The 123,799-nt window shown below is 37.7% G+C and overlaps 2 protein-coding genes across 5 annotated transcripts; one reads left to right on the top strand and one right to left on the bottom strand.

Annotated features, from left to right (window-relative positions):
• Positions 1 to 4,528: 4,528 nt before the first annotated feature.
• HS2ST1 (heparan sulfate 2-O-sulfotransferase 1) lies at positions 4,529 to 85,932 on the bottom strand. Of its 4 annotated transcripts, XR_008824647.1 has the most exons (9): positions 85,516 to 85,932; positions 25,353 to 25,591; positions 18,697 to 18,782; positions 15,056 to 15,194; positions 11,571 to 11,668; positions 10,234 to 10,391; positions 7,736 to 9,174; positions 6,673 to 6,792; positions 4,529 to 5,987 (listed from the first exon to the last, which is right to left on the bottom strand). XR_008824647.1 is itself a non-coding variant. In XM_056355947.1 (7 exons), the coding sequence occupies exons 1-7, from the start codon at positions 85,637 to 85,639 to the stop codon at positions 8,948 to 8,950; spliced, it is 1,071 nt and encodes a 356-aa protein (XP_056211922.1). In that variant the 5' UTR covers positions 85,640 to 85,932; the 3' UTR covers positions 4,529 to 8,947. The 4 variants fall into 4 exon arrangements, 1 of the variants encoding a protein (XP_056211922.1); XR_008824645.1 differs by having other exon boundaries at positions 6,673 to 9,174; XR_008824646.1 differs by having other exon boundaries at positions 4,529 to 6,792.
• Positions 85,933 to 86,452: 520 nt separating this feature from the next.
• SELENOF (selenoprotein F) lies at positions 86,453 to 115,187 on the top strand. Its single transcript, XM_056355189.1, has 5 exons — positions 86,453 to 86,608; positions 89,227 to 89,394; positions 101,937 to 102,000; positions 111,719 to 111,768; positions 114,190 to 115,187. Exons 1-5 carry the CDS (start codon positions 86,540 to 86,542, stop codon positions 114,319 to 114,321), a joined length of 483 nt encoding a protein of 160 aa, XP_056211164.1. The 5' UTR covers positions 86,453 to 86,539; the 3' UTR covers positions 114,322 to 115,187.
• The last annotated feature ends 8,612 nt before the right edge of the window (positions 115,188 to 123,799 follow it).

The raw sequence follows: 123,799 nt of genomic DNA, 5'->3' as shown, positions 1-123,799 counted from the left end.
AGAAAGTTACTGATACTTGCTTAACCTGAAAAAACCAACCCATAGACAATGTATTAAACAAATACATATTAACATAAATAGCTAAATTCAGGCTCCCCATTTGAAAAAACAACCAATACTGTTATCACAACACTTAGTTTGCATTGCTTTTAGCTATGGAATATCACAGACTCCTAGAAATTTGAGAATATCCTGTATGGCTGCGATACCCAGATCTCCATTTCCTTCTGCAGTATCTTTGGAACTAGACAGTAAGACTTGTGCTTATCAATCATTATTTGAATTTGGATAACAAAATGAGATTGGCATGGGGGAGAGTCTACAATGCAGCTATAGAGAAAAGCACATTCTTCTGGATTTTGAACACATATTTTTTGTGCATATGAGAAACATGAGAAAAAGAATGAGTTGAAGTCAACGCACGTAAGCAGAACATAAAATGCCAAAATAAATTTGAACAACTCTCTCAAAGTCTGTGATAAACCATGACATCAGGGCTTCTCCCTCCTCTCAGTCACAAGGTACATGACTGTCTTGGAAAACACTGTTGTTAAAGGAGCAATAACCTTTAATACTAGGATCTTCCACTGCAGAAACCTCTTTTAAATTTGCTTCCTAGGTACTCGAACCTCGATTGAAGGCCAAACTGGACTGCTCAGCAGATGCTGAGAGGCCATTTCAGATACACAAAGAAGCTGGGCTCTGAAAGCGCATTCAAGTGTCTGCCTGAGCATGCTTTGCTCCCTCTGACTACTGACAAGGTTTTCAAACTTGGCTTCCAAAGTTGCCTTTGAATCTTTTTGGCTTTGTAATTCACCCTCCATTTATCTCGGTATGATCAAGTGATGAGAACTATGACAATTTATGTGTAGACACACATGTGCACCTATATATGTGAGAGGACATTCCTGGATGGGTGAGTTGGGGAAGAGGGGGTATGGAACCAAAGTTACACATGAGCTGGCTGCAGAGCTTTAGTTAATAAAACCTGCTGATTGCAGCCTGATTCTCATCTTGTCAGGTACTTGTCCTGCACAAAGATTTAAAAACAAAAAAACCACACAAGTTAAATAACCTTGCTAGATGAAGTGACTTGTCAGATACATTGGATAAACGTATCCAAGCTGTTGTACACAGAGTCACTAGCGTGCACAAACTAATTCAGCACAATACGCAAGCACTACCACTGACATGCAGGACAGGGACCTCTATTGCCACCAGGATCTCAAAGGTGATCCTGAGTAAACACCAAGTTTGATAAACTCCATATTGGAGCGTGATCTCATGGCCTACAACAATACCTGCAAGATAAGACTTGCCCTTTGGAAGGCTTGTGAAGGAATGAAACCTATTACACTATCTCACAGAGCCAGCTGAGAAAAGGGAGAGGCTGAACAGTTGTCATACACTCTCACACATTTTTCCATACACTTGGGGAAAAAAAAAGAGAAGGGCACTGACAAAGAACGTTTGCTGGGGCGATGGGGGCACCAGTGTTTTCCTGTTTTGCTCTGTTTTTAAGGGAAGAATTCCCAGTTTGTCTCAAGTAAAAAAAACCAACCCAAACCAAACCCTTGGTTGAAAAGTTTTGTGGAAAAGCAATATTTATGGCAATTTTTGCTAAAAGTAAACCTCAGTTTTCCAACCATCTCTCTGAAGTAGCCTTTAGTATTAACAGATGTCTGGCTGGAATCTGCCTGAGCCAGTGAACTCATTCTGAATGGACACCAAAAAAAGCACACATTTTTTGTTCCACATAATCTAAGCGTAAGATGCTTTCTCCCACTCTTCATGGATTTGATTTCTATCATGCAATTGCCGACTATTTTATCTTCAAGAAGCAAGGACCTCAAATGCAGAGCAGATGAGCCTCCTCATATTTTTCCAGATCTATAGCTTAGCTGTAAGTAGTACTGGAGCAAAGTGCTGGAAGTAGATATTTGGTCTGGGGTTATAAATAGGAGACATTTCATTTGTCGGTGTAGGGGCCTTGCTTACAACAGCACTGGCCTTGACAGCTGCAAATTTGAATTCATTAAGTCAGTCAAGGGAAGGCACAGAAGATCCAAAGCAGATAGGCCAAAGATAGCCATCAGCGGATGTTAACTTAAGGAATTATTGCAGTCTCACACAGTGTTTTTTATTTCTGCTTGCCCTCCCCTCTGCATTCTTTACATACTGTCTTCACAGATGCATAAATACCCTTTCTTACCATATCGACGGCTTTACCCACCATTTGTCTGTATATTCACTCGTTACACACTGCACCGAGGCAGTCTTGACAAAGCCAGCTTGTAACTGCACAAGTCTCTAACAGTTAAGCATTCCTTTTCCCCTTGCCAATTCTCCAAGTCACGCAACATTTTAAAAGTTATTAAATTCTAAATAAAGGAGACTAAGGATGCCAAATTCTATTCTGTGCTAAAAATGGGAATCAATATTTGTCGAGACAATAATGTCTTTAGGGCCAGAAGACCATTATTTTCTACTCTTTTTTTTTCTTCTTCTTTTTTTGGTAAAGAGACAGTTCATAATATTTTCCAGTAACTGCTGCAGCAAACCCAGAGTTCTGGTTGAGTTAGAGCATTTAAATTATCATACCAAATTAGGTATGTTTCTCCTTCAAAATAGAACAGAGTTTTTCCTTATTAATACTGAATTTATGTTTGAAATACAATGCTTTTTTAGTTCAAAAACACAAATGAGTTCATATCAGTAACAGAATGAAACAACACATGTATGTATACAGCATGGCAGTGAACCATTTCTTAAAGCATCAGAGGAATGCAATACCTGTATACTTGAACTATAACCACAATACCCATGAGTCACCATTTTAATCTATTTTGTTCTGAGATATATATATTTTTTTTTTCAATAGGAAGATGGGTAGCTGTTCTTCGTGCAATTATTGTGACAGCCATATTTATTATGAGAAGTTAATGTTTGTGTGCAGCAAATCTGAGAGTGGATTCAGGATCAGCCTTGTAAACATGCAGAAAATGGGCAGAGAATGTTTATCACAGTATTTTCCATTTTTATGAGGATGCAGTTGGTTATTATGACAAGGTGAAAGGTCTCAAAGCTTTCATTTTTAGGCCACAGGTGTTCTTTGTAGAGTTTTTTTTTAATAAAGAGTATTATTAGTCCTTTAAATTAGCTCTTATTGAAAGTTACCACATCTGCGTTATGTGGTAATGAAGCCAGGGGGAGGTCATAGCAGGGGACTTGTGCTTGAAGAAAACATCTGGACATTGCTTTGACATTCACTAGCAACTTCTTGTATTTTATTAAGAAGTAAGGAAATTATACTGAAATCAAATGAAGGATTCAAACAATAAATAAAATGAAAATACAGGACCGGAAAAATAAGTAGCTTTGAAAAAAAAACCCCTTTCCCTTCTTTCACTCTCCTCCCATGAATTCTAACTGATGAGATTAATCACACGTGCACATGGCAGCATTAGTTAAAAAAATTGTTCAACCGGTATTTAACACATCTGTAATATTACAGTTCTTCTGTCTTTCACAGGAGAAGCTACTGTCATTTTAAATAAAGCATTTTATTTAAATTGTATTTAATAAATATTGTTCATTACAATATTTATTAAATTTTGTATTGTAACTGGTTTTGGCTGTCATTTTATTACTACATCATTTCAGAACGAGGTACAGTGACCTTAGGAAGTCCTGTACCTTTGTAGAGGAAATTTTTTCCTCTACTTCCCCCTGGCTGATACAAGCAGAGAGACTGTTTCCTGCGCACAACTACACCTATCGCTTCCACTGATGAAAGTAAGGACAAGTGTACTTCCAATGAAAGGGGGATTTAAAAAGCATCAAAATCCTCAAGTGGAAGTTGCTGAGTAACTGCATGATGGTTCTTAATCATCAAGGCTGATAACTAAATATTTAGGAACTACTGCGTTAAGAAACTTGGCTGGGTCAGATGACTGTCCAGCTCCATAGTGCCTGCAGGCAGGCAGGTTTGCAGGGCAATGCTTAAGGTGCACATCAGGAATACCCATGCCCACTGTAATTTTCTTGTTTTAAGTGCTTGCGTAAAATGTAAATGACATTCCTATTCTACTCCAGTTCTTATACCACACTCACCACTGCAGTAACTGAGCATTTCCCAGTACCACAGTAATCACTCCAGTCATTTGTTCCCTCAGGCAGGAAAGCACGTATGTATCAATGAACTGTTTTAATGCCAGTTTTCTATTCTTACAAATCTCAGTTTTAATATTCAGAACTTTTCATTGACACTTTCAGCACAGTGTATACCCTCTGGAAATTTATTACATTTCTGGTCAGAAAGCCCAATGCAAATTCTAAAGGCCTATAAATATATTTGGTTATAGCTATATGAAATTATTACAGACGAGCTACGCTCCAGCTCACCCCTCCCCTCCAAAATCACAATAGCTGCAAATGAAGTTCACAATACTGCATAACAGTATCTTCTAGGGAAAAAAAATAAACTAATGTGAATGTGACATGCAAATATTAAGACAGGACACCAAACTTCTTTTCTTTCCCCTTCCCATTGGGTGTTTTATTTTATAGCATTTGCATTAGGTAATCAACTGAAACACTTCAACAACAGAAAGCTGGCAGCATAGTAAGGAAAAATGGAGATTATTTCTCAAACAGCTGTGACAAAATGGTTTCAAGTTGGAATAGTATTGCACAAACGAATCAGTTTATGGAGGGTGAGTGGGAGCGAGCATCTTCAACATGGATTGTGAGGAAAAAAGGCACTATTTAGCTCTGTGTGTGTTTAAAACGAAAAAAAAAAGTCATGAAGCACAATCCATGTTTTTCAAAATTACATTCAGTACTGCTTTAGAAATGCTCACAAACCTGTCTCTTTTTACAGAAGCTACAGAAAGCTGCTGATGTAAATATCAGACAGTACAAGTGTATGAACATTTATAATTATGTTCCAGAAAAGTCTCAGGAAGAGGGCTCTTTCTATAAATACTGCTGCAAAGGTTACATAGTTGCATAGGCTTACAGTAAAGGAAGCTTCCATCCAACTAAGCAGCCTTACAGTTTCCTTAAGTTTAATCTCTAGTAGTCATAAAATATGCTCAGACTTTGAAGAGCTAAATTGGCAGTGCACTTGAATCAGGCTTTTCCACCGACTGCTTAAGCAGCACAGTTCAGACAGCGTCATCCATACATCTTTTTGTCATACACATGTTTAGCAACACCAGGTAAGCTTAATGGAAATTTTTAACAGAATTGTAACAGAAAATAACTGAATCTTCCCTGATATAAGATAGAACTGCTCTGAGACCATAAATAAGCAAATGTTTATTCCTGGAAGGTAAAAATAGCGAAGTATCTTCACAAAAACTGAGTACCCAGAAAAGGCATTTCAAACAACCAGGATGGGCTGGTTCTTCCTCTCCCATATTGTATAGCTACACATTCTCATGCCAGTTTGAAAATGAAGCCCTGATCAGCGTACCATTAACAGAGACTGCTTGAAAATCAACCGAGAGCAAGTGGCAACGTGCACTTAGGACATTCCATATCCTAGTCTTGTGTCTGCTTACAGACTCACTAACAAAATAAGAGTGAAATTCTTGTTGCATGGCTGCAGAATTAATACGGGAAGGAGCTAAAAACACTGTTGCTCTCCTGTCAGCACTGCCCAGTGTATCGCATGGGCTCCAGGCATGCTGTGGTTATGGACATGTAGTCACCAGCACAGCTGGACCTAGTGCCATTATGCTGACATCAAGAGTTTCAACAGGGCTACAGGTTTGCGCAAAATCTGGGCATTAATTTTGTACAAAAAGTACAGAACAGTGTAACAAAACCTACTATCATATATATATACGAGCATTTCAGCACCTTTCAAACCAACTTAGCCCTGCAAAAAGCCAAACTTACTCCTGTGCAGAGACTACAGTGACTTCAGTTAAAAGATCCGTGTTCAGGAGGCTGCATAGTAAGTTTACTGATCACACAACCTGCAACAACAAAAATCCATATATTGCTGCTTTTCACTATAAGTAATTAAGGGAAAATACACAATATAAATTCTGTTTATATACTGTAAAGTATTTTTAATACCAACAACTTGGATTGTTTCCATTTCCAAACATAAGATGAACAGAGTAGGTTATTAAAAATCAGTTTTCCTAAACTGTCTTCTCGTAAATCCAAGTCTGAGAGTTCTGAATTCAAAGGATTCTAAAAAGTTCACAGTTGACTTAACCGTTGCACTAGATATAAAAGTAGACAGTCTTGATTCCTTCTGTGTTCCACAGACAGTAACATTTTCAGAGTACGTGTAGAATGAATACCTCTCCAACTGTAGCTAGCATTTTTAAAAAATATTCCTAAAATTCTCATTTGTCTCAACCCTGTCAGTTCACAGCAAAGAACAGGAAGCAATATCTGATTAAATAAAATGTGTTTTCTTATATGAAGTATGAAAAATATATTGCTCTTCTGAAAGTAAAAAAATTTGCATTGTTCTATTATTTTTGTTACTGAAGACTCTTAATTAAGAAATTCTAAATCCTGGAAAGAAAAAAAGAAACACAACTTTTAAAATTGCTTACAGAATAGAAGAGGTTTCTGTAGACCCTACTGAAATCAGAAGTTTTGCCTGTTGTTTTCTTGTCAATACAGAAGCATTTGCCTACATACCTGTTTCATTACTTAGATGAGTATTTTATGCTTTCACTTAGTAAACTCTTCTGCTCTCTTAGAGCTTCTCTTCTGAAAATTTTGAAGGAGATTCAAGGAGGTAAACTGATCCAAATTATTCTGAGGGAAAACAACACAGTCAAAATAAAATCCAGCATAAAACTATCACTGAGTGGATAATCTTTCCTGGGACTATAAATATTCATTTTATTTCAAAAAAGTTACTGCTTTGTTATGGAAATCTTTAGATCTCTGTTAGCTACTTCTTGTGTATGACTCCTCTGTTCCTTTCTTTAGCTAGGAAACATGTTTTCATGTGTGAACTAACACATCCTATTCCCAAACATGTTGGCATTATTAATGACATCAATAGATGAGAACTAGAACAGGAACTCTTATGCATGGTTCATGCTATATAAATGGTAAGCTATCAGAAGGAACTTCCCTGATTATTTGGGAAGAACAAAGAGAGATCTATTTTTAAAATTCAAAGGGAAAAATCTAAGAAAACAAAAAAACTACAAGATGTACTTGATAGACTCTCATTATCCTCTCTGTAATTGAGCTGTTGCTTTTGGCTGCAGACATCCAGTTCACAGACCATTTTCCATTTCCTTTGTTTTCATTACAAGAACAAGCTGGTTAAAGAAACTCCACTTGGTAATTTTAAACTAAGCCTTCAGCATCATCCCTTAGGAATTTAAACTTTTACCACCATTCCTTACTTTGTCTCCTCAGTGCCTTCCCCCATCAAACCTTGTGAAAAGCACTTTAAGAAAAGGCAGGTGTAAGATGTGTAAATACTCAGATCTTAAAGAAAATTCAATAGGAAACAAATTCCTGTAGTTCTCCACTGCCATTTGCTATAATGCAGTGGCCCCAAACATCTGCTCTCAAATTGCAATTTACTTCATCTACCAGGTGTTTCACATTGTTAATAATGGCAACCCACAAATTTACAATAGTCACATAAGGCAGTTACATAAATACAACTATGTCAATCAAGGTCACTGCATCTTTCTTAACCAGACTACACATGACATTTTTCTTCTTGTCCTCTTACCATAATAAAAGGATGAAGACTACATTTCTGTAAAGAGAATCCCTGGACAACTTTCTGGTATTGAAGTCTGAGAGGTCACTGAAGTGCATTTCAGCAATGTCCAACAGTTAACTCAACCAGGAAGTAGATGTGATGTTTTTCACTTCACACATAACAGAACTTGTGCAAAAAAACCCACTTTAAACTAGTTACTTTAAACCTTTTGGTCCAAATACATAAAATAAGCAGTATTTACAGCATTTTATTCCTTTTGTAAATGCAATGCTTTAAAACACGTTATAAAGCACCTTAGTAAAAATATTCTACAGATAAAAGTATCGAAGTAGTAGGAAAACCCTAACCATACCACAGCTCACTAATGGAGTCATAATATGGATTCACCAATACCTCTGTTTACAATTATTACAAAGAATCCATGGAGAAACTCAATACTGAAATTTACGATTTTTATACCACTGTGTAAGGATCAACTAGAACCGCAGACAAATACCAACTTTCTTCACAGTTTTCCCAACCTCAGTCAGTGGTGGTGGGGATAAAAAACAAAACAAAAACCCCACTGCTCTGATTCTTTAACTTTTTACAATATTAATGTGGAAATGATGTTTTAACACTAACGATTAGTTCTCATTTTTTAATAAAACCACATATATAAATATGGGCAATTCCAGCAGCAGCAGCAGCATTTCTGAGCAGAACATGATTAACCATCCCAATTAATATTATGTGACATGATTCACAAAAACAAAGCACAGATGTCAACCAGTTATTAACACTACTCATATTGTATACAACCAAAATTTCCATGTTGAAAGCTGGGAAAAAAGATTTCCTCTTCACAGAAGTATAAATGAAAATGTATTGCTCTGAAAATTAAAAAGAGCATCAACAGAAGCATTTTATGTTTGTTTATATTTTCAACTAGAACTGCTGTGTATTAATTTTTCCGAATTAAAGTGTAGGTTTCTTCAGGTAAAGGATATTAACTCCCACTGAAAGTATTAGTTAGATAAAAGAAATTAAGCCTTTGCTTTTGGATTACCAACATAGTTAGCCAGTATCCAATGCCCTGGAGGTGATCCACAGCCCACTTTTTTCAGATCTATAAAGAAACGTCTTGAAGGTTTACGAGCAATCTAGTTTCCATGGCTGAGGACTAAGATGACGATGTGACCAAAGATTTAGGTCCATAAATCTAACAGTATAGTGTTCTTAGTTTGATTTAGGGTAAATCTTTTCATAGAAAAAGTTTTGAGCCAGAATATACAATTCTCCATCTTTTTCCCGAACTGCATGTGCTCTGACAAACTGAAACTGCTCCAGTGCAAATTCATAGAACTCATTCTCCATTTTCCAGATTTCAGACTGTTGTAACTTGGCAATAGTTTCTTTTGTGGGAAGTTTTTTCTCAGTTGTTTTCCTAAGATGAGACTTCTTTCCTAAATGCAAAATGAAAGCAATAACTTCACTTTAAAGCTCACGTGATTAAAAAGTGTTTACAGTCCTTTCATTTACAGAGTTTTATACTCTCAGCATGTTGATGAACTGCATTAGAAGTGACAGAATTTAATCCAGAATTTATTAACATAACATACGGGGTTGGAAAATTGCAGTCTCTCTCACTAAATGTTAATGAATTTTGCATCAGTTCTTTCAGTTCTTCCTCCTTACTCTAATAAACCCAGGGAATGAACACTTCATTTAAGGAACAAGATTAGTCCACATAATGTACTTGGAGCAAGATTGGTCTTTCAAAATTAATTATTTAGATGTTAATCTGGTATCAAATGTTAAGAATTCTGAAACTGCAGAGCAAGAGACTTCTTTCATAAGACAAAGATGACCAAAATGATGACAGCATTTTCCCTAGGAAGTGCTATCTGTTGCTTTGTAATAAACCTGTTTATAGCCCACATCTAGGCCCTATACATCAGACCCTTTTCTCCTTCTGTTTGCAGACAGAAGTCCTGCTAAGATGGACCTTTTCTTCATCATAAATTGCATGGCCAGCTCCTAGAAACTGAGCTACTAGCTGTAAAGCAAGTGTCTTACTACGACCCCAGGAAGAGAAGCACATACTTGGGCCTTTGTATCCCAGGGCCTTTTTGCACAACCAGCCAGGTTGCATCAAGCACAGTTAATTTCAGCAGGGTTTCTGAGGAAATGGAAATCTGCTGCTAGCAGCCGTTTTACAAAAGTGAGGCCCCTGCAAGACCTTTCAGAAATATTCTGATAAATATCTGTCACAATTTTTTAAGTGTAGTAGACCTGCACCACTGCCTTTACCCCAAGCCTTAAATTTACAATTTGCGTAAGGCAGGAAGATACTTGGGCTGCCCTCAAAAATTTGTAAAGAGTTCGACTCTTCTGCAGGAACATCAGCCAACTGAGAGGCAGTCCTGGCAGGGACTCAAAACTATTCATCTAGGTCTAAAGAATCCACATTAGAAAAAGTGATAAGAGGATTAAAAATCCATGGAAATCAACCATTTAAATACCTGTCCGGTACAGTTCTGTGGCACCCCTGAAGAACCGGGGCAAAGCTGCCTCCAATAACATGATAAAGTCTTCAAGCTCTTCAGTAACTCCCACTAGGAAGTATTCATTAATCAGATTGTATTTGGCTTGTTCCAAAGCCCATCTGCTTCCCACATTCCTAAAATGACAGAACAATTACAGCAAGTTCTGGTGTCAGCCAACAATCCTTGGTCCCTAGATGGAGATTACTTCATAACAGGACATTTGTATACGCAAGGCAAGACTCATTTGAAGTTATAAACATTAGTTTCTCTCATTTGTGTTCTTACCTAAAATTTTGACTAGTACCTCATCCACAAAACCACCTATGTGTGTATATGGTTACTGTCTCTATTAATGCATTTATTGGAAGATTTACATTTTCTCAATGTCAGTACTCAGTCTCCACTTTCACATTAGATACCAGAAATGGTTCTGGTAAGAACACACCTTCCCTTTTGCATTCTACAAGCCTAAATCTGAACTAGAAAGTCATTGCACTTAAGGGGATGATTTCCCTACTGAGCAACAGACCGAAATTAAACTAAATTTTTTTTTTCCTTTTTTATAGCTCTAGACAGGGTGAAAAAACAGATTCATAGTTCATTGTTTCTCTATTTCTCCACCGGGCCCAGGTGTAGATAAGTCTGACCAACAGGCACTGGAAGGGGAGCTCCCAAGCGGCCATTTACTTTCCTTCTGTTTGGATGAACAGCACCTTTGACAAATAATTGCCCTTGACTTCACTCAGAATCCTTCAAATTATTTATGTCCTTTTTTCTTTGAGTTTGCTAAAGAGTTTTTAAAAGTCTGTGCCATTGTTATAAAACATGCTGCATTGACAGATGGACACTATTTGCTTTTGTTTTCATTTCTACTAAGTAGCATTGACTACTAGATGTCTGGTAAAGGTTTAAGAAGACAAATTTATCTTGATCTCAATTATTTTATTTTCCCCAGAAACTCTAGGAGCTTGAACAAAGTATCTCCATTCAGAAAGACAGATACTGTAGCCTGACATAAGAAAAAAATTTCAAGACTCCAAATCTACAAAAAATTATTTTTTAAATTAAAACCATCTGTTTTCCCTGATAGCACTGCTGATACAGTATGCTAACGTATTGCTTACTTAAAGAATTGCAAGACTGTTTCACTAAAATGCATCTTCAAAAGAAAACGCATTACTAAAGTAACTGCTGCTTCACTGTGTCCAGTCCCTATCAATTTCCCCAGCTGTGCTATACATTCAAATTTGTTAAGTTAAGATTTCAGTGCTGATATACTTGACTAGCAACTTCAGCTACATTTATCTCCCTACCAGCATTCGGAGCTGTGGCCACAGAAGAATGGAATTTGAAGCCAAAGTTTCTCTGGAGCGCAGTCTGAACCTCCAGCTGCCACACATTCATCAAAGGTCTGGAACAAAGACAAAGTAGAGCTGAGCTTTAAAATCGAGTATATGTATCAAACATCTCAATCTGGTTAGCTGCTAAATGTATTTGGGACAGAAAACCACAAGATATGATAAGAAAGAAAAAAAATATTTTTTTCAAGCCTTGCTTTCACAGAGTTATTAGGAGGACCTATTCATTTAAATTAAAATAGTACTTGGACAGTCTTTTATGGTTAGAACTAATAACAATTTGATCTTACCTGATACATTTGATATACCTTTGATATAACCCTGATAAAGGCTATATGCCAAAACAAGCAGGAACAGTCAATAAGTGTTGGTATCATTCATTTTCCCTTACAGAAGAAGTCACTGAAAAACCAGCAACAAATGCCATCCGGATTTGTGTGATACTGGAACAGCTGGATCTTTATACCATAGAATACGTTTTAGATTAAACAATGTTCTATTACATTTTAAATATTATGACAAGTAACTGCCATTTCCAAGGCTAATATGTTTTTGGCAATCAGAAGAAGTAAAAGCTAATTGTTCATTGCATAACAGAATATTCCATACAACATCACTTTACGTGGATAAACAGCTGTAGCAATACAGATTTTCAACTGTAGTAACACAGTTACATTAAGAACTCCATTAGCACAGGAAAGAAATTGTAAATATTTTACCCAGTCACCATAAAGTAAGTATTTATAATATTTCTAATCAAGATATAAGCCATGCAGCTAGGATAGATTTTTTTTAAAAAGGTATTTAATAACAAATAAGTGATCACATGGACAACTTTTTAGACTGTTTCTCCTGTATAAGTACAAGTTCCTGTTCAAAACAGCTGTGAGGTGCAGTTCCTGAGTCAACCTGAAAAACTTACTGATACCAGGCCAAAGCAGTGATTAACCTGCAGTGCCTTGCACTTTTGAGTTTAGAATAGCTTGTACATGTCGCATATCACAGACAAAAATGCAGCTTAACCAGGACAACAATTGTATGCTTTCTCTAGCACAGCTCTCTAGAGAAATCTTGCACTGATCTATCATGAGTACTTTATAACATCAACATTACCTAAAATCTAAACTGTTTAAATGCACCTCCTAACTTATGAATGTATATACTAAATGTGAACTGGCACCTGTCAAAAGAAAGACTTTTTTTTTGCTTATACCTGCAGGTTATTTTATAGCTAATATGCAAAAGCAAGCAAGTAATTTTCTAAGATGAAACAGGACAGGCTTCCTTCCCCACTTCTTCTTATGTACTTACCTTGACTATTCCATCCAGAGATTTTATTATAAGAAACACTTGTCTTTACAGATTCTGTTCTTGGAGACAAACTATCTGTAACTTTGGAAGCACAGGGATATAGAAAGAAAATGAATGAAGAACTCTTCCATATATATGCTGTAGTAGGGACTGGGAGGGGCAAGAGTGTAAAGTATGTTGAGATTCCTTTCTGCTTAATAAAGGAAAAATTGACTTCGTTAGGAAGATGGCATTTTTTACTTTCCTATTTTTCATGTGAAAAGTTCTTAGTGAAATCTACTGTAACACAGGTCAATCCACTTTTGAGCTTACCGAATTTTATATCTAATATATATAAAACTGACACTGTTTATATATGTACAGTTTTCTTAGAAACAGCATGGAAAAATAGTATTACCTGATGAAAACGAAAGAAACCCTAAAACTTGGCATAGCCAATCAATTTCACTTCTAATGAACTAGAGGACAAGTTAAATCTGTATGGCAACAACTAAGTCTCAGACCTAAACAAAGTAGTATGATAGTGACAAAATGAAAAAAAAAAGCATCTTTAGTAGGAAAACATAAAATTATTTGCAATGCATTACAAATATTATCCATAGGAATACATTTCAACTTCTTCCACCAGACAGAACTTACAGCGCAGCCTACCAAGCAGTAGAATTAGGGATTTTGGCCTAATGCTTCCCAGTGACTACCTAATAAGGCTGTTCGGAATATAATTCAAAACTAAACCAGCACTGTTAAATTTCATTATTTTTAATAAATATAAAGTCTTCTAAACAGCTTGGACTTGGTAGCATGCTCAGCTTTCCAACTTATTGATCTCCACCAGGAAGGAATTCCACTGGCCAAATCATGCTCCTCGTGAAGAGAACAGAGTAGGTTACAGAAGATGAGATCCTCTCTCTCTTTTTAAAAATGCCTTTATGATACCATATCACCAAAGCGTCTCTGTAGCCAGTCCTATGAAGATACATGTTTTTAAGCTTAATTTCAATTTGTTCTGTTTGAAGCTTTCCTCTACCTACGCTGTAGGATGTTGGGACAAACTGAAATGCAGTAGCTGAAGATGGCGCTAAAACCTAAAGAACAGAGGAGCAGTTATCGACTGGGAAGAAAAGGGGGATGCTCTTTGGATGGGGGGGCACACACAAAAGGATTATTCACATTTATTAGTTGTTATGGTGTTTATAGAGTAAGCTGTATTCAGTGTGATTTTTGCTTAGTTATTTTTTCAATATCTCTTGGCATTCACACAGTGCTACACTGAATTGTCAACATCACAGAAAAATTTCAGCAGTTTAAGAGAATATTGCCACTGACATTTTAAAACGTTTGCCTCTGAAGTACAAAATCCCTTTACATTTTATAAAAGCTTCCACACTGTTCTAACTATAGTTTTATAAGCCATCTTCATATACTTAATACCTTACTTTTCCTTCTGATTTAAGAAAAGTCCAAAGCAACTTGCTGCAACAAATATCTTACTGTAAACCCTGACAGTGGATGTGTAAATTCTTTCTGGAATAAATTCATTATGGAGACTAAATGATGCTGCCATTCTGAAACTCTATTAGTAATCAAGGTTTGAACTACTCCTATAGCCACCTAAGATGGAGGAAGTATAGGAATGTATGGTTCATACTCCACAGTTTTCAAGCAGACTTTTAACACAATTCCATTGAAGTAGCTACATTTAAAAAAGGGTTGCTAATTATATATATATATATATAAATAAATATATAAAATCACAGCAAAAGCATCATTTCTACAGCTCTTGGTGAAAAAAGTCTCAGTTTTCAACAAGAAGAGATGTATACTTCTTACACAGAAGGATAAGCTTAACTTGATACTTCAACTCTGGACACCTGAAAACATTTTTTAATTTAATTTTTTTTTTTTTTTAGAAAATTGCAACATAAAGTGAATTTATAATGTTACAAAGACCATATTTAATGTTATATTCTGGTCGAGTATGGACATGAAGGGGAGAATGTAACTTCCAAAGCCATCACCATCACCCAGAGGCTGATACAAGAACTATTTAGCTTTTATCAAAGCATTTTAAAAAACTGTTTTCACGTTAACTTCAGTAAGAACAACATATATAATAAAGTGTACTTTACCTTTTTATCCCCCTGTTTTCGCCTCCGCAGCCCTGGTCTGTAATCATCTCCAAAGCGCAGAAAGTAATAATAAGAAACTAGTCGTTCTATAGGATCTCTTATGACATTTATGTAAATTGGTTTCTTTTTAACACCAAATCTAAAGTAAAAAAGGAAAAAATGTCTTTAGAAGGCCAAATCAAAGCTTCTCATCTAATACTTAAAAGCCTGTCTCTATTGATACAACTGAAATCTATATACAGGGAAGATGATGGTGAGAGGAAGTTTAATGATCCTCTCATCCCCATATCCAGTGCGTTACATGGATGTGAAAGTCAGTTCAATTTCACTTCTCCTAGGACTGTGAATTTTTAGGGTTTTTTATTAGAGAAACAAACAAACCTGAAACATTCTCACACAACAAATACTAAATATGTTTATACAACCATTCTGCCTCTAGAAATGCCTTATTAACCTAGCAGTCACATGTGTAAAGTACAAGGACGTTTCAGATTGAGCTCCTGCCCTCCTGAACTGTGCTATGCGATGCTGCAAGTGGTTTTCCTGGCAGATCATCAGTTGCCAGAGACATGAACTCTAACAGAAGGAAGACAGAGCTCCGAGCCCATCTATTACCTGGATTAAATCCATATGGCTATGCTTATTAAATATAACCCTAAGATAGTATCTTTAACCATATTAACTTTTCTATCCAAAGATATAATATTTTTCCTTAGACATTTACCATAAGCAAATTTTGATTTACTGTGGTACAAACAGGATGCTTGATGAAATAAGGAAAAACACAAGGAAGATTTAAACCACCAAAACTGTTTTGAACAAACACTACCTTTCCATGATCTACAATCAAGACAGCTTTTAAGATGCATTTCTCAGTTTTATTTTCTTTTCCATTTGAGACATTACTGTGGCAAATAAATTTGGTATCCAAACATTAAAGAAGTTATATCACAATAGAAATTGCAAGTGTGTCAAGTGCCCTGAAGCAAAGCTGGGAGCTGGAAAAAAAAATTATCTTCCGTTCCCATGCAAACTGGGAAAGTGTTCTGCATTGACAGAGGGCTGTCCAAGCCTCCCAGCTTGGCTAAAAACCAAGAGTGTGCTCATAGTTTTAAGGTGCAGTACTGTTGTTGTTAAAGCGGTACTCTGTAAATTATACCACGTACTGCTCATGTGAGGAATCTCATGTTGAAAAGCAAAAGAACAGAAACATAGAATAAACAGCAGAAAAAGGTTAGAAAAAAAACAATTAAAAAGCATTACTTTGGCAAAAGACTAGCACTACAGATACAGAAATTGCTAAAGGCTACAGAAAAAGCAATTGCTTCTTCAGATGTTGCCAGCAGAGTACCAATGAATCAGAGCGTAGCAGTTAAAGGCAGTATTGCTGACATCTCTCTGCATGCTCTTACCCCGCAGCGTCCGCAAAAAAGGAGCCTGTGAATATTTCAATCATTTTGATGCAAATTCCAGACTTTGAACTGCACTCTCTTTCAGGTCCACTCAAGTGCCCAAGACATGCACATGTGTCTCCTTCTACACACTCTACTGCAAGTGCTGTAGAAGGCTATAACAAACCATCCTGATACAGCAGCAGCCTCAACTAATGATATGTAACTCTGGGATAAATAAAAGTGTCAAGGCCCTTGGAATATTTGTGCTGGGTTATACATTCATATGGATTTGCACATGACCTTGTCAAACCAGCTTCAGTTACGGTAACACAAGCCACTTACCACTGTAACTTTATTGATAATGATAATGATTTGGCAGCTGTGTTGTCAAAGAACTTTTTTCCCAACCATTTACCAGAGAAAATAAGGGTGAATCAGAAGTTTAAAAAAAGGGGGAAAAAATAAACTCTTATTACTGTAATTTCTATATGGATGGGTTATGATAACCTGTCCTCAACACTGTAAGTCATCCATTGAATCCAGTACTTTAAGCTTCAGCATAATTTAAGAGGTACTTTTGATATTTGACCCTGGACCTAAGTCTGATGTCTGCGTATAAACAGGCATAGACTTCTGAAAGGTCTTACATTTCTCAACTACAAAAATGTTCACTATGAGAACACACCTCCAGCCTTAAAAGCGTGGGCCTTGCTAAGCGCAACCATAGTATTCAAGATATTATTTTAAAAATGAAAACCCAAAGTATGAAAAAGCAAGCTGTTGTGGGAAAAAAATAAATCATATAGGTGAAAGGATAACAAACAACAAACACAAGAATAACAGTCCTGGAGGGAAGATGCAGATGAAAGAAATCTGTGAAATTGCTTTGAAGATGTAAAGTAATTATTTTAGTTTAAAAAAGTTCTGGTATCTGAAAATGTTTTCAGCTTTATGAAGTGACTAATGTATAAAATAATATTCACCTTTGCTGTTCCAGAAAGCTGTTATTCAGTTTTAGTTTATTAATGTTGCAGGATTTAAACGTTAAAAACGCAGAAAGGAAGTTAATGAAATTTGAAAATTTTATTTTAATGATTGATTTGCAATTAAGACTTCTTGCCTGTTACTTTTTGTAAACTTCAAACTTTTAATTTGTGCCATTGGTAATTTCCAGCCACTACTGTAGCTTTTAGCATTTTCTATTATGTAATATACTGTCCTGGGAATCTATGACGCTCTCTCTTTCCCTTCTCATTCTTTGTAATAGAAAGCTGAAATCAGTGTACATAATGAATAATTAAAACAAATGACTAAACAAAATAAGTTCTTGCATACAAAAACCTCATTTCATTAAATAAATGTTTTAATACAGAGAAATATAACATTACTACGGACTGACCACCACCAAGAGGTAAAAGTAGTGGTTACTATTGTTTGTGCAGTTGAATATTCTGAGAGCTGAAAATTCCACTTCCAATTTTAAACCACTTTCCACACGCTGCAAGTGCAAGATGAAGCACTGCCTACTAAGCATCTTAAGCAAAACTGGCTTGCCAGTTCGAGGGGAGTTTTCACAAGACTGAGCTACGGAGGACCACTGCTTTAGATCCACAAGCAAAAATAAGACAATGACTACAGATAAAATCCTGAACCTTTGAAGACACTAGGAGGGTTTTTACCTCATTTTCTTTTAAATTGCTTTTAGAAATCACAGAATTTAACTCCACAACAATTATTTCAATGCTTTTTACAGCAAGTCAAATTAATATAGGCAAGAAAACTGCTTTAAAGTATAACTTTTACTATTTTGATAAAGTGTAAAAGGACACTCTAATATAGAAGAACTACAGAACTTAAGAGCCAGGTAGTATTAGCTGCTATATGAAATATATTTGAGAACAGGTATCTTAAAATTCCCAGAATGGGAAGCCAACCCTTAGGCAGATCTGCCAGAGTTCCAGAGAAAAGCCAGGATTTTCAGTAAAACGAGCTTGTAATTCAGACAAGGAATAAAGCTGGCATATAAATAGTTTTGAAAGGAGACTCAGCTACATTTTATCATGCAATAGACAAGAGAAAACTGAAAAATCAAAACCAAATATTGCTCATCATACGAATTTCAGCGTGTGAATTTTTCGAAACCGCAGCTGTCAGCCCTGCATCACTAGAGGGCACTAATAGCCCAGCTGGATCCAAGCAACTTAAAACTACTATGCTACTCAACAGATAAACCCAAGGGTAACATACTTTGCAAAGTCCAAATAAGATATATGTCCGTGGTAAAACCCTGGTTTCATTTCCTTCCAGGAAGTCACATTCTTCACAAACCGGACCTGCAAAAGTAGACAGCAGAAAATGTTTCTATACAGCTGGAACATACTAAGTTTCATCATACATAGTGTTTTCTGTTGTGTAAGTAAAATCTTATAATGCATTAGGAAAAAAAGTCTATTTTGAATATTACCGAAGAATTTGTGCCAGCTAAAATAGACTTTTCTGCAAGCATACAGCTGACTCATTTTAGATCATCACAATTTAATGACCAGAAACTAAGCAAAAGCAGCATACAGCTATCAGAAGGGCAATTCAAGGAAAGCTACCACAAAAACATTAGCAAGACAAACATTTAGATTTTTGTCAGTCCATTTTATTTGCAATTTGAAAGGAATGTGAAATTCCCTCAGCAACAAGTAGAAATGCAAGTACAGTTTTAACGGAATTGTCTGATCTGTATTTATCCCCCAAGTAAAAATAAAAAAAAAAAGTGTACCAGATTTACAAGCATGTTCTTAGACCTTTTTGACTGGGACATCAGAAACAAATCTGGTGGTTTATTTGCTCCCCCATTCCAAAATGCCATGCATGAGTAATCCAGAAATTTTATAAATATATACATTGTAAATCAGATATATAGTTTACCATTTGGAACAGTTACCTTATGCCTAACATTTCAGTGAAACTTCCATGTTAAAGCATGAAGTAGCCCTTAAACAAAAGTTGATCAAGCAGTTATGGGCAAACTTCACAAAAATAGGAATAGCTTTACATTTCAAAGAACAAAATAAGATGCATGCCCCAAACCAGAAACTATGATCAAATTAAGTGGGACATGCAAATCCTGATATAGCTTGGCTTTATTAAATGAACAGAATATTTTAACATCGAAGCATTTAACTCTGGAAGTTATTCCAAAACTAGTGAACTGGATAATAAAGAAAAGATGATAAATCTGCACTGCCTGAGCTGTCTGACAATGATACGTCATTTCTGAAGCTAAGAATTAGAAGACAGCATTCCTTACACATCTACAATATATTTTCTGTTATACAGTGACATAGATGACCACCACCTACTGAGGTGAGATGAGAGTGAAAAAACAAAAGTCTGAGAGCTCAGGACAACATATTAACATTCTGCAAGGTCTAATGGATTGAGAGTGTCCTGAAACATGGTATTTATTATAATTATCCAGTTGAGGATTTTAAGAAGCAAGACTGGCCTGATGCTGTTTCTTCAAACATGCAAAACTCACAGTCTAGAATTTAAGAGGTTGATACCTTTGCTTATTTCTCCAGATGATAGTTCTTGGACTCTCAGGTAAAAGAAATATATATTACTCTTAATAACAGGCAGTGCTCATTTTTTCAGTGTACAAGTTTTACAGTCTGTGGCATTTCACAATTTAAACTATATATTGCACATGAAAATTGTGGCAAATGTAGCTGAAAAGCACTGCACAATGTTATACAATGGTGTTTCATAAACTGCATTTGCTTTCTGTCTGGTGTTGTCCACAGCATAAACTGATGATATATCTATGAGATTCTGAATCTAGTTGAACAACCTTTACTGCAATTGAAACAAACCACACTTTCATTAACTGTACCTGCCAAAGATCAATCATAAGGTATTTTCAGTGAACAGCCTCAGCTACAGGTATTTCTATACTTAGGAAAGAAGTTTCCTAAATGCAAAGTATATATAATCCTCTCTTCCCTCACCCTCAGACTCCAAAATATCACGGTTAGTTGATACAACCCTGCAAGTAAACCAGTTATGCTACCTATCGTGTGTACTGCAGCATGCATATTAAAGTGTACATTTCAGTTACGTTTCCATGAATAAGCTTTCTGAAATCTAGCACCAGCTAGACTTCAGTTTCTAATAGACTAGGACTAGACACAGGGAAATGTTTAGTGCAAAATCCCAAGGGTCAGGTCTATCTTAGATCCCCATGCCACCATCGGGCATCAGACCTTGGATGTTCCAGTAACAGTTCAGAAATCCTTTACTGTCTTTACCCTACAATGTTGTTGTCTGCTAAGGAAATAATTTTTATAAACATAGGATGGATATTCTAGCCTTTTACTAACTTTAACACCAGGCAAGCCAAGAGAAGGCTAGGAAGGTTTTGTAAGACAGATGCAACATTTACATCTGCCTTAAGATAGACCAGCAACGTGCTGTGGCCCCGAGAACTTAAGTTTCTAACAACTGTAAGCAGCCTGCAGGCAAGAATACCCCCCCTCCCCCTTCACCCCAAGTTTGCAGCATTCCAAAATCAGAATTGTTCCAGGTTACAGACAGCCCAATGAGTTTGGACTGGATTAACACATTTTAGGGCAGAAAGGCAGAAATCAATATTGCTTGCCGCTTCATATTGTTAACTATGATCAATTTTACCTTTCTTTTCAGGGCTTAGCAGACAGTGGAGCTTTCAAGAGACCAAGCAAGGTTCTCCATCTGAACCCAACTGAATAAAATTTGAAGTTACTTTAAAAGTGCGGATAGACGTGAATGGAATTGCTGGGAAGTTGTTTCATGGTGCTTTTATATAATTAGCTACAAAGTTGCTTCACAGCCTTTAGTAAGTGAGAAATCAGCTGAGCTTCACTGAATTAAAAAGTCAGAGCAAATGTACTCTGGGGGCGTAAGATGTCCTGAAAGGTGAGTTAAATACATTCAGTTTCTAGGATGATAAGAACTTAAAACAAGTCTCAGTGAGCCAAAATTTAAAAAAAAAAAAAAATAAATCCCCCAAAACCCCAACCAAAAAACCATCACCAGCACACTTGGTCTGAGAAAAAAAGCCCTGGAAAATCTGTACATGCAAACCAAAGCGATGTTGTAAACTGTCATCTCTGTCCACTACCTGCTTCCATCAATCCCACTTCTCTACAGTCTGAACACAAACACACCCCCTGCCTTTGCCCCCAGAAGGTGGTATGGTCATTACCCTGTGGGCTGGTATCACACGGAATCCTGGCTACCAAAAAAGCCCCAGCTTTTCAGGTCATTACATTCTAGTTTTGTTTGTCAGTTGCTGAATAACTGTCTTAAAATGACAAATAACTGGGGGGATGAATATCACAAGCCTAGCCTGCTGAGAAACACCATGAGGATTTTTTCATTTGAGCTACAAAATTAGGGCTCTCAAGTAAGGCTGAAGACCCACACAGTGTCCCCATTAAAGGAAATCTCATATTCAGATTTAAAGACCAAGCGTGATGGAATGACTGAATCAGAACTGCTCTGCAGGAAGGCACTGGTCGCTTAGCTATCAAAACTGTCATACAAGCTAATAACTAACAGTTAGCTCTAAATCAGAGGGTCAGGAACACTGGAAACAGGCTAGCAGCACACCTGTGGCTGCATGCCATGAAAAGCCACAAACAAGTTCAAGGCAAGGGCAGCTGAGAAGCAATTTTGTGAGATGGTGAAAAGAGAGTTCACCAGTTCAGCCACAGTACAGCGAGGCTACCCACCTCATGTGAACAGTTCTTTCTCAGAAGGAAAAAGACAACCGGCACATGGACAGCAGCAGATGCTAGCACTCACTAGGCCATCTGACTCCTAGAGAAACACTCTTAAATGTTCAGGAGTACATGACAGTACTTCCACCTCTAGCAGTGTATGGCAACCTTACGCTTGTTCCACTTCTGACAGCCACTGAACTTCACCAGCAGAGGAAATAAGCACTAAAGTCAGTGTAAGTGTGCTATCCTCTGAGAGGGCACTGTTTTAGAATACATTTGGAAGCAAGATTATATGTTTTCAGGTTGCTTTTTCAAGAAAAACGGGGAGAGAAACTGTGGGAGAAAAAAGAACAAGGAACAGAAAACAGCAAGCTGAGGGAGTGAAATGCTGGATAATTGTACCATGGCTTGTCTATGTTTGCAACAGTACAGAGAATGTGTTCTCATACCCCCTTTTCTAACAATATATCGAGAATACATGCTGCAAGACAGAATAGTAATTTCATTTTAAACGTTTTAGGTGACAACTTCACCATGTAACAAAAAAGCTGAAGTCTGTGTAGCTGGTATGCCATTCAGCTAGCCACAGCACAGGCATACTTGTAGGACAAAAAGTATCAGTACTGAAACATGCAAGCAACAAATAAAATCCAACCAAACAACTACTCTGGTTTAATGAAAGCAAGTGGTTTTGTTACAGACCACAGAGGTCAGAAATGCAAGATGGGCAACATGGCACTCAGCTTGCTGCAGAGAAAAGGCCCAACCTGCATAAAGAGGGGCAGTTCCCAGGATCCTGCTGCCAGAGAAGCTGCAAAAGAAAGGAGGGCTGCTGGAACAAGTTCCATCTGAAACTAAAATGGATGTATTAGGGACTCTTAGTGGATTATCTCAAATCAGATACAGACTGTGTTTGGAGTGGATTTTAAATAGGGTTTTTTGGGTTTTTTTTCAGATTGCATTCAAGAAGTAAAGGTTTCACACGTGGGCAGAAAACTTAAAATGTGTTACAGAATTATAGTAGTTTGGAAAAAGCACAGCAGGAGTGCATAATGGAGAGCTCACTATCTTACAAATTTATGTCAGGCCCAAGACAATCTTCACTTTGCCTAGGGAGACTTGCTTCAACAAACAGCATCACTTATAAAACAATTCTGCCTCTGTGATATGTTTATGTATTTTACTACTGCTGCATACACACCTAATACACTCAAATGAGCTACACTGATGAAGATAGTATGTGAGTATTTGTTGCAAATCCAAGCCCACAAAGAGTATACCTCATCAGCTAATATCAGGACCCTTGCCACCTCCAGAATTATGTGTTATGATTTACAATGGCAAGTGCTATCTCAATAGACTAATGATAAATCATTATTTCTTATTCTTTGAACAACTATGCAATACATAGTTTTTCATTGTCAGCATCTCCCAGTTAATGGCCACTGAAGGAGTATCAATTGTCTAATTAAACAACATAATTTACCACCTTGGACAATAGCATAGTATCAAATGAAGGTAGGACTGCCAGTATTGCATACATGCCCAGCACTGATGGATTTTCATTTTTCAGTAAGTAATTCTTAAGAGGGAAGATGAGGAGCAGAGTTTCTCTTAGACAAAACTAAGCTAATAAAGAACACATTTGATTTGAATGAATTCCAAACAAAAGCAGAAATTTAAGGAAAGGTTGCCTATGTTTAATGTTACACCATCAATGACTAGCTCTCCTGGTCCTTCAGGACAGACCAGTACAATTCAAAGAGTCTGTGGTTGGAAGCACAGCACTAAGTATGACTGACTTGAGCATGACTTTTAATTAACAGATATAAGCCTGTTAAATCTTTTGGGGAAAAAAAAAAAAATCACTCTGCTGTTAGTGCACGGGTCTTTAGTACTTGTTCTACGCAGTGGACAGGACTATAGGGATGGCTACCAGATTTACTTTTAGTAATCTCAGTAATCATGTCTGACAATATCACATTCATATTTAGGAAAAGATTTCACTACAGCAAAACCCCAACAGTAACAGAACCCCACTATCACAAAACAGGTTCCCAGTCCCACCCCAAGTACACTCTATGTCCCCTGTGCTGAGATCCTGACCTCAGTCCTTTCTCCCTGTATACAGAACTGGAAGCGAGGGGCCGCACCTGCTTCCCCTTGCCCCACTCCAGCAGCTGTGCTGAGCTGCCTCTGCCTGCAGGCATGCACTTAAAGGAGCTGGAAACCTCGGTGCTGACGTGCTGCAATGCAGAGCAGCTCCTGCCTGTGCTGCATATCAACTTCAGATGATCAGCACACCACCGGTGGTACATTCCTCGGGAGTTTGGAAATGTTTGTTTTACAGACAGGGATGATGACATGGTGATGTTTCAGACCTCTGACCTGTGTTTCCTACATGTGCACTCACAAGTAAAGAAATATTATTTTAAAAAATGAAACAACAACAACAAAAAAAATCTACTCCCTCACCACACCACACCCCAAGAAAAACAGAGCGCTGACCCTTCATCTTTTTTTTAACACCCACCATCTGATGCAGTGGTAGTAGCCATGATCATTTCTAGCCTGGGACTACACTGATTTTAGTGAGAACTTTACATGGATGCAAAGTGACTGTTCCTTTAGAGTGCAAGCGATTTACAACCACTTCTTTTTACCTGTTTTTTATCACCTGTGAGACCTGACCGGACCCAGTACCAAAGACAAAAGTATAGCCCTGACAGCATGGAACGGTGCCTGCACTACTTGGGAGAGGAAATCATGTAAGACTGCATTCACCACAGATGGAGATGACAAGCAAATACTATTACACAGCCAAAAGGCAGACAGTTGACAATACAATAAACTTTTACAGTTAAAACAATTGTAATTTCTGCCCCAGCTGTGTCCCTTTTTATCTTTGTTTTTGTCCAATAAACAGATACTTACCACCACCCAGCAGCCCAGCAAAAACCTAAACCTATTATTTAAAAAGTAATATTAATTCTCTACAAAGAGATTACAAAACACATTAGAATCCATTTATATTGCAAAATGGGACATAAAAGCCAATTCCATCAGACCACGTAAGTCTGCAATAGCAATAAATTTTCCTATACTTTCCCCTTGTTTAATAAAAACATCCCAAATGCAGTAGCTTACCTGATCTTGCAGAGACATAACAGGATTATTTTTGGTTGTGTTGATATGTAGAACATGGTATTTGTTCTTTGCACAAAGATCATAGGCAATATTTGTGAAGGATGTGCTGGCAGTCTTAGGTACTCTGTTGTAAATAATCACCACATCATCTTCTTCATCCAGTGTCACATCTTGGCGGGGGCCATCTACTGTATGGCGCTGTTCTATTTCTCTGACTTCATGTCTTGCGATAGCCCTTTCTGTTAAGGATGACAAATACAGAATTTCGATGTAAGTTATCACCAATTGTGAAGCTCAAACCACAGAATGCAAAAGACCTGGTGAAAAGCAGTAACTCCTCAGCGATAAAGGAAACACTTGCTGTCATATATATTTCTGATACATCTGAAGCAGAACTTAATCTATAAAGTGAACGAATGATAAAAGGTGAGTTAGTTTGACACAGAACACAAAGACTGGAAAACAATGTTTAGGGAACACATACTGTATTCCATGACTCATAATACTGTTACCTAAAGCCATTGTCTCTAAAGAAAAATGTCTATAGTGCGCTATCAAAATGGTGACATCCCCAAAATATCCCAAATAATTTCTATAAAACACCTGTTTTAAAATAATAATAGAAGGAATACGTCAGGCAATTTGGAGAATACGAATTTTCTGAAAACAGTAGAAATACTAACACTAGAGATTTAGTCAAGTAACTGTGTAGAAACACTGGAATTCAGGTGAAAACATGGTTTTGTTATTTCAATTGATACAAGCCCCAAGTGTGAAGTATTACAATAAATGGATTTGCAAAAATGCAATTAGATTTATTAATTTCAGGTATGACAAGAATAGAAGCAAGAGGTGGTTATGAAACCGTTAATGTTAAGGTGAAAAGCGATCTCTCAGTACTGAAATACATCAAATACATCAAAAAGAAGGAAACATGGAAAAGCAAGCTATGAACAAAACATTTTGGCAAGGTAAGTACATTGCAAATAAACCATTTTTCCTTTTATACAAAGGGCAATACTCGGAGTAATTGAACTCTGCTTCAAGTGCTAAAAGCCTATCCAGAAAATAAAATCACCAGTATTTTAGCATTTTAATTTTTTTTCCTGCTGCTGAACAGTGAATACTTTTTGCTGATTCAGACACAGCTTTGTTCTGCTCTAGATAAGTATATACTTTAATATGATTTGTAATACAGATGTCAAAGCATCTTTTCTGATTCATTTATTGCGATATTGCCTTTAATAATGTATTCAAAGACACCTCCATTGGCCAACAGTGCACACTGAAGTCAGTCCCACAACAGTAACCTGTAATTCTCTGTATTGTGTTCTTACACGGGGTTTAGCTCTTTCTGGATGACACGCTTTTAACGGCAGCAGCTCTGGCCTTTACTTCCCTTGCTTCCTGTAACCCAGCTCCTTCTATTCTCTTTCAACACATCTCTTTAATTATAACATAAAATCACTTTTAAAGCAGAATCATTAAGCTGTGAACACCACTAGCCTGTAATTCCACATAAATTGTCTTCAACCACAAACTTCCATCTGTCTGAAATGCTTCAAAGCTTAAACTCACTCACTCTCTCATATGCTCGTATCTCACACCCCATAACTAAGTTACATCAGTATGAAAATGTTTGTAGAAAATGCTTATTGAGTATATCTCAATTTTCCACATGACATCTGTTGCTCCCCACTACATCAGTCACAGTTTTTGCTCCTTCCTTTCTCATTTGCCACCTCTCCCATCACTGCTGGCAAAGGTCCTGTTTTGGAAAGAGATGAGACAACAGACTCAGGTTTCTTCTGTCTGAAGACGGCTACAACAAAAAGGGACTGGCAACTCCCCCCTGCCTGCCAGTAACAGATCAGAGGAAGCATTTGGTAGGGGGCACAGTTAATCACATGGCTGCCCAAGGCTACACAGATACTGAATACCACCTAGAGAGGCGGAAATGAAACAAATTTAATTTGTATTTTCTACACCAGAGTAGTAGACCTCAGCTAGATTTGAATTGTAACTGCGCAGAGCTCCAGGGCTGATGAGGCTGGCTGGTGCAGAGGGAAGCTGCCCCTTCCACAACGAAGTAGTAAACATTTGTGAGAAACAGACATGATTTGCAAGAGGAGCAATGAGAAGTGTTCCTCTAATGAGGTATTTGAAACCACGATGATTCAAGAATTAGCATGATAAGTGCACTTTAAAGACTGTGCATAAGATATAAAAGATGCAATTAGCAGAAAGGCTATTACATATGATAACCTTCAACTCTGTACGGTGAGAAGGGAAAGCAAGAACGCACACAAGGAAGAGAACCTTCACAAGTGTCAAGTACACAGTTCTAACACCTAAAGAATAAGAAGGCTTTACATTTCAAATTAAAACAAATATTTATGATTAAGAACCACAATAATCTTCTTGAAATAACTATTTAACAATAGTTAAAACCCAAAAGCTGAGATGAAGCGCAGGATATAAACTGCAGAAGTGCAAAGGGAAGCTAAAGCCAGTGAGAAGCAGATACAGCAGCACCTGAAAGCGTCTACCCTGGTCAGCCACCCTAATGGCCAATTTCACTGTAGTCTGTTAATAACACAACAAGGAAAACTGCCAGTTTTGTAAAAATGCATGTTTCTTCCCACAGATGAGTAGTTTGCAGTTTTCCTCTGAAGTCGGAAGCTTTCTTTGTTACTTTCTGAAGTCAGTTTAACTCTTAAAATGGCACGTGATTTGATACATATGAATTATATTTATTTTTTTAATTATTCATTTGTGGAGGAGGAGGAGAACCAGTAATGGTCACAGGCAACTGAGAATAGTCTTTGGGATAACTAAGTTAATCAGGAGTTAAGAGAATTTGAGGAGTTGATGGGCCTTTGACTAACTACTTCATTTGCTCTTCTATGAAATTTAAGTATCTTTGGAAGCAGAAGTCCTGTAACGGTTGAAAAATGACCAGCTCTTACCTGCTTTTACAAGTGCAGTAGAAAATGCAATGTATGTTCTAATAACTTTTTACATGTAGAAGATAGGGAGGAAGACGATGTTAGGCATTTATTAAGTATATTTTGTTTACCAAAGAATAACCTTAGATGACAGCCCTGCAAATTTAACTTTGTTTATGAGAACTTGACTTAGATTGGTTTCTCTGAAGTCAATTAAAAAAAAATAATCAGGTTAGGTAATTTTTTTTCTATCTGAGATCCCGTGGACAAAATGATATCCTACAGTTTCACCACCTTCATTCCATTCTATTTAAACTTAATTTTGTAAGAAAAACATCTAGGCAAAATTATTGAGCTAAATGTGTAAACTGGGTTAAGACTGTCCACACTAAGTTTGATATCAATTTAAAAAGGTAAGCAGCATTTAAGAATGTAGTACTTCGAATACAAGAGATTTTCATAGTAATATAATACAGGATAATTTTAAGGCATAAAATACTCTGTCTCACACTTTTTTTTATTACTGCCTGTTTAGGTTCACTGTCATAAATAATGTAATTACTATACAGTCAGTAAAAATGCTGTTCTGCAGTTGTCCTACACACAAACTTTCATCAACTGCAAGGCCAGTTTGCACACAGGCAGCACCATGTAAGATCACTGTAATAAGGTTTACTACAGTGGTTATTTACCAGCAGAGGAATTACTTGCAGAAAGTCTTCAGTTGGCAGAAGCAGGTGTTTTGTAAACAACAGAACAAGCTCATTTTCCCACCTACTTGTCTACATGTTCTTCAAAATCCTCCTTTACCCCATTTCTGTAACTATCAGCATCTTCCCACAACTTACATTTCTTGAGCCACCCTTTCGTAGCAATAAACCAGAAAATACCATGGCTAGCAACAACTTGGTTTGACAGTGAGATGCTATCAGAAAATGACATATAATGGGCAAGTTATGTCTTCTCCTTCAGCAGAAACACTAATAGCAACATTCAATCTGTATGCCACCACTGATTATGGAAAAATTCAGAATTATTTATTTTCAAGACAACTGCCCTTTCAAGTTACAAGCTGTTTGTCAACAAGTTTAAAAAGCTATTAATACAAGAAGTAACGCCCGGTAGAGAAATCGACACACCACGTTTGATTGCTTAGCCATGTTTTGTTAGGATCTCAGCTAATAAAATCACCTGTGAAAATACACTGGACCCAAACATACCTATAAAAATATTTGAAAATCCAACCGGGCAATATTTACATAATTCTAGAAACCAATCACCCAACTGAAAAATATTTAAATAATTATAGAAACTAATCAATGTGATCATAAGCAATTATTTGTCTACATTTCTTGTACATTCAAACAAATGTCTTAGATACAACAAATTTATTAGCATTTATTTCAAATCCAAATGTTAACTGCATAATTATTGTCCCAAACAAAACAGAGTGGCATGGATTTTAACAACTTAAAAGTTAACAAAACCAAGCATTTCAAACTCCTTGCATTTTTCACAAAAACCCAAGAACCTCCTGCGATTTCTTAACAGGAAAATCTATCAAACCCAGAACGCTTCTTTCCCCTACCACTCTGGATGAGGGATACATTTTGAGCCTCGCTGGCTATCAAAGTCAAGTTAACCAAGCACCTGGAAGAATAATACAGAGCATGCCACTCTGCATCTCCAAACTATGTTTTCTGTCCCCTATGTCTATTTCCCTTCTGCACCCACCTATGGATATTATTTAGGCTCTCTCTTCAGTGTGTCTTCTGCGCCTGCCATGCTACCTGGTGAAACCTCCCACACGGGTGAGGACAGGCTCAGTCTTAAATTATAGCTCAGCTGCCTTCAAGCCTTACCCAACAGAAGAAAAAGTTGTGGATTCAAACTCCACTCACTTGCTGTGGTGGTGAAGGAACTCGACAGCTAGTATGGATAGCATCAACCCTGTGCAAACAGTTGCTCTGTATCCATGATACTGGATGCCATTTCAAACCAATAAGCAGGTTTCTTCCAATTGGGAACAATATTGAAGCCAGCTGACTCGGTGTCTCCGCTTTCCTTCCACCATGCTCCCAGGCCAATTAGGCAAGCAGCTGGTAGCCTGCGGCACCGAGCAGCTCTCAAGCTGTTTCCCTGCCCAAAAGCTGCATTAAACACACGATTGCCCTAAATACTGAACCAAAGCAGGACTGAAAACCCACTCACTATTGACTGCATTCTCCTCTGATGAAGAATGAAAACTGAACTGAACAGCGGCTTAAAAATGAACCATAATTACATAGCAAAGTTAATGTCCTGATTCATTTTCAAATTATATACACCCACCATACACACGTAGCCTCCATCCTTCACTGAAATGCAGCCCCCTCTGGGAGCTGTTTAACAGCATAGATCTTACAAACCAGCACAGTGCTGCTGTATGTGGGTATCGATACTTTGGGGACTGAGAGGAGGAGAGACAGAATCAATGGCGCTATGACAATTTATGGCCATGGAGGATTTGTGTCACTATACCCAGTTAAAAATGCAGGGAAAATATAGATTGAATTAATAAAAGATGCCTAAAGTTGAATTTGTTTAAGGTATCAGTATTAACATACCAACACTTTCCAAGACCTTTAAGAATAACAACTCTATCCCGCTCTAGTTTCAAGTCTTACTAACAGCAGAATCACCACATTGGTTCTTTAGCAGCTGCACGACTTAATGACCAACATGTATTTTGAGCAAGCCTTCAGTTTCTCCCAATTTTCTTTTCCTCTATGCAAATATTCCATGAACCTGCTGTCTCTCTACTGCTGATTAATGAATGTTTGTAATGTTCTCAAAGGCAGTTCTGGGTGAGCCACTGGGTGAGGGGAGTGCCAGAGGGGCAGCAAACCCTGCCTTCCCGCTGCGGTAACCGCAGCGCTCTTAAAACCAGTCCCGGGGACTTCAGATGAGATCTCAAGTGTGACTCCTTACCACCGTCTCTGACTGACCACCCTTAAAATCGTAACTAACTAGTTTGTTTCTCCATTAACATCTATAAATATACGTATTACAATCAACATTAAGAAACAAGGAAAGCGGGCTATGTGATAGAAGTATGAACTACTAGTCTTGCAATACCAGTCAGATAAGAAAACCTCCCATGTTTTCCTCCCCCTTCTAAAAATTAATTTGCCTTAGTGTCAAGAGATTCTAATGACTAATTCTAGAAATTTCATTCCAGCTTGGTTTTTTTCCCAGTAAGGCATGAAAAGAAACAGATATAAAAGATCTCCTGTAATAAACTGTAGTTCAGTGAACAATTAAAAGTCACTAACATTGCCAAAACATATTTTTTTTTAATAGTGGTTAATGCATTTTCAGAACAGAAAGAAAATGAAGTCAGACAGAAGAGAATTGTTTTCAAACTCCAACAAATGCAGATTGGAACTAGTTAAAAGCAAGGATAACTCCCCAAAAAACCCAACCCAGACCACCAAGGAGGCACCTCCAGCTAGGCACTGAGATTGTTAACTAAAATCTAATGCAGCAGCTGTCTGAAAATTAGAAGTAGTGATGCTGAAAAACCTGCTACAGTTTCATTAGCATTTGATACTCATCATTTAATTTCAAGATAGCATTTTTGCCAGGGCTTTATTTTGAACACATAAGTAGAAGCATATTGATTAGTGTGTAATATTGTTAAGGGTTTGACTTAAGCTTATAAAAAAAGTCTACCCAACAGTGAAATCACTGTCTTACATGCACATCCAAGCTGGTTTTAACATCAGAGCCTGCATTTCTCATTTTCCTGCAATTTTTTTTTAGTTGATCAACTGCATTTATAAGGAACAGAGTATTTCAGGATTAAGCTCTGAACAAGTATTTACTTTTTTATCTTTTTTTTTTTTAAAAAAAGCCAGCTAACATAAAAGCCTTACATATTTTTCTTCCAGCATTCTGTTGGGCAGAATATCTTAATGAAAGACTATGTTGTGGCCCTTTTTGACACAGGACCAGACACACCACGCATGTACTATGAAGTCAGTCTGGGTTTTAGCTACATAATACATAGGACAGGTAAGGGCCTGCATCTCAAGTCCCAGGAAGGGCGTAACTAAAAAAGAACCCATGAAAAGTCACAGATCTGATAAATCGCACTTATAGATTCAAATATTAGGTACCCCAACAAGCATGGTTATGGCTTACAGCAGACATATTTGTGTAAGAATATCCAATAAAACAAAAAAAAGGATATTTCATTCCACCAAATATGAAATTTCGAAAAATTTGTAAATTCTGGAAAAGGTGCATAAAAACACATCTTCAGCTGTAATTATAGCATCACTACTGCGACTTCTGAAAATTGCTAATAAACCTAATTACAAAGCTACATACAAATTTAGAGAAACATTTTAGGCAACATGGTGCAGCAGTAAAATTTAAAGATAAGCATATGTCAAACAGCTCCATAATCTCTCCAACTTCAGACTGAACTGTTTTGCTTGACAAGTGGTGAATTCCAGTTAATGAATTAGCGTGACAGCAAACACAATAGACACCATTTATCTTTTTTTCCTCCCAGTCACTTGCAATTTCTAGTTTCTTTAGGACAAGGAAACTTGAATAATAGATAGCTGTAAAGAGAAGGATGTAATCACACAAGAAAAAGGTTTGTGGCTTTTCAGAACCCCAAAACTGTCCATGAACTGTTACGAAGCACTGTGACTAAAACAGCAATGAAAAATACTTGCAAATCAAGGATTTGTTCTCTAAATAATAAACTGCAGCTGAGTATGTAACAGCAGGATTTGCTTTTACAGTGCCTTAATATCGTAATGCAGGACTTCAGTGTTAGCAAGAAAAGTTAATGGGACTGTTTTATACAAGGATACAGTTGTCACCAGCGTTTCACTATATAAATGTGCATGCATGTCACTCCTTCAAGCAAAATCCAATTCAAGTAATGAAAGAAAGCAAGATCAATATAGATCATCTGACTCCATTTAGTAAGGCAGCCTGGAGACTGTTTTGTTGTTTCTATACAAGCTTGCTCCAGACATACAATCATTTACTTTTTCTAAAAGGATACTGACTAGCATAAAAGCAAAAAGGATCACTAAGCTGTCTGTAAAAATCATTGAAAGACCTGGGTGTATGGACAATGCTGTATTACAGTAAGCCACCATCAGATTTAATGAAAGTAACTGGTAAGATATAGTGCTGTTTGCAACATATTCCACTCATACCACCCCTGCTTGTCTTCACAGCTCTTGGCTAAACTAACCTAATCTGGAAAACAGACTATTGCCAGCTGGTCTAGCAGCCAAAAACCAGCAAGATAGCAAACAGCACTGCCTTCTGATCAGAACAGCGGCTGACGTGGTTAAGGTAGAAGATTGTAAATATTTTATTAGGAATCTTAGGAAGTTATGAGTACCAAGAATAAACATGATAACTCTGTGTAGTACCAACAGATACAGCATGGTATTTGTTTAATTAACATTGGCTGTGTCTTAGCATTTACAGTGATAAGCATGATTTCTAACTTTAATGTAGTTATAGGAGTTTGTGTAAAGTCCTTTGAAAAAACAGAAATGAGTCTGCATGCTGAATGAGCCCCACTGCTATTAAGTCATAACAGATTCATTTTAATTACGTTTCTTAAATACTGACTAGATAAGCTCTTGATTACATATTTTGCTTTCTTTGTGAAAACCATTTATCTTGCTCTTAACTCATTATAGGAACTTCAGTTTAATTCTATACCCTGGTTGCTTCATATACAAATAAAAAGTATGTTTTATTTTTCCCCAAAACCTGCAAGTTTTTAATCGAGAGTTTTGCTAGCTCATGCAGCTTAAATATCAATGTATATATAAAAAAATACTGCTTTATCTGTTATTCTAATCTTAGGCTTGCAGACTATAGACCTCATCTGAGATGAAGATGAAAAATGATAAACATGAATAAAGATCAACTCTAACAACACACAGACCACTCAAAAATTACATTTCAGGAACCTCAAGCCATTTTAGATAAATGAAAGTACAAGAAAAACTCTTTTTTAATTAAATGCTAGAACTACAATGAACACTGAATTAAATAGTTTTTAACCTACCTCTGGAAATCTCTTCTTGCTATATCCTACACCTCTTCATACCTGGGGGTCCAGGCTATATTCAGGCAGAACTAGGAGAGCAAATACACGCAGTATCAACCTGGTTTCTACCTGAATAAAATAATCACCTGCTCTAAAGGTAGCCCTTCCCCTCTGACTTTCAGAGCATTACAAGGAGCAGTGGCCCAGTGGGTTCAAGGGGTTGGTAGAGGGAATATTACAAAGGAAAGCTTGCAAGTCCTAGCAATGTGTACCCTCCCAGGCCCTACCCGGGGAGTTTGAAATTGTGCCTTAGAGAACACTTGTGACACAACTAACCAGCTAATGCAAACCTTCCACATCCATCTTCTCCGTGCTAAGAAACTGAGCAGGCATGCTCAGCTCAAATATACTTGCACACCAACAATACTACCATAAAAACTCTTTTCAGTAGACACTGATCAGCAATATCAAAATTATATAAGCAAGAGCTTTATCTAGTTCCATGTCAGTGTGATGATATGGAGGCTCCTTCTTGCAAAAACAGAGACAGCCCAGGACTGGTGAGATGTGCAGTAAGGTGGTTTTGTACAAAAAACTTCCCACTAGTAAGCGAGCCAGCTGCTCACTGAGAGCCTCTGGGTGTTAATCCTGATTTAAATTGGATTAAGCTTTTTAATTAAAAGGAATTATTTTCCTACATGCATGAGAAATATTTTGTTCTTCCCCCAAATCAGTCCTTTTTTGCACAAGGATGACTATTTGATGAAAATTTGACCAGAACAAAAGGGCAAGCAATTCCCTTGCTGCATCTCAGGCAGCTGTTGCAAAAAGGTAACAAGAACTCCAGCCCCTTGCTCAGAGCTTTGGGGATACGGACTGTAGGGGATACAATAGATTTATACTCATCAATGTCTGACAGTGCTTCCCGACTAAAAGACACTACAGTAACCCATTATCAGAAGGTACATCATCGCTGAACTTACTAAAAGTCAGAATTGAAGAAACTTACGCTGGATAATGCAATGCCACTGAAATAAAAGTAAAGAAGAATTCCTACCGATACACCACCACCCCGACCACCCCCAGTAAAAACAGAGAAAAAAGGAATCAAGATTCTCTTTTTAGCATTTCAAATCCATTAAAATACTCATTCTACGAAGGCCCCTGGAACAATGAGAAAGTTAATTTAGCTTTACATATAATTTTGTTGGCAGCTGACGTAGAATTGCACAGTATATAAGAGCTGGCTGGTCTTGAAAACAAAAACCAAAAAGCAACCACCAGGAACATTCACGTATTTGGTCAGATTATTTTTTGCAGACATCAAGACTTTAAATTGTCATCTTTTATTTTATACAAGCAAAGTAATCTGCTTCTAACAATAGTCAATAGCCTAAACCATTTCTAATATGGCTGAAACCTGTAGAGCTCTGTAAGGGAATAATCCTTTTGCTGTCATTCAGACAGAAAGTGTTTTGAACTGTCAATACTGAGCCACCTAAGGTATTTTAACCTGATATTAAGCAATACGTTACACAGTCAGCACAGATGCGCGTAGCAATGCTAAAACTGTGTTTTGAAGCAAAGATCTGTTGAAACTTCACGGCCTATGTTCCCACCACATGAAGGTGTGTGACGCTGAGAACTGTGTGCTCTCACCAGGGATGCAGGTATTTGTCTCAGCTCAGCTTTCCCCAGAGAAGCTGTACAGCCGTAACACTTCCTTTCTACCCCAGTATTAAAGCTACAGAAGTCATCTAAAAAAGCTTTTCCTCTTTTTTCTTCACATCTCCCTACAAGAACCCTAAATTTCCTGAGCTGCTTTTTGTTTAAGTCTCCAGTGACCACAGATGGTTTCCATATATATATATTTATAAATTTGCCTTGCATTAAATCACCATCCTCAAATTCCGCTAGTCTCAGTTACTATTTTTGTGTATACGAATAGCAAGGCTAAAAAGTTCATTTTTATATTAACAAGCTGTAACCATGTAAGGATATTTTAATATCTGTTGGTACCTCAAATAAAGGACGTATGGAAAAACACACAAGTCCTCTTTTTTGCTATATGAAGTGGAAGTTACTTCTTCAGAGTGTTAAATCAGAAAGGTATTTTAAACCAAGCCATTACTGGGGGGGTTGAGGGTGTGTGTATTATAAACTTCTGTGGGAGGATATACCAATTGATACAGTTTTTGTAAGAAATAGCTTATTTGTCTGGGATACTTCAAAGCAAAAAATACCACTGGTGAATTCTGTTTCCAGGGAGATGACATATTACCTTCCAGAAACATGTCACACACTGAAGGTATTCTTCAGTCTGAGTGAGCAGAGGAAAACATGAAAAGGACTTCTCTGCCATGACACAGACCCTCTGGCAACACTGTCACATAAGGAATAAAATAAAATAAAATAACATATAAATAGAAATTTGACTCACAATCCTCAGCAGATTTAGTTGCAGTGGTTAGAAACGAACTACCCATGTACCAACAGAGCTCTAAAGACACCGTATCACGGTAGGAGCAATCCAGACATGAGTTTGGGCAGAAAAGAGGGAGCCAATAATCCTTCAGTGTACCACATGGTCCAAAGGAAGCTCCAGGATAAGCAAATAATAGTGAGAACGTGCGTATTCCCACCCTTCATCTCCTCAGTCACCGCTCTAGATCCACCCCATCAATAATTCCTGTCAAGTTTTAAGGTTATCCTCATCCCTTCGTGCCCTTTTCTCTTCAATGGACTTTTCTTCAAGGAAGGAACATCATCCCTTCTGCAAAGGCAATACAAAGGAACCAAGCAGCTGTGTATGGGAAAAAGAATGAAAGCTCCCACACAAGGACTTCAGTAAACTGGTACTCAAAAATAAATAATAGACAAACTTACAGTATTCGGTAACAAATGATTTAGCAGTACAGTATGCCCACTACAGAATAGCATCTGCATACCAGTCTCCTTCAACTGCCTTATCTCACATCTTCTTAAACCTTCCAGTTATTTGCCACATCATCTTCCTCTGATAGCTACAGCCTCTCCTCACAGTCTCCTGGCACTCTGCTAATAATCATACACCACTGCCCATGGTTTCCCATGAATCATTTAAACTCATAATGACCTGCTCGGATACAGGAAGGATTACATTTCTACTGCCTCCTTGGAAGGCTAGTGTTAATGCACTTCTCCCAAAACCTGACATCTACAAACGCTTTTTAAAGACATACAAAGAAGCCACATTGCTAGTGCACATTTTTCAAGTGCAAAATCACTTGGCCTTTTGATTAAAGCACCTTTTTTTTTTTTTTTTAATACACAATTTATCCTTCAAAAGGAAATACTTTGGCTGCCTGTAAGTTGTAAACAAATACCTCTCTTGCTCATACTAAAATAACTTCTGAAGTCTTACTGCTTTTACGCTCCCAGATAAAAGCAACTTCTCGTAGTTTCTGAACAGCCACCTCAAAATATTTTCACGCTTCTCTTGACACCTAATTCATACCATGCTACCTTCTCAGGAAGGAGAGGATATCATGGGCTGACATCAATCTGGAGGACTAAAACTGACTTAGGGTAAAAATTCTCACTATGTTTCAAACATCACCATACCAATGAGAAAATGGGTCACTTCTTATCAAAAGAAAATTCTGTATTGAAATTGTTATAGATCAGGATTTCACATCTCTGTACGCTACTAGCCTATGGCCAACTGAGAAGATAAGAGAACTCTCAAGCAAGATACAGAGCCGTACTTCAGTATGTATGTATATATCTAATTTTTTCAGCAAAATTACGTTAAATTTAAAACAGGTTATTCTGTCCAAGTGGCCTGCCCTCAAATGTGGACACATTACCACAGTGATAATTTGATTAAACCAGTAGCCGCTTCTTCCAGAGCCTACAGAAAAGGCCACCCTCTGTAGTCAGTTACAAGCCTGCAAATTCAAGTAGGAGAAATTTCATTTGACCTTAGATGTGCCACTTAAAACAAATATCTGCAACTTCAGTAATTTCTGTATGCCCCGTAAACTGTTTCTAACCTGTGCTCCATCTGAGGTACAATTTCTGTAATGCATTAACGTCTGAAAGCTAAATTTACAAATGTACATGGTATGCGTTATTTCAAAATGTAACACGTTTCCAAACGGCAGGTTTCTCTTGAACAAAAAAAACCTGAGCTGCCACAGCTCTGTTCTGCTTTTGTGTCTTCCAACTGCTCAGAGCGGGGAAAAAAAAATATGTAGTTTTAAGTGTTGTGGAGTTTTGGTTTTGTTTTTAAATCATGGCTCTCAACATCTTTGAAGCAAAAGAGTTTCACGCTGCTTCTCTCTGAGGAGGAAAACATGAGTCTGCATCAGAACACAACAGACGTCTCTCCTGACATCAGAGGAAAGCTGTCGCAAGCCGCTGTGATGTGACTGGCAATGGGGTAATTGACAGAAGTTTAATGGCGCTGTCTAGCCCAACAGAGCTGTGGGAGTCAGACTAGCTGTCTCTGCACATCTGTTGTGGGCATAAGCATTTGAGAACAATCCCTGCTTTCAGCCCAGATACTAACTCACTCAGTATATTCATCAAAAAAGCAGTTGAATCCAATGGCATTCATTTTACAAAATGATAGATCCGTACTCCTTCACGACTACATACATGAATAGTTCCAAACTCCGAACTTCAGATGGATTACTACCTCCTTCTCTGCAAATGGTCACCCTGTGCAAAACGTACAGCCACGGGAGACAAACCATAGGAAATTAGCTTATCTATAGAGAACATTTTTTAATTGATAACAACTGAACTGCAAACCCCACAAAAATTCAGATTCATGCCATTAAAATGTCTGCAACTAACTGTCTGGGTGAAAGGAAATCTAACATGGATAGAAAACAAGTTTCTTTTTAGGAAGCAAGAGCTCTTTATAACAATTATTTAGGCTATTAGAAAGCTAATCCTCACTGGGGGCAGCACAGCTCTGCCCTGGAGAGGTACTTCCAGCCCCATTCGCAGGTCACAGACAGTGTCCTGCCTCGTTTAATACACACTACAGTTGTCCCTAAGTTAGTCCTGAGGTGATAAACATTAAACCAATTTTCATGTTAATTTTATTATTCAGATTATCATTAAATGTGAAAGACGGAAATTCCCAGGCAGTAAAGACATGTAAAGGCAATTTGATTGCAAAGTTTATAAAGAAAAGCGACAATAATTTATCATAGATTTGTAGTTTGGGTTGGAAGGGATCTTTAAAGGTCACCTAGTCCACTACCCCTGCAATGATTTACGGTCAGTTGTACAAAAATCAAGACTGGCATGTGATGAAGAGCATGAATAACACAGGTAATTTTTTTTCATTTGCCTTCTTGTTTTCCCACCATACGGATACACCTGGTTCCCATTACCAACCCTTTCTTCCCAGCTGTGAAGGACGCAAACTTTCATTTTAAAACATATGCTGACAAACATCTTTAGGGAGCTAGTGTTTTAATAGTTACATCAATTACTCTTAATACTTGAGGAAATCACTTGAGTTGTCAAAATTAAAATTATATCTGTTATTGTAAATGCTCTTTAATCTAGTCCTCACTATCTGGGAAACACCGCAGAGATCACAAAAGTTAGCTACTGAGAAACATCTCAGCAACAATTTTCTGTTTCTGCTGCCTTCTTTTTCTTTACCTCTGAATCTAAGGGTGCATTCTATTTTCTTATTTTACTGTGGTAGTACAACTATTCAAACCTTTCTTTTAAAAAATACTGGCACTAGAAAAATGAGGCACTATCTTAAGGTTAATTAGTGGAAAATTTTGCATCAAGGAAGCTGTCTGTGAAATTAGTTACTTTTCCTCAAAATTAAATGAAGCACTCATTAAAAAAATAATTAGTATGTACAACAATCTCTTGAAAGCCTATCTCCTGCTATAGGACAGACATTTCTATTGGGCAGCAATCTGGACTGCATTATAAAACACTATTATACATGAACAGATGGAAATCATAAAATGATATTTAGCTACAGATTTCCTGTCAGAAACTTATATAAAAAGAAGGGGAGGAAATATGTTCAACATTTTCTATTAGCCAACATCAAATCACTGAAAAAAATCAGAGGAATCCATGTAATGCCTGTGACACAGCAACTTATTTTTAACCCATATTTTTTCAAGTCCCTTGCATATAAAGATAGGCATAAATAAGACTATATTTTCACCTTTAAGCAGACAACATAGGATCAAAACCAATAAAGTAGCCACCAAAGAACTTTCATGACAATGCATTTCAGCTGCAGTCAAAAATTAAGACTTCTCAGGTTTGAATTCTTACTTCTGGCTGAACATCTGTGGAAGTCAGTCAAGCCCTACAGAGCTTCACAGATTTGTCTGAAGGGCTGATTATAGGATCAAGGACCAGAAACATATTAAACTTTCCCATTATAAGCTGTAATGAACTGTCTTAGCTAGAATAGCAAACACATTGTTTATTTCATTCAGATGTGAAAGTTACTCCAGTTGCAAAGATCAAGGTGCATAACACCAACTTACTATGAAAATAAACTGCTCCCTTAGTTTAAGGGCAAAGTATTATCAGCTGTTGCAATCAATACAACTACTTTGAAATACAGTCTTGTCTTGGATTACACTTAATGAGAACCTTTTGCTTCATTGCCAGGACTTTAAAACCCAGTAAATATTAATGCAATTAAAGCGCAATACAGACATCATTATAGAAAGGTTATAGTAAAAATCCAATGTCAGAATAACAGTTGCTGAACATGCCATCCAAGAGGAATGTGGGGGTAAAGGAGGTAAGATACAGAGTGAAGGGTGAGGCACTCCTTGAAGTACCTAGCATACTTCATTAAATAGATTGGGTTCAGTTTATTGTTCAATATAAATCAGTCATCGGAGTTGTATTCCACAACTGATAAATTGATAAAGCTACCTGAAAACTAGCAAATCTCCAAAATATTTCATCAAGACTTCAGAACACATTAAGTACTACACAAACGTTTCCTTTAGCAAGTCAATAGTAGCATAAGTTTTTTAGTCTGTACATAGACTGAATTTGCTATTTTCTTCCTAGACTCGCCAGTGAAAGCTTTGAACGCTATTTTCCCACACATTCAGCTTCTTTTATTTCACCTCCCTTTCTGCACGAATGCAATACAAGCTGAGAAGCATACAGACTTACTCCTGTTTCAATGGTCTTAAAGACAAACCAATCTTCAAGATCACTGATGACCTCCAAAAGGATTTAAATAAGAGGGCCTTACTATTAATTACTCCAAACTAACAACAGTTAGGGCTTCAAGCACATCCAAGCCAACATTCTTAATTCCCCAATCAATGTGGTGAATTCAGGATGTCAAAGTACATTAAACATGGGAGGAAGGAGAGAAATTGGAATGAAAAAATAACGTCCAATTTGTCTATCAATTAGAAAATGCTGTATTATTCCATCCTCAACTAAAGAGCAAACTTTGTACGTAGAATTTCTTATTTGTACATACAGACACATACAGTTGCACAGAAGTTCAAAAAGCCTAGGTTATTTTGGTGAGAGCTGGGAATAGAGTCTACACAGAAAGTAAACCTGGCAGCACACAGCTATCTTGAGCTTACCATTGGGAAGGGCATCAGAATTCTGCAATATATGTTTGGATACGGTTAATAATGCTAGTCATTTATAATTAACAGTGTTTTCCTTTCATTTTATATTATGTAGCTGAATAACAACTCTCCTGTTAACCCAAACAAGAGAGGAGTCTTAGGCTTTATTGGAAACCACCATTAAAACACAACCGTAGTTCTAGCAAGTGAAGTTAATGAAAAAAAAAAAAACAGCCAGAAAACCACTAAAAAAGGTGGGAAATGATCCCAGACAGCAGAAAAATAGACCCCCATATAGAATGAAAGAACGGCAGACACCCTGAGCTCTAACCAGGGGCACTGAAGGTAAAGAAACAGTGCTAGTTCCATACAAAAAAACCCAGGAGTTTCAGAAGCTTTTAAAGTTTTTTTAGGTAGCTTTTAACATGCTTGAATGAGAACAGTCTGAGGCCAGGAAGCAGTGACAGGCCTGAGGATCCCATCTTCCAACCATCGGGCTTATGCAATCAACTGCCTCAGCCTTTTTTCTGCGGTTGCTTTATCAAAGAATGAACACAAATACTTGTTTATAAAGCCTCAGGAATTTGAGGGGGAATGGACATTTGGCTTTCTCTATACAGAAGAATGATAGTCTTCATCTATCTTTTTATATGTAAGGCAGTTGAGATAACATTAGGTCTTGTCTTAATGGATTTTGGTTTAGTATCTTCCAACTCAGAGGTAATATAACATGACATACAAAAGGCTCGTGAAGCAGGCTGAAAACACTGGGGACATCACTTTAGCTCCCCTTAAACTCCCTCCAAGCACAAACTTCTGCTCTACAGAATGTAACTGTTTCTATAAAAATAATCAAGACATTTCTTTGCCCATTTATTAGAGACTGAAAAAAGAACCAAGTATACAGAGCCACTGATCTGTTCAGAGAAAGTACACTGGTATTCAGCAATATATCAAAGTGAGGAACCAGAGGATCTTTCAATACACTTGGTATTTGTGCTGGCGGACCAAAGTAAACAAGTTTTTTGATTGCAGACCTGTAAACTAAAGGGAAGGAATATAACATCCAACTCCTTTCTTCTCAAAGCACTGCCACTGGGAAGACAGAGCATTTACTTCTTCTTGGGGAAAAAAAGATACAGTACCCAGTTATAGTACCTCCTGAAAAAACCCACCCCAAAACAAAAAAAAACCCACCCAAAATAATTCCCTGCCACCAACATAAAAAACTGCATACCAGTACACAATTATACAAAGTACTTTGTAATAAAGCCCACAGTTGTGAGTTTTCAGCTATGATGGCCCTATTTGTGTTCTATCCACAGGTATTGGTGTCTCCTCAAACACACCTCGTCTGCCTTCACTGCCTTCATGTCAAGCACCAACCCTTTAGCTCTTCAGCTTCCAGTGTCAAACCTCCCCAGTATTCCCTAAACTCCCCTCCTTCTTATTAAGCATGCTGAAGCTCCTACTCCCCTGTCTTAAATACTCCCAAATGTTAAGACACATCCAAGTTGCTTTGCCTAGTTTCCATCCACAATTAAAAACAAAGCAACTGGAATAAAGAAGCTAAACACTTATGGATAGAAACTTTCTTCTTATCTAAGAAAATCCACACTTCATCTATTGATGCAGAAGCAGTCCCCAGATTATGATAATGCCAGTCGCAAGACAACTCCCCTGAACAAACACACCTACAGAAAAGAAACAAGAATTATGCATTTTGCAGCTAAAAGAAGAGTTTTGTTCTTTGCATTTCACAAATTCTGTCCCATAGCAAACACTTGCTGCCTCAGCTGCAATTTTGAAATGTTTTATTAGAGATTTATCTTCAGGAATACATGGATGCTTCCTGGAAAGATTTCACTTTCACTCTGAAGAAGCTGTGAATGCTAGACAAACAAAAATCACTTGGAAATCTTTATTATTAAGCTCTCTTACATATATCAAGGTCTGGGTAATCACTACACTGTGACAAATTGAACTATTGGGTTTTTTTCCAGTTGTTTTTGTTTTCTGCTCCATGCTATATTTTTAGACATTTATATCCCAACCCAAGTTAGTCATATGCATTTTTTATGCCTGTATTTTTCTAAAAAAGAATAAAAACAACAACAACAAAAAAAAGGAAAATTCTCATACAGGATAAATAAACACTGGTATAGCAAGCATGGTAATGACTAACACATAGACTAGATGCTTGAAACTGTTACTTCAATCATAGTTTCCCTATTCAGCTGTTCTGTAAAATGAAACCAACCCTTGACTGACAAAACAATAAAAAAAAAGTCAAATTAAAAGAATTTTTCAAGCTCCAGATATGTAACATTCTGCTGCTCATACTGGTGGTGTATAATTATGCAGAACAGATATAGCATATTTATGCAAATGAAACTTACGCTAAGGGATCAATTTCTCCATCCTTGAAGTACAGAGATCCAGTGGAATATCTAATGACACCAGAATCAGAACATCCCCTGAGTGCAAAAAAATTTTGCCAGTAAAAAAATTTAATAATGCTCATGTATATTTGAAAGAATGAATTAAAGACACTAGACTTCTGATTTCAAAGCGCAAATACTCCATCACTTTTCCTTCTCTCACCATGAGAGTCCATTGTCAATACCTACTTTGGAAGCAGCATTACACATCGGCTTGCAATGCTCTTCCCAGCACTGTCTGAATTTTTAGATTACTCAGACCCTTCAGAGGTTCACCACAGTGAATTGCTAATTCATTCCTTTTCAGAAAGAACCTGGACTGTCAGAACATTGCAGTTCCTCCTTGAAACAAAATCTTCACATTACACACCATCATATTCTCATTATGCAACTGCAGCTACTATGTACATGTACTATGTACAATGGTTCGTAAACCAGTCAAACCCTCTGTAAAATCAAAACCAGTAACTGTCTTTACAAGGCTGCTCATTAAACTTGTGACATTAAACATTAAACATTTGCTACTAGAGTGTCTGCTTCTATCAAAGCATTTGTAGGAAAGGTGACAGCAGATATACATACTTTTGTTTGGCTTGCCTAAAATTCCAGATGTCAGTGCAATATTTGTTTGCTCCTTTGGACACTTGGTTACTGTACAGAAGAGCTCAGATAGACACAGCAGAGGCTGGGAAGTACCATTCCATCCCAGGAATGAGGAACGGGCCATGTGTCAGCCCTACCTCCCATCTCAGCCTCCTAACACTCCTGTTGGTGGCTTAAGCCAGTATGGTAAACCATAAACCAGTGACAAACTTTCAACAAAGACACAGCTGTGAGCTGAAGGAAACTAGGACACATGCACTTTTTCAACAGCTGCATCAAAATACAGCAAAATTCATCTATCAGGCCCAAAGAATGACTCTCAGTTTGATCCTCTCGTGATTTTTGCTTCATGTGGGAAGCAACGCCATGGGTGAAGAGAAAGTTCTGAGAGAAAGGCATTGTGCCAAAACTGCCTGGCGCTATGGAAATGTCATAGCCATTCGGACTGGAAAAAAAGAAGTTTGGGATGGCAAAAGCCAGATCAGTATTTGTTTTGCACAAAGGCAATCAAGAGAAATTTTTGAAGTTTTCTCAGTAAATCCATGGGCTCTAAATCAAACAATTCACAAAAACGAAGTCACCATATATAGATGAAGATTACCAAGAGAAAGTAGTCTTCGTTTTGCTGTTACCAGTATTAGTTTTTTCCTGCTGCTGTCCTACAGCTGTACACACAGACATGTTTCTTTTTCAAAAGAAATCAAGTTGTGCGAGCTTACTGCAGAGTAAAAGGTGCAGCCTGAAGCGCAGTGTTTTAACACCGATAATGGATGATTTATCTCAGTGAGAAGCCGACAGAAAACAGTGAGAACCTGTTGGAACGAAGATCATGACAGAATTGCTTCATACAGTCTGCATATGATTTTTATGACAATTAAACACTGGGAGACAGTTGGACTACTACATTAACTGATACCTGATTCTAGTCATATTGGAACCGCGTTGATATTCCAAAGCAGCCCAAAAGAACCATTACGGACACAATTGGCAGCAACAGATGAAAGATGCTGTCACAGAAGCACTAACAACCCAAGCCTGTGCTTCAAATGACTTGCTAAACACCATTCAGGAATCCAACAGATAACACAGTCCATTTATACAGCTGATATTTCCCTCATAATCCAGTTCTTACAATATGCCAGAAAGCATACAACGCCCTGTAGCCTTGCTCTGTTTGCACTGAAAAATGAGAAAAGCACATTTTAGCTTCTTCTGAAAGATTGAAGTGGGGAGACAGATGCAGAGCATGCTCTTCTCTTTTAAAAATAAACAACAGTAATTAAGAAAGCAAAGTATCAATGTGGTATGTTGGGGTTTTTTTCCTTAGTCCAACCTCTTTTTCCTATATTCTCATCCTTCTCATTTTTCATCTTTCCATTCTACTTTCCTGTGCAATGCCACATCATCTTCTGGCCCAAATATTCTATTCTCACAGTGGGAACCAACACACATTTCTCTTACTGCAAAATCTCCACCTGGCAGGAGCTTCTTTTCCCCCTGATTCCAGAAAGGTGAATGCTAACTTTTAGGTTGTCAATTAATAAAACAATGAAATACACGACACTCTTAGAATAGGAAGCAAAAGAAAAACAACACACCACACACCACAAACCAACACAAAGCCCAAACAAAAACCAAAAAGAGGCAAATAATAATAATAATAACTATATAGTCAAAACAGGTTGCCTGTGACTGACATTTTCTTTTTCTGTTGAAGTGTCACACATTATTTTCTTATGCTTCCTTTCAGAATTTTGTTTTACTATCAACTTTAAGCTGATTATACTTCCACTTTAACACTGGAGAAAGGAGAAAAAAAGACAAGAAAAGGAAAATACCAACAAAATACCTGCTTCCTTTAGACTTTGAGACAAAAATCTTTAAAGATGTTTATAAGCACTTGTTATTCTCCGGTTGCAAAGATGAAGTGGTACCAAACTAGCAGAAAAGAATTATCACTCCATGAATAGCTAAAAATGGCAAGTAATCATCTAAATTAAAAAGGTTGAGAAAGATTAGGGAAAGTTCATATAAGATTTATGTCCAGAGAGCAAGCAATAGGAATGACTTATAAAATATCCATCTATAAAACATCTTAAAAGAACATTTAATACAGAGTTTGTAGAAGGGACAGTTAATACCAGTTTTCACTGTGACAGTAGCTTGTAGTTTAAACTAGCCGTTAAATTTGTGTTAAGAGACATGCACACACTAAAAATTAAATTTAAGTCCTGCCCTTTTCCAAATGCTAAGAACAAGTGCTTGATTAACATTATGTAAATGTACTCCTATTTTGATCATGACCAAGCAGAAAATGTTCATTAAGATGCAAACACAATATGCTGAGAAAGTGTCAGTCCACTTCTTTTGCAAATTATTCATTAGGAGTCAGGCACTACATTAACACAATTAAATTTCTATGACAATAAATACACACAGATCCAAAGATTAACGCGGGATGAAATGATGGGAACACTTGCATTTTGAGACCAACTTTAATATACTGCTACATAAAGTTTCACAACTCATGATGGTCTGATCTGCATGTGTATTCAATGGCTAGATTTTTTTGGCTTTTCCCCAGGAGTGCTATTAATTTAGTCAAAAGTTTGCAAAACATTTTGATAAAAACTGCTGCATATTTAGTTTTTATACAATAAACAGTAAAACTACTACTGCTACAGTTAGACAGTTATAGTCTGATGTTTATACTGCACTGGAAAATAGAAACCAAAACTAGTGAATAAGCTTATAAAGACTAAATAGAAAATGTGCTTTTTCATAGCTTTAAATGAACATTAAAAGAAGAGAATAAATGCCAGTCATGGAACAGGTATTTCAAAGTAACAGCAAAATTAATAGAGTTTCTGGTTTTAAGTTACTTCTTGCAAAAATCTTCACAGGTGTGATCAGAGAAGCTATTTAACACATCAAAGGAATCTACACGGGTGCTTTTAAAGCAGCTCCACAAGGATGGCACCAAGTTTTCATGGTTGGCTGGGCCTCAGATCAACTCAACATACAGAAGCAATTCCTTCCCTGCTCCTTCCTCCAGCTACACTCCCAGATGCCACAACTGGCAGAGCAGTTAGAGGGAATGTACCTGGCAAGAACTTTATTCTTTGCAAAACTAATTTCCGTGTGAGTTTCTGATAGCTCACGGTACTTGATTGCCCAACTCTGTTCCTAAAAATGTCTCTCCAAATCTACAGTGATTTCTTCCCCCCCTTTGGAGTACCACAAAGGGCTGGAATGTTGCAACAGAGCTGCTCTTTCCTCCCCAGAATCTGCTCTTCTTTCTCCTCTTCCACTTCTGGTGAGAGGCAAACAACCCACCACGGTGTAATAACTAAATTTAGAAATGAGTGCAACTATTTACTAAATGAATATTGGCCTCAAAGCTTAAATTCCTAGCAAGGAGAGTGTTTTTAATGTTGAACAGGGACTATTTCATAGAAATAGTGAGAAAGAGTAACACAGCTGATGCCAAGAAAATTTCATTGCATTTATCTATAGCTATTCGGTTCTGAGCTGGTATACTCCTAAAATGAAATACCCTTCTCTATGAAAGATTTTGAAAAGTAGAGAAAAAAAAGGAAGTATTTCTAAAAAGAACCTAACTAGTAGTATACAATTGTCCTTAACTTGACCATTGTGTCTAGAGCATTTTAGAGCCAAGTGCTGCTTTCTTGTATCTTAGGAGTTTCTGGAAGGACCATGACGGCCACATCTGCCATGAAACCTGCACAGTCCCAGAATTTATGGATTTAATATCCCAAAAATCCTTTGAGATTGGAAGATGTATCTTTATTTTATAAACAAGGAAGCATAGCACAAAGAAGCTGTTTGCGCATGCGTACGCACACACCCCAGAATTTAAAGCTAGGCTGTGTAAATCCTGGGCTCAGACCTTAATCGTAGCATCAATTTGACTTGTCACAGTTCTCTGCAGCTCTGACTGATCCAAAGAAGCTGCTGATATTTCAAGGCAGGTGTCTTGCAATCTTATTCAAGTTTGTTTCTCAGAACAAGACCTTCAGCTGCACACCAGAATGCACATTTTATTTTCTACTTCTTCACCAGAATGTTTTGTCAAACAGCTAGATAAGATTTATTTTGCTGCAGTATCACCTTATGCCCTGTTTTGCTACTAATGCAGCTCTCTAATATGCATAAAATTACCTGTATGGGCACTTGACACTGAAGTAGCTGGATTAAAAGGACACATTGTACTACATCTGAATCTTGCATGCAGCAGAGAGTCAAGATAGCAGTGAAGCTGACACTCGCTGCAGATAATTCAATTACATTACTGCATAAAGCGCAATACCTTATCAAAATCAGTTAAGTCACTGGTGTCCTTTGAGGATGACAGCAGGCATCACACAACTCTCAGAAAAAAAATTCTGTCATCAAAAGTTTACCTTTCTCTACTCATTTATCTTGTGCACTTCAAGTTACACAAAAAGATATACGTGAGGAAAAAAATAAAAATGGGTGAGCAAGTGTTCAGTCTCTGAAGTGTCAGGTCTGACAAGAAGTGACACTTTCCAAACTAATTACAGTTTTCGAGAATTGTGCTTAGTTAAACTTAACTATACTAATTAGGCCCCTTGAGAGAAAAAGGATAGCTGGCTTTGAAAGATTCTATTAGCATGGGACCAAGTTGCTAGTACCTGTATAGAGACAACGTGGCATATGTGAAGGGTTAGCAGGGGGGAAAAAAGCGACAAAAATCAGTGTCTCTACCAACTATAAGGTTTATTCAATCAAATGTTAAATTTCAGTTATCAAGACTTGTCTTACCCAGACGTCTTGTAATAAGCCCCAAGATATTAGTGGTATGGTACTACGTTGCAATTAGATGTTTATTCATCAATTCTTTGAGAATTCGTCCTTGTATTTTAGTTCCACCAACATGGTTTCCACATGGACAAAGAGAGTACCAGACTGAATAAAATACATGTTGTAACTATACATACACAAAATTAATGTACTTTGATGTACTTTTCTGAGTGTCCCTTGAGACTTGCAAGCTTTAGTTACTGCTCTAGCAAGGTCTCCTACCATGTGATGTCTGTTGCTCTTTATCAGAAAAGATTTAGTAGAGTGGTTCAGCTGTTTGAAAGCTAGGTGAAAGAAGTTCTGGCAGATTCATCCAAGATATATGCTCTATCCCCCCCAACACAAGTAGTAATTGTGTAATGACTTTTTGAAGATATTATTAATTAAGGTGGATGTGACTATTAAAGATGAATATATGGGAAAAGGGCATCCTTCTCTTTGATAGTAAATTAATACACAATATTTATTCAGCCTGTTAAAAAAGGGTGCTTTATTTCCCTAAAAGAAGTCCTTCTAAAGTGAAAGTCATGCCAAAATTGCAAAGGAGAATGTCAGCAGTGTTAGCCTCAAACACAGATGCAGTGCTACATTAAGAACCTGGCTATATTCCTCAGCTCACTCTGTGGATGGCAGCTAGTTTTGCACAGGTAGGTTTGCTGCCCTTTGTAAGCACCCTGCCTGTTAGAATGAGCTCGTTACTGCTTTGGATTTCCACCTTGACACTCAATGTTAAATTTTATCTTAAAAATACTTCCTTCACTTCTTTGTGCTTTTGGAAACAAAAACAATTCTTTGCATCTTGCAGTTTCCATGACCAATATTATTATCTATCCTTTCTATCACATACACATTGTGGGTTTTTTACTTGGAGGCATTGGGTAAACTTATATTCTGAACATTAAACATTAGATTCATAGGAGAAACAACTTACATGCCACTGTATATTTACCCTTCACAGAATTAAAAGCCAATTTAATTTTAATAAAAAATTTGAAACATACCTAATACTGACCAGAGTTTATAATCAATCAGTAGGTTTCACTTGCTGAGCTACAATAAGAAACCATCCAACCATAATCTAACCTATCCAATGAAATATAAAATATTAACTAATCGAGTTTTAAAAGATGAAATCATTGAAGTTTACGGTTCTAGAAATACATGCTTTCTCTCAAACTCTGTATTTTTTCATTCAGGATACTCCAAAGATAGAACTCAGGAAGATAACCCACTCCAGGCATTGAAGGGAATGTGGAAGCTGGGAACCGGTGAGGAGCTGTGTAACTCATAGCGCTCTCAAACAATTACTGCTCTAAGAACTTGATAATCTAAACTATTGTTATGAAACTACATGCCCAAAAGTGGATTTTTCTCCTAACATCCTAATAATTATAGAAGTGTAGAGGTTTATGACAGGTTTCCCTATTTTCAGCTTTTTCTACAATCCTGATAAGAAACATTTACAATAGGAATCAATAGTCCCACAGCAGACCCAATCAATGAGATCAAGAACTATAATTTATCTACCTGAGAATTACCTTCTGTACCTGGCAGTCTGCACATAATTACCCATTTGTTGTTTAAAACAAATACAGAGTTGCTGTAATGGATGCCATCAATCAGCACACAGCCTCTGTCTATGCAAATCAGCCCCAGCTGACTTCTAAATATTATAGACATATTATTTACATTAATGCTTTTATTAAGGATTTAATGGTATTTAAAATGCACTATACCAACAAACCAGCACAACTAATATGGTTGGAAATACTGCTGTAAACTGCACTGAGTTCTTCTGGCAGCAAAAAGCAGCTGAGCTGGTAATGTTGATGTGAAAACCCGGCTTCAATTCACCACTACTCTCACTAGAAAATATTGTTATGACTACTTTGCTGAACATATTAAAGTAATGGAAGATACCCCAAGGAAAACAGTGCCTGTCAATTTATTCTGGAATTTCATTAAAATTTATAGTAAAACAAAACGTCTCCTCAATTTGTGCAAGAAAGATAGCCACCTAATTTAACTTTATAATCCAAAACTGTATTAAGAATGTAAGTGTTACTCCATACCAAATATGATCTGAATGTTCTTATTCATCTCTTCTCCCTTCACGTGAATGGAAACAAGGGTAAATATTTCCATTTATATTCTAGAATACATTTTTAGAAGAACTTTAATTTTTTTCACTTTTCCTGGGCAAATCAATTCTGAATATGTCAGCAGGAAAAGCTGACATTCTAACTCTTAAATTGAAAAGAATTCTAGATTTTACATACGTCACAGAAAACAATGACAGAAAGTTGCAATAGGAGTCAGGGGTAATAGGCTACTCATCTATTTGCAGCAAATATCCAGAGTATCCATTTCATAAATATGTTCAAACCCAAGCACTTAGCCACTGACCAAGCAGTTCCCTACCAGGGATTTCCTGTTCACCATTGCAATAAAATGGTATTTATAGTCATAAATTGGAGTTGATTCTGTCTTCCTTGTTTTCCATTATATTTTGGGATTTTTTCCCCAGAGATATTTTCAATGATTTCTTGAAAGATTTTTTTTTTTTGTTTCCCTTGTGTCATATTGTTTTTTACGAATAGATGCACCAGAGATGTTCCTGTGTTACAAGATGGGATGGGGGACCTTTTTCCACATACTTCCCCTGGAGACCAAGGGAATCAGTTCATACGATATTAAAAACAATAGTCAGTAATGTGATATCTAAAGGAAATGCAGAGAAATAATTAAAAAAATGTAGTAAGTTTCCTCCAAGGGAGGTAAAGTGTCCTTTCAGTCAGGGTCATTCCCGTTACTAATATATTAAAGCTGAATATTAAAACAAAACCCTTGTCTTACAAATGCAGACATTATTTACATCAGGCTATTTCCAGATATTTTTTTTTTGTATCTTTATTCTTGCAACCAAATGTTGAGAGCCATTCTTTGCTATCATTACACTAAATCAGATGAAAACAGAGTAACATTTGACTGCAAATACAGAGGAAAACCTGAGTTAAGTATACATTGGAACATCTTCAGGATCACTAGCACCAGTAATGAAAAACAAAATACATTTACTATCCAGATGAACATACAGCTCTCAGCAGCACACTTTTACAGGTCAATGGGTTTTCTATAGAGCTGGTGCTGAGAAATATTTCTAAAGTACCTTCTCAAATACGCTTGTCTAAGTCTGTACGTCCAACTGCACAAGTAAGCTGTCAGGCCATAAATAAAGCAGACTACATGGCAAGCTATTTACTTGTTTCCTAAGACACTGTTTATACTGTTGCATTCGCTTTTAAAGTGCTGTATCTGTAAAGGCATTTCAGGTTTTGTATGTAAGGAAGTACTATACAAAGTATCAACAGTTACATTGGCTCTTTTCCTCTTTTAATGGCAGTCGAGGTATTCACAGACCTTACAAAGTTTTAAGGCTTGAAAAAAGACTGATGTTTGGGTTTGAGGGTCTTGGGGTGTGGGTGTGATACCAAGGATGCATAAAGAATCTGTGAATATAATTTTCAGCAGCTGCAAATTCCAGATACAATCCCTATACTCTTCTATTTTTACTACTGTAAAACTGAAGCCTTATTTATCAATAGAAGTGTAGAACTTCAAATATTTTCAGAGGCTTAAAAATAGTACAATTCTAATCATAAGTAACTGCAAGAGATACTACCAGTTGCATGATGCAAAAAACCAAGAACTAAGGAAAACCTGTTCAAGCCAGAAAAATGTAAGATGGAAGTGATCTCAGTAAGCAAGGAGGCTAAAAAAATTTACTAATTCATATAGCTCAGATCAATGTATAAAGACTCAGAAATAGTAAGATTCAGGCTCTCATGAAAACCAGAATTGTCTTAATTAAGCAGGCTGCTAGTGTGTCCAGATATATATCAATATACGCCCCATAAAGTCAGTCTTTGGGTATATGAAATGTCAGGTCATCAAATACTAAGCAATTCCAAGAGTAAACTTGTAAATAACGCAAAATATAGAGCATGTTAGGCTAGCAAGCCCAATTACAAGCAGTTTCACTTGGAAATGCTGATTAAAGCAAAATGTCAGGCATAAAGTACATAAAGAAAATGTGTGCTATAGTAATCAAGCCTAAAGATGACAAAGATGGATGCCTGCAGTTTCGTTCAAATCCTCAAAGAAAAGCTGTAATCATTTGGCCAGCTGGAAACAAATATATTTTCCTGGCTACCCAGGCAATCCAAAGAACAAGCAGTAAATCTTACAACTCAGACTGCAGTTCACCTTCACAAATGAAGGCCTTATGCCTTCAAATCAAATTGCATTTACCAATCCAGCTAATTTCTAAAACTGCTTCAACCTTCTGCCCAAAACCATCATTGTCTTTAGCGAAACTAAAGTGCATGTCAGCTAGCTTCCTGGCTCCCTATCTTTTTTAGATACCGGGAAGACAAAGAACGTTCAGCAAATAGATGGAGAATGAAGTACTAGGAGAGCATCTCTGCTGACTTGCCAAGGAACAGTCACTATGGAAAATACAGATGTCTGTGATAACGCAGAGAAATGTACGAAACCATTCCATAAACAACGTAACAGGGACTATGGAATAACCTACATCTAATGCTGAAGTGAAAACATAGTATAACAATTAAGACTCTTTCCCAAGTCCTGATCTTCCGTCTTTTATGAAGTCTCAATTCCAGTGACTTCCAACATGCCAACTTAAGACAAAGGAAAAATAAAAATAAACATCAATCCTTATTACTTTGCTGTCCCCTTTATTTACCATTCTTTACTCTTCATCAGAGCTCCTATACAATGAGATAAACACACCTTCAACCATACTTTCATTAATAGTGTAACTGTACACCGTAATGAGGAGGGGAAAACTAATCTTAGAGAGCATACATACCTAAACTAAGTTACTTTTGGGGTATATTTTTTCATCTTCTTCCTGCTACCCCTACAGTGAGATCAGCTTCATAACTTCCTGTTCCAATGGCCAGCAGCACTTCAGAAACTAGCTTCTCTCTATGCCAAAGCATCTATTTTCAGAGAAATAAAGGAGAGAAACAGAAACACTCCCCACCAATATACAGATATTTAAGCAATATTCACATTCTCCACTGCTCTTTCTGTCCTTATGCTTCCCAGTACCACTTTTGCTACATGGTAAACCAAATCTCTGATTCAGTTTACCTCTGTAACCCACAAAGATTATACAGAATTTGGAACAAGCAGTAAGGGAAGGAGGAGCAGGGTATGCCTAAGTCATCATTGCTGCCAGAAATAACGCATGTCAAAGTACATCCCTAAGACACCTAGAACATTGAGGAATGAATAAATAATATGTCTGGATGCTAGCCTGCCTTTCAGAAAAGCAACACTCTTCTCAAACCCGCTTTGCTCTCAGTGTAATATTAAACGTAACTTGTGGAATACCTGAAAAGAAATATAAGACCAATTAAGATGTCTTTAAAAAGCTAATCAAAAAACACCCCAGCAAACAGCCAACAAAACAAAACACCAAAATCACATGATTTTCCAACAAGATGTTCTATATTTCAGTGTAATATGACTCAGCTTTCAGGAAAAAGCCTTACCAAAACATAACAACTATTACATGACATAAGTGACAAACGTTTTAATGGAAAAGTAAGTAGATTTAAGTTATGTATTTCAAGATGTTTGTAGCATTACTTCCTAAAATTAGAAATTCTGAAGCAGTAACACACAGCTAAAGCAATTTTGCAAGCTACACTTAGTTATCCTAATAGAAAAAAAACTCTGCTCAGTGTTCCAGAAAGGGAGGAGAGCTCAGTTAGACAGCGCATTCACCAACAATACGCCCCAGGAGTTTAATTCTTGGACCTCTGCATATAAGTGAGATAGACATCTAACTGTACTGGTTGAAGATACTGCTAATAGCTCTGCTTCCAAGCATATGACTGACTATTTCCACTCACTAGTATAGGACTAGTCACATTTAAAATTATTTATTATCAGAAATCTTAGGTTTCTGGGGCTTTCTTTTTCATTTGTTTAGGGCGCACTATTTTTTTAAAAAAATATTTGTATGATGGAGATATTCGTATACCCTGTGCATCAAAGAAGTATTCATAATATCCCCAAAAATGTTTGAAGACATCTCTATGAATACACTGTATAACTGCTAAACATTTTGCTTGTAAAATCAGTATCATTTTGTCTATCACTGCCAAAGCAGAGACTGCTTTCAAACAAACCAACCCATCAATTTGCTGTCATAAATACTGCTTATGTAAACAGCAAGGCCAAAATTCACAAACATAAAAATCAGAAGTGCTGTGCCTTTGTCTAGTAAACACGTAGGCCAGCACCTACTGACTCACTGAAGTGAAAACAATTATAGACTTGAAAAATCATGTAACTTAACTCCTAATTAATAAAGGAAATAATCAAGTTATATCTGCACAATCCTAATATGCAAGCACTTACTTCTATAGAAATTTCTTAGACTTGTTTTCCTCAGGTCATAGGATGATGTTCACCTAAAAATCCTGTAGCGTACAGTTCTTGACTGCTGACCTCTATCAGCCATTACTCAGTTTAAGTATTATGTGAGCTCTCCTAAACAACCTCAGGCAAGGTCAGGTGAGTTAGCTCTTATCAGCCTTTATCATCTGTTTAAACTACAACCTAAAGCAGGCAAGGAAGCATACACAGAATCTCCTTTTTTCAGCAAAACAGTGAGGGCAGCAATCTCCACCTGGGCAGCAGCATTAACTTAATTAATAAGCACAGCTAGATGCAGAGAAGGACCTCTGCCCCAGGCCTTGGGCATCTTCTCCATTAGCTACATAAGCACCCAAGACTGTTTCGTTTCACAGTGCAAAAACACCTGGCTGGGAGTCTCAGTACGACAGAAAGGTTTGAAAGGTCCAGGTGCATAATGAGAAGCAATGTGTGTCCGTGCTTAAAGAAAAGCGCATCTTTTCAGCTCTCATCCATTCCTTCTGAGCGTCGCTATTGATCATAGGTATTCAGTCACCTTTCTCAGGACAGAGCTGACTTTCCCCTTTTTCTAATTCAGAGCTATAAAGCTATGACTGCCTTGTGATCTACCTTGTATTCCAGCAGACTTTGTATTCTACTTTCAATAGTAGAGCTTCTCAGTGACACCTACTGACACACACAACACCCTGGTCTCTTCCCCTGTGTGAAAGCACTGAGAATTTAAAATAGCATCTGGCTAATTTATATGCATAAGGCACTTATGTGGACCACATACCTATATACTACCTATTGCTTCTTCTCTGCCCCCACATCATTACACCTCATTGAAATAGAAAAACTGCTTTCAAGACAGGGTTCTAGCTCTTTTGACTGGTTGCCCACATAAGAATGTCTATCCCTGTTACAGTAGGTGCAACTAGAATATACGCTTTATCCTATACAAACACACCACAAAGTCCTAAATACAGTACAGTGTGTACGAATCAACACTATAGTCAGTGATACTCCATGATGCTCAGTGTTGGGTCATGTCAAGCACAACTGAGAAATTTACACTAAGGTTTAAACTAGACACAAAAACCTAGCTGACAAGTGCCTTTATGTTATACTAACACTCCCAATATTTAAGCTATTTTCTTGTATTTATTCTGTATTAAATAGGAACTAGTTTCTCTTCCAAATGCTAAAAGTAACTTCCAGATCTCAAACTCCTCTTCTTTTGTCGCCTTTTTTGCTCACAAAAACTTACTATATCCTTAGCTACTATAAAGGAATGCCACAAATGTTGAATAATCATACTAATACTAATGGAAAAAAAGTTTTGTGTTAAGGAATTGTTTTTTGTATTATTCTGGTTTAAATCTAAACTATACAGAATGTAGACAAACAATGAGAAAGCAATCTAACCTCCTGTGCAATCTGAAAAGGTCATTAGGGAAATACATTCTGAATTAAGTTAAAGAGATATTATTTCTAAGGTAAAAAAGCCACCCAAAACTAACTGAACAAATCACAGTAAGCAAGAAACTGTTTCACCTGAACACCCATTTACTAAATTGCATTGAGGGAGAAAATATAAACACAGTGAATTGATTATGCAATTAGGATATGATTATGTTACGTTTTCCCTCTTGGTACAATATACATTTATGTGAATTTTAAGCAATATTCCACAGGTAATGCAAGTTACACTTTTTTTTTATATATCTTTAGTAGAAATATCACCAAAAAAACCCAGGAGTTATGAGTGCACATTTAATGCCTGACTATAGCAGATTATTTCAAATACAACTGTGAGAAGGGATAAACTGTATAGATCATTGCTATCACATCTTAGTGAACTCCTGCTTGTTTTAATTTATTTGTATGGTACATATTTTAAATAGCTGAAATTCACAAGACTGCTGAAAACCTAATAGTTGGAAATGTAGCAACAAAGGAAGACCACAAAAGCGGAGGTGAGAGGATGAGTTGGTGTTTGTTTTTTTTGAGGTTTTACTAGTAAGAAATACACAAACTTGTTATTGTTAGTAAGACTGTTTGGTCTGCAGGCAGACTTAAATGCCTGTTTTCCTCATTTCTTTGCTTCTAAAAGCACAGATTTGTAAAGTCCTAAAACAGAAATAAAACAAGATATCTAACCCAGATGCCAGAGTAATATGAAATATAGTAAAGTATTTTCAAAGATCTGAAAAGCACACTTCACATTTTCAATCTCTGCTCTTGAAAGAGAGGGGAAAATAATCTGGCAGACAGTTTTCAGGATAACTATTTTGTATTGTCCTCCCTTCCAAATGCACTTAATAAATATCTGCTCACAAGTCTTTCTTTCCTGTACTAATTAAAACCACTGTCTAGACTAGTCAGGGAATGCTTAAACACTTTTAAGCTGAATTGTGATTATCTTCACCTCTTTCTCCTTTTTTTTTTCCTTGGACAATCTTTATTTAAACTGATACAACATAACACCAGAGCTATGAAGCATTAAGTTTTTTATAAAGGAGATGCTACGTCACAGCACAATGTGTTCTTAAGTGATCCTAACATAACATATAGCACAATTAGTTACAATGGTTTAACTAGCAGTTTTGAGTCTTTGCCCAGAAAGTTGGAAGCTTCATTCAGTATCTTCCACCAGGATGTAAGCTCGGATGGGCTGAGGGTCCATACCCTTATGGTATACCATCAAGTTGGTGCATTATTTAGACGGTGATCACCATTAAACACCAACGCACAAAGCATAAAGTTGATCTTGATCGATCCAGACCATTATTAGAAACCTCACAACTTGTCACTGCATTTAGTATTTCATTATTCAAGCTTAGCTAGAGGAAGCCCCAGGCTAATCTTGCCAAGATCAAATTGCCATTTAAAACCAGCATTAGATCATAGAAGTATTCCAAGATATTTCAAAGTAGTGTCCCATGCAGACTTCCAAATTCCAAAATGTAACCGGCAAGCTTGCACCGATTATACCAGACAATAACAAAGCAGTTAAGCTACGTCTATACAAAGAACTATTCAGTAAAAAGCCAAAGATTACATCTGTAATTTTTTTCTGCCAACTTGCATCAACATGTAGCATTCACTGTTTAAGTCTGTGCTTTAGTAATTTATTTTTCGATGACTCACCTAAACTTGTCTTGCTTTAAAAGTAATGAATCACACTACCACCAGATTCCTGCCCAGGACTGAAGCTTGATGGACTTCATTGAAAGAACTCTTGTCAGTATAAAGTCCTACACCACAAAAAAAAAAGTATATTCCCAGTAGTAAACTACCACGCACCATACTACCACTGTATAAAGTGCTGGTTGGCAGAAGTACGTCAATAACATCAACTTGCCATGTTAAACATCAGTTCTGAATAAATTTTTAAGTTGCAACTACTTAGCTAAGCAACAAATGTATTACAATTCAAAACTATATTTTGTATTCTACCTCCAATTCATAATATAGAAGACAAGTCTGGAATCCAGACATCATGCACTTTTAGACCTCTAACAAGAAAAAATATAGCTTGTTTTAAATATTCTGGCCAGATTTCACTAATGTTGATTAGAAAGACATGGATTCTGCATTGTAAAATGATTCCTCATGTGTTTAGTAACACCAAATGAGGATGTGCCAGGTTTAACAACCCTTCTCAATTACATTCTCCCCCAGGAAAAAGTAAAAATCACTCTTTAGGAAACGCCTGAAAACAACTGTAGCTGAATACTGGAGTTGTTAAACAGTTGTATTTCCATAATAAGAAACAAAACAAAAATAACAGGAGTATATGAAAGCCTTAAAGGTACAAAAGGGCATGGGATACATAAAGGAAAATTTTATCGAGGGAGAAAATCTGTTATGTCAGAGTAGCAGTTTGTTAAGAAAGACCTCAGAAAAGGGAAAATGCTGCATGTACAGAACTTTCAGGATAGAAGGTTCAACCCATTACAGTAACTCAAGCCCATCTACACTTTCAATACTCAAATGTAATGCTAACAGTCATGTCAATGGCAATTACTTCTCTCTCATCAACCTTAGTCACTTGTGAATTGGGCTGGGAAAGATAAAATTTGTCTCTTGCTAATCAATGTTTAAGCATTTTAACAGAGACACTTGAATTAGATGTTTAAATATTACTCTCAAAGGAAGTTTATCAATTATATATGCTTTTGCTAAAACATCATAAGCTATTCTCAAAAGACTTTTGGTCTACAAAATGGAGCCTAGGAAAGCAGCCATGAACAGTTCATTTTGAAATCTAGCAAAATGTAATGATTTTTTGCCATTAAATGAAAACAAAGAATGGAAAAAATTATGCTCTTCTGTACAAGTATCTGCAGAATTGTGACAGATGACAGAGCCTGTACAATCTAAAACCCTACAATGCTCAGAAAATCTGCAACTTTACTGTGATGTGGTCTCATATACTTTGTAGAAACTGAGGAACATCACCTGGGCTTGGAGGTAAAGAAAAATTGAAGTGAAAGGTCATATTTTCCAGTGTACTGGTTCTGAAAATAGTATTTAAGAATTCTGTTTCAGTGACATCCATGTTCAGTCTCTGATACATCTGTAGCACTTAAGGAACCAGAAGAAAAATGTTTCGTTTGGGTGGCACTTTTTCCAAGAATGCTATCTACAAATTCAATTTCAAAACCTGATGCATGAGCCAAGACTTCAATGACAGAAGCTAAAGCACATTCAGTTATTTCAAGTAATAACAAAAAATTTAACTGTAAAGCCATTTGTCAGGAAATACAGTTCCATTTCTAAATATGTCTCCAAAAATCAATGTCACTTAAAAAGCCAGTTTAGAACTTCTGTTGCAATCTGTATCTATAACTTCTTCGATCAAGAGGGTGCCCTCACTGGTAACACACAGCACTGACTTTAGGACGATGGGGGCAAGTGGCATTGTCCACAAACCTTTTCCAAATAGTGGAAGGAAAGAATCTGTTACTAGGCATTTGCTAGGCATTGTTACTAGGCAATTGCTATATTTTTAATGCTTTTCCTGTTATTTATTAATAGAGATTTATTCATTAATTCATAATTGTATTTGGGAGTTTCTGTCTAGTCAGACACCTCACATGCCCATGCTCTCTCTGACAGCGAAGCCTTTCTCCACCCTCACACCCCCAGTCCCCTCAAATAAGTAAGTAGTGATAAAATTGCCTGAATGTATCTGAGCACCTACCTAAACCAAAGCCCAATGAGTACATCCCGTTCTGCTCCTTCAGCCAAGAGACTTTGCTTCTGGTCTAGCCTAGAGTTCATGTCAAACCTTGAAGGATACCAGTGTCAAGGGGTCGATGAGCTGGCCCAAAGCCCCTCCTACCATCACTGCCAAGGAGCACCACCTTTGGCAGCTGGGGAGGTCAGGCCCATAAGGCCCAGAATCACTTAAACCAAGATAGCAAAGTCCATCTGGGAATGTGAATGAGAGCTCTTTTATGAAGGAGGGGCATCACGTTTCTAAACACTTAGCTTCCATCTACTGTGCTAACACTGACTGCAAACCACCACCAGCTCAGTTCTCACGTGGTTTTATAACAGCACATTTGGAAAGGCTAACTTGTATCACCGGGGGATTAAATTTTCATGAATTAGTATTCCAGAAATATGATGATCAAACTCGATTACTGCCACTGAGGTATGTTAATATAGAGGAGCCAGAGCAGAAAAAAGGAACAATTCTATTATTGTACAGGCTGTCCCAGTAGAAAAGGTTTGAACTCTTCAAATCAAAGTAATGTCAACCAGTTACAGTAATGGGGTTCTTGAAAGTTCAATTACATTTTTAAGAATTTTCATGTATTAAAAGTTTTACTTCTTAATTGGGAAAAAACTAGAGTATATTATAATTATTATTTCCTCCCTTTTTAAGTAATAGAGCTTTTGTTCACCAAAATTAAAACGTCTAGATTACCCATTTTATAATTTTAAACTAAAGTTCTTTATATTAAATTGGAGACTAGCCAAAAAAAGAAAAGAGACAAAAAAAAGATATTTGAAATATTTGCTTTAGTTGAGTAAAATGAAGCTTCTCTGCTGGGTAGCCTGGATGAAGTTAAATGACTTGCAGAGAGATTTGGCTAATCCACCCTTGATTTATCTCTATGTCTGGAAACTCAAAAAAGGGTAAATAGTAAATAATCTCATAAAAATTCTATTCCAGTATCGATCTAAAATCCAAATTAAACCGGAGTTAAGCATGATAAATACATCAGTGCAACCCTACGCTTACACAGAACTGGCCATACTTAAGATACTGGTTCACTCACTTCACTGTCTTGACTAACTATGGTCTCACTTTTCCTGAAGTTCATGAAGACATGAACAATTAATGTCAGAGGGAAGAAAAACTAGATTTCCATCTGACATGACTGAAATATAGTGGCATTACAGCAGAAAAATTGAATAGACTAATTTTTCCAGTAAACAAGATCAGAGAGTCTTTCCATGGAAAGAATCTGGTTATGGGTATTCGTATAAACAATTCAGATTAGTAAAAGCTGCAGTTCAAAGCCCTCATCATCCCTCGCCCCCAAAATTCAAGATAGAAATGCTCCCATTTTCCATTTTAAACTCCTCTTTGCCAAGGTGGTATCACTTCTTAGTTTGCTACTCCCATCTGCAACATCTCAGACGTATCAATCATATATCATAAAAACACTCTACTCCCATCAGTGTGTTTTGTAGGCAGTATCTGCGAACAAGCGACACTCTAAGTTACAAGTGGATAACAAACATAAATAGCACATCCCCAGAGATCTATATGGAGACCCTAAAGCATCCTAGGAATCAGGTTCCCAGACTCTGAACTTTAGCTGTGCATGGCTGCTGTCTTTATGAAAAGAACTCTTTGGCTCTGTTACAGTTGTCATGGAAACAGCAACTTTGATTTTTACATCTTTAGTATACGTGGTATTTCAGCCATATGTTGTGTGCATTTAAGTTCTGTACGTATTCCTCCTCTTTAAAATTGAAGGAATTAAGAGAAACTGAATGATTCCAACATTCAAGTAAATGCACGCCACATACTTCTCAACATGAAGAAACATGCTTTCAATCCAGAATAATCACAGATTAAAGCTACTATGACCACACTTGATCTGTGTTTGTTCCTCTGTCCCAAACAGTTCCATTTGTGACAAGACTGCACCTGAAAAACTGAGTGTCTGTTTTTCTGATAAAGCCGTATGATGCACTTAATCTTTCTCCATAACACAGCAAACCACTTGTAGCACGTTACTCCTGCATTATCAGTGTCTCAGAGAGGTTCCACTACCAACCACACAAGGGCTACTGCTGGCTGGGCAGGAAACAAGCTCTCCAATATCTGATCCAGTTTGTCTGTCTCTCTCCAAACTGGGACTGGCACGGTACCTTACAGCATCTTAGGAGGCACAGTAGATAAAGTCTTGTCCTAATGGCATGCTGCATATAGTAAGCACCATATACACATGCTCTTCTATAAAATACCCCCAATATCCAGTGACATACAAGATCAAGCTATGGTCTTGACTCCAGAAAAACAAACAAACAAACAAAAATACTGCTTAGTTAGTTTTCAAAACAATTACTTACATAAAGCAGTGCAACTCCTTACACATTTGGTGTTACAACCATGACTGTCCATGTTAAAAATGAGCAGAGCTCTTATAGCTGCTCTATTCCTTCATCATCCAAAAAATCTGGATAGGCAACCAGAGAGACAGCAAGTGCCCACTCTTCTGTCACTCACAGTGCTCTGTACAGAGTCCCAACCTCAGTCAGTGCAAAGAGCACTCCAACAATATTTCTTCATAAAACAGAGATCCCTTTATAATAAGTTGGAAATAATTTTCTCAGCTACATTCGAACTCTTCACTTCACAAGCCCGGAACATAGATAACCTGAGCAATGATTCTAAAAGTTTACATCTGAAGAAACAGTATTTAATTTAGGAAGAATGAGAACCAGGTGAATAATAATGGTCAGCATGGGTAAGATCCTTTGCAATGGTTGATTTGCACACTGTACTGCACCTAACTCACAGCTGCCTGGGTTAAACACAAATCCCACTCTCACAACGTGTATGTTTGAACTTTAAAGAGATGTGCTTGTTTTATTTTGCACATTTTCATTAATGAGGCTCAGTTCTAATTAAAACTATATAAATGAACCAGACCCAGAGGACTCTGGTCTTTTGAACTCAAACGCTATTAGGAAGCATTCAGCATACTCCTAAATGAAGGCTTTTTCACTCTAGATTTCTTCTTTCCCACTCCTGGGGATAAGTAAGCAAATGGATCAATCAATGGCAAAGAAAAAGACAAGACAGCAAGTTACTTTGTCATGGGAAAAACTCTTAAAATTGAAAATATATCACTCTCTCCTATTTAAATATAAATGCAATGTAAAGCATCTGCTACCATGAATGCCTTGTTCTCAATGTAGCGCTACTAGCAGAAGGGTTTCCAACCTCTTATGTGTGACAGTATCAGCTATGGAACAGAAATACAAGCTACAAACCACATTATCTCCAGTTTAAGCACATCACAAATAGAAATCAGAACACTCAGGCAGAAAAGTAACTGTTTGTCTCCTCTCAAGCGGAAGAAATTACATTTTAAATATTTAAGGTAGTCGAACAGCAGAAGTACCACTTGTCAATTATGAAATCCAAAAAGCCCAACTACTTTCTCAAGGAAAAACCAGGGAAACCATTTTCTTTCAGGAAATACAAACAAACAACAAAACTGGAGAGATGAAAGTGTGAGTTTCTTTCTCTTTCACTGTACTATTACAAGCAATAAAGAAGAAGCATGTTATCTTAAGATCTGTTATTTACTCCACCAACACTCAGAATGTAATTCATCGCTCATCCTTAAACATGTTCAATCATGTTTCATACTGTTATAACACTGAAAATTATGCAGTGTTTCAAATAAATACTAAAATCACAGACATTTAAACACCCTGCAAAACCTATGCAGACCTTTAAAATTAAGATATGGGGTTTTTTTTTCCTGATTTGCGTTCTATAAAGAAATCCTACTGAATCCCTGAGTAACATGTGGACAAACCTGAAACCAGCTGAAAAATAAACGCAGCACAGCTGCACAAATATGGCTCCATGCTAGCTCAACTATAGTGTTTTTGGACTGGAATTACAAACTCCACATTACATATATTCACAGTATTTGATAGATGGTAGATGATAGATTTTTCTATCAATAAAATAAATCAGTAAATACTGCAAGTATCAACTTTTCAAAGGAGTCTGGGGAAGCTTTAGCTATACTTTCATCTCCATACTATAAAAGCTCTGTATTTTGATTTACAAACTAAGTCGCTAGTATCTAGCGAATAAATTGAAACTGAATATTTGTTGGCATTTTTAGTTTGGAGATAGTATGATAAATTCTCTGCTTTCAATTCCACATAATGCTGCTGTTATCAGAATTCTATCTACTACTTGATTTCGGTAAAAATTGAGAAACGTCGGAGCACGGCACCTGGTTAACACAGCCTGCCACTTCAGCCATACCCGCAGCTGCCTCCGCTGCCAACCAAAAATGCATCCACGTGGCAGGGCAGAGGGAAGATGGAGTGCATGGCAGGGAGGAGGCTGCTGCTGGAACACCCCGTATATTTGTCCGCATTTTAAAGTGGTCAGTGGAAAACTAGAGGTTGCAGAAGTGCCATAAAAATGATTCAAGAATCAGAAAGCTATGTTGCAATGAGAGGCTTAGGGAATTCAGGGTGTTTAGTTTTCCAGAGATTGAGAAGAGAGATGATTACAGGATAAAAGTACTTTCACAGGGGAAAATACCACAGGGTGGTGGGGAGGGGACTACAGAGAACATACTAACAAGATCCAGTGCTGAAACGTGAGACCAACCGTGTCTGGATTTTAAGAAGTTGAGGCCTCATTTTGAAATAGTGAAAGGTTCCAAAGGTGATTCACAAACGAGCAACGGAAATGTTCCATTTCTTGATGATCTTTTCAAAGCAAGATCGAATCCCCTCCTGGAAGAAATGGATTAGCAAAACTTTTGCTAGGTACCACTTGAAATTTAAGTGACTAATGACAAACAAAAGGTCAGCCTAAGTATTTAATTGCCTTCTGAAGTGGCAAAAGCTATGAATCTATGCAGTGCTGAAAAACTGTCAGGCAAACCCTTGCATGAAAAGAATGAATAGGATGCATTAAGGGACACATGGTATTTAAGGGAAGTGGCCTGGTGCATACATTACCTAATGGGGATTACTGGTTCAGACCAAAGCTCCAATGTCCTGTTTCTGATAAAGGCCAACAGATGTCTGGAGAGGACACAAAACCAGGTCAAGCACATGGTCATATCTTCTTGGTGTATTTACTATTGTCCACCTACTTGCCACTTAGTAATTAGTGAATTTTTAGATCAATGATTTTTTCCACCCCTAGTTTTCTAAGCATTTCTATAATCATTATATACTCTGGCATTGTGTTCTACAGTTCATCAGTTTGTTTCAGTATTTTTGAAGCTATGAGCCAATAGTTTATTTTTTATTGTTTCCTACACTTGTATAATAGGCATTCCTTCCTCACTTTTTCCATACTATTCATGGGTCGAGAGGCTCCTATCTTTCATTTCCTAACATGTTTTCCTAAGTCTGATGAGCCTTAGTCTACTGAATCATCCCCTATATATGGGTGATGCTTTGTTCCTTTGATTATCCTCACCAGTCATATATATTTTCCAACACTGCTATAACCTTTTCCGAGATGAAGGGCAAGAAAGGACAACACAGTAGAACTGCTGTATCCAATGGAAAAAGAAAAAAAAAAAAAAGATTCTCATATGGTTATTCATTCGTTTTTAACAGCTTCCAGCACGCTACATGCATTTCTGACCACTGTGGAGAATTGATCTTAAGATTACATAGAGCTAACTTCTGTAACTCAAAGAACTCTGTCGTCAGTGAGGACAGCCAATTCAGAATCCGCCATGTGCAAATCTGGGGTTTTTCTCCAAATACACTTACATATGAAAAAATTCAGTTTCACCTGCCATTACCCGATCACTTGGTATTGAGAGATTCTTCCCCAAATAGCTTGTTATCATTAAACTGTCTTCCCACAATGCACAATAATCTCTAAAACAAACAGAAAAATGCATATCACAAATGCAAACCATGAATTAATGCTCAGTAAAAAATACATGTAACAATTCTAATCACAACCCTTAAAAGATTCAGTTTTTGAGATAATTAACAGGACAGAAAGGCTTTTAAAAAAATTTACAAATCTTGTTCAGCTACCATTCAGCCCTCTCCCTAAAGCATTAGAAGGAGCAGGAACCAGATGTAAAGGAGGAGATACCTGCAGAGATCATACCATGTGGTTATTTTTTAAAAGCCCACACAGGCCCCAATACTTAAAGACTGAAACTCCACTACTCCAAAATATATTAAAGCAGTTTCCATGCAATAGAGCTTGTTTCCATTTTTGTTTTTTAAATAGACTTCTTCAGAATTTAAATTTAAAGATACATATATAAACACACACTTAAATAACATGCAAAAGCATTCACTGGGTACTACTGGAGCGGGTGTGACTACATTAGAAACTTAAGAAAACTAATTTCAGAATGACACTCCAGATGACTCAATTTTACTGTTAACAACTACTCATCACAAGACACCAACGCTGCCAGATGTAAGCCAACACTACCATGTGGCTTTATTAAAGACCAGCAGGGCAATTGTTGCTTTTTTACTGATGAAACTTTAGCTTTAAAAACTTTTGCTACTTAATATGCAAAGCAACGTTACAATGTTGAGACCGTACAGTTTCGGTGAGTTTCGAGGTAACACCGTCCTCCCTCAGCAAAATTGCTGTAAAATCATACAATAATAATTTCTCATGCGATGAACGTGAGAACAGCACAACTGCAATAGGGAAGGGGAGGAATATCAAATTCACTGTCTAGCTCCTATCTCGTTTCAGTAAATCTGTGCCTAACATGCCTTTATAATTTCTGTGCAACAATACATCTGCTTAGTGTTCTATGTTCTCTTGACAACACCACTTTCTGGAACAGTTTATATCACACAAGAGTGCATCATTCTGAATTCATTTTGTTCCCAACCATGTGTGACATTATTAACCAACTGGTTTTCCTGTGCATTGGATGAGAACAAACATTTTGGACTTTAAGTTTTTCAAAACTTCAAACTGTATGGTTTATCATCGTTTTTTGTTTGTTTGCTTGTTTCATTGGAGGGCCATTTTCCTGGCATAAATTGCACTGCACTAGGATTTAAAAACAAGGCTCACTGCAGACATGTCTGCAATTTAATTATTTGTTGATTTAATGTTAAATTTATATTATGTGGTATCCAAAATAGAATAATCTGTTCTGAGACTGTAAATTTAACAGGCTCAGTTTAAGTTACTTAGACCTACTGGGTTCCTATTCTTCCCTAAAGCCAAGCTTGCACACTCTTGATGTCCTTCAGTTGTCTATCCTCACCTTGCAGATTGTTAAAAATATTTTTATTTTATTTATTTATACAGATTGCTAAAAATACAGTAATTCTACTGTTGCATATATACTGCTGTAAGTTTGAGTGGCCAGGCTAAATGAGTTTAAGATGATATTTGTTACTCTTAAACTTACGTTAACTCACTTGTAGTTCCACTAAGAGATTACAAACACATTGCCACTTTCTGAAGCATCAGGCTTATGCCAGTGGAGGTAAAAGAACATGTGAGGCTGGAAAGCACCAAAAATGCTACATTGTCATTCTAATCTTTTGTACTTCCTTTGTTTCTAGAACTAGACTTAAAAAAAAAAAAAATTGAATAAAAATCGCCACAAGCCTCTGTGTTATGCTTTCTTACAGACTATATTTTCCTATTTTCTTTGCAGAGAGAGGGAGAAGCCTTCTCATTAATGCTAAGTCCTTTTGTAAACTTATTTTTAGAATAACAGCAAGGTCTTGCAACAAGGGCTAACAGTTATTATGGGGAATAATTAATATGCAGCAATTTTTAAATTAATCATTTGGCAAAGGGGAAACTGTCTCGTCCCTTGTTCTGAGGAAGATGGTAAGTTGTATTTATCACTGATTGAGAAACCTAAAGTTGCACTAACAAGAAGTGTATTGAGTAGCTGGCCTGTGATAAGTGAAGCAGCAGGCCAAAAAGAAAACACAAAAATCTGTATTCATACAGGGGTTACTCAACATCTCTTCTGTCCCATTACTTTATTCTGGAGCAGGTTGGTGGTATGCTTCCATGAAGCACAACTAAGGAATCACACCTGCGGAGGTCTGCCATTCATTCACACAGATGTCAGTGCAGCGTTCCATTAGCAGTATCTCATAAGGGGTTTTACAGCAGTCCCTCACTGACTCTTCTACAAATTCCAGTAACAGAAATACTGCAGCAAGTTTTCCACTTAAACAGCAGGGCCATATATTGTCATTAGAGAAGGAACACTATTAAAATATGACCAATTTCAGCTCTGTGGTTTCAGATCAATACAGCAAGTCTTCAAGAAAGGAATAAGACTCCTTGAAAGACTATATTTCATCTTTGCAGGGGGGAGAACAACTAAAAAAAAAATGAGGGAAAAAAAAGGATCAATACATGATAGGTTGTTTTCCAGAATGTTATGAAATGTTATCATCTCGACAAGCAATTTTACATGTCTTTTCTGTTACCAGCATCATTTACAGTATGCTGTTCTCTTTAGCTGATTTTATTTAACTTACTGCTGAGTAAGTGGTATTCAAGCTGCTCACAGGAAGAAAGCATGGAAGTGTCAAAGCAGGTTAAATTCTTGAAATAGCCAGTGACCTTCCAAGGCTGACAGACTACTGCTTATTTAAGGAATAGAATAATAATCATAGCACATTTGCCCATATACACGTTAGATACAGGAAAGTCTTTAATAGCATGATTTTATGATAAGGTACTGTGCAGAAATTACATACTGTCCCTGAAACAGTCATCAGTCTTCTAAACATATGCTCTCTCCCCTGAAATGTTAGTTTAATGAGCTTAATTCCAATTAATCTAAAAAGTAACTAACTCTATAAAGGTTTTATTTCAATGCCTACTGAACAGTTATTTATATAATTAACAATCCACATGGACTAATAACTAAAAATATTTCAGGAAATTCTTTAACCCCAACTATAAAGATTCTCTCAGCACTAAGATGGGTGCAGGACTCCAAGAGAAGAAATTGCTCTATATTCTGTATGATATACAATGGAACAAATGGCATAGAAAAAAAAGAAGACCCATAAACCCCTGTTTTGCAGCAACTTCAAGGCAACATACATCATGAACAGACTGATGCTTAAATATACATCACAAATGCAGCACTTCATAAGATGCAAGTGAGCTGTGGAACAAACGCCTGGGCAGAAACATGCTTAGAGAAGCCAAGTTCATATCTTCAAAACAGGCTGCAGTAGCCTGAGTAAACATACTGGCTCATTCAAACCTAACTCAACGTAGCTTTAAACAGGGTAAGGAAGACTAAGGAGTTCTCTGTCAGGTGACACAAGGATACCAATACGGTTTTCTACCCATAGCAATATTTCTCAAATTTGTATGAAGAAATACCAAATTTAAACTTGAGTATAAATACAAACACTGGCTTTTTGTACATTCACAAGTTTAGAACATCACATACCTGCAAAGGACACAAATCAAAGTGATAGACTGTATAATTTCTGTACTAGGGTGGTCACTACAGATGAACATCACATACCTGCAAAGGACACAAATCAAAGTGATAGACTGTATAATTTCTGTACTAGGATGGTCACTACAGATATTTTGAAAATTACCGTCCATCTGAAATACTAAGACGTTTTCATTTATTTCCTCCTGCCCCCCCCCCCCCCTCATATAAACCAATCACCTATATCCTTGGGACTCCACACACAAGGGGAGCAAAGACAGAAGTGTTACTAAATGTCTCCATGCTTGATGGCCTATAGTGGCCCACACTGTCAGTACTAACCTGCTCCCATCCCGACATCTCTTGTACTGCTATGAATCATCACAAGACCCTACAGCCCCAACCTTCCCCTGCTTCAAGCACAGACTCTTTAAAAGATGTGGGAAAATTACTTTCCCCAACAGACTCTGGTTTATTTGATTGTTACTCCACGTTACAAGGCTGCACTTTATAGTCTGTAAAAGTTGTTCTGTTCAGTCAGCGGTTCACAAATTAACCTGTAAAATGGCAAAAAGCTCAATAAAAGATGTTCTTCATTCTAACATCATAGCCAAGGCTCACAGAGCATGAAAGGGAAAATTTCCACAAAACACACAAACAAGGAAAGCCACATGCACTTTGTTGATGCAGTGGTTGCTAGACCACTCAAGGGAAGAGATCTTAAATTTTTGTTAGAAAATGCCACTCCAGCAGTTGGCATTAGTAACTGTTCACTTAAAACAAACCTAAACACCTCCCCCCCCAACCCAATAGTTACTTCTACGCCAAAAAGTTTAGCTCTTTAGCAACCAACCACGAAAGACAGTGTCACTGCATAATTTTATTCCCACTATTATAAAATTAACAGTATTAGTCACAAAACTGCCACCAGAATTGCTAATATGTGTGTCTACCACATAAAATTCTCAAGTACAATTTACACTGAAATTTTCTGGTCAAAGCAATCCCTTTATAAAAAATTATTAAATCCAAAGTACTCTAAATTCACCTGAAATAAGCCTGCAGCTAAAACAAACAACCCCAAAATTAAATTTAGAATGCTAAGTGCTTAGTTAATGTTGGAAGTATTACCCTACACAAAACTGTCTGGTTCTAGTTTGGAAACACAACTACTTCATTTAACACTCATTCTGTGAGGCCTATTGAAGGTTACAGACACAGAATGATTAATAAGTACTAAAATGAAGTTTGGGAAGTTTGCTTTAGATCAGACTATCTTTTATTTTTAAAAAAAGGAATTAAACCATAACTAATTTTACATTTATAAAATCAGTACTACTGTCAAGGCAGAGTACAATAAAACAATACCAATAAAATGTATAATTATTGCAGTAAGCTCAGACATAGTTTAGAGAAGTGCCAACTGTTACTTGTTTTTTAAATTAATTATTAGAGAAAACCAGCCACCATTATCCACGAATACTTCTAGCAACTAATTCATATGCTCTGTGACATATGGTAACAGTTCTTGAATGATACACCTCCTAAAAACTTTGTACTTTCTAATAATTTAAGTGCCATACTTTTCAAAGAATGTTGGGATATTTTTAGCTAATTTTGACCTTGCATTTAGGTCAAACAGGAAGCAGTTGTAAAGTTAAGAAAATAATTATCCTCAAATCATTACTTTTTTCTGTCTACAAACTTCCTCGAACAAAGGTTCTTTGCTCTGACACAAACACAACACTCAAAACTTCTATGAAGGCCTCCCTGGGACAAGATGAGGACACATACACAAACCATCAGCATACGCTACATTACCATGTTCCATCTCATACAGCATGCAGTTACTTAAAATCTTGTCACCACAAAATGCCGTATATTAAATAGCGCAGGAAAACTATGAAGGGTGTTACTGAAATTACATAAACCAGCAAGTTTAGGCATGTTCAAAATCAATGCATTTCCAATCCTCAAATATCAGTTATTTTAGCTTCTCAAATTCCTTGTAACAAAAGGTTTTGAACAAATGAAAAAGAACAATCCCTTTTTACAGTTTTTACTTGGTTAACCCTTATCAGTTAGTAAAGCTTTAAACTACCTGGTAGTTTTGCCTGATACATATTTGTAAGGCTTAGATATGTTCCTGTAGAGAAGCCAAATATTCTTGCCAGTTTAGGTTACTCCATAATTATGGAACCTGATACAGCAAATGTTGAAGGATTAACAGATTTGTGGAGAGTTTCTGGATGTGTGATTCCATCAAGGGCATAAAACTCATCCAAATCAATTCCTGGATATCTGAGAGGATTTTCATATAGGTTTCTTTGCATACTAGTTATCTTTAGAGTACCACCTCATGTTTATATTTACACACACATAATTAATATATACTAAGTAAAAGAGATGTAGCAACAATCACTGTATTTCATATTCCTGCTGCTATATATTTGACAGATTTTGTTGCTTAAGTGTCATGTTATTAGACATTTAGTAGGGTTTTTTCATACTTACAAAGCACATGATCTAAGTGCTATTTTTATTTCCATATTGTTTTAAGATGGTATAACAATGAGAGGAAGCAAGTCTAGAAAAAAAGTTTACCCTGTTTACCAACATTCATTCCTGAAAACCAGTATTTCAATCTTAGTTAACATTTAAAACCTTTTCTCATCAATTCCAGCAAAACAAATACGTTGTATGTAAATTTTACAGTACCAGTTAAAGAAATTTAATTTATTACATCCCATTACTTATCACAAAACAATAGGCACTTTTAACTGCAACCTTGACACAAGCTTCCACCAAATAGTGCACATACTTAAAACTTACACATAATCACCAATAATGCTCCTGGAAAAATATGAAAATGTTCTTTCAGTTTCTAAGGGCTTTTCTTCTACAGCTTAGAACAAGAAAGAAAGAAAAAGAAAAAAACCACGTCTTTCAGTATCTTCATTCCTCCTTTACATGTGTATTTTTTTCTTTAAACTTGATACGTGAGTAATTTATCATCTATTCCTCTTTCCTAATTCTCATATTAAGACTGCCTTGCCATCTGCACTATGCAATCACACATAAGTAGGCACATAAAAATCACCAGAAAAAATGCTTTGGGTTGCTCCAGTGACCACAAATGTTTAGAAAAATGCTCCCTCGGAATTTTAGCAAGACCATGTTTTTCAGAGCATGGTTTGGAAAGCACAGACAGGAAAACCAGAAGAGGATGCATTTAAATATTTTACTACTTGATTTATCATTTCTTGCTGCTAAATGACCACCTCAGTTTTATGTCATTTTTTCATCAGAAAGGAGGGTGTAATAGTATTGTAGAGGGTAAACGACATAGCAAAAGGAATCAGAAGCAAGTACATTTTCAGACTGTTAAATTAGAGCGAAGCCAGCCTTGAAAATACTCTCTGCCTTTCTGTTGGAATCATAGAGATTGTGGATAGCTCACACATGCAAAAGTTGCACTGATCCTCACATGCATGTCCTTTCTACTCCTCATTTCCCCTCTTCAAAAGTTCTTCTTTAATATTCTCCTCTAAGCTTGACCACGCGCTTACAAGATAAATTTGCCTTTAGGCTGAATGCATTTCACATGCTTCATGAATAACTAAGGAGCCTGACAAATATGCTCTACCAATTTTTTCTGGGTTGGATGAAGGGGTGGCTGTCCTTTCCTGTCCAGAAGCAAACATATGCCATCTCTGCAGCTCAAAGCCCAAAGCACTGAACTAATCTGAAAATGAGATTGCTTTAGCTTCGTACTCCATGCTCTGGTCCCTGCTGGAGGAGCAGCTGGGCATACCTTTGGTTACCACCCTGGCTGGCAATGGGGTAACACTATCCCACAAGAGTGCTGGGCACACTGCTGGGGCAACAACATTGTATGCACCCGCTGCTAGCTTTGACAGCTCATCTGTTGGGTCTTGTGACTTCTCAAGCCCTCTTATGCACCTCCATGACTGACAGCAATTTTACTCCATCACCCCTTCCAAAACCTCTCCTCAAAATTCAAAACTTTGGAATAAAAGTTGCTCCAGCCGAATTCTGTGGAAAAGTAATCCTAACTGCTTTGGCCATTGAATAGTTTCAAAGATAAAATTCAAGTTTGCACCAGACATGACAGGTTATGAACACTGCTATGTTTAAACGTAAAGCTTGGAAAGGTATTTCTGGTCATTCAGCCTTTGCTTTTGGCTCAGAAAGCATGTTTGTGAGGCAGTTCAAGGACTAGAATAAATACTACCAGCCTACTAAAAAGTATGGTGTGCTGGTACATCTCATAGCAGAAAACACCTAGATTACTGCACACACATTAAACACACAGACTATAAGCCTTAATTTAGTAGTATATAAATCAAGCAGTATGCCATAAATTTTCTAGGTTTCTGGGGGTTTTTTGGTTACAGCTTGATCAAACGAAAACATGAAGTACACTCCTGTTGAAGATAACTTTAAACAGGTCCTGCTAAAACACAGGAGCTACTGCAAGTTTTGTCTTCACTCAAACCACCAGCAGCTGCACAAGCAGCACGTTAGGACTAACAATTTAGAAAGCAGAGGGAGGGAAGCCCAGAAGTGTTTAAAAAATAAAATTTGTTTTAACAAGAAAGTAAAAATATGCAATGTTCCAATTCCTACTAAATGATCATACTGCAAAAGGTCACTTTGTAATCAAGAACATTCTCCAAAAAACAAATATACATCTACACTTGAAATGCTACCTGTGTTAAGTGAAATGGAGTTCTGAAACATAGCAAGTCCAATCCCACTTTACACACTCTGAAGTCATCAAATTGGACAGTAAGATCTAATTGCTTCATCATAAGACAGCAAACTATTTATTAGGTACTTATCTTGGAAACCTTGCCTTGTTGGCAGCATCACCAAAGTTAATACAAAATATTTAATTTGCCTAAAACCCTATTAAAACAGACTAAATTGTTGTCAGACATGCAGGAGGGCTTTGAAAGCTTCTTCTGTTTGGCTTAAAATTAAAAAAAAAAAAAAAAAAAAGAGGGGCAAACTATAAGACACTCAATATTCCCAAAGGCACCAACTTGATTAAGGGAAAGCATTTTAGTGCTATGGTCATCTCAGCAGAGTTCATAGGATAATGTATTAGTAATAGTACGCAGTTATAGATATTCTGCCAGGAAAATAAGTTTTCTCACTTTTAAGAACACATACTGCTGAAGGTTTACTGACAAATGAGATGCTGAAAAATCCTGGCTCCAAAGTTGTCAGTGGGAATGCAGCTGAAACAGGATTCTACCTATGAAATGCTTCATTCAACACCAAGCTACACAAAACCTGACATTATGACTTTGTCTCCAAAACCACAGATCCTCACACAAGGTATTTTGTGCACTGGGTACAAAATGACATCTTCAGAAAGTGATCATACACTTGGGCTCAAGTGTTTTGGTCAACAGACAAGGTATAGTATTTTTGTCCTTCAGCGTGGGAATAAAGCCTTGTGAGATACACTTTTACCACAGGCAATGGAAGGACATGGCTGGGCTCAGCTTTTGTAAAAATGAATCCCTGTTTTTTGAAGGAAACAAAAATTTGAACTTAGGTCTTCCAAAAAGTTATTTTCTCCTCAATTCACATTTGTCATTCAAATGTTAAAGGAGATAAAATCTTAGACTGCTTCGTTTTGTTCTGGAGACACTTTTTGGTCTATTTAATGTGTCAGAATAAGATTCTATCATTTTCACACCCTACTTTTTGACTTCATTCCCTTTTACTCTAAATTTGTAAATCCTTCTCAGAACTACAGAAATCCATTGGTCAGAATGAATGATCAAAATCAACTCCAATATAAAACAATCAATTACTGACTAATGCTTTGTATATTAAAACACACAGCAAATGCCACATTTTGCAAAAAGAGACTTCTACTACTGCAAAACCTCCTTCAAAGCCCCTCACACAATCAATGTAAAGAAATGCATATATTTCAATGAAAACACAGATATGCTATTTATACAATTTTTCTGAGTATGTTCAACAACAATATATCCAGAAAAGAAGAGAACAGAAATACTGAAAATGGAAAGATATGCAGGGAAAAGATTCAGGAGGAAAAAAAAAATCAGTTGGATTTCCCTCTCCACTTTGCAGAAAGTGAGAACAAGCATAGTCTCTGTGCAATTGCTCTCCTATCTCCAAGTTCCTTCATGATCTCAACAGCCTGTTTGCACATTTTAAAAAGTCGAATGGAATGCTACTGCCTTTCAATCTGTTGTCCAAGAAAGATTAGTCTTACACTACAACATTGGAAAATACAGACAATGAGGGTGAGGGATATATACATGGATAACATTTATGTTTATTATAATCATATACATTATAGATTTATTTATTACTTACCTTCCCCTGTGTAGTTCATATATATAAAGATGAATATAAAATAAGATCTGAGAGAAAACCCACTACACAAGTAAATGGGGAAGATATGCATTTTAATTTAAGGAACCTAAGATCCCATCCCCATACTCTTTACAGTTTTACAGCAATTATGCATAAGGTTTGCATAAACACTTCAAAATCATCAAAAGCTGTTTTATCAAAACAGCACTTAAGTTTTACATATGTTTCAACACAAATTAGTATTCAGAATTAAACAGCAAGTTGATAAAAAAAAAGGATGTCAGCTGTCATTTTAAACTCTAACTGGATATAGAGGATGGACCTAAAGAAATGCAGACAAAGACTGGGCCAAAGTGATAGATAGCTTCTTTCCAAATACTTTTTGTAATTTAATTATCTTATTAATTCTCTCACTGCCCTAGACTCCTAGCTACTCGTGATGAATTTTATCACTACCAGAAAGCTTGAATAATAATTATTATAGCAGTAATGTTATTGGAATCATGATGACACAAGGATATTGCAAAGTAAGGACAACAATAATACCCTGAATACTAGAAGTAAGAAGACATGCAGATGTAGTTGGGCTTCTTGCAGACATATCTGAAAACAATACCTCTATGGTAAAAATATCTTCTTAATTTATAGCCATAAAAAGCTAAATCACAGCAATGAATTAATTACTTGGGAACATACAGAGACTCAATATGAAGCAAGACCCTAACGCTCAAGGGCACATCCTGCAATAACCCTGATGTCCTGGTAGTCAGCATATTCCTGACACAAAAACATACATACATGTGCAACACGGATGCTTCTGCAAGTATTGAGAATTTATACCTTTAGTGCCCAATTATAATCAGAACTAGCAGTAATTTTAATACATGCAATTACCGATAGGAATGCCAAATGGAGGGACTTCAGTTCTCCAAAACTTAAAAGGTCAAGTGGAGAGGAGTTGGGGGCCGGGGGGAGGGCGTTTGGATAAAGAACCAACTGACCCAGTTCCAGGAAGGAAAGAGGTTGGCTTTTCTCTCATAGGAGAATGAAGACTTTGCTTTGAATACAACAACTTCACAGGGCCACAAGTTTTTAGGGGAGTGGGCAAATCCAACAGAATTGATGGGCTTGAGTATCACACAAAGCTAAGGGTTTGAATAAGACACCACCCGCCCCCATCTAGATAGTGACTAGGACAGATTGCAGTTAAAAGTCTGTACATATTGATGAAAGGCTGCAGCCAGCTGGCCAAATTTCAGATGCCTCTCTCAACACTGGACTCCTTTCACTCAGTCTTTTATCTTTTATTTCTGGTTGAAAAAATAATACAAATACATGTAACAGTTCAGCTATTTTTCCACAGCATGGCACTTTCATTATGCTTGCTAAGCCAGTATTTCAAATATATAAACAGATAAATAGCACCACATTTCAAGCAAAGCACTTACCACTATTTTAATACTGCTTTGACAAGGTTTAAATACACTTCAGTTAAGTGACAAAAACTACAGATTGCACACAATTACACAAAAAGGCTGTCTTTTGACCCAATTAAGCGATAATGCATGGTGGATACCACGTGCAAAAGCCATCTATTTCCTGAAGAGAAGCATGAATTTGAGGGAAGGCATTAATTCTTAGACGACAAGATAAGTCTGGCCAGAGTAAGTCTAACAGTGAGTGACTCACAGTCGCCAGTCAGTAGATATGGAAATGACTTGTTCATGTACTGTTCAAATGTCCCTAACTTCAACAGCCAGGGGCAATACAAAGTGTAAAAAAAGAATTCAACTGCAAATATGTCAGTTTTCTGAAATACAGAAAAAAAAAAAAACCAACTAAAATTCATTTCACTTCAGATGCACATTATAAACTGGAAAGCAATAGTTTAACCTGTTATGCTAATTCAGAAGTTTAAGTAATTTAGCAAGGGCTGTTTGGGGCTTTTGATTTTTTAAATATGTATACATTTTGTATGTGTTTATATACATATATACATACATAAATTGCACAACCAGTCAATTTTAATTTGGTGGAGTATTTGAGGGGGGTCTCTGGTTTTGTTAGGGTTTTGCTGTGTTTTAAACCAGTCCCTTTGATAATAATCTCCAGTGAGAACTAAAAAAAAACGACAGCAACTTCCAATCGTTCCATTTCAAAGGCATGTTGCAGACATGAAAATTTTAGTTTCTTTCACCATACTCAGCAGTAGAAAATAGACAAGAAAAACAAAGGGAGCGTTGGTGTGTCACATGCCATAATGTCATTTTAGTTACTTTATCACAGTAAATAAAGGCATTAAAAGTAGTTTTTTCTGATTTCCAGCAGTGCTACCACTTTTTCTTTTCAGTGCCAAGCACATTGCTAAAACCTGCCAGGTATTTCATCATTGAAATAATGCAATCTCACTTCCTATGTAGAAAAAAAAAAATATATGGAAGAACAGGACCTAGATCTCCTTTAAACACTCTCTCCTGAGGTTCTCAGCCTTGAACCTACCTCACAGCTACCGTTACGAAATCTGTAGTATTGCATCAATTCACAAAGAGGAGGAGGAGTACAGCACTTGCATTTCTTTGGCTGTCCAACAAGCCCTTCTATCCTAAACACCTGATTGCAATCATGGCTCTTTTCCAGAATATCCCTGGGGGGTGGTATTGTAAGTCTTTGAGCTCTTCAACTTAAATTTGTGCATTAAGAAGTAACATCCGCAGATATGCACTAGCCCAAACCTGACCTTTTCCAATGGAGAATCTAGAGATGCAGTGTCTTACCTGGCGATTCCCTCACCCACTGCAGTCCATGGCTGGAGGGACCGGAGGCGTAAGCTTTATCTGATTTCTCAAGTCCATTTAATCTCTCAGAACTGCCCTCAAAATATGTCTAACAAAAATATCCCCTTGCCAGATAACTCTTCAGGACAGCATCTGCTATTAGACATGAAGGCACAGCTCTCACCATATCACTAATTCTCAAACCCGTTTCACTAAAAGCATGAGGGCTGCGAACTGGGTACAACACTGGAGCTTCTCGTGTGCAGCCTTGCAGAAGAGGAAAGAAATTTTAAAAGTTGTGCCTCTTACTTCCACCATTAGAAACAGCTGCTGGAGTGCCAGCAAAAAGCGGTGAGATCGAGCCTCGGAGCCCATTAAGAAGTCTGAACCATCTTGGTACATGTTTGCGAACATGCACAGTTCTGTATTAGTCAAAATTCAGACATTACCGATTTCATAGAAAATGCAACAGCAGCAGCTGCAACACTTAACCCCCCAAAAGTTATAAATAAATATAAAATTACAAACAATAAGATAATAAAGAAATAAATAAAATAAAATTCATACAATTGCTCTATATCACAATTTTCAATGGCAAGTACAACCATAGTATGGGAGTAGTTAAAAATTTATTCTGAAAGTTCCTGGGACGACTCGGGGCATGGTAAGGGGGAACTAAATGAAAAAGTATGATAGAACCAGCAAGGCAAAATGGAAGAGTGTTTCACTGGCTGAAGATATACTGAGGAAGCAGCATTAAAACTCTTATTTCAGGAAACCCGGTACACCAGAAAACAGCTTCTGAAAGAATGCCTCAGGCTACTCAGCGGACAATAATAACTATTGGGCAATAGAGCTATATTTAAAAGAAATGCTAGTAAATTATTTGCATAGCTGTGTGCAGCCAGAACTGCCAACAATCACAAACTACTCTTTACAAATGAAGTTCAAATATAAATAATATACTAAGGAGCCATGCATGCTATATTATGAGGGACAAATTAAGAAGTTTTCTGAGGGATTTTCCAAACACATGCAACTGGCAGGCCTATTGACAGGAGATTATTTTTTATTTCTAAATGAAGGAAACATAGGATACCAATTATTTCAACATCCCCCAAAAGAAGATACTCTCATATTTCTAGAAAGCATAAGATTTAATCACTGGGAAGTTAAATCATTTAACTTTGAAGGAACAGTGGTTTCTTAGGTACTTGCACAGTGCTTAGAAGGATACTACCCCAGCAAGGGCCACAGGTGCTAGGAAACTACCTTAAAAATAATAAAAATCTGGCAATCAGTTAATCACCAATTAAATTTTCTTCCCTGAGCGTAGGAAAAGAGCCTTAGCCTTTCAAATTACTCACATATTCTCAACTATTTTCTTTTTTTTTTTTAAGTTAAACATTAGGAATTTCTTTCAAATGACAGATTTCTATATGCTGAATTCAAGGTGCTGAATTAACAGATATGAGCTCTAAATTTATCACTTAGCAGAAGAAATACTCCCACAATACAGCTAACCAGTGTTTCAACACGATCTGAAGCAGAATTTGCAACAGTAATAGTTGTTCAATCCTTGCTCTCCCTGTCACAGTATATTATGTTACTCAGACATGGACTATTTTCAAAATCCAATAGATAAGTATTACTAAAGAGCTAGAAAGTAGCAGCATCACCGCACATCTACCCCACCAAAGAGTAATCTAATCCTTACCCATCTACTATCCTCACGATCTCTAATCTATCCTTCCTTGAATGAGGCAGACTTCCCCCACCCGCTACTGACGTGCTTCTAGTACTTGCTATTGTAGAATAAAATTAATTTAACAGAAGAACTAGAACACATACAAATTTCCCTCTTTTCTTCCTTCTCTCCACCAACACATTACTAAATTTTGGGGAGAGAAGAGAGGGATCAATTACTTCCAGCTGTATCAGGTTTTTGATCCAACTCACCATGAACACTCATGGCAATGCAGGAGATGGCATGGTAGATGTTTCATGCTAGGTCAGTTTAAACCATACACAGAGCGGAACCCACCAGGCTTCCATAAACCAAAGGGGATGGTCAGACGTTATCTCTGTTCCAGGAATGATAGTGCAAACCTCAACATCTGCCTTTCACATGCGATACCCTCTGTTAGGACTGTGCATTCCTAGAGGTAATGGCCAAGCACCTACAAACAGGCGTAAATAAAAACACTAAAGTATTCACTGGCAACTGGGAACAGCTTAGTCTGGAGAGAATGCCACTTTAGCTGCCTTTACATGCAAACTTGAAAATAACATACAAGATTAACAGCTGTATGTACAAAGCTCACCAAAAAAGTACTTGAAACTGGGTTCTGCCTGGGCTCTGCCTGTGATCTCACTGCTACGAGCTATCTGTAAAGAGCTTAAGAAGTCCAACAGCTGCAGAGAAGTTAGAATGAATATTTTGATTGTTCTTTATTTTTTTAATTAGGGAGTTATCTTTCATGTGATGAAGAAACCCACAGGTTTACAAATACCTTTTAAAATTATAATAGGATCATAATAATCTCATCACAAAGAAAAAAAGCATCAGCATTTGCGATGGTCATTTGTTTCTGTCGCCTGTACTTCTCAACTTTAAACAGGAAAAGTTTGCCAGGGTGACTGAGTTTTACCTATATAAAGTCTTACAGGAAGAAAGAGGTTCCCATTCTTTTTTCTCCCAGAAACATGCTCAAATTTCATGTTACAGGCAAGGTATTTTAAGATGTTGAACTGAAATTACCACACACACACCAGTTGTTCAGTACAGAATCAGGAGTTGCTCATATGCAAAGAAATGGGCATTATTTCACGTCCCTGAGACCCTTAATTAAGTAACGTAAAATCTACACAAGTTCTGCAGCCTTACATACAACAGACAAAGTAGTGGTATGTTACTTTCTTTTAGAAAGTATGGCTGAATATTATTAAAACCGCTTATAAAAAGGCAGAATTATTTTATTTGCTATTCAATTCTGAAGTCATTTGGTTTTCCTAGTCGGCTCCTAATTCTTGTAATTACTTTCCAACATGACAGTTTATCATGATATATCAAAGCAAACAGATAGCATAGTTCAAAACCCAGTACCCAAACAATATGCCACATGACTTCTAACATAAAGCACCCACTGAAACATAACTGAAAGACCAAAAGAACTACTTTGTCATTATCATCAAATCATAGTATCACTGCCTCTTCCCACACACCCCCCTCATTCTTTCGCCGGGCAGGGAGAAAGACTGAAATTCAAGTGCATTAGGCCAACTAATTACTTTGATTTGGAGAAAATCATTCTCCATATTACGGCTCAGTAGAAATACCACCAACCATGATGGTAAAAAATTTTCTGTAATGAAGCCTTAACATTTGCTAGTCATGAAATACATACCAAAACAGTATGTAAAAAAGGAAACATTTAGACAGCCAGAAGCTTTTTAACAAAGCATACTCTCACGTTAAAAAAAACACAGAACACGAGTTCAAAGCTGTTGCAGAAAACTCTTTTTCTCCTCTTTACACAGGTTTTAGAGAATCACTAGTAAGTTGCTCAAAAAGCAAATTCTCATTATACTTTCAATAAACTTTACAATAGTTTTCCCTTCTCCTTAAGAAATAAAATCAGCAGAACATAGTAATTACATTCTTGTCCCAAAGCAGTATGAGCTGTGTATTTTAATCCTCTAAATACATAACTTAATCATGCCCATTGCACATACATTAATGAAGAAAAGGAAGTTTTACCAGCAAAATTCTTTATTGTCACATGCATTATGTTAATCTTTTCATGCCAGGAGGTAGATTTCCCTAAAGTAACACACCCTGCCTGCAACAGAGGCACTGAAGCCACGGGTACCAACCAGTTTAAGACAGATGGATAGAAAATTCCACCAAACCTTGAGCACTACGTTAACATCTGCTTGAATTACCTTCCAGTTTCACCCACTTTCTTCTTTAAATTTTTATTTACAGTTATTGAGATCCTGCAAAAATTATGCCTTGATTACAACCGGTATGAACTTTCAGTTGAAAAATATGCAGAGTAAGAGCAGCCTGTACCTCAAGCAGTCAACCACTGCCATGTCAAGGGTCCTAATTTCTAACATCCAGTTCAGAGAGAGCAAAGTGGAAAAGAAATGCTGAGAAATGAAATCCGAACAGCATTCATACATCTCAGTGTTACGTTACGCTGACTCCAGTGCTGCTAGAAGCTCATTGTGAAACTTTCCATGTCACTCAAAGGCCACTTCGAGTTTGAAGACCGGTAGGGACATAACATGTGCACTTGTCTTCCTACAAACTCCAAGTGTTCATAGTCTAAAGTACCTTAGTACAGTCAAATAATATGAGGACTCAAACCAACAATGTTTGCAGACCAGTCCCCAGACCAGAAGTGTCATTGCTCGGGTTTTAAAACTCAGGCACCACAGACTGGGTTCAGAATGGTATTTTTTCACATCCCCGAGACCCTTAATTAAGTAACGTAAAATCTATACAAGTTCTGCAGCCTTACGTACAACAGATGAAGTAGTAATATGTTACCTACCAGGCAGATATTACTCTAACAAGGTCTTTTTGAAGCAGGAAAAGCAAAAGAAATCTTACGGAAGAGTTGTCATGTTCATCATTACTCTGTTCAACTACAGCTCAGCGACTGTCTAGGCGATCCCTAGCTCCACTCAGCAACCTGCAGAAAATACCCTGCATCCCGTGAGCGTAAAACAAACTGCCCATTTGTCCGCAAGAGCGATGTCTCTAGGTGTTTTGTTGTTTGGATTTGTTTGGGGTTGTTTTTTTTCACACTGTGCTTTCCTTTGCAATGTCAGGCGTTGGCAAACCGCCGGAGGCAGCCGCTGAAGTGGCAGCCGCCGGTGCCGCGCTGCAGCAGACCCGGGCACACGCTCGGCACCCCCGTTGCCCCCCGCCTGCCGGGCTGCCCGGCCCCGCTTCCCGCTCCCCGCGGCCCGGTTCGGACAACGCGCCCGGCCACGACGGGCAGCGCGCCGCTCCCGGCGGCGTCCCTCTAGCGCTGCCGACCCGCAGAGCCCGCACACAAACGGACTCAGGGGCCAAGGCTGCCGCCTGCGCGGCTGACAGCCCCCCCGCAGCCCCCAGCGCGTATCGATCCGGCCCTTCAACCGTGTCGGGCATGTAAACACGGGGGCCGCGTGGGAGCGGCCAGCGGAGCGTGTCCCCACGCCCCGGCCCGGGGCACACCGAGGCGGGGGGGGGGCGGGCGGCGACCCCTCCCGCGCCCGCCGCCGGGCCGCCCGCCCACGCCCCGGGCCCCGGCCCAGGCCCCCGGCCGCGCCCCGCCGCCGCTCACCCAGCTTGCCGCGGGACTCCTCCAGCTTCTGGATCTGGTTCTCCAGGAAAAGCACGGCCACCCCGAAAACCAGCACCGCCAGCAGCTGCAACTTGGGCGGCAGCATAATCCTGAGCAGCCCCATGAGCAGCAGCAGCAGCGCCGCCCGCCCGGGATCACGACATAACGCGGGGCCCGGCCGCGCAGGCCGGCGGGAGCCGCCGCCGCCGCCGCCGCAGGGACGGCGCGAGCAAGGGGAGGCGAAGGGAGCGCGGCTGGGGTTGCGCGACAGGGCCCGCCGCCGCTCTCACATCGCCGCGCTGCCCGCGCGCCCGTCACCAACCGCCGCGCGGCGGCCGCCGGCGCGCCCCTCCCCCGTCTGCGTGCGCTGCTCAGCAACGGAACGCCCGACCGCGCGCTCGCCCCCCCCCGCCGCCACCGAGTCCCGGCAGCGGGACCGCCCCCGCGCCCTCCGCCATTGGGCGGTACTGCAGACGCCCCGCCTCTCCCTGCGCGGGATTGGCCCCGCTCAGGCGACGCCCCGCCCACGAAACGTCGGCTCCTCCTTCTTCCCCCTCGTCTCCGAGCTGCCGGGCCCTCGCGATGCCCCGCCTACATGCGTCCCTTCGTGATTGGGTGCCCCTCTTGCGGTCCCACCCACCTGCCCACCCTCGTTGCGCACAGGCGCCGCGGCGCTGGAGAAAGGCACGACCGCATTGCTCAGGCCGGCTGTCAATCGCCGGGGCTTGCGGCTTACATGCCGGTTGGCAGGAACTGTCCGGAAAGGACCTCATTCAGGGTTGTTTCCGCAATGCCTGACTAAGGCTGCGGAGCGGCGCCTCCTCTAGCCTTGCTGCGGAGCGCTGCTCTGAACAGACTAAAAGGCGCTTCCCGTGGGTGCTCTGGGTTAGCAGTTTCTGCCTGTGGTGCCGGGGTCGGGAGGACGTCTGCCCTCTCTCGTATCAGGCAGCGCGTCGGGCACCCGCGCCCGGTGAGGTCCCTCAGCAGCCTTCCGGCGACGCTGGCAGGAGCGTTCGGCACCAAGATGGCGGTGGCTGTCGAGTTGTCGGCCCTGGGGCGTTGCTGGTTCTGGTTGCTAGTGGGGCTGCAGGCGGTGAGAAGCCGTTCCGGTTTTTTCGCGCTCGGGGCTGACTGCGGCTGCAATTTCGTGGGAGAAAAAGTGCAGGTGTAGGGGGAGGGAGACTGACGTGTCCCGTAGCGGGAGGCGGATGCAGCGGGCCTTGCCCTGCCCACCCCACCCCGTCCCGTACCCGGGGCGTCGTCCTGAGCCTCGGCCCTCTCCTGCCTCCGTGGCCGCCTCTTGCGCTCTTTATCGCAGCCTGTTGTCTGTTCCTGCCCTCTGCCCGCCTGCTCATGCTGCCTCTGCTCCCGGCTGCGAGAGGCGCGTTGTGGAGCCTGAACGCCTCCGCCTTGCCCTCCCCTCGGCCCTGCTTTGCCCCCTCGGCTCGGAAAACGGGGTGGGCCGCGTGGCGCTTGCGGTGTCGCCTGAAATAAATTTACAGTTTGTAACGGGATTTGCGTGCTGCTATCAACTTCATGACCCGGGTTACGCGGTTAAGGATGGGTTTGGGAAGGGAAGCTGGGCGGGCTGTGGTTACTAGGGGAAGGCTGTCCGGGGAGGGCTCTCCCTCGGCTTGCAGGAAGGTCAGGCTCCTCCGGTTTGGACCCACTTGAACTCCAGAGACATGAGGTTATACAAAAGACCTGTTCAAACTTTTCACCCTTAACTCTTAAGTACACACTAAAGCAGTTTGTATTGATGCTACATTTGTTTTAATATATTAAATTATCTAATGTGAAAGCAAAGCAGTCGTGTAATGTGTATTTGTAATCAAAGTTTCAAAGGAGAGCATGCCGCTGCTGAGGCGCATCACTGGCTGAGTAACTGAAATTATCTTGTACTCGTGGGAAGTTAGCTTTTGAAATGTGAGGGTTCTTTTCTAATCCTAAACAGACACTTACTACAATTCGTGTACTTACTTCAGGATAATACAGTAGTTATGGTACTAAAAATTGAGGGAAGATACTAGGGAGTGCCAGTTTCTCTTTTTTTCTTTTCCTCCTCCTCCTCCTCCTCCCTGTAGTTTTATTCTCAAGCTGTTTCAAGCTTGCTGTGAAACCAGAACTTCTTCACTAAGGAATTATCTTGTAATGGAGACTTTTATTGCTTTCATATGTTGTTTTTTGGTTGGTCGTCCCTCCCCCCAAAACAGGAGAGTGTTGACCCTATATATGCAGATGCTCTAGAGCTCTGTTGGGGAAAGGTGCGAAGAGTGTTGCTGGTGGAAGCAAAATGACAATTCCAGTAAAGCCATTTTTGCTCTCAGGTGCACAGATTCAAAAATGTGAGGAATAGCATAAGAGCGTCCGATTTTTGCTTGCCTGCTGTCGTACTTAGAAATTACTTTAAGTGTCCTTTAGGAAGAAGAAAAATAGCTTTCTGCCTGACAAAATAGTAATTTCAGAATAACTTTCTGTACGTTATACTTTTCTGTTCATGCTTTAACTTTTTTAGCAGATACAGAGAAACAGAATAATGAGGCACCTAATATTTTCTACCGGTTCCTAACCCATAACGCTTCCTGTCTGTCACATCAGTGACATGTCTTTCTTTTGGCCATAAGTTGGCCACTTCAGCAGAGGAAATGGGTTTTGTCTCTGCCTTACTTGGTTATGCTGTATGTGTTAAATGATAGGTGAATGTGAAGAAAGTCTGGTTTGCTGAAGGACAAACTTAGTTTTTCTTCTGTATTTTTCTGTTTGGCCCAGCATACTTCTTCTGACTCTTGATCTGTTATCATCCAGTCCAGTTTGCTGGTATCATCTCACTCTTCTCTGAACACAGAGGTGCTGGCTGATTGTTTTGTTGGGGTTCTAGATGTGGGTTTTGCCTGAGGGCTTTTACCCAGACTGAGAAGCATCTGCAAAAACTGTTTCCTCTCTTGCTTCCCCACCCTCTCACTAGCATACAGCTGGAAAAAAAGGTTTAAGCAAGGGTGTGAGAAATACAACCCCCAAATATTTTAAGTGTTGGCATAGTTGGTAAAAATGGGTTTGCTGCTTATTAAAAACAGAACCGGTGTTTTACATAGAAAACATGTAATTGAGTTGCCTACTTTAATGTATTACTAGTAAATCAGAATTGCGGGTTTCTATCTACACTTCCACTTCTAATATGCAATTTTCCTGTAACATTAATGCAAACATGAAATTAAAATTCTACTTGTATGCCTTGTTGAGCAGTCTATTCTGTCACTCCCTGTTTGTGCTTTTCCCAAGCTTAGCTGTTGCACTTATTTTCCAAGTGTGTTTTCAGTGATATGAATTTTACTGAAATTGTTTTGAAAGAGCGGGCTTTAGAGAGCTGTAGTTGTGTGTGTTTCAGCTGATTCATTATGCTTGTTTTTTTCTTAATTTAGAGCTAGCTGTGGAAAAACAGTAGTTGTCAGAAGTGTGTATAAATGAATTTTGGCAGATCTGATACCTTGAAATATATGTATTATGGGTGTGTAGAATTTTTGCTATTAGTTCAAGACCATTGTTAAGACCATAAGATGGTGGTTTGCACTTAGGAGCAGACCATTAGTTATTACTGTAAAACAGTTGCAAGAGACTTAGTTGTTCTTCCTAATCATGAAAGAATTTAGTCTTCCTTTTTTTTTTTTTTTAAACATCAAATTTAATACTAAAGTATAACATATTGATTTTCAGGTAAGTGTATATGGAACACAGTTGTCATCAGAAGCTTGCAGAGAGCTGGGCTTCTCCAGTAACTTGCTATGCAGTTCTTGCAACCTTCTTGGACAGTTCAATCTGAATCAGTTGGATCCATTCTGCAGGCAGTGCTGCCAAGAAGAAGCTCAGCTGGAAACTAGAAAGGTGGGTTTTGGAACAAGTCCTTTGTGCAATAATTTAACACGTTATGTTTATATATGTTAAAAATATATGGCCATCTGGAGTATAATCTCAAGAGGAAAATGCAACTTTTCTCAATAGTCTAGTATATGTAGGGACTAGATTTGCAACTTGCCATACTGCTCTAAAATAATGCCCCTGTACAAGCCCTTCTCTAGCATGAAGTGACTAATGGGAGCTATGTCCAATTTCTTTACATTGAAATATGTATGGGATTTGAAGAGGGCAAAAAAAAAAAAAAAAGGATGAGGAGACAGGTGTCCTTGATTGCAGCTGTTGCTCGGTCACTGACCATGGTGTAATGGGGTAGGCCAGGATAGTTCAGTTCAGTCCTGAGAAACAAAAGGCTGGTGTAGCTGTCAGGTCAGCTCCTGAAGTGGCACAAACCTGACAGAAGCAGGACTGCTCAATTCCATTCTGCAGTGATGGGAACAGCTAAGTTCTAACAGCTAGAAATACTGGGAATGATCTTGCTCGGAGCCCATGCTGTGCTTCAGGCAGTTAGGCTAAGGCAAAACCTTATGTATCTTAAGGTACATCAGCAAGGAAGAATTTTTACAGAGCTCTTGAAAAGAACCTATGCTTTCAAATATGTTTAATTAAAAAGCACTCTAGAATACATTGAAGACCAGTGATTTATCAGGAAAGTAGAGATTTCATGGAGAAGAGATGCTGAAATTATTTTTAGTGGCTGGGAGATAGCTATGTAACTGACACCATGAAAATAATGAGGAGATCTAACATATTTCTCCTGTCAATTAAATTCACCATAATATTGAAGAAAAATTGTGCCTAAAATTTTTAATAAAATTACTGATTACGATGTTAGGTACAATATAATAAATATCAAGAAACAAGTGTTTGAGACTTGCAGAGAATTGATAATTAGTAGTTCCTTAATATTGGCAGGCTATTAAGGTAAGAGGCAAGACTATAAATTGTGCGGTTTCATATATTGACAAAAGAATGCTTGGAGCAATATTTCAGTACAATCCTTATGGGACTTGATATATAAGACTTTTTCTTTACTAGATATAGGAATCTTGTAAAGTTGTCTCTGGAAAATGCCATAGTTCTTGTGTATATGTATGTATATATCTATACATGCACAAAAGCTGAACAGTTTCAGGATAAAATCTAATGAAATGCACTAAAAGGGAATGGAAAAACAGGAAGGCATCTCCAGTTGTGCTGTGGTTGTGTACCACAACCAGTGACAGTTACGGTGGCAGCAGCAAGGCTTCCTGTTGTCATCTAAGAAGAGGATGCTCTTATTTGTTCAGGTAGTATTCGTAAAGTTTTCCCTCAGTGTGCATAAGATACAGCACAAGCACTTGTGGAGCAGGATAATTTCTGTTGTCATTTGTTGGGAAAATAAGCTAGAGGAGTTGTTGCATTTCTGTCAGTGTGACTTCTGAGGAAAAAAATAATCTGTCTTTATCAATTTATCAGTAATTTACTCAAGGATGTAACATAGTTTGTATTGTAAACGTTACGGGAATAAAAGCCGGGTCAACCAAAAGATTTTAAATCAGTAGATATTTATGATTATCGTGAATCAGACCTAGATTTCACTGTGTGGATAATCATACTTTTTTGAGTAAGACTAATCAAATGCCATTTTGTGGTCAGGGCTTTACATTATAAATGTTTCTAGTTTCAAAACTTCTATTTTAGTCATGCAGAATGTAGTCGAACAAATAGCATAGGGCTAGATGAGGTCTCAGGGTTGTTCAACAAATCCCTTCACATAGTGAACAGTATTTGTTGTATATTCATGGGAACCAAGAAATTGTGTATTGTAAGTTTTAGGGGTTTTAATTTATTTGTGTTGGTTTACCCAGCTTCATTTTCTGCTTGCGCTTTGCAGTAAATATGAACAATTTCCTGATATAGCACAGAAAAATGTACATCTTGATTAGTATTTTAGCTTTTCAAAAATGTCACGGAAGTAACAAATTTAGAACAAGTTATACTTGAGATCTGGAGTTAGCATGTTAAGTATCAGCATGGAGTGATTACGATAATATTTTCATGCACTTTCATATCCAGTTTCGAGTGCAGGCTTTTCCATACGGTGTGTGTGAATAGAAATACTGGATTGTTGTAACATTATGGCTGTGTGCTAAATTATAGCATTGTTTCTAATGTTTTGAATGCTGTTTCAGAAGGTGGAAGGTTTTTTATACTGTTACCACTACTTGGAAATATATATTTTTGTATTTTCTGATTGTGGAAGCTTTTTTCATTTTTTTTTAAATTTATACTGAGTAATCTTCCTTGAAGACTAGCCAGTGGAAAAGTAATGTTGGGAAGAATGACCACAAATGTATTCAGAATCATCACATTTTGGATTGACTTGTATTTTATCATAGTGCTGGTTGTAATAGGTGTCTAATTGAGCATGGTAATTTCTTGCTAAAGTAGTATTCTCATGATATGCATGAAGAATGGAAAAACTGAATGCTGCCTTTTGCTGTAATTTTTCCCCTTTCCCTGTTTTTTTTCAGGTTATAATAGAAATCTTTCTAATGAAAATTTGATAGTCAAGAGTGAATAGATGTTGAAAGTCTTTAAAAGTTTGGTTTTTTTTCCTACCCTCTTCCTTGAAGATTTTTTTTAAATCTTACTCTAACAACTTGCATCTAAGTGTAAGATGTCTAACTTGCTGATTAGCAGCTTTATATGTTGCAGAGTTCCAGAGCATGCTCTGGGTGTTGTTGATGCTGTGACTACATGCTTGAACATCATCAAAGTGTATGATTATGGGGTTTTTTCCGAACCATGGTTCCAGTACATGACCTAGCTTGTTCATTATGTGAGCAGGTCACTGTTCAGATCATGTGACACAGCATGTTTGCAGTTTGAGCTACAAACTTGCAAACTACTAGAATTCCTGGACAGACTTCAGGATTCAAAGTTAATTCTTCTTGTAAGTATGTGTCAAGTGTTAGAAAGCAAGAGTTATTTTATTGCACAACTTGTGCCTGAGTTTTAAATGAGAATTTAAAATTAAAGGTAAGGTGATAGCATGTGTATCTGAGAATTTTTGTCTGTCATTGTTACTGTTCACAAATGATCTGTGAAATATGCCCAGTCCTAAAAATATTTTGTGCTGCACAGCATCAGTGCAACCTCAGATGAGATGTTGACAGATTTCAACTGTTTCATATCCTTGAAAAATGTTTATTAACCCTGGTCTTGTTATTGGTCCAGTATTCTATGAATTGACATTGTGGAAAATAGCTGTGAGGTAATCTTGTTATTCAGTGTTTGTCTTGCTCTTAACTTCTGCTGACACCTGTCCAATGAGATATTTTTATTACTTTATAATTGTACTGTGGGTAAAATGAAAAAATTATTTTGGGTATTTTCTCCTCTTCTAGAGATTTTGTATTCACTTCCAGACTAATTTAGAAGGTAGCTTAAACAGTATTGCTTTAGACAGCTGCAAGTTTTAAGCCTCAGTCTGTCAGATGCAGAGTACTGCTGGTGTGTAAAATGTAGAAGGATGAAATGGAGGTGAAGCTAACTGTGCGTGAAATTGTAGTAGCAGGAGAGATTGTCCATATTTTGCAGTAGCTGAAAATAGCTGCACTCCATCTGCAGCTTCACTTATGCTGTGTGATCACTTCAGACATAGCGATAAGCATATTCCATTAATTGTTGAGATAAATCTAAGATTATAATATACAATATATGCATGTCAAAATCCAAATTGATTTTAAGAATCAACTCTGTAATGAAATTTGCAATACATTAAATTTCACAGTTGCACTGTGCAGGATTGCTACAACCCTTAAAAGTAATCAATATTGCTAAATGGAGCTTTGAAATATATTTTGCTCACTAAGATGTGTTGAATTTCAGCACTTTGATTTGTTATTGTTATGGTGTTTGATGAATTAGATAATGTAACATCAGGTGTAAGCAAAAGTTGGCCAGGAAATTTGAGACATGAGGATGGATGGTGTAGATGGCCAGTTGTCATGGGTAACATCACATGTGTCTATCATATGCTATTTCTAAATAGTTTATGATTCTGTTGTAAATCAAGGCAAACGTAACAATATAGAAGTCTATATGCATAAAGTTACATACAGATGGGTAATAATAGTGCCACTGTAAAAATTCAAGCAAAAACATAAAATCCTGACATTTTTAGCAACTATCTTGTGCACATATTCAGGGTTGTCAAAATACAAGCTGTCAAAGTATGGTTTAACAATTTGTTGAAATGTCTGGCCTCTGCATTGCTAAGACAGTGAGAAATCTAGGGTTATTTTTCACCAAACTCATACTAGATGTAACAAGACAAACTAAAATATTTCAGAAACTTGAAAAGGATTATTGTGCTGTAAGAGGGGAGGATTCCAACTTGATGTTCTTTCTGCACCAGTAAATACAGAAGGTTCCTTTCATTTTGACATGGAAGTATTGTGAAATATTAACCTGAAATAAAGATGGGCAACTTAAACTTTGCTATTTTTCCAAAAAATCTTAAAGCCTATATCTTAAGGTTGCTTTACATGCAGCTCCTCATTCTACATCCTACCTGAACCTAAAATGATTTTCAGTATTTATGACTGCTGTTTGAAAGTTAATGCAAGTCTAGGGACATAACCCCATTAGCTGTAGACAAACAGAATGGATGAGATTTAGAAAAGAGTGGAATTTAGTGACCTTTAAGTATTATGCTTTCTCAACATTTTGAAAAATGCTGAAAACCAACTGGAGATAAAATCCTAAGAATGCATAGTAAAACACTCTGGAAAATGGGGAGAAAACCCAAAGTACAGCAGAGCAATCTTTCCTAGAGTTTTATGTATTTCCCCTGACCAGTTGGGTAAGCAGTTTTGCAGCTGGATTGATCTAAACGTGGCAATGAGGCATGTTGCAGACCTGTTTGCTAGCTATTACATTGTAACTGGTGCTGTACTTAACCAGGTTCTTTTGTGGTTTCTGCAGGAAGGTTATACCTGTTTTCACCACATCAAGATGAGATTATTTTTGTTGCAAGTCCTTGGTACTTGAAATTGTGGGAAATCATTTTAAGATATTAATGATTCAGCCTGTTTCAACCCTGCAAAACCACAGAACTTAGTCTGTCAAAAGTGAAGCCTGGGCTCTGACCCCTTCTTCCATGTCAGCCACCTGTTTCTGCATAGTATCACACAATTTGAGGGGCTTGTTTCTGAGTGAAGAATACAGAGGTGAGGGACAATATGCAACAGAAGAGTGAATTATACGTGTTTAGTCCACGTATGAAGTAGCTGCTAACATTCAGCTTGCTCTGTTCTGAGGAAAAGATGACTCTTAATTTCACTGAAAGGTAAAAAATACGCCTATACAAATTCAGTTTGCTGTAGTCTACTTTGTCACTCACAACAAAATTGTTACATAGGCCTTTAAACATTGTAGACTAGGAGATGAGCATGTATGCAGAAAACTGTTCCTCAGAACAGTTTATTTTAATCCTAATGGATAATGCTTATATGCTCCTTATGATGTAGTTTGACCATAACTTAAAACCACTTCTTTGGGTGGAATTAGTGTTGGACCCCTCCTGGAAACAAAACAAATATTTTAGTGTAATATTAGTAATAAACATGCCCACTGTAATTGACTGTGTGCTACTTTTAATAAAAAATCAAGTTGAAAGTTCTTATAAAACTCTCATCTTTTTATATGTACAGATGTTTTAAATGTGCTGTTATGAATTACAAGGAGGAGCAAGGTGACATTCTTGTTCAGACTTGCTTTTTAAAACTCAAAATAGTATATAAAACTCACAATAATTACCAACTGTAGAAAAATTTGAAATGCTTTTAATGCTTTAGGCTACTCTTGCATGACCCAATTTAGTTTCATTTTTTAGGGTTTTTTCTTTTCATTTCACTATTTAAAGTGCTAAACTCAAAAATTACTGTTGGCAGCCTCCTCTTTCTGCCAGAGACTTTTAATATGAATAGTTCCAATGAAGCAGTCTCATCTCTGGGTTTTTAACTTGATGGGTAAAAATAGAGAACTACTTAGAATTCGTTGACACCTCAGTAGTGTAACATAAGTGTAAGTGATACCAATTCATTAGAATTTTAGTTTACATGTAGCTGTTTCTCAAAAACCACAAGACAGAAAAAGCTGGGTTGTATAAAATTCTTTGTCTGCTTTGTAAAAATCAAGTTCTGCTTTTACGTGGATGTACTCCTTATTTTTAACATGCTACCTAAAAATGGTTCATGTTCATTGTTTTTACTAAGTGTGAATTTTCAAAATAACATAATTCAGTGACAGCTTATTTTAACATTCAAATCAATCAGATACGTCAAATGACCTCCCTTCGAAGTTTGCTTTTAACTAAAAACGTGTCACATACAGTTCAGAGGAATAACTTTGAGGAATATTGATGGAGAAGTTGGGTAATTGAGATGATTGTTCTCTCTAGTTGAGAAAGAATACTGTCACTTCCAAATATTATGCACAACCATACCTCGTACTAAAAATGTGAAGTGGATGTCCTTCTCAAGAACTTTACCATGTACACTCTTTCCCTTCATTCTGTACATGTTGTTATCAGCAATGAAAACTATGTTGACAAACAGTAGTCCTAGATAAGGAAGGTCCAGCTAGCTAGTCAATGTTTAAGATTCACTGAAGGTTCATCTCTGTCAGATAAACTAAGGTAAAATAGATTATCTGTCTGTAGCAGGGCAAGCCTTACATATGGAAGAGCACTTTCTAGTCTTATCAGTGAAAAAGAAAAGTTAAGGAAATGATAAATGTGTATTTGCTAAGTCTGAGTTACAGTTGTTGATGCGCATCTGTGATGGTGAATGGAATAGGTTTAGCTAATGAAGTCTGACCTCCTCCATCTGGATAAAATACTGGTATTTGACTCTGTTGAAAACAACTTCAAAAAGTACAGTCTCAAAATTACTTGAATGCGCAAAGTCAGATTAAACAGTTGATGAGTTCTGTTCTGAATGTTTTCTTTGCAACTTTAAAAAAGCAGATTCTGGAGAATACGAGATGTTCGGTGATTCTGCTTCTAGAGACAAGTAGATGGTTAGATAGCTAAGTTAATTGGACAGTGTGTTCCAAAATTAGAATTTTAACTGTTAACATTCTCTACGTTTTAGTTTATATAATTCTGTTAACCAGATCCAAGTGAGTCTGTACACAGGAGCCCTTTTTCTGCCACCCTTCTCTATTCCACTCTGCACTGCCTCCACTGCCACTCAGGTAAATTGGGCATTCACACCATCTAATCCATGCTGCAGCTCTGGAGGTCTAGAATTGATGGCTGCTCAGCTTCTGCATTTTCATCTTTTGCTCACATGACCTTATACCAAACCATTCTGAGAGCAAAGTTAACAAAAAATAGTCTGCCAGGAAGGGAAGTTGATTTTGAGCTTTTTGGTGGTGGCTGGATTCAAAGAGCAAAACTGTTTACTTAATACTGCGTGGAGGAGTTTTTTTAACACCAAAAAATAAGACACTTAATGGATGACACACTTTCTGTATGCTGAAGATTTGAATAGTAATGTACAACTGTGTTGTGTACATTCAGAATGAAAAAGTTGAGTTCAAAGCAGAACTCAAAAGTTCTGAAGATCTCCAAAGATATAGATTCTACAAGCTTTCCTATAAATTATTTCGGTGCTTAAACATGCTCATTGTAACTTGTCACCCTTGTATTCTGTTGGGAGTTTCCTTCCCTGCAAATAAATGCAAGCTTAGATTCTGCTTGAGCTTTCTTCAGAGGAATTTGCCTGTAATACATAGTGCTAATTCAGATAACTTTTTTTGACTGACTCTTTGTTTCCAAACTCTTATTTAAGAGTTAGGCATCTGCCTTCACTGGATCATGAGTTGTGAATAGGAGCAGTTTCTTTGTTGCTAAATTTACTGATTACATCAGATCTGAGTGATGTGTGTGTAGCAATGACTTTATTGGCTTTTTGCATTACAGAACAGCAATTCATAACTGTTCCTGGCAGTGAGGCTTTCTGACTGCTCTCTGCTGACCCACAGATTCTTGCTCACTTTCTGTCTCCAGGAAAGGGGAAGACTAGAGTGATTTTTTTTTTTTTTTTAAAACTTCTAGCTGTTCATACAAATACCCCACATTCTGTCCCCATGGAAAACAAAATATTTTATATCACAATGTATATTCCTTTCTTTTAACTAACGTAGTTTTCTAGTAAAAGTAACTAATTAATTGGTACTTATAATAGTTTAGGAAAGAGCAGAAGAAACTTGCATCAAAATCTCTTTTCTTTGTTGACTATTTCTCAGAACAACTCAGTTCTTAATTTGCTTTGCTTTGTGGGTGGGACACTAAAACTTAATTTGCATGCCTTTGAAAAAAGAGATCATGCACCTTATTTTAAAACAATATAGGTTTGCACATGCCAAGTAACTTTGGCCAATAAGAATAATAATATCCTTATCTTTCCTGACTTACTTGAAGTAAAACTCTAGTATCCGTTGATAGGGGATGAGGAGGTTTCTTTGGCAGATCTGCTTATATAGTAACATAAAATCAAAATTACAGCGAATTTCATAAAAACAAAAATTCTTTGCATTGAAAAGAGATTAGTTTTGGTAAATATTTAGTAAAAGATTGTCTTGTACCTGAGGCAACTGAAAATTCCAGAGTTTTAGCAGTAGTCATAAGTGTGCTTTACCATTTGTTTTCAGAGCTTAACTATTTTTTTTTTAAAACTGTTTGATGTTAGGACAGGAAAATACGCAGGTATCTGAGAAAATCCAGATACTGTAAGATAGCTGTTTACCATTGTGTGGCTTTATCTTAACAGCCTGTTTCATTGCATGTCTTAAGACATGATGGTACTACAATTTTTTTTTCAGCTGATTGCAAACAGCTGTACAAATCCAGTTTGAGTGACACTTTGTAAACTCTGTAAGGTCAGGCTTAGTCAGTAGTTAGAAGAAACCACTATGCAAAATATAGGTGCTATGGAAGTAAAATTAGTGATAATTTATTGTATTTTACAAAACTTCTTTTGTCACCTTTGATCTAACATCATTTTATTATTATCAAGAAGCAATCACTGTTAAGTACCGTTTTTTCAGTTTGGTTTGATCTGAGTTCCTGTTTAGTTTTTAAGAGTTATATAGCAGCGTTGTAGCAGGAATTTAATTTTTCTTCTGGAGTTTTTAACATGAGTTATTGTGATAACAGTACCATATCTATGTATAAATGAAACGCTGCTGGAATGTTGTCTTGCAGAAATTACTTCAACTCTCTTCCTAATAACCAGTGAAATGTTTTCTTTAACCTAAGTTAAGGTTCCTTGCTTTTTATTGCTGGAACAGTTATTTTTACAATACATATTTTTAATATGATTCTTATGTAAATGGCTTATTCTGTTATAATTACCACTTTCCTTTATTATTAAAGCAGGCATGACTGATAGTGTGGTTTTCCTCCTCTCAGTTGTGAAGAGCCATCTTCATTACATCAGTGTGAACTATTACAAGACCTTTGGGTGTTTACAAAAAGCTTTTGAATGAAACTTAACTCAAGACAATGCTTTGTAAAAGATGAGGGAAGAGTTCAGATTTTGTCACAATAGCCTTAGAAAGCACACCACTAGAATGTTTTAAAAAAAGCTAAGTTATTTTTATAGATGCAGACATGAATCAGCCTGGAAGTCATAGCAGGACTTTTTTGGATGTTAAAATGGACAGTAGTAATAGTTTAGAGAGTCTTTATTTCGTTGCTTGTAGTAGTAAACCCACTTTCATGAGCACTAAAACAAGTGAAGCATTATTTTAAAATGAACTAACTTATGAGTTAAGCATTGTGTAATGAACTGACTCGACACGTTTGTATGCCTCCACACTGAGTGATACATGTCATTCTTAGTAATACTTGAACACAGTAATTGCCTTCACAAGTAAGTTTGGAAGACATCTGCTCTGGACATGATGAGATGGTAGCAGCAGCAGATACTAACAAGTATGCTTTTGTTGTGGGCTAAGTGATGCAAATAAACCTGTGTTTCTTGCAAAAGACACCTTTGTTTAGATTTATAAATGAAGCCAGTTGATTTTTCTTTTTTTCTTGTCCGGCCATCTAGACAGCAGCTGTTTGTCCCAGCGTGAATCTGAATTTTTTTGTATCAGCACAGTTGGGCTTCAATTACGGCAGTCACAAGCTCAAAATATAGACATCAGCAACTGAGCTGTTTTCTTTGTTAAACTTCACTTCTATCAGATATTGTCTAGGAGTTACAAACTGGGGGTAGTTTTTAATAGTTTAAGTATTAAACTAGTTTTAAGTATATATAAGTTATATATAACTATATATTATATAGTTAAATATAACACATATGCTAGTAACTAAGTATTTGAGTAGTTTAATAGTTTTAGTAGTTTACAGTGATCTTGTTCCATAGAAATCCTTGTTTGAAAGGAAGAAATGAACTGTAAGAATTAATTGCAGTAATGAGAATTGAAAAATGCTCATTTTACCATTGTCCTAAATTTGGGTGTACATAGTTCTTTATACTCATAAATGAAATAATTAGACAGAAAAAAGCTATTTATGCCTTTGTCTACTTCTTTATATTAACTTCTTGATAGAAAAATGCAGATAATGGTTAGTATCAGAGAACAAGTATAAATGTTCAGTGTATTAGTGAGTGTGCAAACTAATATCTAAATCTAGAACTGCTGATATAATTATTGTTGAACTTTTTAAACAATAATTAATAGAGACAAGGTAAATTAAGTTTATAATCTCAGTATTCCATATTTCCTCTATCTTGGTAATTACTTCATGTTTTAAGTCCAGAGGAACTTTAATTATGCAAGCTAGTATCTGAGCTGTTTATCAGCGCCTTTTTTTAATTAAAATCTTTGAGCAGTGAGAAAAAGCTTTTTTAAAAAATTGGTATTTTTGATCTCAAGTATTGTTTCATAGCAGTCCTGGGTTAGGTTTTATCTTAAATCTAATGTCTAGTTAAAAATCTAAATGCAGTTAAGCAAATTTCTGAGATGCTGTTCTGAAGAGATAATGTAATGTAACGTTTTTAGTTGTTTCCTGTGGAAGTAATGATTACAGATTAGTTTGTGTCAGGAAAGAAGTTGTTATTTCCCTGCAAATGATTTGGGTAGTTATATTCTAATTTGTAGAATTTAGGCAAGTATTGAGTTGGACCTGAATTCAGAAGATTCGTATTCTGAAATGAAGATGTATTCCTGGCTGTCCATAATGCCTACATATATAGGTGACAAAGTTAATTGTCTCTGAGATTTCTGTTGTATCATGTATGGTTCTCTTTTACAACTTGTCACCCCGTTTTCAGAGGGGTTAGTGCTGATTAAATTTCATAGTGAAAGCTCACTTTTAATTACACGTATTCACATTTCATATTGTAAGTGAAACGTGGATTTGCTTCACTTCAGTAAGGTTATATTTTCCATGTCCTGACTTGCATATTTGTTATGAAGACACTGTCTGAAAGAGAATGAAAGCAGGGGTCTTAGTTGTTTGTAGAAGGTAATGAATTGAATTTAAAAAAATTAACTGAAGCTTATTCTGTCAGCTTCTCTGTTAACAGTGGGGTTTCAGGGTTAGAAGGACATGATTTGGTATACAGTATTGACAGCTATGTAAGATTAAAATGCCTAACTTTACAGTAGCTGGAAAAATTTGTTGTTTAGATTTAAGATTCATCAAACTATAGAATCAATTGCATGTTGCAAAAAGAAACAAACCAGGAAGTTTAAAAACATGTGACAATATACAAGATCAATAGGTTATCAATAGGGTTTTTTTATTTAGATAGCACATAAAATTGAAATGAACTTCTACTTAGCTTTAAGAACACTGCATCTGAGTATCTTGTATAGCTGTCAGAAGTGAGTGACATCTAAGTACAAGCATCAAATTTAGTCCAGCCTGCATATATTACTTCAGCTGAGGTCTGTTAATGTGATCTGTCCTCTTTCTGCAATCCCAGTTAACTACAATAAGCTACTAATAGTTAGCCCAAATTGTAAGTCTAAATTCATTGCCTTTTCTTTATTATAAACAGTATTTCACTGTCCAAGTTAGGTTTAAAATGGAAACTAAAATTTCACCTAATTAGACTTTTCTTAGCATCTTTGGGGAGAAAGTTGTTTTCCTATTGTTAGTCTGTAAGTTGCATTGTAAAATGTTCAGTTGTGTTCATTTTTTTAAAATGAAACTTTGCATCCAGCAACAGTATATCTGACATGAACTTTGTTCCTGTTTTTACATTTTTAATATAATAAATGAAAATTATCATGTGTCTTGAGGGAACAGTCTGTTGTTGCATTAAATTGGAGGCAGGTCTGGAATTGTGATTCTATTTAAGATCTTATTTGTAGGTACCATCAACACAATAGCATATTGTCTTTTCAAAGAAAAATAGTTCAACAGATAACATGCCATAAGTAAACTAGTGATTTAGAATTTTTATGTCACTAACAGCTTTTTTTCATTACAGCTTTATGCAGGAGCTGTCCTAGAGGTATGTGGATGAAAACTGGGAAGGTTCCCTCAAGTCCAGGGTAAGTAAAGCCACTACTGCTCTTTCAAATATGAAATCCTTTCACAGCTGAATGACAAAATGTGCTTTTAAGTACTACTACAAGTAGTCATAAATTTCATATATCATAAATTTCATATATTATGTCAGGAAAGTTGCATTGACCTGAGACTCGTGGAACTGGTCTCCAGTAATGAAATTGTATTGTGCACTTACAGAACTACTTCCTTTTCACAGATCCTCTAGTAGAATTGTTTTGTCTGTGGATAATGTCAACTAAAGTGAATGTGTTACCGAAATCTCGGAATGAAGAACTTATTGACACCAATGTGATGTAGATAAGCAGACACTTCTTTATTAACGGCCGGGTGCGTGAGTGAGTCCTCTGACGATCAACGCACACCATGGTTCAAAATCATACACCTTTTATAAAACTCATCCCTACATATTCATTGAGTATTCATACAAAATCATAAGTTTTCCCATAAATCATTAACATACTCTCCTCCCATATCCGATTCTGCGCAATAAAGGTTAGAAAGTTCCGGAAATGGGTCTGGGGTACGATTTGGGTAGGTGGTATATGAGTCGGTGGTCTCGATCTCCCCCTGCCGGAATTACCTTTCACTTAAGGTAACTGTTTCTTGGCCGGCAACTATGGGTTGCTTCACTCGACTTTCCCCAGTTCACATTAATTCTCATTTTGACATTTTAGTACATTTTCCTAGGTTACATATGAACAATCATCTCAAATCTTAAGTCTGTTATCTAAGTTCTAAACATTCCTACTAGGTGATTCTGACCAATACCTCCGGCCTTAGTATGGGGCTGTACAGAGGATTTTTATAGCAGCTTTTACTATAGAAGTTTCATTAAAATATATTTCTTACCCTTCTATATTTCTATTACATAATTGATTTTATAGAATCAAATAATCAATTAAATAAAGTCAATCAATCTTAACTTATTAGCAAATCTGTAACAAGTGGAATACGGTAGTTTAAAAGGAAAATCAGTATCATCAGTGTGTGGTGGGAAGAAGCTGCAGGAAAAACATCTGTGAGAAATTTCAAACTGGAATTTTCTTATAAATGGGGAAGAGCTTAGGTGATAGCACTACTTAGATTCCCTCCCACCCCCCGTGATGAAGATCCTAATACTGTACGTTGGACACAGATGCATAGAGAACAAAAACTAATCTAGTCTAGCGTTAGACAAAAAAATTGCACAAACAGCATGTCTCCATCTACCGTGGTCAGTATTCATACCTGCCTGTTTGAAGGCTGACTGACAAACACGTAAGAAGATTTTAAAACAGATTATAATTTATGTAAGTTGTGCTGCTTTAGACCCTCTCCTTCCGCCTCTACCCACATACAGTTCAGTTGATCGCGAGACCAGAGCCGAACTATTTTCTCTTTTCCACTGTTTAAAATGCCAGAAGAGGGATTGTTTAAATGACTTGTTTAGTGCAGGGGCACAAGGAGATTAACTTTATTAGCACAGGAGTCCATATTATCTCCGTGACTATTCAAATTTAGTAAACATAAAAACATTCCCAACTGTTGTTGCCTGTTCGCTCAGCTTCTTCATGGTTGTGAATTTATTACACTGAAGTGCTCTTTTGAGCTGTTGGTTTGAAGGAAGAGGTCAACCTATTGGCCTGACTCCCACCTGCGTTATGTCCTCAGTAGGTCCTAAAAGGAAATGGCCCTTAATTTCTGCTGCGTGCACACCGTGAAACATGTTCCAGAAGCTTACAGTACAAAAGGAAAAGCCTGAACATTTTAAAGATTTATTTTCCTTTCAGTCCTTTGTTATTTAAAGATGCTCAAAGATTTGCATTCAATTAATCATAGAACTTGCTTTTTAAAATGACTGAATGAATTTCAGTGGTTTTTCAGTAGATTTTGTTTTAACTACCAGTTCTTTGGTACAGTGAGAAGGAAAAAAAGGACTGACTAGTGTGCTTAAGTTCTTGTTTGCCTGTTCATTACCAGTTTCTGCAGTTACCCAATCTAAATTTATCTTGACCAAATTTACTTCTAGAGTATTAAAACAGGTTGGAATTAAATTTTAAGAGCATACTTAGAAATTTTAAAAAGCAGTAGAATATATTCTTCCAGCTGGAATTTGTCCTTACGTTAGTATTAATCTAAGAATACTTCTATTGTGATTTTTTTCCCCTTGATTTTAACTTGTACCAGAAACAGGTATTTAATGTCTTCATCTTAAGACATTAACATTCAAGAAGTGTTGCTGGTGTAACTTTTCAGTTTGATGTTTGCTACGGAAGTTAGGTTGCCTGAAGGTCGTGCTGCTGCTTTCGAGGCATTGTTTTTGTAGGCTTCATTGAACTGTGTAGCTTGTCATCGACAATGTCTTATCACAAATAACTCTTGGTTCCTTTCCTATAGCTTCTGCTAGGATTTTGTTGGGATTTTTTCTTTTTCCAGAATATACAGAAAATGGCACCACTAATTGCAGGACTGTGTATGTATTAGTATTCCTTGGATTAGTATATGTTACTCCTGTATCTGACTGTGAAGTCTTCACTTTTAAGCACCTGTGTAAATTGTTTTGTCACTGTTTACTCTCACAGACTTGATTTGTCACAGACTACTTCTGGATTATATTTTATTTGGCCAAAGGATGAATACTGTGCATGTTTGTTTTATGAGATTCACACCTTAAAATCATTAATTTGTAGTATTTGTGTTAATAGTTAATATTAATTTGTTGAATTAATAAATGTTTGTAAAAGTTACACAGTAAGGATATTACACAGTTGGAAAAACCTGCATTGCTCATGGTAACTAAATGCAATATTCTGTGGTCCTTCTGTATCAAAATTTGTATCAGAATTACTGGTTATATAATTTTAGGCTACAAATAGTTGCTGAATACACCTGTGTGCCTGATATGGGAGAACCATTACATATGAAATATATTTGTAGATACTGGGAAAGCAAAGAAGTGACAAGTGATGAAAAAATCTAGTCCTTGGCAAGATTATCTCAATCGTAAACTGAATGTTATTCTTTGCAATACCATAGCAAAGTATTAAATGCCCTTGTGAATATGGCCAGGGATGTCTATTATGTTTTTCAAATACATCTTCTTGTGCTAAGTCAGGGAACAGACCACTTACAGGTTTCTGTAAGTTTCTCTAAGTTCAGTGCTGAAATATTTCTCCTGTTAAGTTTCCCTTAAAAATAAATTGCTTCATTATAAATGCTGTACTGTAAAATTAATTCCTATATTACATATATTTTGAAATTGTTCTGTATAAAATTGTTCTTAAATATTTACCATTTAAAAGCACTTCATCAAAGTGGAACGTTGAAAACTTCAGTGACAAGAGTCATAGATGAAGCAGTATCTTATTATACCAGGAAACACAGAAAATGTAACAGTTTTTGACTGACATCCATAAAACTAAGTCTCTGAAATAGCATAATAAACTAGCTGGGTCAGTGATTAACCCAGCATATTTGTTTTAAGTTGACTTTTTGGTGGCAGCCATGTTCTGTTAATGATGAGATGGGAGATCACAGTGTCTGGACTCCTGTGTTCTTTCCAGTTTAACAATAACTTAATTAGGCTGGGGGGTTTAATTGAGTATTTCTTTGCTATTTCTCTGCATTCCTTTTGTTCATCAATAGAATAACTGTCACCTCTCCCTGTGTGGCTCTCTTAGTTAAGAAATGGACGTGCTCCCAGCAAATCTGTTAGAGGAACAAGGTCCTTCATCCTTGAACTCATGCAGTATGCAACTACATTAGATCCTCTGACTTCAGGGTCAGTAAGCACTCTTACATTGCCCAGGTTTGCAATCGTGAAGGGGATTCTTTTAGCTACTAAAGTGTAATTTGTTATGGGATTGTATTTGTAGGTAAGATCACTTATTTCCAGGTTATTTTAATTTGCAATTCTTACACTGGAGGAGGAAGGTTAGAAACTTTTATTAACCTTAAATCTTGCATTGGTAGAAATATTAGTAAAACTCTTGCTAAGAAATGTAGGATACTATAGTGGCAGACATGCATCGTTTTATCATAGTCTTTGGTAAGCAGATTATACAGAAACTAAAACAATGGTCCTCTTCAGATTTGGAAATGTCTTTTGGTCTGCTGGTTCTATAAAGTACCCTGTCTGTGGGTTTTTTGTGAACTTTCTTCTTCAGACTTGATCAGAGCTCTGTCTTGGATTTGATTTTGAAAGCGTGTGGTGCTTTGTATGAAATTGTGAACAGCTGCATTGTAACTCGATTAATAGACTACAAATAGTAGTTATTGATGTGCCTTATGAATTCTTATATTTAAATTCTTATCTGAGACTGAGGTCTCCAAAAGGTAAAGAGCTATAGCCTTTAAAATGTAAATGAGAGTTTGAGGTCTGCTGTAGTTCCATCTTTTTGCTAGGCTTTCATGGTATCTTTGGAAGCAGGCTCACGCGATCTTCAAAACTGCAGAGCATTTATATGTCCCCAAAATAAATTATTGAAGAGTATGAGGAAAGAAACTAATGCTTTTGGTTTGCCTGTATTCCCAGTGACTTACACATTCACATTTTTAGGAAATATTGCCAGATGTCTTAGCAATGCTTAGGTATTTGTGACATAATTAAACGCTGGGGTTTTTCTGTCTTCATAAAATATCACTCTGCTACTCTTGTTTTGGTTGCTTTTCTTTTTCATAGGTTTAACACTTGATAATTAGCAATGCCTCAATAAAACCATTGCTTTATTCAAGTTCATTTCAGGTACAAAATGGTTAAGTTTGTGGTACGGTCAAGTCCTTTTTGCCTTTCTTAACGTACAAATCTATGACATTCTGCACAAGCTTGTGTTTCTAGTATTTTTTTTTTACTTTCAAACTGCTTGTGTCTAATAATTCAGGGCCAAGTTAGGCAAACTACCCTTTATTTCATTGATTTATGCTAAGTAATGCTGCGTTTTCTTTATTGAAATTAACTCAGAAAAACTACAGATAATCCTACAAGTATTTCAATCATCCTCTTTTATTAGTATTAGATCACTTCAGTTTTTTCCTGTAACACATTTTGTATACATTTAGTCTTTCTTACTTTTGAGTTTTAAAAATCAAATAAAAACGTACGTGCTGCATTGAGTTGCACAAAGTACCATGCTACTGTTCCATAAAATGCAAGTCTTTTGAAAGTTGGTAATAACTTATGGGCTTCCTATTGCTAATTCAGTGTGTGAAACATTTTAAATGCATCACAAAGACTTTAAATATTTTTTTAAAAATAGATCATTCTTCATACAGATTTTGGAACATCCTTCCTTACTTATGAATGATGATGGAAGCATTCCTTTCTAATGTTACTCTTGAAGCACTAACAATTCCTTGCCATGATCGCATAATGGACTCTTTTGGTGTAATACTGAGGGACAGCAGGGATAGTCACCATCAGAAAAGTATGCAGCTGCTTTTCAGTGCACAGCCAGCATTTTTAATGACTTATCTGTAATATGAAGTTGTGTATCTGTACACAGCATCAAGCGTTCAGAAGAAGCTAAAGGGTTGCATTTACTAGAAAAATAGGATAAACTAAGAAGGGTGTAGGCAGTGTAAAAAGCTGGGTGAATCCCCGTGGGCATACATAGTCCTTGTAAGTGTTATAACAGTAAGCAATGGAACAAATCTAAACGGAAAGCACAGCTTTTTAAATAACAAAAGGATTAGAAGTTTGAACAAGTGCAGTTTCCCATTACTGGCAGATACTTAATCACATTAGATTCCTGCTAGAAGACATGCTGTAGCTTACCAAGAGGAAAAATTGTGCAGTAAAAATTTATTGCTGACCTTGTGCTGAAGATTTGACTAGTTCTGACTTGTGCTTTTCTGCCATTAAAATCTGAAAAGGATATAATAGAGACAGTAAGGTTTTTTAATCTCCTCCAGGCCTTTCTGATTTGAGGCCATTATAATCCTTCTGATGCGTGTAGAGACAGACAAGGTTAAAATTGCTTGTCTGCGTGCACATTTGTTTGAAAACTAGTGTGAGATTTTACTGCCATTGTATATTGGCTGTCATTCAAGTATTAAGAGATAAAGTTATTTTTTTTCTCAACAGTATTTTTTCAGTTACAGATCAAGCATGAGATCTTTCCTCATAAAGCAGGAATCTAAATAATGTGAATATTCCTGAATGGTGGATATCCTCGGTAGTCTGGATCATGCCCATAATATAGAACAGTGGGTAGTCAACTGTCTTTACAAAGGTTATGCCTAGCATATAGATCTGCAACTCCACATGGAGAGTGTCATGTCCATTTTGGGTCAGGAAGTTTTCTTACGGTATATCCTTCTGTACCTCGGAGAATAGTGCAGGTGTGTGCATGCAGATACATAGACTTGCCGTTTGGGCCTCTGATTCTTAGATTCCTTCGTAATCTCCATTTAGGACTTCAGGCTTTAATTCCAACAGGCTGGTTTTCACAGACTCTCAAAACAAATAGGTGTTACATATCAAAACAAAGTGACGTTACAGTGATAGCAGTGAGCTTCTCTGTTCTGCTGTGTTCACAGGCAGAGGATGCTTTTAGGTCTTGAAAAGCACTGTTCGATATTGCCTCTCTTTGCAAAACAGTTTGGTGCTGAGCAGGCTTTAAAATGCCCACACACACCTGGTACTTTTCTCTGACCTTTTCATTGTAGCTGATCGCATGGCAATCTAGTCTGCTCTGTTAGCTCACCTTAGGATTGCCTTCAAACAGAAGGCATATGCTTTGGTATTGCACATCTTTTATAAGGTGAAGTGGTTTTCTTAACATTATGTGGAAGGACAGTTGCAAAGCTGGCAGTAGAACAGCTCTGACTTCTAGTCTGGTGTTTAATTCACTGGAACATCGTGTCGTGGCACTAAGCTCAGAGTTCATCTTATGGAAGTCGAAGTGGAAAATGCCTTCCCTGCTCACCCATGGATGGATTGTATAAATGCTTGTTTCTCTCCAGTGTGTAATTTCTAAAGGTGCTACAAGGAGAGCACAATGAGGAGGTAGCTAAGATTTTAGTATTAAACATCAAACTATTAAAAAAAATGGTGTAAAGACATGCAAGTAGCCTTCAGACATAGGATCATAGGAAGCAGTGTTGATTTCAGGGTGTAGAGGGGAAACTGTTGGGGCAGTGCTGAAGGTGCACCCCATCACATGAGCAAGCAGGCATATGTCCCAAATTGTGTGCTGTAGCTGCATCTGACTTCCTGACCTCCTCAATTCCAAGGGCTGTTTATTCAACTTATTTTGTGGAAAGGAAAAAAGTGTTTGATGGGATAACCTGTATTTTTAATGCATGCCAGTATATTAGTTGCTTACTTTAGCTTCCAAAATTCAGAATATACAAATTAAGTTGTTTGTACAGTGAATGTTTCTTTGTTGCACTGCAAATTCAAGTGACTAATGCAGAAAGTAACTATGATCAGCATTAGAAATAAATATATGCCATTAACAGAAACGGATCTTGTTCCAGTTGTCTAAAACATCAGGAAAAATGTTCTGTAGTGCTTCAGCTTTCAGAAGATTTAGACATTTGACATTGATACAAGTGTGTAATAGCTACTTTTAAAGTGATAAAATGTAATACTGCCTGTAGAATACTTGCTTCCTCCACCTAATTCTGTTCCCATTTTATGCAAGCTTGTTCAGTCCAGCACTGCAGCCAGAGAACAGCCACTCATGTCCAAATGAGTTTTCATCTGTCAAATAAGTAACAAATCCTCACACCTGTTACAAGCTTAAAGTGCCGTAACCTGTGGTAACCCCCAAAGGCTATTCTTTAATACAATCGAGTTCCACAGTTCAGATTTGCGTCTGAAACTTTATCCTTTTTACTGTGCTCTCTTACCATTTTTCTTAAAGTTTTGCAATTAAAGTTACCCACCATACTGACTGCTGCTTACAACCTCCTTTTCATATAAAGCCGTAGAGACTGATTTCAGGTTTAGATTTAAATTGGGGAAAAAATGTGGAAAAATTCCTGTTGAAATAGTTCAACATGCTGTGGATTTTACAAAGAATAAGAAATATCTTTACCATTTTTTTTTGCATGTTGCAGTTGATGACAGCCAGGACAACTAACAGGTCAGAAGGACATGGGAAACACTGAAGCTGAAAATTAAGTCTTTGAGTTTAAATCGGAATTGAACTGTAGCATGTGAGCAAGTACTGGTTATTTAGTGCTATTTGGGATTGTTATACAAGTACAGCTTACAATATGACATTAGTGTATAGTTCTACAGAAAGAACAAAAACAACCCTTGTTTTCTTCTTCAGGGCTCTAGTATACCTGGCAGCTCATTGGGCCATTGGTATTTTTTAGACTAGTTTACACTGTAGTGGTTGGTGCAGCAGGCAGAGTATATGATTTTGATTTGTACAGAGAGCACCATTGAAGAGGGAAGAAAATAAATGCCACTCACAGCATACACATACTGAGAAAGTGTTAAGGTAACTGTCTACAGTAATATAAAGATAGGTATAAAGATGCCAGGGGACATCTCTACAATTACAGAGGAAAGCACTACACTTCGTAAGGCAGTATGAAACATTAGTCCTCAGGTTGCACTCATCTCCATGCTCCAGCTGGATGCACTGCAATTTGTGAGAGATTCATTGTTGTCTAACCTCACAAAAGCAGCTTTAAAATGTGGCTAGCACTTCTGTAAGAGTCAATCTGTACTGACAGGGTTCATCCTTGGGGAGATGCTACTGACATACTACAGGAGTGTCCTGAATCCACTTAATGTCAGAGATTAGAATTCAGTCTTTAGCGTAACTTGAATGTAAAAAGGAGGAATGAAGACTATGCTATTTTTCTAAATAAACTTTAAATACTTCTAGAATTCAGACATTCATTAGGCTAAAGTGTTTGGAAGTAGGGGTTTATTCTTACACTTTTCCCTGAAATAATTCGTATAACCTTTTCTTTTTAAAATTAAAGATAATACAAGGCCTGGGTTGTGCCGTAGGGGTACAGGGACTATGCTGCTGTTAATGCTTTTTGTTTGCTGACTGCTGCTTCGAGTGATGAATTGTTCAGCAGCAGCCCACCCCAGAGCTGAACTTTACTCTGTGTAGCTACACAGTAGGCCGTAAGAGTCCATCTTAAAGCTGATTGTCTTTAGGACTGTCAAGAGAAGAGGACATACCAACAAGAGAATGTTTTCTGTTCATGTTTTCTTGCTGGGTTTTGATGTGTAATCTCAGAGATCTCTGCAAGAGAAGATTGTCTGTCTTGTTTGCAAGAATTAACACCTCTATCCACAGTTTCCTCTGTGCCCTTTCACCCGCACTGCTGCAGCTTGCATGGAGCGTGCTGATGGGATATGTGTCATATTTAGCCTCCCTCACAAAGCTTATCTTCAGCCAGATTTTGATCAGTCTTAATGCTTTTCCTCACATTTACGTATCCCAGCTACATGTGGGCCAGTCTGCTGAAGACTGGCAGTTGTACATGCAAATACACTGATTTAGACAGTTGCACTAGTGTTTGAGGAAAATCCAAGCAGATAAGAAGCTCGTTTGGACTACTAGTGGAAAATAGGGTGTTCCTTAGGCATAATAGCTCTAGTATGATTAACTTTTTTAGGGCATTAAGATACTTTCTAAAGCATTATTCCAAAAGAAATAATTCAGGGAATACTAGCTTGAATGTAAAGCTACTTTATGCAAGTGAAGGAGTTTGATTATCTTTCTTTTCTCCAAACCATAGCTTTTGTCAGGAGTGATAAGCCAAAACTCTTCAGGGGACTGCAAATCAAGGTGAGTTGTAACCTAACTTTTTCTATTTGGGATGTTAGGAAGAATTAAGCTTGGTAGAGACTGTGGATTGTTCCTTATTTGCTGATCAAGTAATCCTTTAGCAGGACATATATTTGCTTTGCCAACATAAATCTTTACAAGTTCCTGCTGCTAATACTAATTGGTTTATTGCTTGGTAACTGTTTGGTATCAATTTTTTATTGTTGTTGGGGATTTGGATTTTTTTCTTGTTAGGGTTTGTTGCTTTTTTTAATCCAATAAAAAATATACTGGAACCCGTAAGTAATAGCAGATGGCAAAACAATGCAAGGAATACTTGTGTTCTGTCCTTACTCTGCGGATACCTTGGATTTACTGAAGCTTATTCTGCCGTAGTTTCTTTTTCTCCTGTTCTGTTCTTCCCTCATTTTCTGATGGAGCTGCCATTTCCATACATTCAGTCATTCTTAGATTTTTCTTCACCCTGTCAGAATTTCCTTGCTGTGTTCTGTGATTTTGTTTTTCTTTATAGTATTCAAACATCCAACCTTATACAAATGCATGTACTGAACGGTGTTTCTCATGACTTGCATATATGCAAAGCTGCATAAGCTGCACTGCCTTAAGCCCAAACAGTTCTTTGCTTTTAAGACCTAGTGTAAGACTTCACCTTCCTCTTAAAATCCTGTGTGAACTTCCAGTGTACTTCACAGATATACATCTTGATTCTCCCATCTCCTGCTCCCATCTCTATTCACCAAATGGCACCATCTGGAATCACTTTATAGCTGTGCATGGCTGTAATAAGCGATTTGTCTTCTCAGCAGCAGATTCCATCTAAAACAGATTTCCTCTGTCTGTCTCATGCATTCACGTCTCTGTGTCCTCCAGTTTCTTTCAAAAGCTTTCCTTCTGCATGTCTGGTTCATTTTCATTTAAACTTTGTAGCTGTATTGAACATCAAAGCAGTATATAGTACAATTGGTATAGAGCACTACCGAGAAAAAATTCAGTGCAAATGGATCTGTATTTATTTTATGAGACTTGTGGAAAATGGATTAGATGCCACTGTCTTCATTAAGTAAAACCAACTAGGTTAGCTCAGTAGGGTAAAGTAAAGTGCTCCTGGGGAAATTCTTCCATAAACTTAAATGGTTAGAGCCTTCTAATACTGTTAAAAGCTTTCATTTGCATTACATATTTTGTGACTTAGTGAGTCTTCAGAAGCATTAAAGTATTATGTTACCAGCAAAGCCTAGCAGGCACAGATACAACACAGCAGGAAGGAATGTGATTACATTAGAAATTGATAGTAGAACTTTGAGCTGTTAAAGTGACCAGAAATTTCTAAAGTGGTAGAAAGGCTACTGATAATATGAGAAAAAACATTCAGCTGCTTGATTGAAAAATCCAGCTTTGGTTAACTTAAAACAGTTGAAGCAGAATACTGTTTTTCACAGCTAGGCTTACGGCGTTGTCCCTGCATATGCATTAGCTTGTGCAGTGGCCCAAGAAGACACAGACGTTCAGCATGCACACACCCCAACACCCGCACCCACACCCTGTCTTCATTTGACTTGTTCTTCTACTTTCCTCTCTTTGATGTTAAATCCAAGGCAGAAGTTGGAACTGAATCTGTTTCCTACCTGTTTTATTTAAGGCAGGTAACTGTTCTGGATCTCAAGATAAACATTTACTGCTCTTGATGTGTTTTAATTTCCTGTGAAATGAGGCCTCTTTGTCCCTTATGCTTCCTTCTTTTCACCCACCCTCATTCCTGAGGACTAGGCAAGAAAGCATCTAATCCAGAGCTGCAGGCACTGGCCAGTTGCTGCTGGTGGAGTGTGCAACCCAAGGGCATCTCTCTGTCGTTAAAGCTTCAGTATGGTGTCTCCCCTTTCACCAGTTCTTCCTCCGCATACACGCAGACTCTAGTTTTGAACATGTAATTCTTTGAATCTGCACAGTAGGTGAAAAAATACTGGAGGAGAGGAGGTTATAGCGTAAGAGAAAGCAACCTGGAAGACTGATCTTATAAGCTTGATTTGATTTTTATAGATCTATTTTCTTCAAGAAAAGTAGAATACATTGTGATTAAACACTCTAGTGATGAAATTCATAAAATCAGAACAAAATATGTGGCATTAGAATATTTATAACATTGAGCATTGTCTGGAACAAGGCTTGTCTGTTTGTTTTTTGAGAATTCTAAGCTTTAAAAAGCCAAAGCTTAGGTTGATTTCTTAGCACAAATTGTGTTGCTAAAGTTTGCTCAGAATACTCTGATGTAATTTAGTGCTCTGTTCCTAAGTATTTATGGTGTTGCTCTTTGGACTTCTTACTATTCTTTCTTTGACATCTTTTTAACTGGTGGGGTAGGGTGAGTGTTAATATGGAGAATGCATTTCCAGCCCAAGGTAACTGAGTTGTTTTTTTCTGCAGTATGTGCGTGGTTCTGACCCTGTACTAAAGCTGCTGGATGACAGTGGGAACATTGCAGAAGAACTAAGCATCCTCAAGTGGAATACAGATAGCGTGGAAGAATTTCTAAGTGAAAAATTAGAACGTCTATAAATCATTGCTTTCAGTCCTCTTTCCTTTTCATGCTTTGTCATGGTAATCTTCTCAAATGAAGTGTACTACAATTGAAAAAACATTCCAGCTTCTATATTAATTTTAAAATATCTTTTGTGCTGTACTAAACATCTTGTCATTAGAAGGGGAAGCTTCAGCACACGTATCTGACAAGTTCACAGAATAGCTTGTCTTTAATATATTTCAGCTCAATGCATTTATCACTAACAGAATGCTTTGTTTCAAAGTTAATTATGCAAATATCAGTTTGTTATAATTGGAGCTGTTCTTACAAATGCTCTTAAAACTGAAGAGCTTCAAATAATTGAAATTATTACCATGCTTTTTGTTTGCTGCTGTTTGTAAGAAAGTGAGAACCAAATGCAGTGTACTATCTCCCAAAGAAAATTGACTGCTAATGCCCTCTTTTTTTTTGTATTTGAACTGTCCATTTTTTAGAAGCATTGTTTACAGTGAGTATCTAGTTCACAGGTTTTGAAGCTGGTGGAGGAACTCATGGTCTGGTATTGTAAAACATTTAGTAAGTGCACTTTAGTGAAGACTACATAGAAAACCTCTGAGGTGTATGTTAGTCAGATGTCAGGTGTGCTTTATGTTAAGTGTTTTGCTTCAGAAAACATGAGAAATGAGTCTTGAAAAACCTTTCCTTCTAACTTTCATAAGTTTATTGGAAGTCTGTTTATCAAATGAATTTATAAACTGTTTAAAATTTGTATTTTCCTTTCTCAGTTTAAATTTTGTGTGATCAAGGAATATAGACAGTATGTATAGTGATGAGTCAAATCCATTATGACTTGTCAGGTTTTTTCCACTTAAGAGTGAATAAATACGGTAAGCAAGAATAATGTGGGTTTGGTGGGTTTTGGTTTTTTCTGAAGTCTAATTAGCAAGTTAGTCTTCCCTCTATACTACTTCATGCACACTGGTTTTTGGTTGGATGGGTGTTAATGCTATGGCCTGAATTGGTACTTGGGGTTTTTTTCTTCACATGTGATTTTATATCTTAAGAAATTTTTCAACAATTTACAGATTTTGTTCCTAACTTTTGAGAAGAAATCATCAGCTTTCATAGTAGAAAATAAACTTGGGACTGAGACTACACTAAATTATCAGAAGTAATAGACTAAGGTGATTTTTTAGGCATAGCCTTCTGAGTTTTTATTCCTGAAATATTCTTATGAACTCTTAGAAGGTGCATAGAACTAAGTCACACATTGTTACCCCTGTTGTTCTCACTCTTATTCTATGCCTTTCACTCCTGTCCTTGTAAAACATGCTGCTCATCTCCCAGATGACTCAGTGTGGAACAGCTACAGTAGTGGTCACTAGTGTCTTAGAAAAACATGAGCTATACACAAAACTCACAAATCTTTGCAGCTTGTTCTAACTTATCAGAGTCAAACATGGATTTGTTCTTGTATTAGGAGATAAACTACAACCAAAACATATGGCATGACAACCCAGTACTTTGGTATTTAAAATATGCTGCCATCCACTGGTCTCTTAATATACTGACTATATCCCATACTTCTCATTCCTGTTTTCCAGCAAGGCATTTCTGTTCCTGTGTTGATGATTTATTGTGCTGTTTTAGCAAATATTTTAACCTTGTCCTTTCCAGCCTTAGATCCTCTTTACCACTTAATGGAGAGATTGTTTGCTTCATTTGGCATTTCATTCCTCCTCCTCAATATGATGTGATGGCCAGTGGGTTTCTGACCTTCAACCTCCCTTTTCTTTCCATGTCTTCCTACTCTCAGTGCACTACTTCCCTACAAAACCTTCCTCTTCCAACACCAAGTCCATCACACCTGCTCTTTGTCTTTTACTGAAGTAAGGAACTCATTCTTGTACCAGGAGGTAACTGTGCCATAGTGGAGGAGGATGCCAGGCCAAAGAATTTCTCCTCCGGCATAACTGGGGTTTATGACTGCAGTGCCAGTACTGTTTCTGCAGCCGCATACCTTTCGCAGTACTGATTCTCACCACCTTTCATCAAGGAGACTGGAAATGATATCTTCTCCTAGTTTTCCTCCTAGGTTCCCAATTTGCTGATTCTTATTCCACATACTAGTCTTGCCTTGTAATACAGATCCTTACTTCCTTGGCTTAAAAGCATGCACAAGGTACATCCCTGTATTCGCCTGTATATAGGAACATGTCAAGAGTCTTCTGTGATTCTGTTACTGAGGGGCTGAGCCCTGAACCTACCAGATCTGTTAGCCACTAGCAGAAGCTTGATCACCTATGCTGCTTGACCTGTTGACTGTTCTCCATGCTGTTCTTGAAGTGTCAGATTCATACTGTCCTTGCTTTATTCTTTCTCCTTCTATCCTTTAGATGATCACTGAGCTTCTTGGCTTTACAGACACAAGCTAGGAACATTTAACATTCTGGCAAAAATGAGTTGGGCTTTGTGCTAAAAGGGGCAGTTGGACGGGGGAATAATTCCTTTGGAAATTCTTAAGTTTCTATTTATCAGTGTGGGGGTGTTTTGCTCCAGTCTGCAGCTGTGAAAATTCATAGAGCTCAAAAGGTTATTTTGGCTTGTGGCAATTAACTACACAAAATACAAGGTTTAAAAGCCCCTGTTTAAAAAGGAAGTGATTCATTTTTACTTATAGCCATGATAAGCAGCCAGTACTTCATGAAAGGCATTCACTCAGATTTATGTAAGAATTATTTAGTCTTATATAATGCTCTTGTTGTGCCAAATCTTAAGAGAGTTAATGAAAGAAAGAATGAAAGCAGCAAGTATGCATGACTGAGTTGAAATATGAAGTGTCCATCTACCCCTCCTGTCATTTTAGAAAGGAAAAAAGACAACTCATCATGCAGGAGAGAGAGAATCAGTGCTTTTAAGGAGAAAAAAAAAAAAAAAAGTCATACATTCCATTCTGTACACAGATATATGATATGAGGGTGAATTCGAAGCACAGTGTACAAGCTTTTTTGGAAGGGTTTCCTGGGTACCTGCTTAGTCATAGATACCTGCAACGTGAACTAGAACAAAGTGATTGTACCAGGCAAAAATCTGTTTCAGAGCTAAGGGAAACCTTCCAGCAGACATTAAAATAATGGGGAGAAAGTAAGTATTCAACTCTGTCTTTGTTTTCTGGTTTCATCACATAGATAGTATAGGTTGCCAACTTAATGAAGAGCACACACAAAAAGTGTGTTCAGAAACCTGGGGTCCTATTGAAAATGTCACTTTTTATTTGAACTGAGCTTTCAGAAGCAAAGTAAATCTTCTGATGTTACTCTTCAGCCAGGGAGATTAGACCCTCTTCCCCCTCCAAAAAACCCCGAAAGAAATAAAAAGCTAAGAAATGCTTTTTTTTGTCAATCTGCTTCATTAGCATAGAAGCAGGATTTTTAGAGCTGCATTAGAACTTCTCTACATTCTGCCCATAAAGGCAAACAGGCTCAAATCTAATGAGAAAGTTTGCAAGGAACATCATTTGCTGGTTCTTGCAGTGTGTAAGGAAGGTTAGACAAAGCACAACATTTCCTTTGCTAGGGATGCTTTGACCACTTAAAGTAAATGGACTCGGAAATTTGCCTAGTGTGCCTGAGAAGGGTCCATCAAATGCTAAAATGCAGAATATTTGTATCAAAAGCATCTAAAGAAAACACAAGCTTTTGAATTTGTGTGGTTTTCCTTAAGTTACTAACTGTTACGGCTCAACCCCATTACTCTGAAACAAATTTGCTGTCAGGTTTAAGAGGTACAAGATACGCGAAAAGACAAAGCTGATACAAGCAGCCTGCTGATACATTATGTTATCAAACCCCTGTGTTTCAGAACACCAGCTTCCCTCCCAAGTGCACGCTCATAAAAAGTCTAAGCAGCGGGTAGCTGGAGAATATTTTCAGCAATTTTTTTTCCTTATCACTTGTCATAAAGCATGGACAGAAGGAAACACATTATGAAATTACCTAGTGAGCTCAGACAGGAGACAAACTGCAGAAGCAGTCAGGAGTATTCTTACATTTACTGATTTAAATACAAACAATGGCACCAGGTGAACACAGACTATCTCAAAGAGTACTTGATTTACCCGTTACATTTTTAAATGGATTCCTGATGCTGAATGAGGCCTATCAGTTTTGTTGCTGTCCAAGAAGCAAGGTATCCAGCTATGCATTTCAGTTGCACCTTTGTACACTGAAAGCCTTACATACAGCAGCACGCTTGTGTCCACTGACACACAAGTTAAACAGAGCTCCTAAACACTGAGAAATGGAATACAAAAATTAAGTACTTCCCACTGCTATGCTACCAAAAATCAAGAGTTGACCATGATGTACCTTTGCATCGAGCAAGCACTTGTTTTAAATCATAGTACATTTTGTCTGCGCTCTGGTGGTGCTATCAAGCATATTTGTTTCAAAACACTTGCAGGAATGCAGTGGCCCCACGTGACCTAGCCAGCCTTATGCATAAGCTTCAAGTAGGCAGTGGTGACATACGTATACCCTCATATGGGTATTCCTACCAGTAATTGTTTTCCCTGAAAATTCACACCACACACACCTACATTCTACAAGGGCCCAGTACAAAGCTGTATTAATGACATATTAATTGTGCATCTTTTGGAAGTTTCTAGCAATATTAGTATTTTATCCCAAAAGCCTTCAGAGGCCATATATGCCTCATGAAGTTCAAACATTTTGTAGAAAGGGAATTGATCCTAGTGCATAGGAGTTCAGTTAGAGCTGCAGATACTTGCCAGGATGAGCACTTCGGTGGTTGTGGTAAGTTTGGGTAGGTCTGTACCACATCAAAGAGAGTTAATGGCACATGTGGTGTCTTGGGACATCACAGTGCAACTAGCTTCAAAAAAAAAAAAATAAGACAAACCGGTATGAGTATCATTACAAGCTACAAATACTGAGGGGATCTTAGAGTATATACCACAGCTGCCAAGCCCACAGAACACAAGCTTAAATGGCATCTTTGCTACAGCACGCTGCAGTTGTGCCTGCAGTGCTGCTGCTTGGTTTCCCTGAGGGTTACCTGTTCACTGCTTTCAGATTGAGATTAAGCTCAGGTCGTTTGACTTTACATAAATTTACATCCTTATCCATTACTGGAATACAAAGATACCCTTTGCTCTGAACCTCTACCAAAAGTGACAGCAAGTAAAAGAATGTATTAGAATGGAGCGGAGGGGAAAACAATTTCACATTTTCATAGGAACACTTAACAGTGTTTTATATTTAGTAGGAACAAGGGCATGAACCAAAGGCAGAAGGGTAGTAATAATTAAGTAGTAATTTGAGTAAGAATAAAGTTGTTTAGTAAAAAATCAATGGATACTACAAAGCTACGAAACAACATAGTATTTTCTCATAAATAATTCAGGGTTTTGATCTCGTAACAGCAAAGATTTGTACACAAAATAGAGCACCTTAATTTCTTGCTTTAAAAACCCTGCTTAATTTACTGCTATATTAATTGCATAGGCTTTCAACAATTTAGTCTTCTATAGAGAGGTAGTTTTATGTTCATGTGCCATGCAAAATGCATCACCAAAAAAAAAAGAGTTAACAATCAAACCAGCAGAATCAAACTGCAGAGACCGAGATACTTCTACTTTGTCTTATTTTTAAGTGCTTGATTTACTCAGCAGCAGTAGGAAAGCAACCACTCTCATGAGTCAAGAGAGCGTCTTAGTTCTCAGTATTCTTCCCAAGATTTTACTGTGGTGAAATCCCACTGTAAGTCGTGCTGAATGGAATGGGAAGGAGTAAACCAGTCTTATTGTAAATCCACAAATTCATCTAAGAATATACTTCCTAGTTTCTTTGTAACGGAAAGCCTCAGAGGAGGCTGTGTGAGCATTTGATATATCGGAGCACCTAGGTAATGGATTTACAGCGTAGAAGTTTTTAACATTTGCAAAATTATTCACTAAAGCAGTTCCACACCCTGACCTTCTCTGACAGCACTACAGTACAGTACGTATCCTGGAGCAGGGAATACATCTCCTTGGGGTTAAGTGCATCAAGCACAAAAGAAACCATTTCCAAAGTCACCAGCAAAGGCTGCATTTGTGGGTGAGGACAGAGGGAAGAGACATTCCACAGCACTCTTGTACCTACCAGGTAGATGGGGCCCAAGCAGATGCTTGGTTAGGAAAGGCATAAAAGAATACTTCATAATTTCTTTTAGAAAGCCATGTTGGGAAGGTAATCTAGATGGTATGTCTCAGTAACTAGAAAAATGGTTCCACAGGACAGGTAATAGCTGCAGAACCTGCATGCCAGGGCGCAACCACTATTTGGTTGCACAAACAAGAAGGAAGTGGGAAGACATTGGGACTGCACAGGTTCGTAGCTTATAGCAGCATGACAGTCTCTTGCCAGGTAACCTGAATCGGTCTCCAAAAAACATTGGGAATATGGATGGGTAAAACCTCAGCAAAAGAGAACCTCAGTGGTACCTAAATGTGGAAGACCTCTGGCCTTTGCTTTCTGGTATATAATCTTGAAGGTCAGCTCAAAATCTTTCCATAAAAGTACTTCTAGATGTGTCCCTCAATAATTTTAATACCATGAAGTTTTTTATCCTGAAAAGATACTGGAAGATGTTCTCTTGACAATGATCTTTCGAGTTTGGATTTAGTTTGGTTAGCTAGGAGTCCTTCTGACTCCCCCCAGGATTAAAGTGAGACTGGTAGGAAAAGCACATCATTTAGTATTTGCTCTTGTGTGCTTGGGACAAAACTATGATTAGGAGGGCAAGTCACATTTTGGTATAGTCTAATTCTCTTTAACCCAGTATTGTCTTCATGTAGTTATTTCAGCAGAACAGTGGCTCAAAAAGCATTCCTCCTCTTAAATATGGGCAGAGAAAAGTTTCTACTTTCTTCTATTGTAGGATGTAATTTTAAGGAAGGATGTCTATCAAACCTGTCTCTAGGCCACAGTTCCTGACTGGGCTAGAAATTCCATGGACAAACACAGATTTTTTGTGCATGAGGATAAGCAGAGAACAGGATAGTTAAGATAATTATTTACTCTGCCTTTTCCCCCTGCCCTCAATGACTTGATTTCTCCAACATTACTCGACGTTTTGGGCCAAATGACCCAGTTTCTGGAAAGCACTCATCTTCAATAAGGAGAGGTCTTCAGAACAGGCGGACGCGTCTTTACCAGTAGGTTTAGGTGGCTCATGGTGAAACACCTCAGGGCCTCTGCACCTAGTGCAGCCAGGCTCCAGCCTGTGGAGTTTCCAGTCAGACTGTATGACTCTTAGTGCTGCCAGCTTGTTTTTCCCCTCCCAGATACGACAGAGCAGAGCTGTAACAAAGCAACAAACCGCAGCGTCCCTCCACTCCCAGCAGTGAGGAAACACCCGTGTTCACGCTCCAGCATTAGTCAGCCACACATGCCCCAAACTAAGCAGCTGTGTCTGCAGAGTGGAGTCTTGCTGAAGCTTTTATCAGATTATGTGCATCAGTCACAGAGTATCTAGTTTTATGACTTGTCACTTCTGGACTCTGCCGCCCCCAAGGCCACACCAGCCCTGGCAGCGCGGCCAGGCTCTCCCCGGCGCAGGGTGCCCAGCCTCCCCGCGGGAGGTCACCGCATGCCCCCAGTCCCCCAGGGGAACGGCTGGGTGCCACCTTCGACGGTGCCGGAAGGTTGCTGAAGGGACTGTGACAAAGCAGATCCACAACCTGATTTTCCACGTTGTGTGGAGCAGGCAGCGGTGTCGCTGGCTGTGGGACAGCCTCCCCGTGACCTCCTGCCTCGGCCTGGACCCCGGCTGTCTGCAGCGGCTCCCTCTGGAGCCTGTGCTGGCACCCAGTTCCTGTCACACCAGAGACTACAAACAATTGGAACAGCAAATCCAGAGAAACTAAATCAAAGCAGAACTTCTACTTCTTAATCCTGGCTGCAAAGATTTGGGATTTCTGAAAGAAAAACACAGCAGCTGTCACGGGCCCTCAAACAGATCTGCCAGGCCAAGAAATAAGCCTTACAGATCATTTCTGCATCGCTGGAACAAAAGGCAGATCCTGCCATCAGGCAAAGCACATATTGCCGTGAAACAAATATTAGGGGACATCTGACACCCACACGAGGAGGTGTGTGTATCCTTAAAGGCAGAGCGACACTTCTACCGTTGCCCTCCAGCCAGCGCGGCCCCTGCAGGCTGCCGGGCGCCATCTTGGCTGCCCTCGCCCTGCCCACAGTGCTGGGCGCCACAGAGGGGCCGGTCTGCACAGGGCTGGGGGTGGTGGTCAGCGCCAGGCTGACAGCGACGTGCTTTCCTGAGGTGATCTGAGAGACAGAATCATGCAAGGAAGTGGGTGTTAAGAGTTGGCTTTTCTTACTTCTTTTAAATAAAAGGTAAGTCTAAAGGGACATTCAGTTTGCTTGCCCTATGCTTCAGAGCTGTGTGTAGCTTTGGCCTCCCCAGCTCATCCTTTTCCTAGTTTACAGATTCTTCACCACGAAACTATTTTATTTATCATCGTTTATCATTGTAACAGCTGGGGATTGCCATAAATTATTTCTGTGAAAGTGAAACTCACCCCTTAGCCCAGTATGAGCATTGCTGCTGTTCACCACTCATGCACGTACAAGCACTGGGAAGCCACAAAATTTAATCATACTAGGAGCATTGGTTCCCCTATTTCTCACGTTTTCTGGGACTGGATCCCAGCCAGCTCCTGCTCAGGATGGGAGTGTGGTGACAAGGACCAAACATGGCAAAACACGGGCTGCCACCTGCTGCTTATTAGGCACAGGCAGTGCCATGGCTCTGCCAGTGCTCTGCCCCTTACGGGTTTTGTGAGCTGGAGTTTGTTTGGTTTTAAGTTAGACATAGTTGTACCCCTCCTCCTTTTTAGCAGGTAATTGTTTCTGTAAACTGTACTCACAAGGATCATCATTTACACACTGTGAATATGTATTCAGGAAGAAATTTTACCTCAGTTTAATTTTGCATCTTTGATTACAAAATCACAAGGACAGCATTGCTTCACCATCAATTTACCCCAGCTGAGAATTAACAGTGTAAACCAGGGATGGAGAAAAGGGTCATTTGGACAACAAAGATCATGCATGCATGAAAGATATGTCTGCATTGGAGCAGCATGACTACAGACGTCTTTCATGGGATACTTGTAATTACAGCGTTGGTGTACAAACTCTATTGAAACAGGCTACTGAAACAGCGACTGAAAACCCCTCTGCATTAACTGAAAAACCCTGCGGCAGAGTCAACAGTTTTCATGTGATCTAATGTTCACCATCCAGGTAAGAATTGCTGTCATTAGCAGATAAATTCTATATGTAGAAAGGCACATATGTCTATGGCCCTGCAGTGAAGTATGTGAGCAACATGTAGCCTATTACCAGCCTCCTCTTGTTCAGATACTGAGCAACACCCAGAAACCTCACCCCTATGGACAAAGAGCCTTCCAAAGGGCAGAGCCTG

Source organism: Falco biarmicus, chromosome 11 (genome assembly GCF_023638135.1).
Source record: "Falco biarmicus isolate bFalBia1 chromosome 11, bFalBia1.pri, whole genome shotgun sequence".
NCBI lineage: Eukaryota > Metazoa > Chordata > Aves > Falconiformes > Falconidae > Falco > Falco biarmicus.
Note: the sequence above shows the minus strand (reverse complement) of the source record. Positions and strands in the feature narration are given on the sequence as shown.

Excerpts from the sequence above, each read along its gene's own strand:
- HS2ST1 (XM_056355947.1), bottom strand. The coding sequence starts at position 85,639 with ATGGGGCTGCTCAGGATTATGCTGCCGCCCAAGTTGCAGCTGCTGGCG. Across the intron at positions 25,592-85,515 it reads GGAGTCCCGCGGCAAGCTGG|AAAGGGCTATCGCAAGACAT; the intron begins GTGAGCGGCGGC and ends CATCCTTAACAG. Across the intron at positions 15,195-18,696 it reads TCTTATTTGGACTTTGCAAA|ATTTGGTGTTAAAAAGAAAC; the intron begins GTATGTTACCCT and ends TTTTTACTTTAG.